This window comes from Anomalospiza imberbis, chromosome 5, assembly GCF_031753505.1.
Source record: "Anomalospiza imberbis isolate Cuckoo-Finch-1a 21T00152 chromosome 5, ASM3175350v1, whole genome shotgun sequence".
NCBI lineage: Eukaryota > Metazoa > Chordata > Aves > Passeriformes > Viduidae > Anomalospiza > Anomalospiza imberbis.
Window position 1 is genome coordinate 52,487,867 of NC_089685.1, and position 143,154 is coordinate 52,631,020.

The 143,154-nt window shown below is 42.2% G+C and overlaps 4 protein-coding genes and 2 long non-coding RNA genes across 12 annotated transcripts; 2 read left to right on the top strand and 4 right to left on the bottom strand.

The window, feature by feature from the left end:
- Positions 1-248: 248 nt before the first annotated feature.
- On the bottom strand, positions 249-62,063 carry KDM7A (lysine demethylase 7A). 2 transcript variants are annotated; one of them, XM_068190788.1, is made up of 20 exons: positions 61,892-62,063; positions 36,266-36,351; positions 30,177-30,294; positions 29,197-29,357; positions 27,418-27,559; positions 26,972-27,158; positions 25,946-26,108; positions 23,175-23,262; positions 22,329-22,435; positions 19,639-19,730; positions 16,431-16,520; positions 15,349-15,558; positions 14,629-14,753; positions 13,958-14,115; positions 10,686-10,783; positions 8,020-8,165; positions 7,669-7,881; positions 7,251-7,332; positions 5,871-6,147; positions 249-5,262 (listed from the first exon to the last, which is right to left on the bottom strand). In XM_068190788.1, exons 1-20 carry the CDS (start codon positions 62,005-62,007, stop codon positions 5,168-5,170), a joined length of 2,754 nt encoding a protein of 917 aa, XP_068046889.1. In that variant the 5' UTR covers positions 62,008-62,063; the 3' UTR covers positions 249-5,167. The 2 variants fall into 2 exon arrangements, with proteins under 2 accessions (XP_068046889.1, XP_068046888.1); XM_068190787.1 differs by having other exon boundaries at positions 8,020-8,168.
- Positions 62,064-88,782: 26,719 nt separating this feature from the next.
- SLC37A3 (solute carrier family 37 member 3) lies at positions 88,783-110,567 on the bottom strand. Of its 2 annotated transcripts, none has more exons than XM_068190800.1 (15): positions 110,442-110,567; positions 107,408-107,582; positions 107,199-107,313; positions 105,076-105,168; positions 104,553-104,636; positions 103,246-103,391; positions 102,526-102,622; positions 101,397-101,481; positions 100,155-100,339; positions 97,592-97,733; positions 96,289-96,390; positions 94,768-94,815; positions 93,790-93,941; positions 92,067-92,132; positions 88,783-91,250 (listed from the first exon to the last, which is right to left on the bottom strand). In XM_068190800.1, exons 2-15 carry the CDS (start codon positions 107,506-107,508, stop codon positions 91,158-91,160), a joined length of 1,509 nt encoding a protein of 502 aa, XP_068046901.1. In that variant the 5' UTR covers positions 107,509-107,582; positions 110,442-110,567; the 3' UTR covers positions 88,783-91,157. The 2 variants fall into 2 exon arrangements, with proteins under 2 accessions (XP_068046901.1, XP_068046900.1); XM_068190799.1 differs by having other exon boundaries at positions 107,408-107,575; positions 110,438-110,558.
- A 375-nt stretch (positions 110,568-110,942) lies between these two features.
- Positions 110,943-116,235, top strand: RAB19 (RAB19, member RAS oncogene family). Its single transcript, XM_068190808.1, has 3 exons — positions 110,943-111,342; positions 112,206-112,389; positions 114,462-116,235. Exons 1-3 carry the CDS (start codon positions 111,148-111,150, stop codon positions 114,725-114,727), a joined length of 645 nt encoding a protein of 214 aa, XP_068046909.1. The 5' UTR covers positions 110,943-111,147; the 3' UTR covers positions 114,728-116,235.
- Positions 115,933-119,515, bottom strand: LOC137474338 (uncharacterized). The gene is made up of 2 exons (XR_010999309.1): positions 116,816-119,515; positions 115,933-116,777 (listed from the first exon to the last, which is right to left on the bottom strand). It is a non-coding gene; the product is annotated as an uncharacterized lncRNA (long non-coding RNA).
- Positions 119,516-120,563: 1,048 nt separating this feature from the next.
- On the bottom strand, positions 120,564-142,782 carry MKRN1 (makorin ring finger protein 1). 5 transcript variants are annotated; one of them, XR_010999305.1, is made up of 10 exons: positions 142,578-142,778; positions 135,446-135,574; positions 130,795-131,021; positions 126,659-126,799; positions 124,694-124,920; positions 123,999-124,213; positions 123,179-123,289; positions 122,594-122,732; positions 122,309-122,470; positions 121,953-122,175 (listed from the first exon to the last, which is right to left on the bottom strand). XR_010999305.1 is itself a non-coding variant. In XM_068190796.1 (9 exons), the coding sequence occupies exons 1-9, from the start codon at positions 142,745-142,747 to the stop codon at positions 121,963-121,965; spliced, it is 1,548 nt and encodes a 515-aa protein (XP_068046897.1). In that variant the 5' UTR covers positions 142,748-142,778; the 3' UTR covers positions 120,564-121,962. The 5 variants fall into 5 exon arrangements, 4 of the variants coding, with proteins under 4 accessions (XP_068046897.1, XP_068046896.1, XP_068046899.1 ...); XM_068190796.1 differs by lacking the exon at positions 122,309-122,470 and having other exon boundaries at positions 120,564-122,175; positions 122,618-122,732; XM_068190795.1 differs by lacking the exon at positions 122,309-122,470 and having other exon boundaries at positions 120,564-122,175; positions 142,578-142,777.
- Positions 127,345-130,414, top strand: LOC137474340 (uncharacterized). Its single transcript, XR_010999310.1, has 2 exons — positions 127,345-127,964; positions 129,349-130,414. It is a non-coding gene; the product is annotated as an uncharacterized lncRNA (long non-coding RNA).
- Positions 142,783-143,154: the final 372 nt, after the last annotated feature.

Sequence of the window (143,154 nt, forward strand, 5' to 3'; positions counted from 1 at the left end):
TTTAGTTGCCATATAATATACTTGGATTGAAATGAAATTTGCACTTTGAAAAAAAAAAAAAAAAAAAAAGAAGAAGAAAATATTCCCTCACATTTCTCTACAAAATTCCTTCTTTAAAATGTAACAAGCAAAGGGCACAGAGATTGGACCTAGAAAAGCATTTTTTCTCCTGATGATACTCTGTACATTTTACTGTATTTACAATGAAGAAAATGAGAAGTCTGAAGAAATTAAACGCTTTCCAGTGCTAAAATCAAAACATAAGCATACATTTTTTTAATTTCAGTATTTTAAAGTACAGAAAGTGGAAACTATGAATATCAAATACAAATTTAAACAAAGCCACTTGTCCTCCCCTAGAATAATCAATGTGAACTACTTATAGAAACTTACAAATTTAAAGTAAAATCAAAACAAAATAAATACTGTACATACACTTTCCCTGCCTGCAGGCAAAAGAGGATGGGAAATACTGTTATGAATTGAAAAAAAAGCTCTTAAAGCTGCAGCATCCCATTTCCCAGCCAAATACTTAACACAGTAGTGCGTTTCTGTAAAAAGGAAGACACACATACACCGACCCCTACTGAGCAGACAAGCTAACATTTTCAGAAATATTAAGAAGGAAAGATAGAAATTAGACTATGAGAGTAGAAAAAGGAGGAAAAGACAAATGGGCCAGCAAAACATTACTACAAAACTAGTAAATATAGCCAAGAACTAGCCCCATTTTTGTTGTTTTTTTTTTTTTTTCAAATTCCATGTTTGTTTTTTTTTTTTTTTTTTAAAAAAAGATTCACCAAAGCATTGGCAGCAATAGACATTTCCCAGCAGAAGTGACAATACATATCAATATAATCTCTTAAAGTGATCCCTTTCATTCCCTTCCCACAGCATGAAACTCTTATGGCTTAATTTATATTAAAAGTAGAAAAAGTCCTTTTTTTTTCCCAACAGAAATGCAGCCGATGAAGAACATGCATCTCTTTATCAGTGCTACTTTCAGTTCCCATCCACTGCATGACTTATCATTCATACTCTCCCACAAAGAGGGTTACCAGCGTGGTTTTTTGTTGGGTTTATTTTTTGGAAAAATGGATGTTGCAGCTTTTCATCTTGTTTAACGATAAACAGTAAGGCCCTTGGTTCCATTTATATTTCTTCTGCCAAAGAGTAGTGCTGGGCTCACTCAGCCCCAGGACTACAAACAGCTTTTAATGGTCTGGAAGTATTATGTGAATGACACTCTGGAAAGACAGAAGGCTTGGGGGTTGTGGTGGGAGTGTGAAGGGACAGGTGGGCACGTGGAGCCTAAAGAGGGCACTAGTCACTGGGTCATCCTAGTTCTGCTTAGTCTCCACAGCTACCAAAAACGGGGTAGGCAAGATTCCCACCAGCTCTGGCTTCGAAATCCTGCAAAAGTTTTCAACGCTTGCAACTTTATGGTCTTGTGAATGAAGGTAGCTTATGCCTCAGAGCAAAATCAAAGTATCTAAAATGTGGTCGTGACACTGTGCTCTCTTACATCTCTACCAAAGGTAACACAAGCACTTCAACCACCAAAAATAAAAAAATTAAAACCCCAAACCCCCCATGTGATCAGAAAACAACAATTTTAACTCTCAACATCCAACCCTTCCTAAATTCTCTTTAAGAATGAATTCATGTAGAGTATTATAGGTTGCATAGGTAATCTACCTCAGAGGTCAAAGGCTACCCTGTAGCCAGGGTTTATTAGCAAGTATAATAGGAGAAGAAAAGGTAAAGTTGCTGGAAGAATCTTTGATATAGTTTCTAGGTGGTCTTTCCATTTTCATATTTGTTTCTTGTTTTGCAATTGTAGGAACATGAGAGCTTAAGAGAATGGGAAAACCCCTACAATATTTAATTTCCTATTGTTCTGCCTACAAAAAAAAATTTAAAAAATGAAATTGAGTTTTATGCCAAATGCAAGTTCTCTGACTTTTCAAAAAAGATTATCCTTGAAAACAAGTTACCATAGCAGGCGTCATTTGCTGTTGTCCAGCCAGTGTTCCCTACTCCCTCCCTCTTCCACCCCAAGTGAGACAGCAAGGAAAAAAATTGGGCTTTTTCTCTCCACTACAACAACACAAGGTTCAGTCCACCTACAGAAAGACTGGTGCAGAAGTGATTTCAGCTAGAATACAATAAATATATCTCTACATACAAGTACACAAAAAAAGTGAGGTCACCACATCCTCTTCATGAGCTACCAGATTTCTTTTTCTCCTTTGTTGTTTTGCTTTTTTTTTTTTTTTTTAATACTGCTCAACATGGCAATTTCTTTTGAATTACTTGATCTGAGTTGGAACATTAGATTTAACTTCTGCTGGAAGCATGGATATTTGAAGAAACTGGGAATGAACCTCTGCCTGTTGACAGCCTGTGAAGAGACTATTATATAAACTCATGACAGTGGAGAGCCACTCAGGAAAAAAAAAGTTAGAAAATTAGAGCAATACAAAGGATAAAACCAAGAAGAAATAATATATATGGGTCCAGCCATATCTATATTTCAACTGTAAGATACAGATAAATAGCATGGATGGCCAGAAAAGAGACTTTGTATAAACCAATCACATGTACAAGAAAGTATACTCTGTATTTTAAAATTCCTTACTCCAGATTCTATTCTGGCATATTTTTACTTCAGACAAAAATCTGTCTTTAAGGGGAGAGAACTCTTTATTCTGCTCTGAATCTGATTGCTGCCCTAAACTGGAATTTTCTACCATTAGAAATTGCACAGCCAGCAGGAAGGAAACAGTTTGGTTCAATATGCTAAAGCTACAACAGTTTCCAAAGCCTGGCAGGCATTAAACCATTTGCTCAAGTTTAAACAAAGAGAAAATTTATATGGGTATATAATTTTAACTAATATTGACAACATAGTTTATTTCTTTGACTTACTTTGGTGAGAACATATTAGAAGATAGTTAAAATATTCTCTTTTAACTATTTCCATGTAGAAAACATAGCACCTGAGAACAGCAAGTCCTTATAGTCATTTTCAGCACCTGTAGAATACTTAGCTTATCTTCTGCTTTTTAGAAACCCTTGACTACCTCCATTCCCAATATTCTAAAGGTTGATAACTTGTGCTAATTTAAAAAAAAAATTAAAATACAAAAACCTAGGTTTTGTGAAACATTAATTAGCAAACAAAACAAAAAAAAGCTTAAAACCTCACCCATACAAGTCACAGAAGAAGTTAAGTCATCATAATGTAAAAGTAGGGCTGCAAAAAACACTCCTAAACTATAATTTTCAAGCTCCAGACAAAGTAAAGCTATGAAAGCTACCTGACTTTTTTTGCAGTGGCACTATATTTTGATGTTTCTCTATTTAGAAACAGGACAACATAGTGCTAACTGGTTCTGACCCTGCAGCAACAAAGAACACCTGACATCAGAACTATTTCCACAAATTTCTAAAGGCATTTAGAATCTAGCCTAAATAAAAAGAACTCTGCACGAATATTCTGGAAAATAAAACTGACTTTGTTTTTAAACACAAGAGGAAATTATTCCAGTATAGGATATGGAGGAAGGAAAAACTGGTGTGGAAAATTAAAATCAATTTGAGGACTTGGAGAGCTATGCAGGAGTATTTTTACTCTTACCAATCAAAAAAAGAAAAAAAAAACCCAACCAACAATATTCTTGTCATTAGCATACTGACATTTACATTTTGGCTGGACCCTGCAAAATGCCCCTTTTCCAGAATCAAGTAAAAGAATTCCCCTTTCTGCCTTCATCCCCATCCCTCAAAAGTTAAATATTTAATTTTATATTACAGAAAAATACAAATTTTAAATCAAAATTATTTACAATAATTCAGAATTGGCATTTGCTATCAGCTCTGTTTGAAGCCTGACACAAATGGTCATTCTGATACCAGTAAGCTACTTGAATGCTTATATATATGGACCAGTTAAGACTTTTAATTTGCTGTCTCACCCAGCTTTGAAAGCAACACACGTTCTCCTGCTTTCATGACTCCTCAGTAAAACATGTTTAACGTACAGTAACAACACTTTAATGCTTCTTCCATGCTACATTAAGTAAAATGCCAAATCTTTTAACTGCCATGTGTATCTTGCTAGTTATTTGAGAGCAACTGTTCTGAAGAAACGTTTATCTTAACTGATGTCCCCGTTCCTCCAAAAGATCTATTGGGTCTTCCTCCTTTGTACCAACTCTTAAATAACTAGTACAAACACCATTTCAGGGAGGTTTTTTTACAGAAGAAAATAATCACACACAGATCATCAGGAGGAAAATATGTACTCAGATTTGGAGGAAAGAGGTGCAGTTTTAAAACAAGTTAGCTACTGGACCAACATAAGAAAATTCTTCTGTCTTTAGGAGTCTCTTCTAGTCCATTAAATAAATAAATCTGATATTAAAAAGGACAGGTCAAAAAATAATCAAGCTGGCAGAAAATATGCAACTTGCAAGTCAACAGAAGCCCAGCCAATAGCTTACAAAAAGCAGGAAAAAATAATAAGATTCCTTATGCCTTAATTTAAAAAATAATTAATAATGCATCTCACCCCTATTTAAGACTATAACCTGAATATCAAATTTAGGAGTCCAGACTAATCACAATTAATGTGGCTCTCCACTGCACCAAACACACGTTATCAAAACAATTTAAAACTTTCACATTATTAAATCTAACTTATTAACCCCCCACAGAAAAAGTCTTCCAAATAAATAGTTTCTTAAATGAATTTTAAAGTTGTGAAAAATCTATCAGAAATAAATTATTGATAAACCACCTTCATCATCTTCCCCTCATTAATTTAGGTCAGAAACTACCAGCAACAAATGATATTCAAGCCCTGATGAGAGACTATTTCTCACAGTCCGCGTCTCTCTGAAGATTTCCCCGTTCCCGTATGGTTATTGCTGAGCAGGTGTGGCACAGTGAAAATGCAGCATTGGGTTGGGTTTTTTTGTGTGGTGTTTTTTTTTTCCTTTTTTTTTTTTTCTTTTTCTTTCTTTCTTTTGTTCATCAGGCAGTGTTTTCTATGGTACATGCAAGTCTGCTTCAAGCAGAGGAATAACAGCAGCTCCAGGCTCTGTTGCCCTCAATACTGGTCTGTGTAGGAAAGACAGCAGTAGTAGAAGTAGCAGCTACATTAAACAAAGAAGCGTGCATGGCCATTCCGGTTCAGCTTCAGGATCTTCCCAAGGCGCTGTTTAGCAGTTGCCATTCCTTTCTTTGGACGTTTGCCTAAAAAACCCAAGCGGGGACTTGAGTCAGAAATTTCAGGATGAATTTTAATCATTGTAGAACACAATGGTGAAACCCAGCTTTCAAGCTGAAGCAAGCAAAATTTTCACCGGAATCAGTTTAAAAAATAAACAGGGAACCAGAATAGTTAAAAAGAACACCCCCAGGAACTGTTTTCCCTAAATTCTGGCTAAAATTATCATAAATGAAATGAGTGTATTATTTACAAATATTTCCAGTCTATGAAGCACAGTGGGTGTAGTAAGGGAGAACTTAAACTGAGCTTCCTGAATTTTACTCAAGTTATTCCCTTGAATTAATTACAGAACATAAACCAGAAACTAAACCTACATAGTATGCTCATCAGACTATTTCTGAAGTGTTAAGGGTTTCTAAACCTTCATTTCAATAAGCAAATCTGACTCAAGTCAGTTCGATCTCTCTTAATTCCACCTCCCCATATTCTGTGCCAAAACTTGAGTGTCCACAGCATGCTCACTTTGTATTTTTCCTCAAAGTTTAATCCTGTCCTTTCCTCAGTTTCTGCATTTAGTCTTCTGTTTCCCTCCCCCAGCCCGCTCTGGCAAGGGGACGGAGAGCAGCATTACCTTTTGTTGCCTGGTTGCTGATAGGGGGTGGATTTGATGCTGGCCTCTTCGTTGGGTGCAGTGGCACAGACAAGGACGTTTCACCATAGGGCCTCTCAGGGCTAAGGCTGCCATCACTCAGCTGACATTCTGCCTCCATCACACTGGCGTCTCGTGTGTACTTGCCATGCTGAAAACTCAAGCTGTTGCTGTGGACTATGCTTCTATTTTCCTGAACCTTAAGACTGCCTTCTGATGCACCCTCCTTCTTGATATATTTTTGAGTTTTATTTGCATCCTAGTACGGAAATGAGAAGAAAAGATGTACAAGTTAGTAGCTGCTGGCTACAGGTTCACCCAGTTTTCCTGATAATACTACTGTGTCTTTGAAACATGTATTTCAGTTCCACCAGTATCTGGCCATTTTATTAAGTCCATCGTTTTTTTTAGAATCGATACCTCTTAAAGATAACATAGTTTTTGTACAAGCTTTTCCATATGCTCCTAAGGGCAATGCTACAGTTTAAGTACACATACTAATGTACTCAATTCCTCTTCTTTTTGCTTTCAGTTTGCAGTGACCAAAACAAATGCAATTGTTCTTGATTAAACCAGCCCCTATAACAAGCCATACCATAATCACTGACTACTTTAATAGGTAATTTGTTTTCAATATTCAGCTGATGAAAGAATAAATGCTAAATTGGGAATTACAAACTGTAAAGGAGCATCACTTAGTCAAATATTCTTAAAAAGCAAACATCACAAAGCATGCAGTTAAAAACAGTGCTATTTAATGACTGTAATTTTGCAATTTTAGTTGTTCTAGTTAATTAATTATTCTAATACTTCTAATACAGACAAGTTCAGAAATACTAAAAAAGTTCACAGTGTAGAAAAGCTCAGAGTGTAAGGCACACAACCTTTCATTCTTTGCTGGATTCCATTTGGAAATCAGAAAACAAAAATATTCCTACCTGCTAGCTGTTGAAAGCTATCAGTTTAGCAGTACCAACTTGCTAAGCAAGTATCTTTACTATACATACTATCAACATGTTCCACTTGTTCTGGTGTTCTGGCTGGGAACAACAATGAATAAACAACAAAGTGCTTCCCCAGTTAGAATGAATATAAATTCACACATTTTCAATGCAGTATTTTTCATTTTTCAAGATATTGCTCTGAGCACCTTAATATTGGGCACTATGACAGAAAAGAATTTGCAAGGAAAAAAACCCAAAACAACAACAGTGCATGACAAAATAACCCAGTTACCAGAATTAGAAGTATCTGTCAGATACACAGTGTTTAAAGACCAGTCCACCATGCCTTCTGTACTTAAAATTTCATGATCTCTTCTCCTATAAAAATGTGTTGAATCAGTTCTAAGTATTGCTTTACCTGAGGGGTAATCCTCGAAGCTTCATTCAGGTGTCTAGTCCATGCCGAAGTTCCCAAGTCTCCTTCCTCCTCCTTCACAGACCTACCTAAAGTTCAACAAGATTAAATTTTAATGCTTTCAATCTAGCCACAACTTTCCCATTCTTGTAAGGTTGCCACACAACTTTTAGATGGAAATATTTAGAAGGGGTATTCTGATGACAAGCTAAGTTTGCTCCAGTTTTCAGAAGTAATATTTACTTTTTATAGAAAAAAAAAAAACAAGAAAGCAAAACCACAGAATACACCTTTTTAAATGCCAGTCTGATTTATTTAAAAGCTACTGATCTAATAACTACAAGTCTAAAAATGTAACTTTAAGTGACTATTCTGAGCACTGTGCCAAAAGCAGGGAGCAGCAGTTCCTTAGTTCAGATACCTACCACATTCTATGGTTTTGTGGCTCTGAGATGGCTGTCTGTCTTTATGTCGACTCCTGGGGTAGCTTCTGTGTTCCTGAAGAGAGGTTCTTTTATTTGTGCAGTCTGTGCTTTGAGTATGACCTGGTAAACATGTAGTATAGTGCAATCCTGCCATAGAAAGCATGCCCTGAATAGCTTCTTCTTCCGTACTTGTCGAGGTAGGACATTCCCTAGGAAAATCAAGGGAGTAGCAAGCAGTTCAAAACAGGACCCTTCAAAGGACTGATTTTTACATTGCTATAAAGTAGAACCATAAATACATGCCAAAAGATCTAACAGTCCATAAAAAATGCTCACAATGTGCTTACTTTTTACTGGGAGTTTCATTTCTGGATGGCTTCTGGGTATTTTGACAAAGGTCTCTTGTGACCTTAGAGTCCTCTTTGAAATTTGATGTTACTTCCTGCTTCTCTTCATCACCTGAGCTTTCTGACTCCTCTGTGGAGGAATCCTTCTGCTGAAACAAGAGGAAACAGTATGCAGAATGGTCACCAGACATCCTAACTGGAGACTCTACTGATGCCTTAGGTTTTAGCTTCTATATTTTTCAGATTCTGTGCTGCTTTAGTGTGCAGTTCCGAGCTTCGTATTAAGGGATGGTAAGCTTTCTTCAGAGAATAAATAGACAAAACAATTCCTTTCCTAGCGGGGGACCAAGGACAAATGATCCAAATCTTGGGTCCAAGAGCATAAACAACATGGACTGAAGAGAGAAAAACAAGGAGGATGGGACTTCATAACCTAAAGCTGTAATTGGACAACTAACTCCAATATGCTAATGGACCAGGACTTATAAAAGTGTAAGACCTTGTGACCATTAACCATTTTTTGTGATCATTTTTGGGTTCATCTTGGGTGTAGAGCCCTGGCTGGGCTCTTGTACTGCCCAAGGTGTATCCATTGAGGCTTTTAATAAATACCTACTTTATTCCTTTATGTCTGTCTAGCCTCTGTTCTAGGTCAGCCTTCACAGGCATCACTACCTTAACTTATGCTAAGTGAAGAATTCAAAAGCTTATTTCATACTTATAGTATCCAGAATGCAGTTAATCTGAATATAGCAGCTGAGATGCTATACATTCAAATTTTGTAATACTGGTAAGTACACATTCCACAATAGAGAAAGCATCTCCAAAATCCATTTTTTTTACAAAGCACCACACATATTACACACTGCATTCTCTTTAATAAGAGCATTAATTATTCTTATCTTCAATATTCAAAGTACAGGGAAAAAATACAGAAGTATGGTTCCAAGCAGCAGACAGAATTGATGCCTATTATATATGGCAGGACACATTCAGCCCCAAAAAACTGCTTCTGGTTCCTGCTCTCACAAAATACAACTTTCAACAGCACCATCTCTGATGAATGACAGATGCTCTCAGGTAAATCCAGAAGACAGCAGGAAGAGAGACAGAACAGCTGTTGCCTCTCTTACAGAGGCACAGCCTCATTTCATGAGTGAAAGAGCTTTTCAGCTCCTGCTGAGATTACAGCTTGTATGGGCAGGAGCTTCTCAAAGGTGGAGCGACCATATGTGACTCAATATGCCTTTACAGGAAGCAAGGGCTACAGTACATATGTTCCATCTTGGTAATTCAGACTAATCTATTTTCAACAAGTACAGAGAACACCACAGTTTTGGTTTTTTTTTTCAAGACAAGGAATATATGTGACACTCAACAGAGGTTTTGAAAACAGAAGATCAGAACATGGAGGAGTCATAATCCTTAAAGACTGACATCATTATCCCCATCATCAAAAACAGAACTGGAATGAATGAAGTGCATTTTATCACCAAGAGGTATTTTTATACAACAGTTTCATTCACATGAGCAGCTTCCTAAAATTAAAAAGCCAGAGAATATGGAAAACAACTAAGAGAGTAAGTACAGCATAAATATAAAACATTCACTCATTTACAAAGTCATAAAAAACTGGCTATATTCTCCTGTGAAGATGAAATATATCACTTCTGAGTAACCTGAGACTGATTCTGTGTCTTAGAAAAGGAAATCTGAGCCGAAGTTGCTGGCAATGCAGTTTAGGAAACCAGAAGAAACCACACCATGAAGGTTCCTATCACTTACTCCAACATTTAGATTAGGAAATGATGAAAGACAGCAAGTATAAAAAAAAAAATCTTGACCACCATGGAAAAAGTAGGAATTTAAAGACTTCTTGTAAAGTCATATAATAGGTTGACAACTGAAAGAAAGACCAAGGCATTAGCTTTCCAGAAGCATGAAACAAAAATGTCAGGTAATAACTTCACCTTACTGCTAACCAATAAAAATTTAAATTACTAAGTACGAGCCCAATTTGCAAATGAAAAAATAATTAAAGTATTTTTAGACATACATACAAACACATCTCTAAATTCTAGAAGTTGTAGTAAAAAATATGTTTGTAAATATCTACACATATGTGTGCATTCATATTTCATTTAACTCTGAAGAAATTACCACAATCTAGACCCTCAAATGCAGGATTCCCATCTATTTCCAATGGTCTAAAATCCATGAATAAGATTTAGCCACTCAGGTTGTTTATAAAGCTGAATACCTGTAAGATTGTTTCCTATTAAGCATGCTCTAAAAGGAAACTGTGTGGTAGCTACTCATAATTCGAATTATGAAATTTAGACTTGGTTATGAAAGAAATAAATAAAGCAACTAGGATCTGACTTGGCTTGATACATAGCAGGGCTCATCCTCTGCCAGCCCCACCTCAATGACAAAGAAGATAAAATTTTGCAAGATAGCATATCTTATCTTTTTTCCCAGAATAGATTTGTTTCTAGAATAAATGAAGAATGAAGCAGCACATGGTTTGAGATATTAATCTGAACAAGAATTATATACTTTGTTATTGCTGCTTTAACACAGACCTTGACCAGATAAATCTCAAGTACGTAAGCAAAATTATATTTAATTGCTTCAATAATTTCTGAGACTTTTTTAATATGTACCTGTGTAGTGCAATCAGGCTCAGATTCTTCTGAATCAGAAATATCAGAGTACTCTGAGGATCCATTCCTGAGTTCTGATTTCACACTTTCAAAGAACACTGCAGAGAGAAGAATTAAAATATAAGACACAACATTAACTATGTTAATATTTAACAATTATTTTTGAAGCAAAACCCAAGAAACACATATTTTGTTTTTAACACTCTGTAAACAAAGGCAAATGCACACACTGATCTGGTTCACAAGTTTGCTTAGGACAACAATGAGTTTTCTACTGTTGACCAATAGACCTCTCAAGCAATTGGGCAGATGAAGAAAGGAGGAGAAATCAGGGGCAGCAGGAGTTTATATTTTTTCCTTCCCAAAGGGCACCCACTTCAGAGATGGCATTTGGGCAGCTTCTGATTTTTGTACAGGCTGGAGTCAGAGCAGCTCTCACCAGCATGTACCCTTAAAAGACTGCCTTTGTCCCGAAGAACCACAAGCAGGAAACACATTGCTAAGTGTTTGGATTCCAAGGCTCAAGGCCAGTGAGCTGTATGTATACCTGTGTCAAGGCTGCTGGCAAAAATTTTGATTAAGTACAAATTCATTAAAGATGACAATGTGCAGTTCAGGTAGCATAAGTTTTTTGGAGAAAAGCAAATTAGGGTGAAAAAATTATGACTGTGAATCAAGAAAATGGGGTCTAAAGAAAGAAACATCACTTTAAAAGTATTTATAGTTTCATACAAAACAATGCTGAAAGCTAAGCGGCACAAATCAGAAATTAACTCTAGAATGAAGACAAGTAAAATTGAAATGTCGGTTTGTTTTCAGCATAGTTTTACATGAAACCACATAAAAGAACACAATTCTTCCTAACTATAATTATGCAAGAATAAAGGATGTACCTTTAACTATGTATACACTGCAATTCTAGTTGAAGTTTACTCCTACTGAAGACTCTGGCAAAGATCACAATTAGGCATCAAATATATTTGAAGGGATATGACTGATTGCTAAACACTGCACAGTGATAATTACTTTCAGAGTCAGAAGAAAGCTAACATGAGACTTGTCATCAGAAAGTAGTAAATTGAACTGCAGGGACCAAAAGCTAGAGAAGACTAACTAAACTTAAGATAGTATTAGAAAGAACCATGAGGAATATCCAAGCACATTAAATGAGCAACACTGCTGTACAGGAAATTAATCTATATAAAGTAATGCTCAACATATAATGATAAATTACAACACAAGGCATTTCTGATGATAACTCATGCTTTTGGCTCATTTCAAAAATGCACATAAGATTCTAAGATAAGCAACAGTATGAACAATACTGAAAACATAATTTTAGAGGTCAAAAGAACTTTCCTTTACACTGTCTTTTCCAAGAAAATATATCTGCCTGCCTATATATCTGCCAATATATCTGTATGCCTCCAGAGACAAGGAGGAATATTCCCAAAATTGGGTGAATGAGAGTAGTCATTATCTAAGACTCTGTGAATCAAGAAAAATCTAACCACCTTCCCTTCATGCACACAAAGTATCTTGCTCAATTAAGGGCAGCACTTGATCTTTGTCCCTCTGCTAACACTGGATCACCATTTAAAACCAGGATCTTGGCATGACACCACAATGCTAGAAGAGCCTGATCTGTTTAAAGGCATCTGTCTGTGGACATTCCTCTTGGCCTCAATCCCAGTAGGAGCAACCAAAGTTGGCAGCTGTTCTAGGATCAGGCAGTTCCTCTTCTGGAATTCTCTGCAGACAATGCCTTTCCCCTCTCTCTCTCCAGAGTCTCAGTGTAGGTAAAATAATCACACATAACACACACTCAGGGAAGTCTGAAGATGCTCAATATTCTATTAAAAATATCAGGATTAGAACTGAGCACTCCATTTTTTGGAAGAACAATCTCAACATTCACTTCTAGTTTTATGTACATTTAATACATTTGGATACTCACTGCCATATTCATTCTGTATCAAGTAAGAACAATGATTTTGAAGAAAAGTTACCATTTTCCAGTATGATTTAATCTTTGATTCAAGTGCAAAATTTAGTTTGATTTACTTAGTTTAATTTTGAAAGTGGAAAACCACTACAGTAAGCCTTCACTCAACAAGCTGTTTGCCCTGTTTCAAAAATACCCAAGAGAGACTTCTCTCATGTGCAGGTTTTTTAATACTGTCCTCTGTGACATATAGAAGCAGAGTCCACAGGGATTATAGTTTGCCTTGTTAATGAAAATAATTAAATATTTTATTCAGGCTGACAGCAGAGTCAAATATTATGGTCTGTTGTGCAGGAAACTCAGGGACCTGGAAGTCTCCAGAGAAGCCTTGTCATCTTTTAAGCATTGACTTTCGTTTCGTAATAGACACTTTCTGAGCCCTTTTAAGCTCTACTGTGACTGAATGTGACTTATAATTAAGCAGGAAGCTGAACAGCTATGTCAAGAACTAATTCTATCTGCACACAGGTAAAGAGCTATTAAAAATAGGCATTGGCAACAGGCATTCAATATTGATACTTTACTAATACACTGTGTGATCATCACTGCTGAACACTTGGCAGGAAGGCTTGAGGCTACCAAAAGACCACTAAAGATTAGTTCCCAGTGAAGGGTGGTTTAAAGCACTGGAAAGTAGAGGTAAAGTGTTTTACAGATAACCTAAGTTCTTTCCTAACTTTGCAGATTACAAAGGTTGAATGTATAAGATTTTACTAATGTTAAATTATGTCTTTTCACTGGTATGGAATAAAGCAATTCATTAGTAAAACAGACAAAATTGTATAATCAATTATGAAACTGCAAAATTGAGCAGGAAAAGTAAAATGTAAGGTAGGTTTAAAATTAGCTACATATTATGATCTTTCATTCTCTACAGCGAAATGATGTGATGAGCTTTTCACAATGAGGTATAGTTTGGTTTTAAAACCAAAATCCAATCAGCATTCTTACATTACAAAGCAGACCTAGAGTAACAAATACTCATCCAGAAGAGCAATTAAATCTCCACTGTGAAAAATGCTCTCCATAGCATTCAAGACAGCTCTAATATAAAAAGGTGGGTTTTACTTTTCATCTCTGTCCTGTTAGCTTCTTCAGTGGACAGATAATATTTACGAAATGTTTTGTGTAACTCCTAACACTACTGCTCTGATTTATTTCTTTATGCTCTTTATACTTAGTTAGACTGAAATATTACTAACGGTAAGTTAGACCCTCACTGAGACCATCAAAATGTTCAACTGATAGGACTTGGAGACAATCTTACTGTTCAGTGGTTTCTGGGCATCTGCATTCCCTTCTCCTTCAAATCCTGAGGGCTGGTCTTCTACCTTCACAGCTGTCTTTTTTGACCTTGTCCTGTCATCTTCATCTTCACTGTCTGCTGTGTAAAGACTTCGATCTGTAAATGGACGTCTCTCATCTCTTCTCACAAGAAAAAAAAAAAAGTCAGTTTTTACTCTTAAAAACCTGAAGCAACTGTTTTCCTTTCATTATTTACAACACATTCTCAAGGTATAACAGTAATATTCTCTTATGCTCATCTCTTCATTCTGAATTGCAGGTATTTCCATTTACTTCCTATACAACTGTCATTTCCATAAGGATACGAAGTTTAACACCAGAGTAACTTTTAATGAGTAGCACTTATAGATAGATACAAAACAACTTTTTCTACTTTGAAGCATTCCCTTCAGTGCAGACCCCACAGAGCAAGTGAATGAAATGCTGTAACAAAGGACAATGCAAAGAATCCCTTCCTCTTCACTCCCTAACTATGGCTCCACTAGGGGACAGCAGACACAGACACTCCTTCTGTATTCCTAACCAGACTCTTACTGGTAAGAACTTAAGAGCTCTACAAATAGAAATATTAACAATTAGCATACTCCAGACCATAATGACCAGGAAAAAGTATCCACAAGCAATCCTTTATACCTAATTATTCTTCCATTTGACAGCAGAAGGCGAAGATCATTGTCTTTTGTTCTCCATTCAGGTACTGTAGAAGAGGGCTGAAAGGGCTTGTTAAACCTCCCGTTCAGTTTTGAGCTTGTGATATCCTAAAGAAGTAAAAGCAATATTGCTTATTTTTTCCTCCTATGAACTCAATTGTTTTTTTCTGCACTCCATAGAAGATTAAATTCACTACTAGGATGGTTACCACCTGGATAACCAACTGAAAAAAGCTCAGACAAAACATGTTTGGATGCAAAGAACTTCAGGAGACAACTGCATCTTCTCATTTCTTGAATCATCTATACTCTCCTGAAGCACTTGAAACAAATACAATTTTCCTTTAACACTCCTTTTATGTTTCCTTTGGAGAAAAAACAAATGGACTTAGGCAAGCCAGAAGCTGGGCTTGGAACTACTACAGCAACTCCTGGATTGGGTATCTGCTCCCTGATAGTAATATCTCAGAACTGATTTAAAGGACAGCAAAATATCAATAACAGAAAGTAACTTGCCTTAAGCAGAACTTTCTTAGTTCAAAGCAATTTACATTTGACATATACTCTGAACCAATCTATCCATATCTCATATGACAAAGAGCTCTAGTCTGTATTCTTACACATCTCAAAACCATTTTCTTTTCAACAAAGATTAGAAAACTACTCTGGTTTTGTTTTTCCTTGCACATAACTCGATACTTGCCTCTTCCCACGGTGACATCTCCAGCCTTTTCAGTACCTCCCTAGTGTGGAGTTCCAGGATGTCCAGATTAGAAGGAGTTTTGGTAGCATGGTCTCGCAGCTTCCTCACCCTTCTTCTGGAGTGGTGAGGGGAAGCTGTTTCATGTGAAGATCGTGAAGTTGGAGACACACCAAGAATTCCCTGAGTTTTAACTAATTTGCTGTTTTCCTCCTGTAATTAAAAGCACTTTTCAGAATAGTCTCAGAGGAATAAATCCACATATTTAAGTACTGCTTCTTATTCATCTAATTAAATGTAAATTAGGTAAGGAAAATTGCCAGACCTTTTGGAGAAATAACTACACGTTTCATTTGGATGTGATGTACAAAGTTTAGTTCTACTGCACCTCTTTCTCATTTAAGGCTTTTATGCTATTCCACAAGAGTAGTGCCATCAGAACATATGGTTTTATTCAGGAAGGGTAGACATGTATTGTACACAACAGATCACATCCCCTCAGATCCATCCATCTCTTCACATAGAAATGTGAGAATTTTTCAAGAATCAATAACCACTGAAGAATAAAGGAGCAGAACACTGGTATGGGAAAGCAACAACCAACAACAAAAAAAAAAAAAGAAAAAAAAAAGGGGGGGAAACCCTCTCCACTGACTATGTAACACACAGCCACAAAACAGAAGAGTGAGCAACAGATGACAACTGGACCAGAACTAACTAACAAGTAGACAGGAGAATGGAATATGCACAGAATATCAAATTAAAGTCTTTAACAACACATTAATAATAATTATTTTAAGTAGATATAAGTAACTACAATTTAGAAATACTAAACTACAAATAATTTCACCATTCAAATATAAAAATCCACAAAAAAATACATAAAGCACCCACTATCCATTTTCTTTATCTGAAATACCCATAGTTAGTATTCCAAACAGTTCTCCTTCTGATGTTCTATTATTAAATGAATGGTAAATAAATTAAAAGGCAACTATGGTCAATTAGAAGCATAACTATGATGGAGTTTCCTGATTCAAAGATTTATTTTCTGAAGACCTACATAGGGTTGCCTCTGTTCTTACCTCTACAGAACGAATCACTTTAGAGAGCTCTTTGATGAGATGCCCAGGCCTAATGTTGTCTGGAATTTCAAAGGCATGCTCTGTTACAAGCTATATGCAAAGAAGGAAGAAAAGATACTTAGGTTTTGGAGTTTTTTTCCAGATAAAAGCAGAAATAATATGAAATAAACAAAACTACAACGGAAAAAATAAAAGAAAAACCAGATTCATTTCTGTAATAATGACCACAAACTGACAGGACTGATATACACAGGCAGTAGCTTCCAGTCCAAGCTTTAGTAGTCAGCAGATGTCCCTCAGTGTCTCCAAGATTCCAAAGAAGAGGTAACACAAAGCCATACTGACAACCACTTAATTTTTTTTTTACCCTCAGTACAGTAATCACATTTTTCCCTTTACCATGGTCAGTACAGAGCAATACATCTGACATTCATTAGTCATTAGAATCACCTTAAGACTAAGGGAATTTCACCCTGACAAAAAATTTAATCTCAAGAATAATCATGAGTAACCAAGATTCAAATTTTTAGACATATTCCTGACATCCAATTCTTAAAAATTACGTTCTTAGCTTATTTAAAATCTAGCAGGTTGGAAAACGCAACTCAGAAAAAAACCCCAATTCCTTATAAAAAAATGTAGCAAGTCATAAGAGTTTATGTTCCCTTTAATCCTCTGAAACCATATCAGAGACAGATTTCATATATATATACAAACAACAAAAGTCCAAACACTCTATAGTTAGATCCAGCAAAAAATATTTTGTATGTAGTTTAAATGCCCATTTAGAACACTTTTAGTTAAAATTAAACAGATAAAACATCACTTAACACACAGGCTAGAATGACAGACATGAATTCCTGTAATCAACTACGTAAATGCAAAAACATCCCAAACACTTTCAGCTACCCACATTTCAAAAATGAGATTCAGCAGCAAAATGATTGCTAGAAGCGATTCAATACTCTATGTGCATTTCACTGAACCTGGCTTCCTCTCAATCATTAAAACAAATGCTTTCTCCCCTTCCCAAAAGAACCCAACACCAACATATAATCATATGATTATTCATTTCAGTGCCCTTAATTCTACAGGGAAGATTAAACCAGCTGTTATTATTTGCCATCGTTTGTTCTTTGACTGTATCACACCTCTACATATTCACCCTGGAGAAAACAGCAGCTCTGTCACTAAACTGTACAATTTTTTCATCAAGTTATTGGTCATTTTAGGACCATTCAATCCTTCCTACTTTGCCATCTCAAAAGAAGATGAGTTTGAAATTCTCTAGAAAATGGCACAAAGAATCCCCTAAGATAATTCACCTATTAATTATGAATTCATCTCTGTTGAAAAGACATACTCCATGACACAAATACGAAAGCTCATGAGAGGGGTTCTCATTTGAGAAGCTTGTATTTACCAGTTTTCAGGAACTGTCTGGAATCCTCAGCATGAGCAGCTCAAACTGCAATGCACAAAGCTCCTCCTGTCCTCACCTGCCTTCAACTCCAAACCTATCGCACATGTGGCCTGTTGCACAGCAGAACTGGCTCAAGGATGAGGCAGTAGCCAGAAAAGATGGATGCAAGGTATGAAACATGACAGCTGGTGGACAGCAGACAACACTGGCTAAATCTCAGATGCTCTGCACTTCCCTCACAATGGGTGTGTCTGCTCATCCAGTGGTTTAGGAATACTCAAAGGTCTCATTAATAAGCATTCAGAATGCAGCAAGTGCAATTGATTTTTCTTCCACAGAGAAGTAGAGAATGTATCACATTCCACATGAATCAAAATACTTAATGACCTACTAGACAGCACATAAATGCTACAATACTACACTACAGTAATCTACAAAAAAGGAATGCTAATCTAATTTTAAATCAAAACAAGGATTTATATAGGCTATGTTTGATCTCAGTTCCATAGCCTGATTACTTGGCTTGCTTATTATCCATGCCACAGATGCAGAGATGGCTTGGATTCACATGTGGTTCAACAGTTTAAGCCCAACATCCTGTAAACACTGCGACACTGCTTGCTAACAAGCCTTCATCCAGAACAGCAGAGACCAAGAGACACTGGAGAACCAACTCAGAGGGCCAGCAGCGTTTCATCTGGGATCAGTAATGTTACACAGGCTGAACCCCAGCACATTCCACACATAAACACTTGCACCTCATGTTCACTTCCATGTTGCTCATACTGTTGGACACAGCATTGTGCAATTATCATACATACATGTTGCATAGTAAGTTCTCCTACAAGCAGAATTTGTGGGCAGAAAGAGCAGAGAGATCTCAAAGAGCCAGCTCAAGTCTGGCTTGCAACAAGGTAATATCACAGGCAGCAACAAACTAGAATTAATACCCTCAATCAGAACCAAACTGGCTGTCAGTGAACAGCACTTCCCAGGAACACTGGCTCCAAGAGGGCTTATTAGCACAGGCACATGAAAAAACACACTGAGTCAGACCAGACCCAGCTCTGTGCCAAAACAAACAAGCTTTCCTGGAGAAAAGAGCACCAGCAAAGCCAGCATTGATAGCATACTTATGATTTTACAAGGGTCAATCAGTGTTGAGAAAGGAGAGTATTCAACTGAAGTTAATATTCCTCAATCTGAATCTAAAGCGACTCTTCAGCCGGTGTAGCTGAAATGTGCTTTCCACACCACTGACATAAAGGAAAAATTAAATATACCATGGCATTCCATCCCTCCACTGCCTCAGACTAGGATTAATTGACTGTATAAACACATTTCTTAGAAAATGCCCCCACCTTATCACCTTATCCTCTGGCATTCTTATCGCATCCTGAGGTAAAGCAAGATTCTACTTCAATCAGCTGTAATACTTGAGCTTATTAAATGGCCTAATAGACTTGGAATAATCATGGAATCATGATTATTGGAATGTAAGTCTTGATGCCAAAATCCTATATAAACTTCACCCTAGCCATTGAAACATCAGTTTTTATTTTTTATGAAGTTTATAGGTCATAGCATTGTTCGGTGACTAATCATGGAGTATAAAATTGTCATTATGATTCTTCCCCAAATCAGCAGTACATACTTTCAATAGACTTTTTCAGTACTCATTAACAGATAAAAACAATCTTAAACTTTTAAAGGGCATAGACCTTCACTTAGCTCTAAATCAAAACAGAGCTCACCAAAATAGCAAACAAAATCACTTATACGTACTTCTTTTTTCATCCATAATTTTAAAGCAGTAAGTAAAGCCTTCACTCCTTGCACTAAATAGCTTGGAGGCTGGAAACCATCTTCCCTCAGTTCTAAAAAGGATACAGAAACCAGTTTAGAAACACATCAAGAGAGAAAATAAAATGATACCTACTCTTCAGCCAATAAAGTTGCCATTGTACAACAGCACAGTAAAGCAAAAATTGTGCAAGCAAATGCAACATGGCATCCTGCATTTATGTGCGTACTGTAACAAGAATGACCACAAAAAAAACAAATCCAACCCTAGAGTGATTCTACATAAAACCTTCTTTTTTAACTTATTCTTGTATGAATTAGGGTTCGTTTACAACATACTAAAGGTCATTTAGGGAAAAAGAACCCAGATCTAAAATACAGAAAAATAAAATATTTGAAGAAAGGAATCACTTTTATTTCATTGAGAAATGTTTCAGTCAAAGGGGACCAGCAGGATGTGGGATGTATCTCTAAATTAGAATTTGCATTGCTTATACCATACATATGCAAATGGATCACACTAGCATACTTCCACTTCCCAAACATTTTTTGTCACCCTTCCAATTATCACAGTTCTCCCTCACATGGTTTACATCATTTTTACTCCCAAAATCAAAAGGACAGGGGGTGGAAACCACTCTGCTTCAGAATCTTCTCTTCTTAGGGAAGTTGGTGTTCCCAACTGATTGCAATTCTTTTTCATTCTCTCTTTTGCTTCATAGGGGTAAAAAAAAAGAAGGGAAAAGATAAATCCTCCATAAACAGACAAAAGTAGATTAAAACCTCTCCTCATATTCTTGTCAAATATTTCCACTTGTCAATAGTAAATGGATCAACACTAGAACCATTTGGCTCATTTTATTCCCTTAAAGAATATACTAATAAAACACCATTCTTATGACTATGTATTAGGAAGCTGGCAGAAAAAGGAAGGTTCTGTGAGTAAACAGCTGCTCTTCTCTCAAAGGCCTCCTACTTGTTAAGGGTATGAGACGTACTGGCAGCAGAAATCTTCCTGCCCATTAGCTGACTCAGTTGATAAAATTTTAAGAATACAATGGAGTACCACAGGCTGAATTTTCTAGATACAATAGAAACAACTGCATGAACCAAAAGTAATTCAAATTAATGAGTACAGCATACATGAAAAGCAGCATACATATTTTGGAACCCCAAGAATTAAGAAAAATATTTAGGTGAATGCAATAATACTTATCATGAAACATTTTCTGACAATGAAAAGTCAAACTGAAAATGTTTGTGACCCTGTTACCATTTTATAAAATGAAGCAGAAAGACATGCTGTGTTGGTTTTGCTTACTGACCTGAATTTCATAAAAAGTACTGCTAAGAGCTGGACATCATCATTACCCCACAAAACTGAACTGGCATCATCCTTTATTCATAAAACAATAGATACTGACTAGCAAACACCTAATTCATGAGGCTTGATGCCAAAATCCAATATAAACTTCACCCTAGCCATGGAAACATCAGTTTTTATTTTTTATGATGTTTATAGGCCATAGTGTTGGTCAGTGACAAAACATTTGCTAAACCAAAGATTAAACAAAACATAAGAATAAGCTCCAAAGGCCTTCCCTAAGACACAAGCCACAAGAGGCTCCTAGCCTCTGCATTCAAGCAGTCATGGGACAAAAAGGGGCGAGGGAAGAGTGGAGGGAACAGACACAGCTAATAGTTAGCTAGATCTTACAGAAACATACGTGTGCTTTTCCAGCAGGAACACAGTTCCTATGGCTTCTGATGAATTTGTAAACATTAAATATACATGAATGAGACAAAACAAAGCAAGCTTTCAAGATAAATATATTCCTTTTGGAAGGAAAAGTTTTCTGCAAGTTTGTTCTGTTTGGTAAAATTTCTGAGTTGCTCTGGGGTCACCGTGAGACTTTAAATGCTCATTTAGGAATCAAGGGCTGTTCAATGCTTTAATTTGCTGAAAGGAGAAGAGAGAATCTTCAATAACTTGCACTGTTTCCACATTAGAAAAAGTTACATGGGATTCTGATCTATTCCAAAACAGAAATTGAATTTAGTAACCTCTTCTGAGGGTTGGCTTCTGTCCTTTGAAATGCATTGCACTATTAAGATTAAACAGAGCAGGCAGAGGGCAAGATACTTGAGGAAAAAAGGTGAAGTCAGATAGGCACTCTCTCAAACACAAAATATACATGGGTATGGTTATAGCAATTAAGGAATGGGTGAGGAATCTTAACAGCAGCTGTTAAGAACTGGAGGCTGTTGAGACACTTCTTGGATAAACACTGATATAAAAGTTATTTATTACAGCTCATAGGAACTGATGCATCTTTCCTTCAAAAGCCCTCACAGACATCTTTCCTTCCACAACCAGGAGCAGAGGGCAGCAGGCACTGCAACTGGAAAGGTCAAAGAAAATTGTAGAAGTTCAAAAAAACTTATATGTTTGGCTGTGAAGCCACCAAGAAGAAACCCACAGATACAAGTCAGTGGGATAATTTCATAGAACTATTTGCCTAAAGTAAAGGCTATCAAACGATATTCAGAGATCTTAAATGATATGAAAGAAGCCTGGGAGAAAAAACTGATGCCATGGTCCATTATCACTTAAGAGACAAAGATTATAAAAGCAGATACATCTGCATCTCTTAAAATAAAACAGGCATTACCTTTCAATGTTTCCAGTAAGTTTTTGGCCACAAACCAACAGATGGCTTCAAAGAAAGGAAATTTGAAGAGATCTGGGGTTTTTAGCCTCTTCTCCATTTCATAACACCTGAACGAATGCAAATATTACAAAACATTAATGTTTTAATTATGAAATTCATTATTCAACGATGTAATCATTCAAATTGACACAATGTCCAAAATAAAATGAAATAAAATAACCATGGCCATGATAAATAAAAGAAGTCAAGTACCACATAGTTAAACCCCAACAAGACCACAGACAAGATTGAACTCTGGTCTCATTCAGGCTCTGACCTTATCAAGTTTGACTGCGGCACTTCTAAGAATAAAGTTGGACTTCATAAAACTAGGATACAAACCCAATGTGTGATCTTTTAACAGATGGAATTTTATCAGGATTCCACTGTAATAAATAAAAACAATATGTTTAGAAGACAGCTCTACATCTTGGACAAAAACTAAATACAGCTGCCCTTAGAGCAATGCTGACTTGAGGATGCTCATTTCAACTCAGTGTTGCACACCTGGGATTGCTTAGTTTTGTTTTACTCACTCATACTAATCTCCAAAGTAGAAATTTTTCTTTTATTTTTTTTCCTCCTTTTAGTCACTTAAATTCTTGCACAGCCTTCATTTTGCTTTTGAAACAAACTTTGCAGAAGTAAAACAAGAGAACGTGCTTGATACATTCTAACTGAAAATGCCACTATTGTCTGTTAGAGAGCCTGTACCAATTTGATCCTGGTTAAGCGCATGAAGAAAAATCTCCATGAAAAGAATATCCTACTTACTGGGGAACAAGTACAAGAAGAGCTGAGACTAACCTGAGCTGCATGCCAATGTTGAGGTTGTGCAAAAAGTTTCCTCCAAAAGCCATACAATCCTGAGATGTGAGCACAGCATGAATCCAGCCTGAAATGACAGATTGTGAAACTTAATACATACATATGAATTATTCTAAGACTGTTCTTAAATATGCATATAAGTAAAAATGCTGCTCCTGAAAGAAAAAAGGCAAACAGATTTGTATTCTTTGCCAGAAACAAGTAATCTAAATTTTACCAACATGTAAACTACAGTTTTTCAGAAATTTAATGGAATTGTAGTTTTCCAAAATAATTCCGTTTAAAACATTTATCACTGGGAGGGGGTGGTAAGGATGCAAAGCCAACTTGTCAAGTAAAAATTTCAAAAGTTTTCACTCCAATCCACAAATACAAACAACTCAGGAATGGAAAAATATACTGAACAAAAGATCAAGTCATAAACATAAAACAAAATTATATGTCTTTCAATATTTACATGTTGCTTACAGTAACTGGGTTGTTTGCACAACATAAAATCATTTAGGAATACTGAAGTTTCTCAAACAGGAATTCAGAAGTCGTCCCATAAATTAATCTAAATACAGTCATTCTAAGTCAAGTGAAAATATGATCAGTTTAAAACCCAGTCTAGACATGCTATAAAGTTTGTCACATAATTGAAATATTGTCCTTATGAAATCCACTATTCAACATGTTAAAGCATGGCCAACGTTATGTTACCGATCTAGCTAATTACTACAGGATAATTTCAACTAAGCACACAAAAGAACACATTACACAAGCTGCCTGATTAAAAACAGTTATCTGTGAAATTTATACTGTGGAGCTTTAGTGTAAGTAAACTACAAGGAGACTTTCTCTGTTCAGATTTTCTTCTGATTTTGCATGCCTACAGATACTCTTTGACACAAGATGAGTTGGCCAGACATTTGCAGACTACTTCATGGTTTCACTGAGTGTAGACAAGATGGACAAACACAGGAAGCTTCCCAATTTGAGGAAAGATCAGACCAAATCACAAACAACTACATATTACAAACTAGCATTAAACCTATCCTCTAATTCAGCTAATAATGAGTACTTTTATGGCATACCTGCATCAACTTAAGATTTTATTTTTTTTACATTTCTTCTTGCTATTTTTATGCTGCACTTTTGATCCAAATCTACATAACAAGGAATGAAAACTTTGTGTAGACCACACAGAATATCCTGAATAACATTTAAGTAACTCTAAAGAGCCTCCCAGTAGATGTTACTCACCTACATGCAAGATTAATTTTAGATCAGAAAACTACTCTGAACATATTTCCAAGATTATAAAATAATTATGACATTCACTAGCATCAGTGCAAGCAGAAACAGCAAGTGATGTTCACCAGAGATCAGGGGATTATTTTTCAAAGTCTTTACTCAGTCTTACAGAATTTCCCACTTTTTCAAACACCTGTCTTGAAACCTAGTTTAATTTACAGGTTCTTCTGCTGCACTCCATCATATTTATATGAATAAGTATGTGTGTAATCCACATGTGTATTTGAAAGTACCTTTTTATGTGTACACACATTGAAATACATGTACACATGAGAAATTATCATCTGATGATACTTTTCCTCATGGCCCTATTACAGTGACAGCTCAGATTCAGCTGATTACTTAGAAAGCAGTAACTATTTTCTGTGAGTCACAATAGAGTTCTTCACTCTGTAATTCTGCTTTCTCTGTTCACAGATGTATGAACTTATACCCATGGACAATTAATGCTATTTCTTGCTGGAAATACACGGTTTTAAAAGCTTTGGCTATTCAGGAATGTCAAGAGCACACAGAGGGCCTCATCAGGTAGTAGTTATTCTGCACAATCTGTGAACTACAACAGTGAACACTGAACCTCACAGGTACAGAGCTGAGCTATGAGAAAAATGAAGTAGTCTAGAAAGTGCAGGATAGAATAATGAATTGATCATAATCGTCAAGGCTTCTTCCAGAACTAGAATTGTACACCATTTTCCTGCTCCATGTATTTAAAGCTTTCTTTTCACCCAAAAGAAGAGAAGACAGCACCCAGTACAAATTTTAAATAATAAAATACTAAAAAGCATTTATAGGGATAGGTTGGATAAGCAAAAATACCAAAACCTGGCAGTCACTTTCTTGGCAAAATATTGTTTGATTTATTAAAGACTTGTAAGCTTTTGGTATTTGGGAGTTTGTGTAGGGTGAGGTGTTTTCTTTGAAGCATTTTTCTGTTTTTTATTCTTTTATTAAAGAAGTTGAATTTTTTGGCATTTCTCACAACAAAAGCAAACCAAAAAACCCACCCAACCTGTATTCTTAATACTCTAGCATACCGCATAAGAAGTTTGTGACATTTTTGTCACAAATAATTAGGCTTAGTAGGCCTCGCAATACTGAAATCTGTAAAAATAAAACTGTATTATAAAATTAGGGTAAGAATTCACTCTGAATACTTAACAAATAGTGAACTATCTGTCCTTTATTAATTGGAACTACTTCCCTGATAATCAAAATCAACTTTCATTTGTTGCCTTCTAATTGGGTAACAAATACCCTTTCATTCCCTGATAATTGTTATGACTATCAGACAATCTTAAAAGCTTGTTTTGAAAATCCAAATTTCTAATTTTTTTATTTTTCTCTCTTATCCATAATTTTAGAGGATACCAAATGTTGATAATGCAATTATTTTAAGATAAATGCCTGGTGATTAAATTTGCTAAGTCCTAATACCAAGAGTAAAATCTTACCTGTTGGAACAAATAAGGTGTGTCCTTGCTTCACAACACACTTGTAGCACTTATCAACCTTGTCCCCAAAATATACTTCACTCTGGGTGACAGATGAACTCCAGGACTCGTAGAGAGCCAAATTTTCATCAGTGGGCTTGATCAAATAGAATATCTTCTCACCCTATTGAACAAATATACCAAACAAATAAATTGATGTTTTCCTAGAGGTACACTACAACCTCTGAGCCACTCCTAATGAAGTAACATATTGACCTAAATGTTAAGTATTCCATCTTCCCACTATAGCATGTTCAGGCAGTGTCTCACAAATGCAATCCACCAAGAGATTATATATAGCACATTAAACAGGTGGTGTCTTGTGATTTAAAGGAAGCAAACAAACCAACCAGAACTTTTCACTGGAATACAAAAAAATCCAGTTTTTATAAACAATTCATGGATATGCACACACCTACCAAAGGAGAAAACGAATGGATGAAACAACTTTGCCTCTTCTATGACATACACATGGTCAAATTTGTGACAACAAAAATCTGAGTATGCCAGTGTTTTTCATTCAATTATTTTTTTCCTGCTAAAACCTCACTATATCACCCACAAGTCTACTGAAGTGATCAGTCAACCAATTACAGTCTACAAGTCACCAAGAGCACGCTAAAATAAAAGCATAAAAAGGCAACACCAGAAATCAGTGATTCACTTTCAAGCTTCTCCCTTAGCATTGCAAGCACAAGATGTCATGCAGGTGGCAATATCACAACAGAAGGCTGCACACTGAATAACTTTTGTTTCACATAGCCATTGACATCCAAGGGGTGGCTGGGCATTGCAACAGATTCCTCAGCAAAGTGGACAGAGCATCAAGCCAGACAGAGCTCAAGTAGTGTTTGGACAATGCTCTCAGGCACATGGGGTGACTCTTGGGATGTCCTGAGCAGGGCCAGGAGTTGGACTTGATGATCCTTATAGGTTCCTTCCAACAGAGCATATTATGTGATTCTGTAAATCAAGGAGCATTCATACCCAAAGAACGTGGTACCAAACTGATGTTCCTCCAAAATCAATATGAAAATCTGTATAGCTGTCCTGGACACCCATTAAGCAATACTTCTGAACAAAAGGCTTAGGGAAGACAGAATCATCTGGCCAATAATTTTCCACCCACGAAAGCTTTCTGGCAATGTCTGGTACTTCCACTAATTCAGACATCCTTTTAAAAAACAAACAAACAAAAAAGAACTGTTAATATAAGCAGGAGTAAGCACACCTCTTTTTAAATGACAGCTTCCTACAAAGACATTACTTATGAACTAATAAATAAGTTTTATACCCACATTACATGACAGTGGCTGTCTACATAAAATACACCTCCTCCTGTCTTTCCCACTACAGGCATTATATTCCTACACATACTGTTCAGCTTAGTGAAAACCACTTCCTACATTCAAGGAATAGAAGTCAATACTCACTTTGTGTCCGAGAATTCCAGGCTGATCACATTCAATACTTTGGGTCGGTCAGGATTGGTGAAGTATTTAATGTAATTATGGAGCTTCATTTTACTGTCTGCTTGTCTTGCTACATCTATGACATCTATCACTTTGTCACCACCTGTGAAAAACAGGATGACTTTCTTAAAGCTATCACAGATTAGCTTTTTTCCAGTCTTTATCAAAGCATTTCTGCAGAAAAACTCTACTACTATCATTATTCTCTTGGAAGAGAGACAGATCAGTATAAACCAACTTTTTATTAGGTTTAACTTTAATTACTATAATCAGCTAAGGACAGAACTGAAAACACTCTAAAAATAAATCCTCTTTCCTGTGGTTAACCAAAAAAAAAAAAAAAAAAAAAGACCAGTATAGAATGGCTGCATCTGTTTAAAAAAAAATGGGTGTACGGCTGCAATTGCAAAGAGCAGCATGGAGAAAGTTATCAAGGCAGATCTCTTCCTCACTTTTCCTATCAAGAATCACCAAACCCCCCCCTTTCTTACATACATGCTCACCTTGCAAGCATGCAGTAATTTCACTGAATAATTATCATGGGTGTGTTTCATTTCTGATGACATTAAAGGGGGTTACACACCATGTGTTCTGAAGTGATACATTTAGAGAAGCAGACAAGCCAAGAGAAAGGACTAACACCACCACTATAACAGCAATTGGCTTATACCCTTTTAGTTACACAATGGCCAAATTTGACACTTAATTTTGGAATGCTGGAAACATGCCTAGATGTACATTATAAACATATTCACTTTAAAACTGTAGGTTTGTATCATCTTGACAAATTCCAGCCGAAACAGTACTTATGCAGTTTTCTTATTTTTACTTTCAATAATAGGAAGGTAAATCTGTGGCATTCCAATTTTTTCCCTGGACTGGAAATCTTGGCAGGTCAGGATGAGACAGTTAAGTTTCTATCTGATTCCAAAGAGGCAGTAATCCAGAAAAAAAGATTCAGAAATATCACCATGATAAATAATCTTTAAGGCAGAACACACATACTATACTATGATACTATTTATCATCACAATGGTGACAACACTGCATATTCTGGTGCCTCTGTAAAATATTGATGGACAGAAAACCTACTTTCAGCACACATCATTACATCAGGTGATCATGAGAACACACTCAGAGTCTCAGCTGTACCATGTGTTTCAGGAAATGTCCCGCTGCACTTGGCTCAGCCTCTGTCTGTACTGCACACTCACATGAGGCTGGCACAATTACAGACTGCTAAGAGATCTGATAAGAAAGAAGTGGTTCTTGGGAAGCCTCTCCTGGCAAAGCTCGTGCAGGTAGGAAATTTTTCACGAAGATTTAATTCAGAAAGTCCAATTTACTGAGTCCAAAACATCATGTTTTGCTATAGCCTAACCAATGATTAAACTTATTATTCCTAAGAGTGATTAATTCAATTCCCATTATCCTTTGTTTAATGTAGCAGAAAAAAACTTCAGCATTCCACATGTAACTTGCACTGAAATTAACAGGTTTGAAAGTTGAGACATAAGGCTGTAGTCCTATCACACATCTACCAAACAGACACACAAATAATAAAAAAAAAAAAAAAAGAGGAAGAAAAAACCACTCCAAATCATAGCATTGATTTTACTCTCTCCTAGTCTTGAATTAAGAATAACTATTTAGTATTCTGGAAGCTCTTATAATCATGCAAATATTTATTTTAATTTATAGAAAGGATCATTTTAATAAGTACTCCAGAGTGACTCTTACCCACATAGCGTTCCACATCTAAAACAGAGAAAGTTGGTGGGGGAAGTCTGAGTCCCAGACCATCTAATTTAGGAACCATAATGGGAACATCAAACCCATGTTTCTCCAGATATCTTTGTGTTAACTGGCTCCCATGCATTTTCAAAATTACTTCATCAGCACTGGTGGAAAGAAAGGATGGAGTGTTAGCAGAAAAGCATCCTCCAAGCACTGCTGAAATAAAGTCTCAGTTTGGGGGAGGACAGATGCAACGGCTACATGTGAATCAAAAAGAAACACACAGTATTGTTTTATTAAGCATTTACCTAAAAGACCAAGAAAACCTCAACAAGCAAAGAAACTTTTACTGGAATGCATTATCTAAAACTCAGTCCTTCTGTATGACTGAAGAGAGTAACTTTAAAGGATGGGGAAAAGGAATTCTCAGAGACAGCATTAAAGTACATTTTGCTAACAACCACTACCAGCTGCTCTAAAGAATTTTAAGTCATTATGCTTCAGTCAGATAGCCAACCAAGCTCAGGATCAAAGTATAATCATGTTTCTCCGCTTTCTTCTAAAGCATGCAAGAATAGGTAGACTACCAGTTCATGTGAATGTTCTATGTTACTTGGAATGAAACTGAGAACTAGTCCTGAACTAAAGGAATAGACAGACAATATTCTGACAGTGAGAGCATGAACACCAAACAAACAAAAGCAAAACCAAATAAAACCACCCACCCCAAAACTCAAAACCTCTCAGAGCACCCTGCAGCAGTCCCAACAGACAACCCATCGCCGTGCAAAACTGAACAGGGGATGAAAAGGCAAATGTATCCGTCTGAAACAGGGATGCATGGGAAGAATTCTGAAGAGGGAGGAAGCCATCCCCAGCCTTCACAATGTGAAGCTGACAAATGTTAGCCACTTCCTCTAAGACATACTCAGATGACATTTCACTGTGTTTTCCCAGCAGAATATGTAAGGAAGGTTCTGTACCTTGGGAAAGAGCGAGCCCGCAGCTGTTTAACAAAGGTCCGTGTTCCAGCCTGCACTGGTTTGGAGCCATCATCTGGCTCTGTGTAGTCATGTCTGTGCCAGTTTCTCCTCTTCTTCACTACAAGTTTCAGAAGGATTAAACATGGAATTAGTTAAATCAGATGGCTCAGATTAGCAGTCATCCCATCAGTGAGACAGACATGCCTCAATCACATTACTGTGATAAACAAACCTTATTTTTTTAATCTGGTGGCACTCTACCTATTTCCAACAAATGAAATCTGCAAGACACAGTTACTCTCTGTACTTTTATAGCTCCTTCTATGTGAGAATATCAGTGCACACTATACACAAGCTAAGACTCCATATCCAGTCCAACACAAGTAAATAGGTGCAGCCTGAAAGCTGTACAAACCCAAAAAGTCAGCTACAAAACTAACAATCGAATTTCTTAAAATTCAGACTTTTTTTTTTTAAATAAACAAAAGAATGACACCTCTTGAATAGCCAGAGACATCATTTTACATATTCACACAAGGTTACAAGACTTAATCTGACTGTGCTATTACACTCCATAAGCATGCCCATACTCAGTCTAATAATTTTACTGCTATTCACTACCATTTCTACTGCTTATGTTATAATTACAGTTTTGTGTGCAAACTGTTTTGGGCAGGTGTGACCTTTACCATACAGGTAACAAAAGCACTGTAATCCAAAACATACAACTTCTTAACAGTTTGAAGCTTTGATGCATTGCTACAGCATATTAATAAAAAACAAAGGATAAATTAAAGTTCTATTACAATTTTGCAAATCTGAAACTGATAGCTCAACAGTAGCAAAATTACATTTCTAACTGGTGATTATACTTAAAGGGCCAAGGAAAATGAAACACTAGACATTTTCATAAAACTTCTTGTGATGATCTCCCTATGACAAATGACAGCCAAATGAAAAAAAAAAAGTATGTGTAAAAAAAGTGTTTGTACTTTCACAGAACCACAGAATAGTTTGGGGTGGAAGGGACATTAAAGAACATCTAGTTGCAACATTCTGGCATGAACAGGGACACCTTCCACTATCCCAGATTGCTCAAGGCTCCATCCAACCTGGCCTTGAACACTTCCAAGATGCAATATCCGCCACTTCTCCGGGCAACCTGTGCCAGTGTTGCACCAATCTCACAGTAAAGAGTGTCTCCTTTAATCTAAATCTACTCTCTTTCAGCTTAAAGCTATCACCCACTGTTCTATCACTAAAGACCTCAGTAAAAAGTCATCTTATTTCTCACAAGCCCCCTTTACATATTGGGAAGTTGTTCTATAAAACATAGTAAGCTGTATGTAGTCTCCCCATTTGAATTTTTTGACCTTGAGTGAAGGAGAAGACAAAGTGACTTATGATATTGTGGTTAACTTAACTGCCTGTCTTCAAATTTTCATAATTTCACAACAAATCTTTTCATAATGGATATTTCATTGATTTGGCTTCCTCAACCACTCATTTTTCATCTCCATTTATAAAGAACACAGGCTTACAGCCTTGAATGGAAGCCCTTGGTTGTATCATCTGTTTGTTAGTAAACTGCTCTTTGGAGCACTTCTTCCCTATACAAATAAACCTCTATTTCTCATCCTCAAACTCTCAACAGGCTGAGAAGCCCTATTTAATCATCAAGAGGTGCCTCTGCAAAAGAGACCACCATCTCACCATTTGGGAAATAAACTCCAAGAGTGCTGAAGATCCTACCTTTACCACTTACTGTACTAAGAAACACACAAAGGGTCCTGTAATTTTAAGGCTGCATTTCAGTTTTTCCTCAAAAAAGCTGAACTCTGCTCCACAGCTAGACAGCTGCTACTGGAAAACTGCCCCAAGAAGATTTACTGACACCAGATCTATAATTGAACCACTAATATTAAACACAAATTTAGTTACATATGCTAAGGAAACTCAGAAGAGGAAAAAGCTAATGTTATCTGTCAACATAAATAGTGTTTTACAGTTGTCTGCCAAACGGCCTGAAATACAACATCCAGCAAAAACACTGCATTAATACAAATTTTAACTTCATGGAAGAGCTCATTCTTAAATTCACCTAAGTCGTGATGCACCCAAAATGTAAAAAAGCACTAGCAATACTGAAAACACAGTGCACTATAATAGGAAGCTGAGGATGGATGAGGAAGGGGAAAATAGTTTCTAAAAAAGAAAAAAAATTGCTGCTTCTCTGGATAAAACAGTTGGTTATACAGGAAAAATGGACATTTACAGTCATCACACATAAGAGGGAATAATTCCTATTGGTGTGCTGTTTCTCACAGACATGACAACATGGACCCTTTAGAAGATTTTAAGACAATAAACTGACATTTATAGATCTTTGCTAACCTGAAAACCAGTGCTGCTTAATGAGCCAACTATCCAAATACTGTAAAACTTCATAAATAATGAAGACAGGTTTATTAAGTTTTCAAAGCTATTTTCTCAGCCATAAATAATAATGCAAGAAATTAGTGGCTAATACTAATTTTCAACAGAGTAGTTTCCCATAAATTCACTGCTGTTACAACAGCTCATTAAAATTGTAAGACAATACAGCTGCTTAAGAGATTTTATAGCACAGACACACCTTTTAAAGTCTGTCTTTCCAACACTTACAAATTAGAAAATAAAATCATTCTTTTGCTTGTCCTTGGCAAATGTACATCATCCTTTCATAAGAGAACACTGAAGAAGAGGAAACAGTAATTAAAAGTTTCTCAGCTTACATATCCCTTCATTTTAGAGTTTTTTAACCACTTAAGACATACAGAAACAATTGTAAAATACCTAATTTTAATGGAATGGATCCTAATGCTTAAATTAAGGAAGATGCCAGTGTTCCCCCTTGGTGCTTATAAAACATGAGGTAAAACCTGCTGTGACAACACTAAGAATTACACAAGATAGTTGCAGGGAGGGTGAGAAAAAGAAGAGTGTGCTGGAAGTTTTCATGAAAATTAAGTGGAAAGATTACTTTTCCTTTTTTAAATAACATCCCTCCTACACTCAAAACAACGGGCCAATAACTCTACCTAGGCAAACATCTTCCTTGCCTTCTCCCACCACTGGACTGCTTCCCACAGAGATCACCATCTGCTAGACTTCAAATGGAGACCATCAAGAGGTGTACACGTGTACAATGAGGCCCCAGGCCCTGGAAGAGCTACTGGAGATTCCCAGTGGACAAAAAGGCAAGAGAAATGTTGGCACAGGAAGACTGCAAGATTTTAAGGAGCAGACAGTAAATCACAGAATACCCTGCCAAGGCCTGGTCCAACATCTCATTCTCAGCTCTGACTCAGCGTGGGCATTAAAACTACAAACAAAAAGATACTGGTTGGATGGTAATGACAGGATTGAGAAGGCAAAACCAGATGCAGAAAGTGATGTCCTGACAACTACCGTCTTATTAGCATTTACTGAACGTTGTGCTTTCTCAAAGCTCTGGACACCACAAGCTGGTGACACATCTGACTCACAGCATGCATGCAAATAGAGCATTTTTAGACTTAAGGATCACTGAGAAAACTTTGAAACTAACAAAATGAATATGGATACTCTAAAATCAAATAATCTAAAAAAAACCACCCTCCACTGTATATTACTATTTTTAAAAAAATTCTCTTTTTAAGTTATTTATGATATTAGGATTCACTATTTAGCATTTTATACACACGGCTGCTGGCTAAAGGTCTTGTAAAATTGTTCTTTCATATCATAAAGAGGATTTTTTTTTCTTAAATACATGGAGAAATTGATTTGTTAATTTCATCTTTCCATCTAACTATGCAGCAGCTTGCTTTTCATTACTGGAACTTTTACACAAATAATTTTGTAGGATACTGAAAGCAACCACCTATTTGTCCTGTAAAGTATGTGTTTCTTGTATATTTTAAGTAAATTTTTTGCACTACCTCATTTGATTACATATTCTGTTGAAACCACAGAACAGCTGAATTTTTGTCTCTTAAAACTCTTTGGCAAAGTGATTTTAGAACATGAAGCTGTAAATTAAAATGCTTTTTTTTACTTACATACATAATTTCATATGACTGAAGTACTCCGGAACATTTCTGCATGACCTGAAGTCATGAGACATTATCAGTCTCTTTATAAACTGAAGGAAGTAGGGCCCAAACCACAAACTACCATAGATTTGATACTGACAGCTGAGAACAATTAATGAAATTCAATGTGAAGACATATTTAATTATATCACCTCTGTCTGGGTTGGTAACTGACATGTCTGAAGCTTCTACTAAATCTAGATGATCTACACACTTGAGGCAGTATGAAATAACAAGGATAATTTTTACCACAGATTCTTGTCTTTTTGAAAAGACTTCCAAAACAAAAATCCCTCTTATCTCACTGTCTAATTGCTGCAGGTGAGACAGCACTTATATTACAGGAAAGGTAATTTACAGGCATCAGGGTGAAGCAGACTAGTTCTCACTACTAAAGAAAAGAAAAGAAGTTTCAAATTTACTAGTTTATTATTTTGAAAAGTCTCACATGATCTCTTGTCTACTCCTCTTCCTAGTGCCTCTATTCCACAGGAAAAAAAAAAAAGAGACAGAAGTTAAGGAAAAAAATGGCTGCTGTTTGTATTCTGATTTATAAGACAAACATGCAGATTTTGAATCGAAAATGATCACTGGAGTACTAAAAACTACAAGCACATAAACCAGCATTTATCTTACCTTTTAGCTGACAGACCATGAACTCATATATTACAGAAGCTACATATCATGCAACAGGTATCAATTAAATCAGCAATTGATGCTTAATCACTTTGTTTATACTCTACAAGACCATCACTGAGGGTGGTTTTAAACTTATTCCTAAATGTAAAGGAAATTCAGATTTGAAAATATTATTTATAAAACTATATAGCTATATATACTATAAAACATTATGTGGTGTCTTCAAGGGGAAAAAAACAAAACCAAAAAAAAAAACCAAAAAAAAATCCCCAAAGAAGCAAAAAACACATGAACAAAAAAAAAAAAACCACCAAAACAAAACCACAACAAAACCCACAAACAAACCTGCATCAGAAAACACAAATGACCATGGCTCAGTGCTTGGACGGTGAAGACACATTGCTTAGAAATACTTTTCAGGTCTGAATGTAGAAACTTAATTCACGGTTGGAAATGTGAAATTTATTCTTACGTTTTTTACAACCCTGTTTCCATTTGAGAAGGGCATGGAGGAAAATCTAGGGAGACATGGAGGAAAATCTAGGGAGACATGGAGGAAAATCTAGGGAGTTGGATCAAGCAGTATCCTTTCAGTGGTTACCAAAAGAAAATCTGTTCCATTTTTCCACTGCAGATCTCTACAGAAAATTTATCTACTGAAAATAGAACCCAAGAGATGTCTCTTGTTGCTCTGGTCCAAACTCTTCTGGAAATTCATTTTGACCCTGGTGGAACCTTGTTAATCAATTAGAAACCTGAGATTTGTAACTGTGTAACTTTCCAGGACATAAATGGGGGGAAACAACAAAATCAAAAACAAACAAACACCACTCACAGGATGTTCGTATTCTGCTGTCACTGTTGAAAGTTGTGTTTGACTATTGCGGCATATAACCTACAACCACCAAGAAAGGAAAGACCTAACTTGTACATTTTTTCCTAGGTATTTATCAGAACTTTGATAATTAAAATACAGGAACCTTGAAACCATCTTTTATTTTCCTTTTTTTTAAATTATGATTCCCTGATTTTCATTCTCTCACTTTCTGCCAAGTCCAGATTGTTTTCTACTAACTCTGTGCGATTTAATTTCTCCAATCTATAGCTGTGCCTTATATATTAGTCTATCTGCATCTCCACATCAGGGAACGTTTCAAGATGGTTTGTTTGTTTGTTTTGCAGGTTTTTAATCAGCTCAGAGTTAGTCATGTAGAACCAGTATCTTCTAAATAATCAAACTCATCTTGAATATTCTTCTGAACAGTCCTTTGCAGTTGTACATGAGGGGAAAACAGTCTGAACGTGTAAGATGAAATTTGAATAACCCATACTTACTTAGAGAAGGTCCATGGAGAATTGCACAGTTGGGACAATGGTATAGATCAATGTCAACAGCATGGTGCTCCTCTACCCCAACGCAGCTGGAATAATATTTTTTACATGTTAACGAGAATGCACACAGGGTTTACGTTTCAAGCTAAAAAATAATTAAATCCTAGGTTTTTATTAAAACGTGCTTACTCTACAAAATTATAATGAGATAGCAGATTATCTCCACTACAGGGCTGCCACATAAATTTGGAGTAATCATTTATCACTGAACACAGAATACCATTAAAAAAATCATAAACAGGAAACAAGAATCCAATTCCTTTAAAAATGAGCAAATCCACAATATATACACCATTACCCCCCAAAATCTTGATCCTAATTACAGGAAACAGTTTATACAAAATCATTCAAGCAATTTTCCTCACAGAAGCTATGAGTTAAAAAAAAAATCTGAGGTTTATGTGCTGTAATTTATAGAAGATATATTGGATATTCTCCTTGTCTTTCTTTTTCTTTCTGCAAAAAGCACATAACTGACCTCTATCCCCCAAGAAAAATTAATTAGGAATACTTTCATGTTATTCTTGAAATCTTTACAATAGAACTGGCATTGTAAATGACACAAGTGACCACACAAATAACTTAGTAGAACTTGTTTTGGTTTAAAATAGCAGCAAGTATTTTAAAGAGTGCTTGAGAGATGTAGTGTTTTCTTAGTGCATATTTTTTTCCAGATAAAACAGTCAAAATGTGATTAAAAGCTACATCTTTACAACAGTCATACAATGCATCTACTCTGCTGACACCTAAACAACAAAATTTTTATGTCAATTGAGTACATTTTCTTAGAAGCTGAAACACTAGGGGTTAATTGGAGAACATGTGCTTTTGCAGGAAGTTCTTAAGGGAAAAAAAAACAAGTAATCCCTGCTTGCTGGTCTGAATCCTGGCAGAGTTCTTCATTCTCTGAAAAGTTCACTGACACAAAACTGCTGACTTTACAGTTAATACAGAAAAACAGAGTACAACCCTGAACATTTACACCAAAATTAGGTATGTACACGCAATGCACTCCAGTAACACAAGAACTGGAACAGTACCCCAGACACGTAACCCATTTCATATCAAGTGTAATGAGTGCTTATACACTGAAGCTTTGAAATGATCCAGCTACACAAAGTCTTTTCCTCAGCAACCTTGTGCCAAGACTGCTGACACGCTCCAGCAAGTGTCAGTACATGCTGCCAAAACAATACAAGAAACAGTCTAGCACTGAAAGCACAATGAGCAAATCCTATCTGAAACTGAAGAGCATCTCCCATGTAACTATCAATGGGAAGTGCATGCCGAGTTCCCTCTAAATATTCAGCTAGTTCTACTTCCCCATTCCCTACATACCACAGGAAATCCAGAAATTATTTAGCTTTTTTTATATGCATACTATTTTAAAATCTAAATACAAAATTCAGCTGCCATAGTTCATCGCAATTCTTGCAATATTTAGCATCTGCTTTAAGACCACAGCTATAAGAATCATTATTACATGAAAATCCAGCTGACATATAAACAAAAAGGAAGGCAGAAGCAGTCTTTAAAAATGCATGTCCCATTTCCTTCTGCTTGTGTTCTCTCTCTTTTTATAGAATAGATGAATGACTCATAACCCTATGCATTATAAGAAAATTGTTTTAAAATGTACATTCTAAAAGCCCCAAATCAGAAGGCTGGTTTTATACATCTTTAGGAATCTCATTATTTTAGCTAAATTTCTAATTTCTGAACAGCTAAATATATTTATGTTGAACTGTATCTTGATCAAGTTTGCACTTCAATTATTCCTTTCCCTTTTTCTTGGTGTTTATCTGATACATTCATCACCATTCCAATCAGATTATCTTGCTAACAGTAAGAAATTTGCATAAAAATATAGTAAAAATAGCTTTGACAACTATTTGTCCTATTCTGTTTAAGAATCTTAATTCTATTGTCTCTTATCGAATGTTACAGATAACAGAATTTCTGCTTTATTCTAAGGCTTAGTACTAACAATTAACTCCATAACCTTTCATGAAGGCACATGGGATTTTGTGTACAGAGACTGGAATGGTATTATAATGGCTGGAATAGCCATTCAATAAGGGAAGCAAACATTTTCAGTCTACTATTTATCCTGTAAACTCAGCACTGGAAACACAAAACACTAACTGGAGATCATGGAAGCGAATCCAGCAGCAGATGCCTAACTGAAGCAAAGGGCAAACGAGGTGCCAGCACCTGCAAGAACAAGCATTGCCAAGGATGCCACAGAGCACATCAATCACACACAGCACCATTACAAGTCACTTCCCTGCATCCCTTTCTCCAACATACACAGATGAATCTGACATTAATCACTCTGGCTACTAGCAAGCAATCAATTACTGTGGTAAATGCAACTTCAGAGCTCACGCATCAAAACAAGGTCACCAAGAGGTAGCAGAGAGCCTGGAAAACATTAACATACTCAAACACTGCAACACTCCCAATCTACTGATGTTTTCCTGTATGAAATATTATTACCCTTCACCTTGCAATCAACACAATCCATTTGGGTTGAAATGTCTTGAGTATATATTACCTAATTTCTGAATTGCTCATCTCCGACAGGGAGGTCACAGACTAATCCTCAGGAACAGCAGAAAGCTTATAGTATTAAACAATAAAACACAATAATAGCAATTTTTTTTAAAAAGCAACAAAAAAGACTATGCAAAAATACACCTTTAATTCTGTTCATGAAGGTGAAAAGGCTAACCAGGCCCAATTTCACTTGCAATGCTCCAGAATGAGTAGCAATGTAGAAAAAAGTTAGCTAAAAATAGATTCCATTACATCAGTCTTGGAGTGGTCAGACACTCCAAACTTCCCATGGTATCTAGCATCAAGGGAAGGTCAACAAGAGGTAGCAGAAGATTTGGGAAGTGGAAAGTTTTTTCACACACAAGAACATGCCCATCCCTGGCATCTGAAGAAACCCTCTGCTACTCTAAGTCTGAGGAACCCATTCTCCCAACTCTCACCAGAAGGTGCATGTGCATGCTTTTGATTTAGTCTCAGCTTTCCATTTGATCATTACATTTGCAGCTATGTAATAGTAAATCAAAAACAATCAGAAAGAGGACTCCAACATCTGACAAGTACCAGTAGACCCCTGCTTTTCAGTAAAGGGCAAATAAGGCTTCTTTCACAGTGCAGGGCGAAGCCCAGCAGAGACTGTTCTCTTCTTCAATATTGTCATTAATTTAAGTGTTAAGAGATGGGTACGGATAATTCAGAATGACAGATAAAACAACTATTTCACAATTACACTGGGATGTCTGGTATAAGGAGTTTGCAGAAGCCCATGACAGTTACAGGAAGTTTTACCCCTGGAGACTGCACGGCTGTACATTGTAAACCACCCAAGGCACCTGGCACATCTCTCCTACAGCAGCACAGTGTGAATAAATATTGGATCCGTGTCAGTCACCACACAGGCTGCTGCACCTTCTTCCCTGCTTGCTCTCAACCCAGCCTGGCTTTTCTCTTCCCTGCTTCCGATATCAAACACAACCAAAATATTTTTAGAGATTGCTTAACTGCCTTCGCTGGTATGACTGAAAGAATCCTGATTTAAGAAAAAAATCCAAAGCACTCTTGATAAAAAGCCTTATTTTCAGTGTTCTTAAGGGTATATGACTACTTTAAAAACTAATTTATTAAAACAAGTAGTATATGTACCCTACCATTATACAAAATTCCCAATGTTAAAGGGAATGCTTACATAAAAAAGCACTACAAAAGTCAAGAAATGAGCAAAGTGTGGATGCCCATTTTCTTAGTTTAATTCCTAGACTAATCCAGGAAGATATTCCTACTAGGAACATTCGAAGATTTCCTGTATATGAGGCATACTGAGAATAAAATCTTGAAAATTAAGAGACGTAGGCAATTCTCAATTATCTAATAAAAGGACAGCAGAAAACAGATTAATCACCTTCATCAGAAAAAGAGCTAATTTGTCAAGAAGCTGGGCTGTACATGAGATATAATCCTCTTGGATTCCCTCTTCTTCTCCTTCCCCCTACTGCTTCATTTCCATAAGGTCCTTTTCCACCTCTTTCAGCAGCATGTGCAAAACAATCAAACAGGCTCATCCTTCTAGATGCACTTGGGACTTTTTAGGAAGTCTCCCACAACAGCTTCCACTCCTCTCCACACCAGCACCATACTTGGCACCTATTAAGCTTGACCTAGCAGATGAAGAAACAGGGCAGGCCATCACAGGCATGTCTACTATTTCTTCAATAGATATGGTTGGATAGATATTATTTTACAATTAGATGTTGATTTACAGCTCAAAACTAAGCTAGTTTTTTAAAGTTTCTTATTTATTATTGGAACACATGAAGATCAGGCCCCAAGATCTCTTAGTTTTCAGTGTCTTACCTGAACAATCTGACTTTTTTTGTGGTCACTGTGCAGGTATGGGGCTCTTGCTAGTATCATTAGTTAAGCATAAACCCTTGCATCTTTTCCAAGCTATAAAATTACTAAAGATTACATTTTGCAAGATCCCCTTATATTCTCCCTGAATAAACACTGTGGACAACATTCTTCTTTCTGTACCATCTTTTTTCATTCTGAGCAAGAACTCAGCACGTCCTCTTATCCACCCTTACATCATCACCTACAACCTTTCCTTGATGTGCCTCAGTGGGCACTCCAGGCTTTATTCATAAAAGGAGGGGAAAATCACAGGTCTTAACATCCAGTAGGAAAAAAAAGAAATTAACAAAAAAGAGGAGTGGAAAAATACTAGGGATATTAAAGCATGCTCCCTGTTACCAAGAACACAGGGCTATAGACAATTACTAGAGGTATAGGCACGTTTCCTATTATCTGACAGAGCAGATCACCAAAATCCTTTTTCAATTTCCAGTCATCCACAGAGCAGCCAAAATACATAGAAGGGAGTCTCTGCTGGGTCTTAACAGTGATGAGGACAGCAACAAGGCAATGCTGGAGGTAGCAAAGATTCACTAGTAACAGGACAGCCTTAATTGTCCCCAAACTGAAGTCACTACTGCAGGGTACAGTTTCTCATAGCATTGAACTGAACATAGCTACTGCTGCTGAAAAAGAGATCCCAACCCTCCTCCCTCCAAACTGCCTGACTATGGGCTTCCATTGTTCCTCTCACCAGACCTAAACCATCAGGCAGCCACATGACAAGTCAGATCAATAAGCTGATCCAAAAGAAAAAAACTGCCACTCAACTCACTTTTTCAGATAGGTTATAGAAACCTTGACTGTAAGATTCCATAAATAAAAAATATAATTATACACATTTCACTTATATGCAGTTACTTAACAAATCTATAACAATGTTATTTTCAAGAAGACGCATGAAAGAAAATATTCTGTTACTTCATCTTTGTCTTTCTAAAAATGATTGCTAAACAATATGGAGATGACTGTTCAGCAGTCTTATGCTGATAATATACGTTTTACTATCAAGCCTTAATATTGAATTTCAAATCACCAAGACGAGAGCTATTTCTATTAATATACCACACAAAGCATTTAGCAAACTTCTCATTCTACCTGTAACAAGGTCTGCAGTTGCTACTTTCAGTCCTAATCTGTTTGAGCATAACAAACCAAAAAATCCTATTGTAATTATTGCCAAAATTAATTAGTGAGCTTGCAAGTTATGCAAACATTAGCTTCTCCTACTCCATTCCAAGAATGCAAATAAAAGTATAGGGTAGGAAGTCTGCCTGGCAGATTTTAAGGAATTCTGGTTAGTCATTTAATTTAAACCCATGCTTTCCAAGCAGGAAAAGGATGCCAAGGCAATATTTGCAGGTTAAAACAATGGAAGTACTAAAGATGTCACTGCCACAACCAGGCACATCTGCCACTTGTTATGGGACAGTATTAAAATGCTTAATTAGGAATAGAAAGACAAAGTCAGTGTGAAAATACTGTGGACAGACTCCATACCATCCCATAGCACAAGAACAGATGAAAAAATGAAGTTTATTTGAAGAAGAGTTTAAAACTTAAATGTTGTGAGCTCTTAAAACCTGGACTTTAAGCTAGACAGATTTCCCCTTCAGCCCCACTCTTCAAAATGCATGCAGTTACACCAAAGAAAACAAAAGAGACCAAAAGAAACTACAAAGAACCATGAGAAATGTGGTGTTTCCTTCCACTACCTCTATCTCACCGTGATAAGCATGATTACAGTTTTGGAATCACAATAAACTTACAAGGATTTACTTCAGAAACGAAATAATTTTTGAAAAGTGACCAACTTCTTTACACTAGATACTGAATTACTGTCTTAAATTTAAAAAAAAAATACTGAGCATAAAAATATTTCAAGTTTTGCTTTTGCCATATTCACTTTGCAAAACAAAGTACCTTTTAAAAGGGAGCAACTGATATAAACACAACCCAAAGAACATGCATAATTGCACTTTAAAATTATTTTAAAATAGCAATTATTCTGGTTTTCTATCTGTAGAAAACTTTCCCCTCTCTCAGTTACCAATATTCTCAAAAAAAAACCAAAACAACAAAAAAACAAAAACCAAACAAAAGAAAATAAAAACCCCAACCAAGCAACCAAAAAAACCACAATGTTTTTTAAGATATGTATAGAATATATGCATGTTGGCCCAACAGCTTACCTAGTTTTATTCACTCACACACATTCCACCAAGTTCTGAAGGATAGAACAATGACACATAAGGCAAACTCTCAAAATACCTAAAAATACACCAACTTATTAAATATTGCATCATCCTTCAACACAGATAAGAATCCCAAGAACAATAATGCTGCATGCCATAATATACAAAAAACTCTCACCTTTGATTGCTCAGACACATCTGTTCTGATACTTCCAAAGTCCTAAGAGGCCTTGGTCTACTTATGATTAACCATCAAATTGCACATTAAAAATGTTAATGTTCATTACATAGGTTTAGACTTCCATAATGTAATTCAACCCCACTGCTTTTAAATTATGTCATATTTCTCTGAAATGAGGTATTGCAGTAACACAAACATGCAGACAAGTACATGATCTATTTTGAATTTCAAAGGACCTTCCAAAGGTTCAGACTTCCTGTACCTTCTGAAATAAAACTTAAAGTTTGATAGTGATGCTAGTGTTGTCCTTTCAGAAAACACTTTTAATGGCAATACTCTTGCACTTTTTTCCATTGAGAAAGAAAAGCAGTGTACATAATTTCTCTCTCAAGTAATAGTGCTTTTCACTCCCTCAAAGCACAGAGGTTAAAATAAATAAAATCAGCATATGTCATCTTGTCAACAAAGGCTTAATTCTAAAGAATAGATACTGAAAGGTGGAAACCTAATAGGAAAATTATGGTCAATGGAACAAAGCTTTCAAGTTACATAATGAAATAGATTCAGTTACAAATACAACAAACCTTCTACCTGCATTGAGAAAGTAGCCACAGAGTCTATGTAATCATCATGTTACCTCAAATCTCAGGGAAAAAACAGTGACATACATTATTTGTAAACTGACTCTTCCATTCCACAATTCCAGTCCAGTCTGAAAACAAACTGGTATGGTTTTGAAACTCAAGATATTTTTTTTTCCAAGATCTGTTATTTAAGTGCAGTAAGTTCAATTTATTGAAATTGCTGGAATGAAGATAAGAGAGAGTCACTACTTTTAGAAAATACTTTGACAACTGAATATTTGGCATAATCAACATGTTCTCGTTTCACATCATAGGTGAAAAGATTGTGTGGAAAGCTGATTTTCCACACAAGCATTTAATGTAACGATTAGGAATTTCAGCAAAATGAAGTCAAATGACTGTTCAAACTGAAGTCAAATAATTACATGCTCAGAAAATCCAAACAGTTTTATGTGCAAAAATATACACTGAGGTCAAACAACTTTTCACTACAATGTAGAACCCCTAGGAAGAGACACAGAGTCCAGGTTAGTCCATAATGGCAGTCACCATCATGTATTAAGTGTAGCAGCTTTATGAGAAGTTACTTTTCCTAATGACAATTTCCTGATTGAGCCAAGTTAACATTGCTGAAGTACTTTTGATTCAGCCTCCTGTTTAGTATCGTCTATTAAGCATATAGCAAATTCTTCATCCTTCCTATGCCAAATGAGATTTCTACTTACTCTTCCCAATCAGACTGATTGCATCAAGCTCCTTTGAAACAGTATTTACAATTAATTCGGTTCAGGTCCTTTTAAAAACATTGTTTTACACAAATTAAGGTCTGAAGCAACCTGAACCTTCTAGTGTAGATTTTGGCAAAATAAGCTGCCTCAAGACAATCAAAAGAAATAACATTTAAGAAAACTACAGCAGACCTCAAAACTAAACAACTTGTCAGAGAGCAGAGGAAAAAAAGAGACATTTTAAAAACAGCTGTGATAGCTGAAGGCCTTATTTCAGTGTAAGACTCAAACAAAGATGATACCAGCAAGTGAATGATGACACAAGATTCGTCTGAAAGTAAGAAAAAATATACATTGATCTGACATGAAGAAATTCTTTTTAGCACTTTAAAACCAGTAATCTGTGTAACCCTACACATATGAAGCAAAGCACACTGCTCAGGAATTCAGAAAGATTCTCTACAGCAGCTCAGACTCTTCTTCCTCCATTCATGTTCCCAGCATGGCCAGACTGACACACCAAAGAGAAGAAGGAACAATAGTCCAATCTGACTTCAGGCACTATGTTTTCGTGAAGTTGCAGCTGCTTGAAGCCTGTTGAAATAAATGAGAACTATCCTGTCCTTCCCACAACTGATGCAGGAAAAAGGATTAACATTGGATTTTAATTAATTCTAGGAACACTGGAGTCCAAATTTATCTGAACACAGCCAGCATGAATTTCAGTTCTGGTTATAATGCACAGTCTGTAACAGCAGTATTAGATACTATGGGCCCTAAACACACAGAAGAAAACACATATTAGTTATTTGGGTTAGAGAGAGAGAGCATTGACAGGGAGAAACAAAAAGAGAGAGTAACTGCTTCTGTATACACTAATGGAAGGTTTTCTAGGTGATTAAGGAAGTTCTTCAATGATGTATTTTTATCTCCTCCTCAAGACTCCAAGTCAACAGTTAACCTCCTCCCCCCTAAGATATAACAGAACCTAGTAAACCACCTTGACACATAACTACATCGTATTTAGGTTATTTGCCTTATTTCAATTCCCAGACAGGGTTATTCTAACTGTACTTATATTAAAAAACATCCTGAACTTGCAATAAGCAAAAATTAGGTACTTTAAAATAATACCCTCAAATCAGAGGGTTTAAAGGCAGAACTAACACTCTTGTCTGAAATCAAAAAAACAAAAAACCAACCACAGTACAAATCTTCAACCACTTAAAGCAGCCTCCATATGCATCTTGAAAGAGACATCTTAACTGAACGCCTCTGTGTGGTTGTATTCTACCAAAGAACAAACTGCTACCGTTATTTCCCCAGTAAAAACAAAGAAGAAATATCCTAAGCTCTACAGAGATAACAAAAGGGTGGAAAAGGGAAATCAGTATACAAGTTAATTAAATGTTCACTTATTTAGAAACTCAGCAACTACGGCAACTTTTAACACAGCAAATTAAAGGTGGTTATTACATGTCCCTAATGATATATCTGTGTGTATATGTGTGTGTATATATATATGTATATATTACAGAATCACCGTCTCTTACAATCCACATCAAAAAACATGTGGATGTGGCACTTGGGGACATGGATTAGTGGGGAACATAACAGTGGGAGTTTAACGGTTAGACTAAAATGATCTTACAAGGTCTTTTCTGACCTTAACAATTCCATGATACACAGTCTACACTCATTTGCCTGCCTCAACTTTTAGATTCTTAGTTTTTATCCTCATCTTCCTCAGCTCCAACTTGTGTGCATACTCCTGTCAATTCTCTCTAGCCATCTCAATTAAATACTGCATACTATAAGGTTTTAACATCTACTAGCAGCCCAACCAAGTCTTTTGACTTAATAAACAGGAATTTCAGTTCCACTTCCAGTGCAGTTTCCTATCAGGTAGAGCGAGGGCCTTTTATACACAAAAGAGACATATTAGTTACTTGTCTCAAAGAGAGAGTGCATTGGAAGGGAAAGAAAGTAGGCAGAAATTAACAGAATTATAAAAACACACCCTATGAAGAGAAACTGAGGTTCAATCCAAAATGGCAAACAAATCTTTGGAAGCAATTACATGACATAGCTTGCACTGATTCAATGGCTTGCAGCTGCTGGAACAGGCAGGTTACCCACTCCCTTCCAAGCAAGCTCTCCCACTCCCCCTTCCCTGCAATGGCCCTGACACTTGCCTGGTTACAAGGCAACCTGGTTTTATTCACTAATCTGACAGAACCCAACCTAGCCAGTCTTTTGCCTGTTTATCAAGTCACAGTTGGGTAGGTGTCAGAGGCAATCCATGAGAGAGGGAAGAGGACTATATAACCCAGAGAGAAGGATATGGGAAGTAAGACTGCTCCACCCAGCAGTGGAAGGCTCCAGACCTGGCCAGGCCTACTGTTGGGACTTCATTATTCACTAAGACTCAGAACTACTGTAGCCCAACAGAGACATTGCCAATAGCTTACCAATAAGCTTGCAGGGAACATCCCTGCCTACACCTGAAAAACCTCCTCAACTTTAACCATACACCCTGCACAACATCAAGAGGCTTTATCGAGTCCAAGAGACACATGCACTGGCAGTAGATGTCATATGTGAACAAAGGTTTACTTAGCACAGCATTAAGATGGTCTTAGTTTGGCTTCTTTCAGGCATCCCAGTCCTCTGATGAAGTGTCTGATCTGTTCCTTGAGACCAGTTATCTGTAGCTCCAGCTACAGGAGTAGCTAAGGCAAGTACCCAGGAGGTGTATGATATTATACCACTACCAATAAGTTATTTGCCTACAAAACACTCTTTCCAGCAATGCACCGAAGTGTAACAGGAACTATAGAACAAGTAATCCAAACAGTTTGGAAGCTACATTTCTAAACCACATCAAACACTGTTTTCTGTAAAGTAGCAGAGGATCAAAAGCACAAACCTTCAGCTAAATTCCCACCTTCTAGTTTGAGAGACATGAGGACCACTCTGAAGTGGGAAGATACCTGTGTCTTTTAGAGACTGATCAAAACAACATCTCACTAATGGTTCTTGCATACTCACTGACTTGCATACTCTCAGCAGTTTCTAAATTCCATAATTACCTACATCAAAGTCTCGCAAAAAACCCCATTTATTATATAATTTTTATGTAACCAGTGTCTCTAATATTAGTTCAACCACCTCTTTCAGGCAATCTGCACTCTAAGCATTTTTTAATCCATTTGGGAATTTTTTGGTATGTCTTGAGCAGCTCCATCTCCTTCTCAACAGCTAGAAGTGTTGACTGTTCCTCATCCACAAAGTGCACGGACTGCAGACTCCTACAGAAAGTACAAGCTGGTTATTCCGGTTGTCTAATAAAGATGAGTTGTTTAGAAAGATCATGTTTCCTAATAAAGATGAGCTGTTTAAAAAGATTGTGAAGCCTGACAAGTCCTATCAGCACTGTTATTTTATGCAATACACAGTCTGCAAAGCTTACGACATCCTGAATAACACTGGCAGTAGACACCATCAGATCTGTCTTGTTCTCAAGTATCTCAAGTGATAAAAAAAGATTTGGAGGTGAATAACAAACCCACAATGACTTCCTGGCCTGAGGGGATTGATTAGGACACTAATGGTTGTGTTTAAATTGTGCCACTTCAATTGAAAAATGATGTCAGGAATGATTTGAAAATAGGACTTTTTGCTAACAACATTAGGAGGTACATACTTCTGTCTCCCACTTTCTAGCACCAGTAACCAGTATTAGCACAACCTTAAAACTCTATTGCTGCAAATCCCTTATTCTTGTGTTACTTTGTGTTTGTTGGCTTCCTTTACAGACTGCAGCAACAGCAAACTTGGCTTCAGCCTGCTTTACACACCTTTAAATTGGCTCCTTACACCAAAAACTCTTTACCACCTAAATGGGTTAAAAAATTTCTTACCCAGACTGTTTTAAAGACCTCCTAGAGCCCTCTATTAAGTAACTTAACATTCACAGCAGCATTGAGAGACTCTACAGCTGTACCTGAAATAAAGTTTCTTATGCCTTCAAAATTCAACTCCTTAAATACTTCTCCTGTAAGAAAAATAAAAATGAAAAATAAAAATCAAGGACATTTTTCAACTCATCTTCTCAACTGTGCAATTCTTCCTCCAGTCTGCAATATGTTTTCAGACATTGCTAGAAACTTTTTAACAAGCTTTTTATTAAGCTGAATAACTTCTGCATCTTCTAATCACAACACAAAAAATTGCAGGATGGCTCCTATGGCTTTGAAATCCCTTACTTGTATAAGGCAAATAGATTTGCAGTCAATAGCAAGTAGAGACAGATGCTTAATTTCTGAAGAAATCTGAGAGCAAACTGGCTCATCTCTAGCTCACCACGCTCGTTTCAAAAGCAGATGGAGTATCTGATTACATTAACTTCTATTTAAGCTATGATACAAGCAAACTGTTTCAGATACACAGATAATGAGTCTAAATATCAGATGTTACATTGGCTGGCTGGCAGAGCAGTAAGCAGAAAAAGCTCCTTCTATCAACTAGATAATGCCTATAATTTAGAGATCTTTACTGGATTCTCAGATGCTTACAGAGGTCCAGAGGGGCATGCTGGTCAAAACTGCACCCATGCAGTCCATAACATATCAAGAAGTTACTTTTACACATTATTCTAGCTACAGAAATATAACTGTTCAATCCTCTTCAGATGGAATTAATGAAGCACAGTAATTTCCAGACCATGTGGAAACTTCAAATAGTGAAGAACAAAGCTAAAAAGAGTTTGGGGGTTGAGTTACATCAGCACTGAATTTTATCTGCATCCATTATTTTTATTCTGGATATAATTGGACATAGTGATTTTAATCTAAAATTCTCATGAGTTCAGATCCAGGTTACCAAAACCATTTTTGCTCTATCATATGCTATTCAGAGTAATGTGAAGTAGTCGCAAAAGCACAAATCCACATGTTTTAATCTAAATTTGACACACACACTTTTGGAGGTAACCTTGACTTCACAGTCTGCTACTCAGCTTCAGTGCTTTTATATGGGAAAAAATAAGATGATTTTATCCATATATCAGTGTATGTGTAGTGTGCATATATGTATCTCTTAAAATACCTTTTCTTCATAGTGGGCAAAATTCCCATGACTCCAACAAGAATGTTCAAAGAAATGCACAGGAAAAATATGAAGCATGAAGCAGAGGGCCTATTGCAAAAGGCTCCCTGGAGATGAATACTGATTTACCATTCCTGTAAAAATTACAGGAGACATTATGGTTCACTTATTGTGAAAAACACCAAATTAATTCTTTGGGAGAAAATTTCTGACCTTACCAATATGTGTAAATATCAATGTGTGGAAATTGCCCTGATGGAAGTGGAAAGGTAGCAGCCAGGACAAATGCCAATGGCCACAGATGAAAGCATATGAAATCCACCTAAACAGCAGGGAAAAAAAAAAGAAATTGCAAGAACACGGAAGAAATCATTCATCTTTATATGGCCATTAGGGCAATATCCAGTCAAAGATGCTGGTCCCTAAAGCCTACTTAAATTCAGAAGAAAGCTAACCTCAGAAGTACCTACACTCAGCTAGCACCTCACCACTTCACCCAAAAATTCCAGAAGCTGCCCCTGTTGTGCTCACCCTGTGCTCCCACCCAGAATGTGCCACGCTCCCTGCTGTCCAAGCCAAACTGCCAAAGTGCTGGGCACTAAAAAGTTGTTATGAAGGGAGAAGTTACTTTGGTTTTCCAAGCAAGATGTTTATTCGGGTTATTAGAGTTCAAGGCCACACCTCTCAGGGGAATGTTCTTCTCCAGCTCACTTTTTATGTCAAGATACTCTTTATCTCCCCCACTTAGGACCTCTTACTCTACAGAAAAGTATCCAAGAATTATGGGCTCTGAACAGAATGTAACATGACCCAAGCACAAGGGTCTGGTTAAAACCCTCAGACACTGACAAGAGTATCTTAAGTTCTGGTCCCTGCTCCTGACATTGGTGAATACATAGATAAAGTGAGCATGAATTGCAGCACAACCTTTTCCAAGTCTTAAGACATACTAATACTTTCTTTTAGTCTTCAGATTTAATAGTGCTTCCTACAGAAATATAGTAGTCTATCCCTTGGACTACAAATGCACCTGTTTTCCTTTAATAAAGGCAGAACTGTCAATTTCTCAAAATATTTCAGAAACTGGCAAGGACTTTAAATTTGCCAAAGACATGCTGCATACCTGCCAGGCTTTTTGGAGTATAAGTAACACTTAACAGGTGTTGCTTTTCTGGCTTCAAAGTGATAATGATGTTTTGCTTTTCTTTACAACCTCCACTAACATTATCTGAAAGTGCCAAAGACATTCTTCTTTGATAATTAGCAAAAAGTAGTAAATACTTGACAGAAGAATAATCTTTTACCAGAAGTGTTTCCTAGATAAAGATTTAGAGGTCAATGATCTCTAAAGAGCCTTTAATGAGTTTGACATATCGCTGAATGTGAACTATTATGCTATTTTCTTACAATTCAATTACAGAAGAGAAGTCTATCAGTTTGTTTATATCACATAGCACTGGCTATGAAACTAACTGAAACTAAAAATACTAAAAAAAAAAAAAATTCCCCAACCTCACAACGTAATTTGTAGTACATTAATTTAAATACACCCAGAGTCAGCTTTCTTTCAAAAGACATATTTTCTCCTTTAGCAATTGAAGACATACAGTTACAAAAGACAACCTCAAACTATGTATTTATCTTCAGAAACTGCAGTAATTAAAATTGGACTTGGTGCAGCCAATTCAGGCTAGATTCCATTGAGAGAAAGATACTGAAAGTTACATTTTAAATTTGAATTAATGTTGATCATCACTCCTTATGTTTTGCACACCATAAAGTGGTTTCCATCCAATCAAAAACTCAACCATGCATTTGTATCAGCATGTTTCACCAAACCCACTGGCTGCTTTAGAACTTGGATCTTCCTCACATTACTTCAGAGTGACTGGTCACTGCAGTAGACATTTTAGCACAGAGGCTTTTTTTAAAGTCACAAATTAATGTTCAAATTTAAAACTTCACACTCTTGCAGTACAAGTCAATATTCTCCACGTATTCTTTGTTTTGAAAGGTTTCCTTCACGTTGTCTTTACTCTCCTGATCTCTCTCCATCCAGCTTTTCACCTACAAGATACCTCTATACAAGGCTGCTTACTCCCTTTGTAGATACCCCATGAAAACCGAAAAATCTTCTGATCTGAGTTCCAGTTTTTCAGACACCTGAAAACCATAAGTTCCATTCCATTATTTTGTGTCTGGTACAGTTTTGAAACGGAAGTATCTACTTTACTCCCATCCTCTTGGCACACAGTATGTTTCTAACAATGATAATTCAGAGATTTGCAGTTTTTCTTCTAAACACATGGCAAGCATATTAAGGGATAGAACACATTTCCTAACAAAAACTTGTTCCAAAATATTGTGGTGCACAAGCTTCATAGAAAGCTGATGCATTTCTCATGGGCTCAGAACAATGCATATGTTCACACTAGAAAGATGCTTGTCCAGCTTCCTCAGGTTGGCATAAGAAACAGAATTTTATTTTACTAGGTTAAGCAACACATTTATATAAAACATTTATCTACTACTTCTATCTCCAAATTCCCTATTAGAGGTACAAGAAAAAAAAAAGAAAAAGGAAAAAAAACCATCACCCCCCCAAAAAATAGAATAATCCAAGTATTTAATAATGCATCATGAAAATCATATCAGAGTTTACTATTGTTGCCCTGGAATGGACTGGAAAACTGCAAATAGAGGCTTTACTGCTCTATGGTCCACTAGCAATACCCTGGGAATTTTCCATGTAGCTTGCATTGAGAAGTGCCATCGCACACTGCAGGGATGCATTCACTCACCTTCTCAGCACAGGTGTATCAAAAGCAGCAAGGAACACACTGCAGCTCACTCTTAATCACACTGTGTAAATGTACCCCTGCCTGTTTCATGTGAGTTTAGTCCAGACAAACAAGATGTCTGTTCAACATCATTTCACTGATCATAATGAAAAGCTAAAGCTTTTTTTAATGTTTTACCACTTGTTCATGATACTGGCTCTTTTCCTTGTCCCAGTCCCCACATAGCATCACTGTTCCAGACATCAAAGAAAAAAGGAGAATTGGACACAGAGCAACCTTATGAAAAACTAAGACCCGGCCAACTAGACAGAAGCACTGACATTCATATGCTGGGGGGACGAAAAAAGGCACAACAACACCGATGTGCAATAAGCAAACAGGGTTGGTTGTAGAGAAATGTCAGGTCTTTTCCCTAATGTAAGGAACTACCTGCAGGAAAAGACCACTTGTATCCAAGGCATCTTCATAGGAAGCAAGTAACAGCACCGGACATTGACAGGCTGAACACTGGTACCAGTGATAGTTTCCTTTCACTAATATACAAGATTTTGTTTCCTCTTACAGTGATAGATCTATTTGGTATCAGAACCAACCAGGAGTAAAAAGGTTTATTCTTCTCTAAAGTGAGGATTTGTGTTTTTTTCATTAGACAATAACTTTATTTCCACAGTCAAATAAAGACCAGGAAATAGAATGCTCAGTATATTCTCAGTGGCGATTCTAGTTGAGCCATCAATTCCAAAAACTGAAGAGAAATTAGAATCTGCCCTTCCTGGTAAAATATAAAAGTCAGAAGGCAACATTTGCAGAAGGTCTTCAGAGCTGCACCTTTGCTTCATCAATTTCTGATCTACTCAATCTACTCATAACCCTAGTTCATACCTAAATCCTTCAGTTTCATGATGCTTCAAGCACAAGACAGCTGACCATGCTGGAAGCATAAGGTACAGCCAAGGCATCCACTTTCACTCAGTTCTAAAGTGCTAAAGAAGCACTTCTCAGCAAGGACACCAGGCCAGTCACTCAATACAGCTGTCCCACTCGTTCTCAGCGAGAATAAGAAGAGCATTCTGAACTACTTCTGTGATACTCATTCCATCAGGGAGGCACATCTTACTGCAGTGTTAGGAGAAGCAAAGGGATGCCCCGAGATGTTCCAGCTGTTCACACAGGAGAGCACAGCATCAGAGGCAGCAAGTTGCTGCTCACCTTTGCCTCACACTGATGTGTCCTCTGGGCAAATACTGTAGCCAGAACGTAGCTTGAGATTTAAGAGACTACATGTGCACACCAGTTTTCTCGACATGATTTTGGTCCGCTGTTAGGTAAGCAACAGAAGCACAGAGCAATACCTAGAACAGAGCAGGCTTGAGGCTGCGATATGCCAACACAGCACACTTGCATGAAATAAGGGATAACCCTACACTGAGGGGGCAGACTGTTAATACTTTCCTGAGCACAGTGCCCCATTAGCACAGCTACCTTGCTTTTGGTACTGTTCCTAGGCTGCTCCGTGCAGCACTCTGCACCTCAGAGATGTGCCCAGCAGTACTCCAAAAGCCCTGCCTTGACTTGCTACACCTCATTTCTCTTGTTCTGCTTGTTCTTAATACCAAGTTTTGCAAGTCAACAGCATGATGTAATCCTTTAGTGAAAAGATCCAAATATTCCTGTTATTGAAACAAAAATAAAAATCTGTATGTTGAGCAAAACAACCAGAGGTTTTACAAGTACTGCTGGGTAATAAGACACAGCAATTCCTTTGGCTGCTCTTCATTTATCTGATCTGGACTTCGTTTACTGGCAAACATCAATATTTCAAAAGAAAAATGTCACTCTCTTTAGAAAATACTGCCTGATAAGTGGCAAGAATGACACAACAGAGCAATCACGTATCTTCAATATCAAAGATTGCATTTCTCAGAGAGTCACCTTTCTTTGCACTCATTTTTGTGAAGAGTGCTTCAAGAGCCTTTAAATGAATAAAGTATTCATGTAAATGGAACAAACACAATTAAATTTATGAAATTAATTTCCCAGACTAGCTACAATGTCAACTGACAGTTTCAGATGCAAATAAATAGACTGCAGACCACAATATATTAAAAATCTAGAACAATCACACTTACTCCAATTGGCTTTTAAAACAGAATCATGTGGGAGGACTTAAAAAAAAAAATCTTTCTTGCTTTTGTGGCGAACATCAGCATTTATGCCTGCCTGCAACAATGAACTCAGTATTTTCAAAAAGAAACACCAGTTCTGAAGTCTACTTTAGTTAATGCTGAAGTAATAGAGAAAACAGTATTAAATATTAATTCCATTCAAAAGCAGAATTGACCTGAGGAGGGTTACCAGCCACATAAATCCATATTACCACCACACAGCAGACATCTCAAGACAATTCATACTCCACAGATTGTTAGTTCTCTGTATTCATGAGCTAATGTTGTAATACATTAGAAAGGACTGCCAAAATGAAAAATAGCTTAGCTTTTTAAAAGCTATATATTTCACTAAAATACCTCTCATATGTTGATAATAAAGCAATAGCAATGCTGTTAATTGAATTTTCATACTTGAGCAATGAGACAATGGTAAAATTTGAGCATGTTTATGGTTGTAAGTATGTGCATTGCACCTTTGGAAATCTTTCCTGATTACTCAGAGTTGTTTTGAGACAATGGTGTTTTATTTTACAGTGATGTAGGGAAAGTACAAATAGATACATGAAGAGTAGTAGTTCATCTTCAACTTGTGCAAGCTGTCACGTGAATGGAATGGAGACACTATTATTGCATGATCTTTCACAAGATGCAGAAAGTGCACAGAAACTGCACTGATCATTAAAAAAATCTGATAATGAATATGAAAACTATCCACAAAAAAAAAAAAGCTAGAAACCACAAATGAAGAATGAAAACAAAATTAATGTGATTTCGCCCACTGGCAGTTAACAGAGTGATACCCCACTGTAAGGCTTAAGCCATTTTACTGCAAATATGCTGCTCTAAGAGAACTCATCATTATCAACTGATCAAGGTAAGTTTAAAATAAAAAGAACATATTTCACGTTCTGCACTGTAGCACCTAGTAGGTATATAGAGAAATTAGGTGTACCAAGCAGCAGTTCGCCAAACAGACTCCTCTCACCTCTCTAGTTTTTAGATACGCAAGTCACAGAAATGAGCCTTCTGAAAACATCTGAATTCCTCAAATCATTTATGTATTAAACATAAAGGGAAAGGAAGATACTGAAGTGCTTCATGAGCATCAACAAATAACATTTCGGAATATAAAATCATCATAAATTAACTAGCTAATAAAAAAATCACTGTTAAATTACACATATACTTACAGTGCCTTCATTTGCACAGTCAAGACCAAAACAAAACAATTATGCCAAAAATATAGATGAACCATAATATTACAGAAAACTAGAGGTAGTGTTTAAATAACTAAATCTAAACCTCTATCTTTTAACTAACACTGAAAAGGTAATAATTAATTTGTGCTTTAGAAGTTAGAACTATTACCATTAAATAACTGTTTAGAAACTCACTAGAATCTTGTTGGACTCTAGTTTAAAAAGCTGAATTGTGTACCATTCAGTTCTCTTACAGATTTTTATTGGACAGTGTATTTTGTTCTTATCCTAGTTTACTTTATCAGAAGGTATAAGCTAAACCATCTACTATGTTTTATTCCAGAACAAATGAAAAAAAATGACAAAATTACAGATCTCAAGGAAAGATAACTTTCAAAGTACGCCTACTTTCAATAAAGCCAGTTCTTCAAGAAGACCATAAAGAGAAACACTTGAACACAGTTCTACATGTTATTACACAGTTTCAAAAATTGAAGCAATTTGAATACTTGCAACTCTTCAGTGCTTATTATGGTAGAACACATCTAACTTTAATATGTATTAATAAGTCTTCCCACTTCACAGATGGGAACCAAGAGGAAAAGAAATGGTTTGTCCAAACGAAGAATATAAATTATTGGAAACAGACATCCAGTTACACAAGTGCTTGTCTAGCATCCTCATTATAACAAGTTTCTTTGCAGTTTAACCAAAACTGTTTCAGCTTTTGTATTGTTAGAAGAGTTTGAAGTCACTTCAAGTTACTTAATTCTTTGGCAGAGGGTACATAGCTCATTGGATTGAAGTTGAGACTTCCATCTTAGTTCTGAGGAAATATGGCTATGCCAAGAAAAAGTAAGATTAAACACATTAGCTTTCCCTTCTGGTCTAAAACACTTCCCTAAGATCCACCAAATTGCCACATGAGAGATTTAAGGCTTATATATACATCACAAGAGCTAGAAAGTCAGCTTGAAAGTTCTCTGGTGCCTGACCAAAGCTCTGTTGACTGGACAAGGATTTGTTGATTCAGTTCAGGTCCCTGAATGTTTCTAACTACAAGGCCTTAATTTTCTGTAGAGAGGAGGTCTGCACCAGAAAACCTGTGAGCGGGTGCTCAGGCACCCACGTTATGCTCTTTTGTTCACAAGGGGTAATTACACCAGACCGTGGCTGGAGGTAAGCAGTCTCTTTTCAACCTCCACATTCCCTGACATGCACATCTCCATGTTTTGTCCTCCAAATCCACGACAGACACAAGAGCTTTGCCTAGCCCTGCAAACAGATGATGTTCTGGGGTTGCACTCCTGCAGCTCCACTGGAAATGTCTTGATTCCCTTGGACCACACTGGATGAGCAACTGGGCCCAGGAAGAATCACACATGGTGACTGAGACACAAAAACAAGGCTCTACAAAACTGGGTGAGCTATCAATCCCAAAGTGGGCAGTGAGGTAAAAAAATTAGCAACTCTTCTGTCTTTTCCCACCTGTATCATCTCCAATAACAGATTCCTTCAAGTGTTTTGCAATACTGTGGGACTCATCCTAGCCTTTGACAAGCCCACTCAACTCAGTAACCCAACAAAAGCTAACCCAGCAAGAGAATGGGTTCTGTCAGTTTTCTGAGCAGAGTTGATTTACCAATCAGGCAAGCACTGAAGCAGCAAAAGAGGAATTATAGTAGCACGCAGCCAGCAGCGGGACAGCCTCTTTCAGCAGCAAGAGCTGGCAAAGCCCATCGTGCAGAACCTCATGTATAAAGCTCCAAAACAAAGATCCAATTCAGGAAAAGTAGTCACTATAGCACATGCATTTCCTTCTTTTCTTAAGGAGAAAGCCTGCCTTCAGAGTATAAATCAGTGCATTCAGACAGACCTGTACCATGGAACTTAACAGCTATAAGAGGAAAACCTAGATTTTACATCAAGATCATATTAAGCTGGGGATGAGAAGTTTTGTGTTTCTTCAGAGACCAAACAAAGACACGTTCAAATCCATACGGTATCAGAAAAAATATGTTCTACATGAACTTCACTCAGATGTGACTTTAGCACCAAATTTTTCTTCCATGTGAGGAAAAAAAGGCCTCAAGGCATCTGCAGTTTAAATGATAATCTTCAAACGGTAGATGAATCACATTTCTTATCAAATTATGTTATTAAATGTTTTCTAATAATGACAAAGCTGTAAAAAACATCAAATACTTAATGGCAAAATACCACCAATGAACTGCTGTAGGAACTGGCAAAGTTAATTCTTTCAAGACTATAAAAAATTAATTCCGAGAGCAAGAGCTATCAATTTAAAAACAATTCCATATAAATTTAATCAATTTGATTAGTTTTGCAATAGAAGCATGTACATATGTACACTACATACAGATTAGTGCTGTACTTCCCTGATTGCACTCTAAACTGCTCAAATTAAATATGTATTTCTGTAAACATAAAAAATTTTCTCCTTGAGGGGAAGACACCAAAGTTGACACCATTATGAAATTTTCAGGTAAACTGCTAATTTTGAACAACAAAAAAGAATGCTTTCCCTTTCTTATACCCCACTGCTTTAACTCTGAAGAGTAAAACATTTCCTTTGTTTAAGTAAAAAAAAACCACCTTTTTGTAATTTAAAAATACATTAGAAAGGTCACAGGCATTTCAAAAGGCAGATATCTGTAAATGACATGCACACATTTGATAATTTCTTAACCCATTCATCATTGAGACATGTTAGAAGTTCACTGTATATTTGTTGAGAAACAAAACATCTCCAGAAAAGTGCAACACACATGACTTCATAGGGGCACCTGCATTTTTATTTCTCAGTTTACCTGACTTACTTCTCCACACTCCTTCAAACTAGTACAGTACCAGTGCAGCTTTACAAAGCCAACCTCCTCAAAAGGCCAATTCTACAGTACTTTACTTCTGAAATATCACAGACAACATTACACTGTGCAGTCAAAAACTGAATTATATGCTTAAACTTCAGTTTGTTCTGACCTGAGGTCTAGTCTACAGGAATAAGTCACATCTATGCAACACATATAAATCTAGTTGAGAACATGTATCATGGACAGAAAAAAGGACAAAAAGTTCAATAGTATTTCTGCAAACTTCACAAACATATTTCAAGAACAGAGCTGACTGCAAGATCAGTTTAAAAAAAGATATCTAACTCAGGCACACATATCACAGCAAAAAAACACAAACAAGATGACAGCATGTCATTAACCTAGTAACTGAGGCAAAGCATCAAAAAACGAAGGAAGGCAGAGACAGCACAAGAAGTATCATAGAATGATACATATAAATTGAAGATAAAACCAAGAAATTAAAGAGGTTTCTAGAGCTACGGAACAGATCCAAGAGAAAGCTGAACACACAGAGCAGCATAAAGGACTTCATATGCTTCATTCTAGCTGGAGTATATTCTAGACAAGTTAGGAATCAGCTTAATGTGACATTTTCATTTAAAGCAGATAAAATGATGGGGAAAACACAAAAATTGTCTAAAATATAAATGGATTTGCCCATCTGAAAGCTTTGACAGTCTGTCACATCTGAAGCTCTGTAGTCTCTGCACACTTGCAAGCCATTCAGGAAGGTGACGAATCCTCAAACAGCGCTCAGGCACAGCGCTCAGGCACCCGCGATGCGCTCTTTTGTTCACAAGGGTAATTACTCCAGACTGTGGCTCGATGTTAGGCCCACTCAGAGAGTAACTGAAACCCACAAAGCAGGTTCACAGCCTTGCCAGGCATAACAAAACATTTGCTTTAACACAAATATTTGCCAAAAGCAATAAAACGAGTATTTCATAACAGTAATACATTGATAACAGCAAACCAAAGTACAAATCATTCGAAGACAGAGTGCAAGAAGAACACAGAAAAAAAAAAATCACATAAAATTTTAAATGGACTAAGTAATAATATGCCAGAGCAGACTTTGTACAGCCTCCACTGTACTGTTCAGGCACTCTCTTGACTATACGCAGGAAGGCAGCAAAGAGTCCCTAGTCCAATAATATGCGCTAGGTATCATGCTAGCACACCACAGCCTGGGTTTGTATGTTTCTTAAGACAGAACACACATCAGTCTCACTCCACAGGCCAGGGGAAAAAAAAGAAAAAAAAATGAAGAAAACATGAAACTAAGAAATTCACCAGAAACTTAAAGATTTGAGAGTGTGTGTTTTCTTTTACAAGCTATGTAACAGTTTTCAGACACTCTTAAAGCAAGGGGAAAGGCACTCCTAGAGCAGACCACAGCTGGCAGGGGGCAACACATCTCCCAAAAACCTGCCCCTTAGTCATGAGACCGGGTGAGCATGCAACTAAACCCCAAAGCAGCATGGCTGCTGCCAGCTCTTGCTGGCCTGCCTGCTTATTTTCCACTCTTAGGGTTTCAGACTATCAAGGCAGTTCAGGGCTAGCAGGCTTTTTCTGCCCATTACACGACAGAGCTCAATCACAGGAACCTGTGTGGAGCTTTTTGCACCTCAAGATCCAAGAAAGCTACCAAGTGGTCTGTCCCACCTCTGGATCAGGCAATGCTTTCCTCGTCATAACAATTTCAGAAACTTAGTTCACCCATACCCCAGCAATACTGACGCACAGGGATGGCATTTAAGTTAAGCCTGCATGGAACCTGAGCAATTGCCAGGACATTCTGAAAGAGCAATTAGACAAATGCAGAAGAAGACTTGGAAGAGAAAGAACCTGTAACCACACAAACACTTCAGGCAATGCCTGCACCTTTATTGCAGGCAGCAACCGAGTTGTGACAAACTTCCATTAAGCTGCTGTAACCCCGAAGAGCTGTTGTGCGTCTCACTCTAAACAACAGTACTGGCAAGAGTAGTAGCAGTCTAGTTAAAAATATTAATGAGAGGTTATTTTTAAGGTACAACAAGCCTGCTTTGCCAGGTTTTATGCCCCTTTCACACTTTCTATCACACTGCAGTTGGAGCCGGGAGAAGCCCATGTACAAAGACCAAATCAAACAAGTAAACATCTGAAATGCTGCGAGCCTTCCTTTCGCCCTAAAACGCGGCAACAAAACACCCGTGTGTAACAGTCACTGTTAAGTAACACCTTAACACGCAACCTACTTTTGGTCGGCGTTTGTCTTTCGCCGTTTGAGGGGAAGAAACGGGAAAACAAATAAAGGCAAAACAAACCCAAACAGCTCCGACCCCGCACACGGCCCCGCTGCTGCGCTGCGAGCGGCGGGCCCGGCGGGCAGGGTCGGGGGGCGGCGGTGCGGGCCCTGGCCGGCAGGGGGCGCGGCGCGGGCGGCCGGCGCTGTTGTTGTTGCCGCTCGGGGTATTTAAACGCCGGGCTGTCAATCACGGGCGCCGCGCGCTCCCCGGCGCTCCCCGCACGGCGGGGGCGGCACCGAGCGGCCCCGCAGCCCCGGCCCGGCCGAGCCGCCGCCGCCACCGCCGCGGGCCCCCAACTTGCTCCTTTGTTTAACTGCCCGTGAATCCCCTCCGCCGCCGCCGCTTCCTCCCGCTCGCAGCGGCTGCCGACGGGCCTTTTATTATTCACACGCTCGGCTCGCAAAACACACGCGCGGCGGCGGCGGCCGCTCGGGACCGGGCAGGAAACGTCAAAGCGGCTAAAGGCGCGGGGTAACCCTCTTTCTCCTCCTCGGCCGCCCCCCTAACAAAACGCACGGGCAGCCCGGAGCTCGCACCCGGCCGGGGACAGCCCCGGTGTCCGCACTTCTCCGCCGGGAGACAGCCCTGTCCCGGGAGAGACCCCCCGGGGGCGCGGGGGGACACGCGACGCCTCCGCAGAGTCGGCACAACTTCGGGGTGGCCCCGGCCCCGCCAGCCCCGCATCTGTTGCTCTTTCGTAACCGGCCCCCCCCGCCCGGCCCGGCCCGGCCCGTCCGCCCCCTCACAGCCGCGGACCCATGTGCCCGGGGACGGCCGCCGGCGCCGGCACTGTCCCCGCCGCGGTGGGAGTGGGGGGGAGCCGGACCGGGCGAGCGCCCGCCGCTCCCCCCGTGCCGCCGCCGCGCAGCCATTGTCCCCCCCGGCGGGAGGGGGGAAGGCGACTGCCACCGCCTGTGCCCGGTGCCGCCCGGCGGCTGCCCCGCCGCGCCGCCCGGCCCCGGCGCCTTACCTGCCGTGGAACCAGTCCTTGCAGATGTCGCACTCGATCATGAAGCGGCTCACGTCGTAGGGTTCGCGGCACACGCAGTACACGGGGGTCGCGGCGGCGGCCGTCGCTCCGGCCATCTTTAAAGAACTCCCTGACTGAGCCGCCCGCCCCGCTCCGCTCCTCCCCGTCCCGTCCCGTTCCCCCCCCCGCCCCGCTCCCTCCGCCGCGGCCGCGGCGGCGCCGCCAATAACAACAGCGCGCGTGCCGGCCCCGCACGCCGCGCGCGCCCCCCGCCGCCGGCTGGCACGCGCACGGGGCGGGCGGCACGGGAGCGAGCGGACAACAGCGCGCGGGGGCGCGCGCACGTGCGTCACCCGGCCCCCGTGGAGGCGGGAGGAGGAGGAGGATGGGGATGGCGATGGGAGGGGGGTGGGGGGAAGCACCGCCCGCCCGCCCCGCCCGGCGACCGTCCCCGCCGCGCCTGCGCCCCGCGGAACGGTCCGAAGCGGCGGGGACTGAGCGTGCGCGGGCGGGCCGCGAGGGGAGAAGGGCGATTCTCCCCGCTGAGCGCGCGGCGCGGGGCGGGGCGCGGCGCGCACGTGCCGCCCCTCGCGGGAGGCGGGCCGCGGGGAGGCACGCGCTGGGGCCCGCCCCCGCGGCGTCACGCGGGGGGGGCGGGGCGGGGCGGGGGTGCCGCGAGGACACGGGAGGAGGCGGGCGCGGGGGGCGGCGCGCGCCGGCCCCTCGCGCCCCCGTTATGTAACGAGCGCGGCGGCGGCGCCCGGAGCGGCCCGGGCTGCCCTGCCCTGCCCTGCCACCCCTCTGAGCAGCCAGTGCCTCCATGCTGCCCAGCTGCGGCTTGCGATGCTTTATTTCTCGCCAGGCGCTCTGCCTACGTGTGCATCATGTTCCGTTCCATGCCGTCACCCTTTCTTTCAGGACACAAAAGTAACACTGATGCTTTCATTATGTGTCATCGAGAACAAAAAAGTAGATCTTAAAACAGAGTTGGTTTTTTCCCTGCAGCCTTTCAAGGACCTACGGCGATTATATTGTATGAGGGAACGGGGAGCCATGTCCTCCACACTGAACGCACCAATTTAAAAGCAAAACAATAAATATGTCAAAGTGCATGTTACAGTGATCATAACTGTAATAGACACTGCCTACAGCATTATAATTTTACAACCCATGCCCTTAACCACTATTAGCCACAAAAAAGCAAACGCTGTAGGTTTGTTTGGCAGAGGGAAGCTCAGAAGTAAATGCTTCCTTTCCAGGCTGTTACTGTGAAGCTTGCTAATGTTAACATTTATATAAGACAAGCAACACGAGATGATGATTTGGCAGCAAAATGGACAGCAAAGAAATGTAAAACAAATAAATCCAGCACACAGGCTCTGTGACTGAATGGAGAATGAGAAGAAATAAAGGGATATCTTCAAGAAATACCAGCTTCTCGAACCAAGCCCGACCTATTTAGAAAGTGCACAAGGTTCTGACCTGCAGGACGTTGTTTGTGGAAGTTTCAATACTCTTTAGTTTGCCAACACACCTCGGTATTTCAGCAACTCAAAATGGGGCCGTAGACACTCTGTCTTCTAAAAAGCTGATGTAAAATTTATTAGGAGCATGAAACATCAGTAAGGCAACAAATGACAATTTCAGAGTTTCAGGAAATAATACAAACCAAGAGGCTCTGTCATTAAAAATATTGTTTCCCTTTATTAATCTGATTTGAAGACACAACTCAGGAAGTTGCTTTCTAATGGCAGGGCCTGCAAACTCTTGCAGAATCAATTACAGAAAACGTAATGACTACCAAGAGAACTGTTCTAGTTGGAGTTGTTATTCTGTGTTTGTGCAACAAAGTGTTGGCGTATATAGCCACTGAGCCTGAAAATGGACAATTCCTTGCTCCTTAGCTGGGTGTTTCTTACACTGTCACGGGGTCAGTCTTATCTGGAAGCCGCAGTGATGTCTTTATCCAAATCATCCATAAAAACGCAGACATGCTGTGTATCGGGAAGTGTCTGCAAAGCACAAACCCGCTGAACCCCGCCATGGTAAGGCACACGGGAATAGGGTGGGTATTCCCGGGAGCCATGGGCTGAGGCTGCCGGACGTGGGGAGGAGACCTGGCTATGCTCAGGGAGAGTCCAGCGCCGCTGGGTCGGGCAAGGAAGTTTTCACTGAAAAAGGCAATCCATCAGTGAGAGTGCAAAGAATGAGGAAGCGGGCTGGACTCAGCGCCCTGTGGGGACCTGCCCTTCACTGGCCTTGATTATGGAAAAAAAAGTTAGTTTGTTTGTTTGTTTGTTTAAAGAGGGTAGTTGTGATCTTAAGCTTGCAAAGTAACGCTTGCTGTTTAATAAGCACTTTGCCTACTGCCACAAGCAATGTCGTTTCGCCACTGATTTATTTCAGAACAAGGTGTGTTAGTATTTCAGTCTGCTGCACCTTAATCAGGTGGGGAATACCAGCTTCATCTGTTGCAAAAAAAGTGGCATAAACCAGCTCCACCTCCCTCAGTCTGACCTGCTGTCAGCTTTTCTCTTTCCAAGCTTTCTTTCAAACAACATTAGGCTATACTTGAATGTAACATGCAAAAGTTCAGGAAAGCTGAGGACCACACAGCATAACAATTACAAAACCCTTTTTAGTAAGTATTCTTTCCAGAAATTTGGAGAGCTTTTCCATGACAATCTTACTAAACACAGTTCAGATACCAAAAAATGCAATACCTACCTTCAATGTAAATAATTAAATGAAGCAAGTTTAAAGGCCAATCCCAAAGAAACTTCAGAAGCAAGCTCAATATTCACAGCTACATGACGATATCTGAAGACACCTGAGGCCGTAGCACTCTCCATTCTTGTCTCCCAACCAGCAAGCTACACCAATGTGAAATATACTGTACAGATCACTTTCTAGTAGGCAACGTAGAGTTCATATGCTTGGCCTCTGGCTGAGCTCTGACTGGCAAAAACAGGCAAGGCAGCAATGACAGAAAGCTGGGGAGGGCTGAAGAACCAGCTCTAGAGCTGCTGGTAGCTCTGGAAATCCAAAGGCTGGAGGAAAAAGGCTGGAGATAGTGATGAAGAACCAGTGGAAAGGCAATGAGAATTAAGAAGATGGGAACAATGAAGCTTGTTTTAGGAAAGGAGAGTGATCGGTGCCACAGACCACAACTGCCTGCTCGCTCACTGATGTACAGATACTGTCACACTGCCCCATCTTGTACCCAGCCTACCATCCCCTCAGCAGCTGAGCAAGCCAGTTAGTCCTTCAAGCCATGCCCAAACGTCATCTTTCCACCCTAAAATCCATTAAAACATGCTCTGCCCCATCAAGCCCCAGCTCTGAAAAACACAATTTACAGCTCATACACCAAGGAAGTCCCAGCGACTGCCTCCATCTTCGTGCCTGGATTCCAGCAAAAATGTTAGAAACACAGTCATGTGGGCTGGGACTGGCAGGGGTGAGTGGCTCTGGCACTCAAGGTACAGGACTGTATGTAACAAGCTTTGGATCTTCAGACACTAAAGTCAGGGTTAGAGACTGGGGCACCAAGGACTGAAGAGCACCACCTCTGCCTGCTCTTCAAGGCAAGCCTGAGTGCTGCTGCTCAGTAAGGCACAATGCTTCTGCTTGTGATTCAAGGAATGCTGGCTGATAGTTTATCCTTAAGGCTGGAATCAGGCTGTGGGGTAAAAAGGGCTTTAAGTGTAGGATTCTTCCTGAATAATGTGAGGATTGTGCAGAAATCATAAGGCCTGCTACCTGTTTCTTATCATTATAAAATAAACCTGCAAAGGCACTTGAGTCAACCATGTCAAGTGGCTTCCAGTGAGGTCTGTAGGGATGATGGATGTGCTCAGGCTTAAGTTTGGGGAGAAATATTGCCATGTGTGGACAGTGGAAGGTAAAGAAAATGCCAGGACTAGGAGGAAAATCTTAGGACTGAGGAACTAGAATGATAGGAAGATGATACAGTTGCCTAGTACTGTAATGCATGCCTGTGAATAAATGGGTCAGGTACAGCTCACTGTTGTGCGGAGTCAGGATCGTAGTGGGGTTTGGGTCATGGTGCTAAGTACCATGGTGCTAGGGACTGAGTGTGGGAATTCTTCTGTGGTTGAAACTAGCAATCAAATAAGCAGAGTGTATGGAATTCATTCACTCTGCACACTCTACAGAATGAGTCTACAGGCACATCATCTTCACAGAGAATCTTTGCTGTGCAACATCCTTCATCCACTAGTGTGTTATTCTCTAGCCATTCACAGACCTTCAGCAAGGTCCACAGGGCTGAGGGCTGCTATCAGCAGGGAAAAGTGGTTTATTGGTAGTTCTAAAATGCTGACTTATGACTACAGGTGAGGGTCTTAGCGAGAAACCTGTTCTTATCAAAGACATAACCCCCAGCACACCAGTAGAGAAGAAGGTATGGGAGAAGAGGGCACTGACTGTTGCACAATAAAAGCATCCAAAGCCCTTTGTGTATCTCCCAGAGCACATGCCATACACTGTACATGGCATAAAGGGAGGATAAAGTAGGAGAGTAGGGCAGGGAGGTTGCCAGAAGGGAGAAAGGGGAGTTTTCTGGTACTTCTGGCTGAACCACATACAGATACCCACAAACATGCCTACTTGTCTCTTGGCAGGAGGGGAGAACTCACAACCATCAGTCACATGATGGTGGCTGTCACCCAGCAGGACATGGACGGCCAAATAAACACCAGAGATGATATCCAGCAGACAACGAGATGGCCCAGCAGCAACTCAGGCTAGGGAGAATCAGAAAGAAAAATCAGACATTGATAGCCATGAAAAAAATCAGATAAACTGTTGGAAAAACATGGGGGTAGAGGGACTTTCCCCATGTTTGGTCATTTCTTCAGTGTATTTATGTACATTTTGGCAAAACACTCATTTTTAAAATCACTTATTTTCACATCAATAGGCTTAAGGCTGATGAAAAACAAAGCTCTGGACTGAAAAACTGTTCCAGTTCTCCATAGGAAACTGTCTAAAATATACCCAGAATTGGCAGTATGATCTTTGCATCGGCAGAGAAAATACTGAGTCATGTTGTCAGCCCACACACATTTAACAAAAATAAAAGCAGACCAACGATTCAAAATTCTCCCACTCATCATTTAAAGAAAACAGAAGTCATTCAGTCATGCCTCATGCTTCAGAGACCTTTAGAAAACACCCAGTGCAGGGAACATTCGCCTACGTCTTGCCCACGCACCGTTTCAAACCAACTCACAGGTCTGGGCACTGTTTGCTTCAGCATCCTCAGAGGAAGTCGCCGAGACTTAAAAGGTTTCTGCTGAAAATGTGACACGACAGCTGGAGCCTCAGCCCTCCTGTGAGCAATGCTGAAATGATGTAACACAGCATGCCTGGCTTGAATCCCTGGAGGAGGCAGGAAAGTGCCGTGCACTTCACGGCAACACAAACTTAAGCTGTAGTTTGAATGAATAAGAGGCTACTGTGCTCTTCCTTCAGGGGTTAATCTTGTACTGAAGCACTGGCTCTCCTGTGTTGAGCTCCCCAGTCAGTCATTCAAAAGGGAGGTATTTACCTAGGAAGTCCTCCTCCCTTTAACCCTTCCCACAGAGTCCTCTGGCAAGGAAAAGCTGGTTTCTGCATTTCGCCCAGCTGCTGGCAACATCTCTTCTTCCTTCAGTTCCAAAAGCTGCTTCAAGTATTAGCAGCTGAACCTGGATGAGTGGCAGCCAGCCCAGCTCATGACGGAGGGGGAGACGTCACCACACAGAGCACACACAGATGGAGTTACACAATCTCTGTGGTGTTGAAAGCCGTGCTGGAAACTTGTCAGGAGCCCAAAGGCCAGAGCTAATTTGTATTTCCTATTGCACAGCATGATTTTAATCAGAGCGAAAAGCGCCCAGTTGTGTTTTATGTACCAAGTGTTATAAGCAGAGACAAGTTAACAGAGCAACTAGGGGCAGGACAGCATAGAGGAACATTAGATGGGGAATATACCCAGTTTATCAGTATTTCCTTCATTCTTCAGGATGGCCATGGGCTATGAAGCAAGAGAATAAGAGGCAATTTTCATCAAAATTCTCTTTACAAGAAAAAAAAAAAAAAATAAAAAGTAAAAAAGGCACCTGCAAAAACCTTAAAGACAAGCTTAGTTTAAAAACCTCTTTCCAAAAGTTCTAGATGTGTCACCAAGTAAAATATGGCATTCAGGAAACACATCTTACTTGCAACCAATATTTGACAGCAGTCAAATCTAGGTGATCTCTAACAGAAGCTGCTTTGGCTTCAGCTGCATATAAGTGTGTGTCAGTTCCTTGTTACAATTAAATTTCTGCCTCGTTGACAGCAGACAGCACAAAGACTGGCTCAGCCCCCAAGCACCACTGTTCCCAGAACAGGCTCACCTTCAGCACCCCTTTTCCATGCTGTGATGGCTGGAGAGCAGGAGTTGGGAGCCATTTGGTCACCTTGCCCCAGCTGGGCTCACAGCCATGCTCCCTCCCCAGCACGCAGCACTGGGACGCACCTTTGTGTGCAGCCAGCGTGTGTGCCAGCGAGGGAATGGGGCAGCAGGTTAATAGGACAGTAAACACGCCTTGACGTTTCTGGATTGGTTTGCTTTGTACTCCCAATAGATTTACTGGAAACTCAGAGGTGGGGTTTGCTGCTCAGGGAGTGCTATCATTGGAGAAAATCCTTCATTTCAGCCGTTCTCCCTTTGCCCACTGGGAATAAATGCTCCTTTCCCCCTCAGTTCAGCTTTATTCCTTGACAGCTGAGAAGAAAAAAAAAAAAAAAAAAAAAAAAAAAAAAAAAAAAAAAAAAAGAAAGGGGGAAAAAAAGAAATCAGACCTTGGACCTTTATTTTGCTCTGGAGAGGCAATGCCTAGTTCAGAGTGGGACAAACTGCATGTCAGGGATATAAAAGGAAGCCTGTCAGACAAGCATAACTGTAGCTTGCTATATTCAGTCTGATAAACCCTATCCCCCGAGCATTTTCCCCACCAGCTAGGCCCTTTCTATTGCAGCCCCTGAAATCAGCATCCTCTCATTCTTCCTCCACATGCTCCTTTACCCCCCTCCCCCATACCCATTTGTCCCCCCAACTCAAACAGCTCCCCGAGGAGGTCAGGCACCACCTATGTTCAGGGATGGCAAAAAGAGAAGAGCGAGTCAGCTGAATATGCAAACAATCCTATTTGCACCCCAGCATGTACAATTCAGGTCTTTGTCAGCATGATGGAGTGCACTCTGTCCAGCTTGTTTTCCTCTCTGGGATTATCATCCACACCCTTCCCACATGAGCATTATCAAATGCTGTACCTGAATCAGCCTTTTCAAGACAGCCTGACTGCTGCCTGGTTAATACCTGTCCACCAGCCGCCTATTTGCTTTGTTTAAAAATTATAGCCAGTCATGAAATGCAATGTGACCTCTACAGCAGCCATTAAAAAAAAAAAAAAAAAAAAAAAGCCTCCAAAAGCATTTTCCCGGTGTCACTAAGGCACTGGTTGGAAGTGGTTTTAGTTGCACAAGCCCTCCTTGGACGCAGCCCTGCCTGGACACAGCCCACCTTGCACCCGAGGTGTTTGGGGAGCTGCCTACTGCCCACCTGCCTTCTCCCCAGCTCAGCTCCACGCCGCAGGGACACGCGTGGGGGTAGCGGACAGTCCCGCCGCGCACCGGCCTGGACAGACGGACACGCCGGGCGGGCAGGACGGCGGGGCGAAGGTGCGAGGTGCTTCTGGGGCCGTGGCAGCGCCGGAGCAGCACTGCAGGGCCGCGGGCCCGGCAGACAATAGCCGTCTCCCTGCTCGCTGTCCCTGCCGGCCGCATCCGACGGCGGAGCCTCATGAATCAAGCCGAACATCCAGCGACAGGCTGGAGAAATCCATTAATATGCGGCCGCCGCCGCACGCCGCCAGCCCCCTGCCTGGCGCGGCGCTCACCTGCCTGTCTCACCCCTGGCAGGCAGCGAGGGAACAAAGGAGCGGCGCAGGGCGGACGGCAGCGCCTGCCCCCGCCACGGAGGGAGGCAGCGGCTGCACACAAAGCCCGTTTGCCTGCCGCCATGGGTGTGAGGAATGCTCCCGCTCGCCCTATTGTCTGGGCTCCTTTGTGCTCCCCCGGCCCCCGGTCCCCAACCGCACAGGCAGGAGTAGTGGGAGCAGGACAGACACGGCTTTGTTGCAGGGAGCCCTCGAATGAGGAAAGCTCCCTGGGCTCCCTGGGCTGGCCCTGCCGTACGTGCCCGTCTGGCACACGGGCCCACGCTGCTCCTGCCCCACCGGGCGGGTAGGGAGCAGTGCAGATGGACGGGGCACGGGTGTTTCTCCACGCACACGGGGCACTTCTTGAGCACCTTTTTCTCCCTCCAGAGAGTGACCCTGTGATGCCTTTGGGAGGTGGGGAATGGTCACCAGGCCCTGCCCTGCAGAAGTGACGGTGAGGGCTGTCCTAACCCTCCATCACTGCAAGGGCTGGTGCTGCTGGCTAGAGGGGGCAGTGAGGGAGCAGACCTGGGAGCACGGACCACCCATCACGCCACCTGTATCCCTCCCAGCCTTAGGAGCATCACAGACTCCTCTGCCAAACCTCCACTGCTTTGTCAAGCAGCAGCTGTGGCACCCCCTGTGCGAGCCACGTCTGTGGCTGCAGCATTGCAACCCCCCAAGTCCTGCAGGGCTGGTGGCAGGATCCAGACTGCCTTGTCTCAGGGCAGAGCTGGAATTGCCAAGCGCTCCCGAGGGGTCAGTCCCCAGCTGCAGCACACTGTTAGCTCTCCTCCCACTGCCACTGCACACTGGCATTGGAATGGCCAGGACAGAGAGAAGGGAAAAGCCAGGGATGCTCTCCAGCACAGGGAGCAGTGTCCCCATGGTGCCCATGCCACTGCCCAAAGGACAAAGCGCTCCCAGGTCCCACGGCATCTGTAGCAGGTGGATCAGCTCCAACGAGAGAACCCAAAGAGGTATGGCTCACCTGGACTCAGCACTCTGCCTTGTGCAGTCCCTGCCCAGGCCACCCTCAGCTGTCTTGCTCCTCTCCACTGGCACTGCTCACACAACCAATTTTAGCCACGCGCAGAAATACCTGCAGTGATCTGGGTGTCACTAGAACAATATGGCCAATGGAGTATAAGGAAAGAAAGAGAGGAAAGGTCCAAACCTGAGGGATGGTGCCTAGGACCACAAAGGAGCCCCAGCACACTCCTGCTCCACTGCTGGGACAGCAGTGCTGAGAGCTCTGGCACATAGGACAACAGGGTCCAGGAGCAAGAACCAAGACATTTACTGCAGGGGTGCTGCTAGTGGAGCCTGAGGGTGTCCACAAGCAACAGGGATGCTGAGGAGGCAACATAAAATTAAAAAGCCCATTTCCCAGTCTTGTTCTGGGGAGAGTTTCTTTCATTTTCTGGTTCTAAGGAGTGCCATTAAAGAGGAAGGCTCTACCCAAAGTGCAGTTTCTCTTCCTATTTTTTCATTATATTTGGTATATTTTAAATAAATTCTTCCAAAAAGCTTCTATGGCCACCAACAAGGAGGTCTCCAGACAAGCTTTGTTCAGGAATACATTTTTCCTAAAGAGAACTCAAAAATTCCTACTTCAAAATAGAGGTAGAAACCTTGAATCTAAACAGCATCACTTCCTTGAGTTTTCCTGCTTCACAGTGAAGCCTCAGCAGATCTTGTAAAGTATATTTGTGCTTTATAAGCAAGAATCGTCTTGGGTTTGATGGACAAGAGATTCTCAGCAACATCTAAGTTGCAGAAGCAAGACAATTGTTCCTAAAGCCATCAAATAAGAGAAGACTGTGAGAGCAGATAAAGCATCTTCATCTTCAAAAAGTCAGCAAAAGGGGAAAGACTGGGAAAGACCTGGGAAAGAAAGGGGAAAGACCTGCTGGGCAGCAGGTTGATGGCAGAGGTCCCGGCCTCTCTCCATGACCCTTCCCTGTCTCCCCAGGCAAAAAGGGACACAGCAGCTCTCTTCCTCCAATCCAGCACCAAGCTGCAGAGTGGCATTTCAGCAGCTGGAGAATTGGCTGCACCAGCCCAGAGCTGAACTAATACAAGAGCCATTTTGAAATCCAAGCTTGGAGGGGCTGCCTGAGTTAAAGAAGCTGATCGGGACTGGGATGAGGTGTAACAAGGTGCCTCTTACTGAAAAGCAGAGAACTTCCCCCAGGCTACCTTTGGCTCCTGCAAAGCATTCAGGCCAGTTCGTAACTTATTAACACCAACACTCGCAGGATCAAAGTTCAGCACTTGTTTAGTTGCTGTTCTGGAACAGCAGTCTTGAAAAACATATTGCACAGGTTTCCTAGGAATAAAAGAGACGCAGAGAAAGCATCCACTGCCCATCTGCTCAGAGACAGCCACTGCACTTGGGGTCATGAGACAGGCTTCCTTCACCACCTCATGCCTGAGGAGCTAGCTCTGCTCAACTACTGCACCCCTCTCCATCAAGGTCCTTCCTCCTCTTGTGACAGAACAGTTTTGCAGCCAAGTGACACCCAAAAGGGTCCCCAGGTTTAGGAGGAAATTCTCTGTCAAGGAGACAGATTATACTGCACGTTTTAAGTGTCTCCCCTGCAGGTGGAATTGTACCTTAATCTAATTACACCTCCAACGCTCCAGCTTAAAGTGTTCAATATATGATGTCACTTGAAAAATTAATCATTTGCCAGTGGACAAGCAGAGATGGGTAGTGGAGTCAGCATGGCAGTGCAGAGTCAGATGAGAGCCACAGGGCTGTATCTCCCAGCACTGGGAATTGTGTGCAGGGGGACTGCTGTGGTTCCCACAACCAGCCTCTTGTCAGGCCATTAAGCCCACACAAGCCAGCTCACCTCCAAAAAAATGCAGAGTTCCCAGGGTTGGTTTTCTATCTGCTGCTCCTGAGAGGCCTTTCCTTTGGAGGGAGAAGTGACCCTGGCAGACATGGAGGATGGTCACCCCACTGGATGCAGTGAGGGTACACACAGAGGACCTGCAAGAAGGACACAATGGAAAGGAAGGTGAGAGTTCATTGCTGATCAAACCTGGGAGAGAAGCGCTGATGGATGGAGCTGAGTGCAGTCGTTCAAAGGTGTCACTGGGCAGGATGGCACCAAAACCAAAATCAAATCAAGAGTTTCTGAGCAGATGGCATGCTTTGAACCCTGCCTGGCCTGGGATCACCACTACTACTTACCCTGGCATACGTCTGTTGCAGTGATCAAGTTATCCAGCGAGAAGAGGTTACTCAGCAATTACAAGTCCCTCCCCACCAGCAGAGCAAGCAAAGATCCTCTGCTACCCTCAGCTTCCCTGCAGGCTTACAAGAGAGCCAGACAGGTTTCATTTGCTGTGCAGCTGCTGCCCAAACCAGTGTGGGTAACAGCATGGGGCCTGATTGCCAACAGACAAGGCTACATGGAATTGCAGGATGATGCACAGGTGTGCTTGCTTGCTCATCCAAACCTGCAGATGTCCAGAGAGCATATAGTTCTGTTGTTTAAAGGGGGTTTATGTCCATACTTTATAATGAACAGTACCCTTGTATTGTATTATATTATATTATATTATATTATATTACCCTGTGAAGGTCAGAGTTAAAAACATTCAAATAAATTTCCTGGACGTATTCTTCATTTTTAAGCATTTTGTCAGCGCAATCAGTGATTTATCAACCACCTCTGGCACCAGTTGAGAACACTCTGCTACTGTTTGCTGTGACCCATGAGGGGCCACTATTCCAGCCCTATTAGAAGCGAGATGTTCATTGCTGTTTGCATGGTACCAGTGTCTAGTGCCAAACCTGCACAGACACATCACCTGTCATCTCTAATCAAAGGCAGGGTCTGGGGGGAAGGAAGTTCAAGGTGATTCCTTTCTGTGTGCTATTACAAGGCATCGCTAAACACTCCCCACACTTACAAATGGAGTTTTTGTCTGGTGGGAGAAATCATCCCTTCTCCCTCATGTTTGCAGAAGCAAATACAATTGGAGAAAGGAACGAAGTTCCACTTCTGCAGCCACTTACCAGAAGAAATTATGCATTTTGACCATCAGGATCATCTGTTTTCCCCGCAAAGACGTATTAACAAGGTCCTTGCTTCTCACTGACTAAGGAGGAGGGAAGAGGAACCTTGACCACAAAGAGGAACTCAGTCTCTGGGAAACAGGCAAAGAGGATGCTGTTAAACATTTCAGGAAACACTAGGGAAAAGATGGGGGCAGCCAGAAGTTTTGATTTCCTCAAGAAAATAAACTGCCTGTTCTAACTAGAGGAGAAATTATTTGTGAGCCCTCTCTCCTGGAGAAGTTTCTCCTATCGTACTCAATACTGTAAAGGGCTGCAGAGGAGGGAACACTCTTGACAGGATTCATTTACAAGGTAAAAGTGACTCTTTTTTCCCCAAGGAGAGTTAAACTAGACTCATGCCCTTGATGAAGAGTGTTTGAAACCCTCCTGCTTGCACGAGGAGCACAGGAGCTCCTGCCACTGGAGCACAGGCATTGCTTAGCACAGGACCACCCCAGAACTGCCTGAGTGGCATCTTTGTGGGGGAAGTTGAATACTTCAGATTCCCTTTTCAACCAGGCTACTTATGCTTTGGATCTGTTTTTGTTAAAGCCTTCTTATTTTAATTAAGAAAGTACTTGTTGAAAAGGGGTACCCTGCCCCTTTGGTTACCATTAACATGTGTCTGCTGAGACCGCCAGCAAGCCTTTGAGATGCAGCAAGGCTGAACTCAGTAGTTCTCAAGGAGTTATAAAAACCTTTTAAATGTAGCCTGGGACAATGATCATACTCTCAGCAAACTGAGGATACAAAACCACCCTGAAAAATTCAGCTTTTGGGTCAACAGCAGCCTCATGATGCACAGGAACAGGATTGCAAAGCTCTGCCCTGGGGAGGAGTAACAACAGGCATCCACAGGGGCTGGGAACAGACTGGCCAAGTAATTGCCCAGTGAAAAAGGAGCTTGCCAAGCAGTGTATGAGAGAACAGTGTGCTCTCACTGCAAACCCAAACTGCACAGCAGGCAGTGTCAGGGGCAGCGTGGCCAGCAGGCCTTGGGGAGAGCATAATTCAGCACTGCTAAGGCTGTATCTGGAACAGAGCTGGAATAGCAGGCTTCATGAATGTTATGAATCCCAGAAAAGAATTCATAGAACTCCTAGAACAGATGATAAGTTTTATTATTAGAGAAAAAAAAAAAAACCCAAGGAAAAATCCCTAAGTTACTATTTCCTCCCGGTTCCCATGTCTTTATAAGTGGCCCTACATCACCAAGTTTAGGATGCGTGTCTGAGAAAGAAAGGTTTCCTTTCAAAGGAGAGTTTCTTGTAGGAAGAAGAGTTGAGAAAGGCTACTAAGCTCTGTGTTGTCCAGGACACAAGACAGTGCTGCCAGCAGCCTTCCTGCCAGCAGAACAAAAGGCAAGGACAGAAGGAAAAAAACAAAAACCATAGCTGACAACCTCCCTGCCCTCCTGCAACCCTGCCAGCATCATAGCAAGATTCTTTTGAGATAGCAGTGTACTAATAGGTGGTTTTGACAGGGTAAGGTGGAGAAGATCAGATAGGAGAAGACAGTCTGCACGGAAATGGCCGTGCTCTCCTTGATCTCCTTTGAAGACACGCATTGCTTTTAACCACCGGGTGCCTGTCCCCGGCGCAAGCCCAGTAGGTAAACAGATACAGACAGTGTTTGTAGCCAGAAGCCAAACCAGAAAGGAATTTTATCCACCCAGAACAGGCCCCTGCCTGGGGCAGCTGGGAGACCTCTCTAGCAGTCAAACACTGACACCAGTGAAGGTCTCACCTGCTCTCATACCTACAGCTTCTCTGCTCTTATTGGCAGAGGGCTGGTTTTCACCTCTGGAAACCAAGGCACCCATCTGCATTGACCAAAAATCAGTGTTTAACAACAATTATTAAAGGCAACTGCTGCCCAAGCAGCACCAACAAGCATTTGGCTGGCCCTGCTGACAATACTACAGATAATACAGATGAGCCACCCTGCTCAGTCCAAGGGGAACAGGCCTCAACTCACCACTTGGGCACTTGCACACAGCCTATAAATCTCAGCTGTTGGACTGCTGCTCATGGATTGTTATTCTCCCTTCCCTTCTTGCCTCTCATCCCTCCATGAGCCCACTGTCCTTCCAACACAGGACATATTTTTTTTCTGGAGAACATCAGCACTTCTCCACAAGACCTCCCAGGCACCAGAGGTGATGGACAGCAAGACAGCAGAGCCTAATCCCCATATGTTATGTGGTTTTTTTCATCCCATTGCCTTCCTTTTACAGCCTAAGTGTGAGAGACTCAGGCCAGACCTCAACCTCCATCTGCAGCCTGGGATTATGATCTGAAGCATAATTTTTCTTTATGAGCAAATTATCACCAAGACTTCAATGCGCTGTTGGCCTCTTAAAAAACTAAGTGTTTAGTATTTTTATTTCTTTCTGCTCTGCAGTTTATGGCTCCCATAAATCAGATGGCAGGCTATGGCACAGAGGGCTGATCTGATCTGTGGGAACAGGGAAGAAGGCAGGGAAAGGGAGCACTGACAGAGCTATTAACCAGGGGGGACCTCTGCACCCTGCTGTAAGCATCCCCACGGGGAAGGCAGGATGCTGCCCACCTGGGGCAATGCTCACAACCATGCCAACTCCTTCTTCTCTGACACCGAGTTTAAAATCCTCCTTTCTTCTGTGCCACACCACCTCCTTGTAAAAATTGAAAACCCAGTTCTCTCTCACACAGGAGCAGTGATAGATCCACTAGGATTCACAAACTGTTCCATCACTACAGACATTAGAGCTACAGGGTGTTGGGACACACACAAGCACAATGCTGACCCACTACACTGGTACATCAACCCACACATCTGAAACAAACAAAACTGAGCCAGTGTATTGCTGATTTAGAAGCCTTACCTTGTAGCAAATTAAGGATGTTGCTATGGTTAAAAGTCCGTTTCAGAGTTGGAATGTTGGTGCTGAAGTCCCAGGTCTCACAAGGAAAAGACCAAATCCCTAAGCACATTTATTCACTCAGAGATGCACCAAAGGTCATGCTATGAAGCATTCCAGCAAGCAGCATTCAGGGAATCCTCCTCCCCACATATCCATGCTTCCAAATACTGTTAAAATCTGAACTATAATCAGCCTATGCCCTCTCAGGGAAATGACACACATTCCCACAGCCCTTCCCTTTTCCTGCCTCAATGACTGGGACTCTTCTTCAGGACTGACACTTTCCTACATGCACATACATGCATGCCTAACACTGCTCAGCAGCCCATCATCTTCACAAAGACCTCAAAAGACAAATAATATATAATATTGCAAGGACTTTGTTGGATTGGGACTTGCAGGGATCCTCAGTGAGCCTGGGTTTATTGCTTGCTGCACTGCTTTGCTCACTGATAAGAACTGGTCTATCTTCCTCCGTGCTCAATGCTGCTTTGCTAGCACAGATTTTGGTACAGGTACTTTATCCTCTTGGCATGCTAGGTTTATGGTTGCACTTGATGATCTTAAAGGTCTTTTCCAACCCAAACAATTCTGTGATACTAGAGAAAGGGAGCACAGGCTGCTTAATGCTCTTTCAAGTGAAGGTCTGTGGCAGGCAAGAGGACTTCTGCAAGGACAAGCCCTTCCACTGGCTCACGTAAGATGTGATGTAACTTCATGTGGCAATACTCCCTTGAACACTCCCAAAATGCCAATCCTTACTTGGGTATTTCCAAAGCAGTATAAACCTTCACCAGGAATTTGAAGTCCCAAGGATGTTTTGCCTACTGAGGCAAAAAATGGTGCTCATCATTGCCCTGCCTGCAATCCAGTCTCTACCACCATTGTGCCCTTGACCAGTAAGATTTTACCTGCTATAAATGGCTGGATAAGAGGCAGGTATTTCTGCCATCCTCAGCAGGGAGCCACCCTCTCAATGAGTGCTGGCAGCTCTGGGCTGTGCATCCATCCATCCATCCATCCGTCCGTCCGTCCATCCCACTGTCTGGATGCCCTCAGTCATCCATACAGCACTCAGTGTGACAACTGGAGCCAGGCTGTGACAATAAGAACTCCCAGTCAGAGGGCACATGTGAGTCAGGGCCCTGCCAGTGGCTCACCCCCATGGCTGGGGCTGTCACTGGAAGTAACAGGATTACCAGAGAGAAGAGAAGGCTTCCAGGCTAGGAAGAAATAGACAAAGTGAATAAGGAGTTCAGGCCATGCTTTTAAGCAAGTTTTGAGCATTAGAGAATCTTTTCAATAATAATGAGACTCAACTATTTTTTAAAAAGGGGCAAAAAGAGTAGCAAGAACCTGATCTCTCCCAGAAAACCATATTGCTGCACAGAGCAATTCCCAAACACAGACACCAGTCTGGTCCTCCCAAAACCTGGTTGTAAAGCTAGCAGCTGCTGTGCTATTAAAGTGCCAGATAAGCCAGGCGACAGCACCAGCCAGACTCCTGGAGCTTCAGTACATTCTGGGATCACTCGGATACATCAGCTTTTATCCTGAAAGTATCGGAATCTGGGAGTGTTAAAACCAGGGTAAACATTATCAGTTGTTCTGCCCTCCCACAGTGACTACAGCTGATCTGTTTGGACAGAAGGGCTGGCAGGAATAAAAACAGCACCAATTTCAGAAAGCTACCTATTCTGTCCCTGAAAGAACTTTGGGGAAATGTAGAATTCACTGTGTGCCTCTGAAAGTCAAGCAAATGCTTTCAGTGCATCTTGTTTCCAATGCAATGCTTTCTCCATTTCACTCTCCAGTCGTCATGTTGTGTCATGGCTGCTCCTCCATGGTGTTGGACATCTTGGCTCCAGGTGGGTGCTGGCAGCCTGGAGCCCCTCACCACCCCAAACCACCTCCCCTTACCACGGAGTGGAGAGGCACATTAGGACAGGGGGAAAAATAAACAAAGAAGAAGTGAACTAAAGCTAATTAAAAGCACAGGAAAAATGCAGGGAGGCAGGTTGTCATTACCAGAGCTGGAATTTGGCCTGGGTGCCATGGAGATGAAACCTGGCAGATGGCAAAGGTGTACACGGGAAGCACACGTACAGCACCTGACTATAGATTTATGACCAATTAATACAACAAAAGAGAAATCTTGACAAGGAAGCCAGAGACCTACAAAATGAGTAAGTGAACCATGAAAAGGCGAGGCTATCCCATCAAATAAAAAAAAAAAAAAAAAAAGAAAAAAAGCAGCTGAGTGTACAATACCTACAGAGCCGTGAATAAACTGAAGTTGGAACAGATGGAGAGAGAAACAAACCGCCGTGTGTATTAGTTGGCTCCCAAGTAAAAGAGCCAGCATGGGGAAAGAGCTTCCCCACAATTCAAGGAGAGAACAATAGGCTCTGGTTCTGCAGCAGCCCCTTCCCCAGGTGCTCAGTGTCCTTCCTACAGCTTAATTTAAGGCTGACAAGCTGCAGCACTCTCAGATACAAGATCCTAACAAACAACTAGCAAAGAATATTCTTTTAAATAATGAACCATGTGTCTCTAATTAAAAGAGCCCAGGCAAAAGGCAGCAGAGACAGGAGCCTTCTCTGGCAACCCATCACACAGAGACAGACCCCCAACTACATGGCTTTACCTCAGATTGCATCTGAAGCGGGATCAGGGATAACAAATAAGGGCTTTCCCATGTATGGTGACTGCCCTGAAGTGGCTGTGGTTGCAGTCTGATGGGCAAACACTTGGTAAAACCCAGCACTGTTTGGAGGCACAGAAGTGACCTTTGTCTTTGCAGAAGAGAGCGGCTTTGCACTCCAACATTTCCATTGAATTTTGTCTGTCACCTGTAAACTAAAGCCCTGGCTAGGTCAGAGATGAGAAAACAAGCAAGGAGGAGATGAGCCAACCCAGTCTGGGAAGGGGAACAGGGAGAGGTTACTGTGGTGCAATTAAGCACAAGGAGAGCAGCCTCTTGCTACAAAGCTATTTAAAAATCCCAGCCATGAAGAAAAGGAGGGACGTGTTCTGTGGTTCTGTGGAGCACCAGGCACTGCTGCCCCACAGACACCCTCGCCCAGCCCAAGGGCAGCAGCAGGCACTGGGGGAAGGCTGAGCCCAGGCAGCAGCCCCCTACTCGGGATGAGCGCTCAGCTTTCCCTCCAGCTCTGCAAACACGGGGCTGTCCCGCCACCACCACCGTATCTGGGATGTAAATGCCAAAGATAACAAGGCAGCTCTCCAGACGACATTTATCACCCACTTTAAAGACAGGCGGCTTGGGACTAAGCCCTTGAGGGGCACTCTCCATCCACGGCAAACTCAGCCTGGAAGAAACAAGGTTCAAATCCTGCCTTGAAGGTGGTGGGCCGAAACTTAACCGACTTCACAGTGAGAGGGCTTTTGCAGAGCCATGTGCTCCCTAGAATCCCTGTCCCCAAAAGCCCCTCCTTTTGCCCATGCTGCTCACAGACCCTGGATGCTTGTGCATCAGCTGGTTCACTTCTTGTGGTGCTAAGGGGATACCAGCATATTTCCCCCCGACTACAGCTGAGCTTATACAAGAACACTGTCTGAGAGGTAGCACCTGTAATGAGCCCAAGCACAGGCACAAGCTATTAAAACCTCCCCCGATCTCTACCCCCACCTGATTCCCTCTGTGGCTTTAAGCAAATCGCATAACTTTTCCTCTTTAGTTTCTGCACCTGGGAGAGAGTAATATTTACCTATCCCAGAAGGGTGTTGAGTGGATTAGTTAATGTTTGCCCAGCATTTTAAAGGATAAAATATTCTGTATTAATTCCTGGCTGCTGAAAAGAACTGACATGTGTGACTCTCATTAGCGCCAATGGAAGATTTTTACTCGAGTTGTGCTTTACCATTTCAGAAAAGTAGAAGCAAGATGATGTGACATTAACATCTCAGAGAGCACCTGCAGCACAGGCTGTAAAACCCCCTTCTCTTTTGACTGCCACCAGCCTCCTGCTGCTCTGCCTGTTCTGCACAGGTGCACCTGTGCCTGTTAAACATTAAAGCACTCCCAACCCAACACAGGGCTCTGGGCTGTGCCAGCAGCACCGGATCCCCCCCAGGTGGGGATCCCTTTGCAGGCTCCCACAGCAGGGAGCTGCCCTCACCTGCGAGGTGGCCTCATGGATTACACACAGCCACTGCACCGGCACTGCCCTTCTGCTCAGATTTGTCAGCGTTGCTCAGCTCTTTCTTGGAAGCCAGGTTTGCTTGCCGTGACAGCTGCGAGCTGCAGGTGGGATCGTGCAGCAGCACCACACCTGTTGGTGGGTGTGCCAGAGAACACGCCAGGTGGGCGGGCATCCCCTCTGCTGCTGTGCCACCGCTCTGGTTGTGTCCCCTGCCACCTGGTACTGGGCAGAAAGAAAAAGCAGGAGATAAGAACTCCAACAGCACCCAGCTGTCTCAGCTGGCTTTACAACCCAGGACACTCATAGTGCATGGGAAAATACAGCACTGCACATCCCTCAAACCAGACCACCCACTGCTCAGGCCCTTTACATTCACCATGTGGCACCAGCAGTACCACAACATTGTTGTTCCCTCCCTGAGCACTGGACACCACATTTTTCAGGCTGAGGATAATGAGCTGCCACCCTGGGTTCATTTTCCTCATCTGTTTCTCAGTGCACTTCTCCTCAGTGCTGGTATCCCATATGTGATGGGTCCACATGGGGTCTCCACTCACGTGGACAGCAAGTGGAAATACCAGCAGCCTTCGCGTGCTCCTGGGACGGAGCAAGGGGAGGAAAGAGGCTGGCTTTGTCCCTTGGTGTCTGCAGTGCTCTGGGGTAAACAGGGCTCTGGGCACAGCAGCCAGCAAGAACCCACCTCCAGCAAGCCCTGAGGCTGTGGTGGATGCACCTCTGTAGGCCTGTCCTCAAAAGCAGCACAGCAGGGCTGAGCCCCAGGCACTGGGGAGGGGGGACAGGGGGCTCAGGGCGCCCTCCGGAAAGGGATTTGGGTTTAACTGCTGGTTTACTGCCTGCCAGCAGAAGTATATGGCTGTACAATAAGGAAAGGCTGGAGGAAGGTGTTTGAAAGCCAAGCTAACCCACTTCAGACTCATGAAAGAACAACACCACCAAAGCAGCCCCCCACTGGCTCCATAGTTTCAGAGAGGGAAAGCTGGTTTGAAACCTGAGAACAATGGAGCAACCTTCCCTTCCTTTCTTCTGGCAAAGGTAAAAGACCTTGTGGAGGTATCCACACTGGGGAAGGCACTGAACAGGAAGCCCCCGCCAATAAAGCATCCCCTTGTGCTTTCAAACACCACATTCATGTACTTCCCAACCTCCATCATTGCTGTCTGCTGGCAGCACCAGGAATTCTTACCCCTTGCTGTGCAAACCCCTGACCAGAGGCAATGGCATGGCCATGCTGGCATGGAGGGCCATTTGCCAGTGCTGGTCTGTGCACTCCCCACAAGTGGCGGGGCAGATCAGAGGGCTTAGTTTTCCTTTCCAGAGGCCTGCCTTTGTCCCCATCACTCCCTATCTCTCCTGTCTTGCCCAGTGTCGAGGACAGCAGGCAGAGACCAAGGCACTGCAGACAACTGCTGAGAAAAATCAAAAGCACAGACTGAAACATGACTAATTTCTAACACATCACAGCCTACGAGTCATTCTGTTTGTGAGCCTAAACTGCTCTCTGCTGCTTTCATACCAGCTCGTTTCAAGGGTGAGTAAGCAGACAGTGGCAGACATGACTTTTATTATTCCCAGAGCTTTGAAGCTGTACCATTTCCCTGTGGTTAGCTGGCTGCATCAGCTGTCTGTAGTGCCACATTTTGAAGAACTCAGAAATGAGACACAGGTAGTCAGACCAAGCCAAGCTGGAGCTCAGCAAGCTCGATTGGCAATATTTCATGGTGACTCAGTAGTTGCCCACCCTCTATTATGCATTGTTTTTATCCTGTCATTTTATTTCAATATTCTTGACTATTTCCAAGAAAGCCCTTTCACAAGCAGAGGTCAAAGGCAACAAAAACAGCTTCAAGTTGTAAGTGAAGCCCATTTCTGTTAAAGTGAATTTTGGGATGAATATCCTCAGAGAATAAGCAACACCATATGAAGAGAGAAAAATATAGAAGAACTGAGCTACAACAGTGTGAGCATTTCATGTATTTATACATGTGTATATACTCATACATATGCAAAAGAATAAATACAGAAACACAAATCTCTTAGACTAGAAAGTGAAACTTCCTGTATTTTTTAACTACCCGCTTAAGCCAGCTTATTACACGGATATTTATATATATATATATATTTAAAAATGTAGCACTTGCACACACTTTGGAGAAAATGGTAAGTTTCCTTTCCATCCCAGGTTAAACTCCTATGGTATTTTCCTGCTGCTCTAGTACTTCCACAGTTCTTATCTATATTTCTACATTTAGCCACTTCTAGTTTGAATGGCTGAACATTAAAAAGTATCTTTGCATAGCACGAAGCAGCACAAACATCAAAGTCCAAGCAAAAGCACGTGATTGTGGGTTTTTTTGCACAGGCTAGTTCAAATTCTACTTTTAATTCCACTGCCAAAAGTTTAGAGCTTGAGATAAATCACTCCTTCCCCTTGAAAGGGGCTGATTGTATTTATGGCTCATTTCAGAGTCCAAGGGCCCAGGCTGAGATGAAAGGCTGGGGGCAGAGCAGGGCGATGCCCCACATCCAGTGCCACATAAGAAGAGGGTGAGGACTCTGGCAACAGTGGGAGGAACTTCCAGATGTAGTTCCCAGCAGCGGTCAGCCCCTTTGGGTAACCTCAGATGTGTCATTTAGCCTTCCTCTGACTCAGTTCCTCAGTACTGGGGAAATAACACCACCACTGTATTACGTAGGAGTTTTGGGCAGATAGACACCTTTTGAATGAGCACTGGAATCCACACTAGAAGTGTAATTAAAATAGAGATCAGTTGCAATTCTAAAGAAACGACACAAGCGTGGGCTAGGAGGAAGGGATAAGATGTATGGTACAAACACAGGGAGCTCCCTAGCCCACTCAAAAGGGCTTGATCATGAACTGAAGCACAGAAGAGATGCAGATCCTGGGTTAGGAACCCAGCTGAGGTCCTGCTTTGTGGCACATCTTTGGGTCCCCTCAGTGGCTTAGCAGTGCCCTCACCTCCTGGTTGTGAAAGAAGCACCAGCTGCACAGCTCCCACGTCCCTGCTGGGGCTACTCCATCACCCAGGAAGGGAAACAAAACACAGCAGCTTTCCTACAAATCTGGTACACCTCTGGCCATGCCAGGCTTTTGAACCAAAGTCATGTTTTGGCACGTCAGACATGACCCAGATTCTCCTACCTAACCATGGAGGAGATGCAAGGGCAGGTCCCAACCCTGTTACTCTGGCAAGGTCTGATAGCATCTGACACCCAGGGCTGGTGGAGCAGGGCCGTGGGCCGGTGTGCCTCGCTCTGTGCTCTGCATCACCACCCCACAGCGCAGCTCGGCACCTGCCACAGAGGGAGGGACCTGCACGGCTGGGTGAGAGTTTAAACAAAGTGACCTCACAGCCTGTCCCCAGCACTGAGGTTTTCTCCTGGCACTCTGTGGCTGACCACAACCTCCCTCTCATTCTCAGCACATTTCCGTGGGCAAGCCAGCGGAGGTAACAATAATCCTCTTTTTTCACAGAAGACAAAGCTGCGGAAGACACCGATTCCCATGGCAACAAAGGCAAAGAAGTGTCCCAAGATGTGATTTGCTGTCACTATACCCACCTCGCGGCAGATAAGGACAAGTGATAGCTCTGAAAGGAACTGTTTCCATGGGACCCTTCCCAGCGAGCCCCCGCAATGACAACCAACCATCAGCCACAGCTTTGGGCATCAGACAGGTCTGACTGGAAGGGAGCAACGCTGCTTCCCGCAGCAAGCGCTGTCTGCATCTTGTCCTCTTGTGAGGGACAGGGCTCTGCTGGCTCCCCCAGAGCCTGTCTAACCCCCAGCAAGCCACACTGCTGCTCGCTAATCCACTTACCCAGGCAATTACACTGGGAGAGCAGCCTGCGGGGAGCCGTGCTCAACTTCTCAGCTAAACATCCTCCTGGGTTTTTTAACCCACCGAGTGGTATCTTAGGCAATGGCAAGAGCTCCTCACAGAGCACACGTTTGTTCTTAAGCAGCCTGTGTAAGTGCATTTCCTTCCCACACTTTCATTTATCATAGTTCTTCCCTCCCAGTCCTGCCCCTTCAGTTCCCTGGGGAAAGCCAGTGAATTTATGAAGGAACAAAGTCACCTTGAGCCTTAATCCACACCCTAGCAGAAGGAATACATCTGTCGGCAATCACATCCACCCACTCTGCAACAGCATTACAACAACGCTCACTTTGTTAGCACAGAAAATACTGTCTCCTCCTCTGGTCCTGGAGACAAGCTACCACAAAGGCTGGAGCAAAGAAAAGACTGGGGACAAAGAAAATGACCCTGTACATCTTAGGTCAAACAGGTAAACTGAGGTGGAACAGTGGAATTAGGAAGAAAAGAGCAAAGAAAAGACTCAACAAACCTGTGATAAACCCTCCAAAACAACTCCTGCTCCCTTTCTGCATAAGAAGTGAAGGCAGTTGAGAAAACTGTGCTCAATAAAGTTGGAGAAGACAGGCAGAGATCCTCATTCAGCTGAGAGTAAAGCAGCAACAAAGCTGAGAGTAAAGCAGCAACAAAGCAAGTGACAAAGTACTGTGGAACCAGGTGCAGAAGGCAGTTGGGAATTTACTGTCTGGGAGCAAAGGACAGATTCCCTCAGAACCAGGCTGGCACCCAGCTTCTGGACCCATGGCTCTGTGTTCCCCTTTCTCCTTCCCTCAGGGCCCTGATGCCACCTGAGCACATAGGACCAAAACAGGGCTCTAAAATGGGCCTAGGAGCTTAAGAGATACACAGAGACAAAGCTCTCTCTAGCAGAGGCTGTCCCAGCCCTGCACAGGCAGTGCCCGGATGTTTTGGGGGTGTGGGCTGATTCTCAAGTCCCTGATGCTGCCACAGGGCTGCTCTCCCAGGCAGGGCTCCCACCTTTGCTCCCATCCCCATGGAACAGCTCCTTTGCATTCAACAGGATCAAGCACAGATGCTTGTTGCCATCTGCCCCACTTGTTGCCATGACTTGATTATCAGTCCTGGGATGAACCTGCTACTGACTGGAAGAACTGAAACTTTACTATTCCCAGAAGGATGCAGGAGTTACAGCAGAGAGGCAAGGAGGCTGAAGAGGAGGTAAACGGGCAGTTGAGCCAGTCCCAATGAAACTGCTGTCTCCCCAACACTCCCATCCTGCTGGCTGGATGGTGCAGTGGGCTGAAACCCAATTGCTTTGTCATCTTTGGCACTTGCTGCAGGCAAGCACCAGCTTTTGTCAGCCCAACATCCTTTTCTCTGCCATGCACCCCAGAGCAGATGAGTGAGTTTCTAGAAACAGGTCCCACCTGACAATAAAAAAAAAAAAAAACCTGAAAAAGAGTGAGGACATAGGTGTCTTGGTGCAAGAGCCCAGAGAAATCAACCCATCCTAAATCCCCAATACTTTGCTAACTGCATTATAAAGATTTAATTAGCACATATAAGTAATCTCCTCCTTAGCAGTGTCATTCCACTGGTACACTCTGAATTCTATTGCTACTTATGTGGCCCTCAAGGACAAGAGGTGGTGTTGTATGGATTTCCTTTGCTTCACAACAGGGGAAGAAGACCAAAACTACAGAGACTTCACCAACTCATCTAGAAGTCCTCCAGCTGCCATCAGCCACTTCAAAAAGTATTCCCAAACAAAATAGATTGTCCCCAAATAGCTTACCTGTAATCCTCTATTCTCAGCAGCAGTCTTTCTTCTCCTGGCAGCACTCTTAAACTTTACAAGAGAGTAACAATGCTTGCCCTCTGCTCCAGGAGTAGATTTCAGCTTGCCTACTGCCCCTGCATGCTGTCACAGCCCTGGTCAAAGGAGAACTTCCAAGAAAACCTCCTGGGATCCAAATATAAGGAAATATCATCACCAGTGCAGGAGAACCGAAAGAAATGTTCCCAGTAATTGCCTAACTTCATCTTTGTACTAAATACTCTAAGCAACTCTCATTTAGAGAGACTTTAATAGAATCACAGAATGGTTTGAGTTAGAAAGGACCTTAATGCTCATTAGGTTTCAACTCCCCCTTCTGTAAGCAGGGACACTTTCCACTAGACCAGGTTGCTCAGAGCCCATCCAAGCTGGGATTTAACACTTCCAGGGATGGGGGATGCTTTCATGGGCGTGTGCATAGCACAGGGAGCCCCAATCCAGCCTCACACAGACTCCTAAGAGCTTGTATTTACAGGCTCCTGCGAGCGGGAGGCTGTTTACTAACAGCATTAGATAAGGCTTGACAAAGATGAAGGAAGGTAGGCATGCTGTGCCTTAGAAAACTTCTGCAATACAGAGCCCAAAACATTCCTGTAGGCAATTCCAGTTAGAAAAGAACCTAGTAAAGAAGAAGGGGGGAGAAATTTCAAACAGGTTTGGCAGAGCACTTTGGCCACAGCTGGATAGAGTTAAATGACAGGAGAGTAACCAAAGAGCAGTGTGTCCAAGCCATCCCCGAGCAGCCATTGCTTGTCCTGGAGAGGTCTGTGGGACTATCTCAAAATACTTACTCCTTCTATCTCTGAGAGAAAAGAACCCCTAAAGCATGCTGCTTCTCCTCCCACTCTCCTGCAGAAGGGAAAGCTGCTCTCCTGGGTTTGGTGAGGACAAGCTGCTCACATGCTCTGTAAGGCTGCCCAGCACTTGGAGCAGAAGCTCAATTCTGCCTGCTTCAGTGGTACCTACTAGGGAGACATCCATACCTTTTGGGTTCCAGACTTCCAAGGAAACCAGGACACAGCAGCATTGCTTGTAGGGCATCTATTGCAAGGCCCTTCCTTGACACAGACAAGTGCCATGGGGCTGAAGCACACCTTTTCTTTCAGCATCAGTTTGGTCAGTCTGCCACGTCCTGGCGTTCAGTCTGGAACAGAGATCAGTTCCTCATGCATTTCCTTTGCACTTCTGAAGTTAAGCAATTCCTACTCTTTTGCTTGCCCACACATTACACTCTGGAGATCACAGTCACGGTGGTGGTGATGGGGTTTGCTACTGTCAGCATTTTCAGATACTCAAGCAAAGCTCTACTCCTTCCTCAGAGTACTTCCAGAGTAGGCTGGGAAGTTCCTGATGAGTAGGTGGGGGAAAAAGTGACAGAAAAGGGGTAAAAACATGAACTATGAGTTTCCTTGAGGAATAGCATGATAGCACCACCAAACTACTTGGGATTGAGAGACCAGAACATGCAGGCACAGGAGTTTCTCCAGTGGTCTGGTATTGTGCTTGATTCGGAATTTATTATAAACTATAAAACACAAACACAATTACCAAGTTCCCCACTGTGTCCATTTAAACACAGCTAAGCAAAGACATGGATTCATGTTTTAATGGAATGAGCCACAGGAGAGAAGGCACAGCAGGGCCTGCAGCCACATGGCACATTTAATTCCAAGGGAAGAACACCTGACTTCTACATGCAGACAAAGAAATAAATTAATAAAACCAAGTATATGGTCTGGTACCTTTAGGACCATTAATTACACCATCTCTGTTAGGGGACTCTCACAAAACTTCCTGTGAGCCTGATCAGGAAGAGTGCCAAACTGCAGCCATGGGAACACTTTTAGGTCTCCTTTTAGGCTGGGATGAGGGTTTGGTTTCAGCAGTAGTCAAGGCTCAGGTCTTCACAGCAGCTGAGTGAAAAGCAGCTGCTAGAGCCAGACCTGTCAGGAGGAGGAAGGGAGGAAGAGGAGGATTCTCAGCAGAACCGCACCAGGGAGAGTGGAATAAAGCACACGGAAGAACAAGCCCAGATCAAGTCAAAGTATGTTTATTCACGTGAGGTCAGTTCAGACATGACCAGATTGAAAACCTTTCTCCCTCAGAGCACCCTGGAGAAATACACAGAACTGAAAACCCAGGACAACAAGGACGGCAGCAATCCCAGGGCCTTAGGCACGCCTCACTAATTGGGGGTGGCCCCAAAGCGCCGCGCGCTCGGATGCAGCGGCTGGGCGGCCTGGGCTTGGCGCTCCATCACTTCTGACACTTCTCAAGAGGGGACAGAACTGTTTACAGGAAGCCATTTGTTACAGGGGCCGGCCTCTCCTCCCCCCCGCCCCACGACCCCAGCAACATCCCTTCCCTACCCCACCTTTCATCAAAAGCTTATCTGCTGCCCAGAGAGGCAGCCAAAAAGTTCATCCAGGTTGGAATTTGAAACCAGAGATTTTCAGGCGCTGTGGCTGGGGCAAACGGTGCCACCATCCATTTCAGAACTAAATTTCAGGGAGTTTTCATTCTGTTTGTACAGGGGCTAATGAGTAGCTTGGGATGTGAACACTAACCCCAGGGCATAATTCTGAGAACAGGATGATAGATTCTCAGTCTCCTGCTCTAATTATACAGGCAAGAATTGGAATGGGAATGAGAAGAGTCAAGAACAGGACTCAGGCCCCATATCAGCTTAATGGGGCATCATTTTCCCAAGCACTGAAATACTTTGAGGGTTAACAAAAAGATGCAACAATCACCTCCACCCAGAGAAAAAGACTCAAAAAAAGTATAAAATGGGGCAACTGAGTTCCACATTAAGCAAAGCTGTGCTTGGAGACATAACTACAGAAGCAGCGATCACCAAGCAACCGTTCAAAACCGTAAGGCACTAATGATGTTCCACTCATTACAATCAACACATGACTAAAAACTGACAATCATCAATTAAAAAATAAAATCAAATCAATGTACATTTTGAAAAGGCAACTGTTCCCATTTAAAAAGTTTCAAATTCTCAGCTGCAACTTTTGCTGCTCCCCACCTCCATCCAGGCACTGACTAGTTAGACAGAGTGTTTGCTCACAAGTTCTGCAGGTTAACACAGACCTATTACAATGAAACATCTCAAGGCATAAACACAAAACTTTTTTTTGAGAAGTTACTCAGTGATCCCATTAAGATCACCAACAAATGTTACAAGTGTCAGTCGGTCACCCCACTTACTGCAGTACTGCAAAGCACTCAAACACCACCACACCAAGCACAGCCACTTGTGTTTTTAGTGCTTGCAGGCAGACTTGCATCTACCTTTCCCTTCAAGGTTCAACTCAAGCTTCCAAACCCTGGAGCCTGAGGTCCCCTATGCAGCCATAGCCACAGGAGCATGAGGGGGAAAGCAGCAGCTGCTCATTAATGCTACTCCATGAGTACACTTCAGCCCGTGTCTGAGAGCAGCCAGGTCCCTTAAATTCCTTTAATTCCATTCTGATCCTGCTTTGCGAGAGATGAGCAATTGCCCAAGGAGTATGAAGTCAGTGACACCAGTTTCCTACAGAAGGTCACCTCACCCATTTCGGTCAGTATTGGTCAGGTTCAATAAACAAAGTAGTCAAAGTATTTGTGTCCCATTACTGATCCCTGAAGCCATTCAAGGATCCTTTAGACACAAAGGACCTATTAAGGCTTATTTCAGAGATTACATAAAGTATTGCACGCTATTTGTCTGTTTCAATAGTTAAAAAAAATGAAATCTCATTTCTCAGAGATTAGTAACATTATTAAAAATGTTAAAAACAAATACAGAGGTAACTTCTTCATGTGACTCTACTGGAATATGTAACAGTTAATAGATAGGGGATAGCAGAGGTCCATCTGTGCAGAGATTTAGCAACAGCAGTTTTTAAACAACTGGACAGCGTAAATCCCAAATAATTATTATTGCCCTTACTAAAAGCTAAGGTGATCTGAAATTTAGGACTATCCATGAACTGCACTGTATGATTTCACCAGCACAAAAGAGCATCAAGATTCATTGCAAGACAGCCTCCCAAAAACCGTCAGTTTCAAAGAGCTGACTTTGGTCAGCACATCCAGAAATAAATAAGAAAAGGTATAGGAATGACACACCCAACAGAAGACCCTGGTGTGACTGCTGGAAGGGTCTGGGAGGCTGGGGCAATCCATCAGTCCCATGGATTGTCTGGCTTAGGTCAGCAGCTCCGTGACACAGGTGGTCTAAGGACAGGTATTTGGTGCTTCATGACCGAGCTCACCAAAGGCGAGTCAATCAAGTCTTGTGGAGTCGTTTTGAATCAGTCCAAACACGGAGGATGTAAGAAACAAGTCTCCCAGAGTTTCGATGCGTGTCCCAGCTGTCAGTTCCATACAGCAGTCCTGGCAGAGGGGAGCAGAAGTCACTCTGCCAGCATTCGCAGGCGCCGCTCATGCAGCAGCAACCTGATCTCCCTCACTATCAACGGTGAAATGAACAGGATTGTTGAACTCGTCTGTGGAAAGAAGCAAATCCAGGACAATGAGCACAGAGCAACCAGAGCTGCAGCCAGCCCTGCTCCAATGTGCATCCAAGGCCATCCCAGGAAGACACGGGCTTAGAGAAGCAGTGACAGAGTGGCACAACAGAGGAAGGGCTGAGCTTGCAGGAAAGCTCATACAATTTCAGCTGTCATGATCACCTTTTCATAAAGATGAGCTCTCCAGCTCCTCAGTGACCTTCCTCCTCGCCACCTCTGCTGGTTACCAAAGTGGCCTTCTCCCTTGTCAGCACAGATGCAAAGACATCTCCTGGCACTTCCAGCAGGGAAGACCAAGTAAATTGTGCAGCGTTCACCACTGTGGTGATGCTGAGGACATCAGGGCTTCAACAGCTCTCTGCCCCAGCAGCAAAACAGGGCCAAGGCGTTTTCGGTTTAGTTTCAATACCCTCACCACTCTTTCCACTAATCTTCAAGGTCTAACAAACAAGCAGCTTAACTTCAGCTCTCTGAAAATATTAGAAACTACATATCACAGAGATGAAGAAGGAAGAAGCCCTGCCTTGGAAGTCAGGTGCTATGAGCTTTAGGAAATGCATACAGGTATTTTTGGGCAAGTACGTTTGTGTCTCTGCTACAATCTCAGTTCCTGTTGGGCAACATGACTTTAAAGGATCCAAAGTGAACCCATTTGACTTAGACAACCTGAGGCAAAGCCACACCACAGGCCACTCTGAGAATGGTATCAGAAGTCACAGTTCTCAGGTTCCCACAAAAACATCCTATGGCAAATTAAGCTTTGACAGAATTTTTTAAAAATTGATTTCTTACCATTAGAATGAAGAAATAGAAAACCCACATCCATCCCAGGTTCTCCTGGATCAAAGACACTAGATACTAAACAGAAAGGAAAAAAATATTGTTCAAACTGGGAAGATAAGCATAACTTTCAGGCATGACACTTTCATTTACTAGACTTTGTGGGCTGTTAGCATTCCCCACAGAGCTGATCACAAAATCCTCCAACTGATCTTTTCCTGTCAGAAGGGATGACTCAGGACAGCAGCCTTTTTCTGTACAAAACCCACAGTTTCAGCAAAGCAGAGACACCACCCTGAAGCTTTACAGTAACTCAGAACAGCACAAAGAACTGAACTAGACTTTCAAAGGGTGACAAATTGACTCTGCTGAATACGAGTTTTTTGCACGGAACACTGGGACATTAAGTGGATGTAAGTACTCTCAGAAGAACTAAAAGCTCTAGAATGGCTTATAAATTACACGGGACACATTTTCAAGAGCTGTGCTACCAGTAACTACTTAACCCTTCAGCTAGGAAAGACACTTGAGACTACACTTTGCTCTGAGCTGCACCCTGGCTCAATTGGGCAGCCCAGGCCACACAAGAAAATGTATCTCTTATTAGCAGATTTATACTCAGATGCTGCAAAAGGGCCTCCCTTCTTCACTGCTGGATATATCAGAACAGGATCTGAATTTCCAACATGCTCATTGTGCGTTTGCTGTCATTCACACACCCCCAGAATGACGTCGTGGTTGCCTCTGCTGGAATAAATGCAGTGTTGGAAGGGGAGGCAGGTGGAATCTCTCAGAACCAAAGACCCACTTTTTATGATGATGTGAGTTTGGATGGTATGTGTGTGGGAAGACAAAAACACTGAGACCATGCCAGAAGAACACTGAGTGTAACAGTGCACTGGTATTCGTCCTCAAAGCACTTGTAACTTTCCACGTTCAGAGGAGATAAGCAGCATATATCCTACAAAACAGTGACTGAATGATTGCATTTATCAGGCAATCAATGGCAAGCACAAACCCAAAGCTCTTTCTAGAAAAGAAACTCACACACCTCTCCTGGCTCCAGTCTCTCTACTAAATCCTCCCCAAAGCACCACTGTGTTCTTTCACATAGCTAACACTTTATTTGAGAAGGAAACATCCCCAGTGGGCACACTGTCAGCTTCCTCCTCTGCAACACTCTACTCCTCAGACCTCTGGCAGCATACAGTAAGGACTACTGAAGCAAGTGGGGCTGGATTTACAAAGACATGCACAGATAAAAAGAGAAAGCACAAATAAGAGCAAATATTGAATCACTTCATAAACACTGTAACATTCATAATAGGTATTCCAATTTTACTCAGTTACAGAGATACACTTTTCTGTAAGAGAAGGCTTGCCTATCACCTCAAAACAAAAAAAGTCTCAAACGTCAAATATTTTTTTTCACTCTTTGCAAATCTTTTTGAAGTTCAGGATATGAAAGTCTGGAAAATTCACTTGAATTACCAAAGTGCCTTAACATTAGCACTGTGAATTCTTAGTTTAGTTCTTAATTGCATTGTTTCCACTGGAAACTTTGTTAAAACAGACAGGTTTCTTGGGTTGATTCTTAAGTAATTATTTTTAAAAAAACCCAACCCTCTCTTTCTTCCCCCACACAACTTTGGATTGAGGAATGAACTAACATCTGTAACCACAAGAGACACTTTTCCTCCTTCCCCAGACCTCTCTTTCCCTCTGGCAGCCTCACCTGGCCCACGGCAGCACCAATACTGCCTGTTCCATCCACAATTCCTGTGACTGTCGCCAGAGCCTCGCTGCTGCCTTTCACCAGATCCTGACGGCCCAGGTCAGCAGAAATTGCAGAACTGATCATGTTAGAAGGGCCTCCGATGAAAAAGCCTGAAAGTGACAAGAAAACAGCCTTGGTGCAAAACAAATACTCAGATTCTCAACAAAACATCTTCAAAACACCGATTTTTCTACCATGAAAGCTCAGGACAAGAATTAAGTCTAGGGACAGTGCTCAGAGACTAACTGCAGGTAGAGGGGTACCTGAAACACACAGTCATGAAACACCCTGAATATCTGTAGCAGAAACAGCTAACAAGAACATTTTAATTAGCATGGACACTCATGCTACAGCCTCAGTCTCCAGGGGTTCATGGAAGAGATGGAAGGCAAAAAAAAAAAAAAAAAGGAACAAAAAAAAGACCCACAACAACAGGACAGAGCTCTGAAATAAGAGTGTTTGGAAAGAAAAGCTCTATTCATGCAGGCCTAATTCCATAACACAGCACAGTATGTGTGGTAGCACAAAAAAGCTTGTGACTTCTCACAGCACACAGGGTATTTTGGATTCTGACAAACACCCTCAAGTTTGAGCTGCAGCTTATGACTCTGCCATATACCCACTTCCTGAGATACCTGATCACTGCTAGGTATTTTGGCATAAATCCACCTCCACCATACTGAGCCAAGGCAGATCCCCTCAGCTCCAGGCCATTATTCTATACAGACTGTATTCTATACCTCCATCTGTAAGGCAGTTTTCCTACAGCTGTCTTCCAAAGGTAACAGAAACTGAGGCCCAGTTTTCACTCTTTCTGCAGAACCAGCAGAGATGGCAGCACACACAAACACCTTACCACCACCTGGCTGGTGTTAATGATTGTTCTGCAAGGAATTTAGATGTCTATCAGTATAACAGTGGATTTTGAGAAGTTACCTGTAATTGCCATGATCACAGCATTGATAGGTTTGCTGTTTGGGGAACCTGCAAGAGAAAGACCAGGTGAATGTAAATAAAACTTGAATAGTAAGAGAATCCTTCATCTATCTCTCTGGGGAAGTCAGATCAAACTCTCTCATCACAAAGTATTCAGCACTTGAATCAGCCCTTACACTCTTTCTACATTTTCCAAAACACTAATTCCTCCTTACAAAGCCATGTTTGAACATCTACAGGTTCCCCTTGCCTTTCCAGCAGCATGTGTACATGCAGCTAGTTTTCCATTACAGCCCCTCAGTGTCTTTCAGACAGTTTTCCCTGGTATCTCACTTCCAGGCGTCACCCTGAATTCCTCACTCACTTCCACTCAGGGCCCACACACTGCGAGTTACTGCACAAGGCAAGGTGCGCTCTCTTCACATATTCTCAGGCCGTTATCATTCTGATGTGCAACACACTATGGGCACAATAAGGTTTCCTGTTTTGGCTGATAGAAGCTGAATTATCACACTGCAGGAACTCTGGATCACCGGAGCCTTCTGTATCTGCCTGGACAATAGCACATTTTGAGCTAAGCACAAAGCACCTGGGGCTCTGGCTGTTACCGAGTCACAGACTTCAAACCTCACCAGTAATAATTTAATGCTTACTTCCAATTCACTTTTTAAAGCAATGAGTTAGCACAAGAGCCTACAAAAACTCCACTAAACCCAATCCTTGCTATTCAGTAACTTATTGACCTTACTTCAAGACCACCTGAGTAAGCCTGCATGCTTCCAAAAGCCACACTGTTCATTTCCAGATTCAGCAGAAATTTCTGCCCACAGATCTCAAAGTGTTCTATAAAAGTCTGCCTGGACCACCATCCCCTTTTGGAGGAACACGCAGAGAAGTGAAATGGCATCCCAGTGAGTTAAATCACTCTGCAGCACAGGACATTGTCTGAAAACACAAACCTGTCACCCCTAGAAGTGCTTCATAGATGTTTCACAGAAATTACATCTTCCCATCTCCTTACACTGTGTTTTCCTGAGACTCCTTTCAAAAGCTGGACACCAAGAACTATAGCTATCATAGAAGAGGCAGAAACTCTCCAATTTCACCATTTTCAGAAGTCTAAGAGCTTCTCCTGCCCCTGAATAGTGTATATATACTCCAGCACAGATCAGTCCACAGATTCTCTTTCCTCATAGTATAGGGACACACCCGAGATTTCTTGCTCTGCCAGTTATGGTGTTGACACGATGACAGTGCCAAAAATCTCACTGACACTGGAGAAGGATCAGTACCATAACTCACCACTACAGGGAAATCAGAAAATTCATTTCCACCCAATTAATCAGAGAACAGATTTCTTTCTGTGAAGTGCCACACTTGAGCAAAATAGACCAAAAGGCACCATTCTGATCCAGAAGCAGTTTGAAGACCAGAAAACATAATGAGGACAGGCTGTGCTCTGGTTCTCTCTAGGAGGTACTGAATGAGCCTCTTATCCCTGCAGAGCATAACAGTACTCACGGCTGTATCCAAAGAGAGAGCCCACAGCAAAGAGCAGGCTCACTGCTAGCACGGGGGCTCTCTTCTGCAGCACATCAGAAATCAAGCCCTGGATAGTCCCACCTGTTAAAAAAGAAGTCTCACTGTCAGGCTCAGGATGCTGATACCTTGAACAAAGCTCGTTTCCCTCAGTGTAGTGGCCTCCTCATCAATACACATTCCCTCTAAAATCCAGAGAGCAAAGCCTCCTGCCCTTACTGCCCCAGGCACAGAGACAACAGTAAATTTAAGTCTCAGATAAAGCAGAGAAAACTACTCATACTGCTTTACTGGGAATTTAATGCTTCTTTTTTTTCTGGTATGCCACTAGCCAATGCTCCTACTTTCCTTTCTCTTCCCCTACAGGACCACCACAGCTCTATGACCACCACAACCCTGGATTATGCAAGCTGAACGTTGTGGCTGGCTCCTTTAACTGAAAGTGCAAGAAAAGGCAGCTCTTTGTCACAGGGCAAACATTAATACACAGGGGCCTCACATTCCCTGCTGTCTCACCTACTTAGGGCAGGTGAAACTGAATGGAACAAATGCCAAAGGCCAAAAAAAAATCACCTTATGTACTATTGGTACCTCTGCAGGAACTGCTCTGCTGGTAAATGCCAGAATGCTGAGAAAGCCTAGTGCAGACCCTGAATGGTCCCAAACAAGAATGTCTACTATAGGAAAGCTAACTAGACAAGGGAATAAAGCTAGAACCTGAGCACAGGAGAGTGGAAGTCTAAACACATATACAGAATATACTCTTGATTCTGAAAGAACTGGGTCAGGTTTTGCAGCCAGCGGAAATAAAAGCAATTATGTTTAATTTCTGAATATAACACAGTTGGTGCCTGCTCTCCTGAGATCTGCAATGAGTTTGTCCTTAGAAACACAGGACAGACAGGACAGTACAGAATACACCAAGTCCAGATCTAAATCTTCCCCAAGGGTACCTGTCAGAAAGGAAGTAGCAAGCAGGGGCCCCATTTTGTACACAGAACTTATCAACAAGTCCTAGTCAGTGAATAAAAATGCCAGCTGGGGGTAATTTCCAAGAGTAGGACAGTGCTCTCCAGTTATATGTTAACTCCTTAGGGGGTCATATACTTTGTGTTTAAGGAAAAAAAGATAAGCCAAAGCAGCCACATACAAAGCTAGACTTTTCCCACGTTAGGGGAACAGCTAGATCCCACTGAACACAACTGCTCTGGCTGCATTCACTGTCTTTCATTCTCAAACACTAGGGAGGCAGCTGCAAGGAGGTGTCTTTCCCCTGCTCACTCACCTATGATTCCTCCCACATCATACCAGATTGAGAGCTGGTCAGCTTCTGCTTCTTTCCATCCAAAGTTGCTGCTGAGGTAGAAAGGCAGCCAGAAGAAGAATGAGTAATTCACCAGCTTCAAGCAGGCATAGGCCAAGGAGTACTGGAACAAAGAGAGGACCAGCAAGCAGTTAGCACTTGGGAAATGCAAACAGCATTTCTGCTTATTTCCATAAAGCTCTGGATCCAGCTAAAGCTTTCAGGGGAAAGCACTTCCGAATTTCATGTAAGAAGGGAGCATCATGAAAGTTTAATGCTGAACATCAAAGGGAACCCAGGAATACAAAAATCACTGTCTAGGTTATTTTTTTATCACTGAATGCAACAGGTTAAAACACTTTCAGTGTAATTTTGAGAGGAAATGACACCAGGCTTCAAAAAATGAAGAAAATTTAAATTCCTCTTCTGAAGAGAAGGGAGCCAGCCAAGTGACACAAAAAAAGCTTGCGATTTAGTCATCTGTGCATCATGCTGAGAAAAGTTATGTGAAGTGGTTCCTCTGTGCTGTCTTGTGCTGCTCAGAAGGTTCATCTGCTTACAGCACCAAAAGAGAAAGCTTCACTCCTAATCCCCAGGCAGGTATTCCAGGACATGGGATGAAAGGTTGGCCAAAGCTGAGCACAGGCTTTCAAACCCAACAGCTGAGACAACCTTCTTTTGGCTGCTGGGCTCAATTTGTCCTTAGCTGGCAGATCTCCTCCTTCAGAGCTTTCATGTGTGTGGCAAAGATTAGTTCTCAGGGACTGCTGGCCCAGCATGCAGAGGGACAGATCACCCTAATTCAGTAAAGACAGCAGTTCAAGGAACCCACTGAAAAGGCAAACAAGAATGAAGACATTAAAGCACAGCCTTTGAGGCTCTGTGCATACAGACACTTGACTTTGAATTTCAGAAAGCAGATCTTTTTATATATTAAGTACCACAAAATCATCTCTTCTGAATTTATATTATTTTAATAGATACAGACTTTTTAGCTCTATTATTAATGCTTTTTCACTCTTACAGGACACAAACTAATTTCCACCATACATGGAAGACATGGGGATGTTTGGTAGGGTTCTCCTGCCTCTGGGTGTGAAAAGTGCACTGTACAAAGTGATATTTATTACAACAGACTAAGAAACTGTCTACCAGATTGTCTGAGTGATTAAGCATTGAATTCCTAGAGGCTCAGGGGAAAGCTGTCTGTACTAAAACTCTTCCACTGTATCACTCAGCAGGAGATGAGAGGAGCTACAGAAAAAATATGTCAAATAAATTCTTTGTAGAATCTTGACAAGGCTTTGGAGATTCTCTCAGTATTTGGTCTCTCACCAATCTGACATGGTACCCCTGTTTGGCTGGGCACTAAGCTGACATCAGATAAAACTCCGACTCGGAGTGCTCAGGTTGCTGGATTAGGGCGTGGAATCTGTACCCAAAACCCAAAGTTCAAAGCAAGCAACCTCAAGTTGCTGCCATCTCCTTTTGCTCAGGCCAGTGAAAAAAGTCACACATCAGCTGAGGCAGACACCATCACTAACATTTTGTGTGAGGCATTTAGCCAGAGTAGGAAAGAATTCAAGATGGGTTTGCTTTCTTTTGCCGTCCCTCAACTATGGCCTTAACAACAGGACTGTGGTTGTCCTGCACTTGACACACTGACAATGCACCCACCCCTCCTAGATTTTCTGTTGCCTCAATCACAACAGCCAACTGCTTTGCTCATTAAGGGTACCTGAACACTGCCCATTCAGTAGTTCTGCTCCATGGCAAATCCAGGCAGTTCCCACTGCTCTGCTGAGCAGCCACTCTGCCCCTTTCTTGCACTGGTTCTTGTATTCAGGGGGCACACAGAATGTGTGTCCTGATGCAGAAGGTTAACATTGTTTTTTAATGACAGGTTAACTTTTCAGCTGAACATGAATTAGGCAATACTGCTGATACAGAAGCACAAGTTTTCAAGGGGCAGGACAAGGATATGTGGAAACTGCATCACCAGACCTTGTTTCCTGTTGCTCATAAAAAACCCTGCACACTTTGCCAGATGTTACATCATGCTGATTCAGGCTTTTCAGGCCAGCTTTCTGCTTTAAGATAACTAAAAATCTCCAAATCTCAGTATCAGTAACATAGAGCTCCGTATGATGCTCAGTTGGGACTGAGAACCCCACTCCTCAGGGCAGGCATCTACCTTACCAAGGAAGCATCCTACAGGCACCTTTGGCCATGGTCTCCCTTGCAAATTCACAGCAGGAAGGGCAGGATCTCTGCTGCACTTCATCGGCTCACTACAAGCACTCCCTGCATGTAATCTTCCCAGGAGGGAAGAGCAACACACACCAGCCACCCAGACAGCATCATCCATGCACACAAGGATAGCAGGCCCAACCCCAACATTTTCACAGCATGAGATGTCAGATGCCAACCACTACAACATATGGTCAACATATTAACAATGATGTGTACAAATCCTGACAACACAAAAAGCCAGCTTTATGTTCAACAGATAAGTCAGCTCTTATTTAAGAATCTGTGTCCTCACCAGTACTACACCAGGAAGGCAACAAGCCTGGAAAAAGCCAATGGCCCTGGGCTGGTTGTCATTGTCAGTTGCTTGAATGGAGTAATTCTGGTCATCATCATCTACATCATCATTGCCCATTAGAGGTCTGTTGGCATCTTCTTCCACACTGGCTTCATCTTCATCTGCTCCAAGCTCAGGGAGGCCTAAGTTTTACAAGGAATAAGCAACAGGAAAAACAGACCACAGCCTGTTCACCCTTTCCCCACACTAAAGCTATGCTCGCTTCTTTTAAGCAATTCTACCTTCTAGCAGTTCCCTTGCTCTCCCATACCTCCATCCTCCTTTGGCTTAGAAACTCTTCTAGATGGTGTTCTGCAGTGCCGCCACTTTCTACCCTTTGTCTTCTAGGGCTCTTGAAAGTATTGTGTGATCCTGGCGTCGGCTTTGTCTGTTCTGAGTGTCTGGCCATTAGTTGGAAGACACAACAAATTAGTGCATTTCCCCCCTTATTGAGGGGCTGGGATCCTCAGCCCTGGCCCTGGGTGCCACCTCCCTTGAGCCTGGAGGCTGAGAGCAGCAGCAGGGACTCAGACACCCGCTGTCCGTTAACGCCTCTGCTGGAATGGAAGGCCTGGGAACTGCATTGTGCTTCCTGGGATGCAGAGCACTCTTATGAGCACACTTTATGGCAGCTTCAGAGCTCCCAACTTTACAGACTTTGCAGGCACCTGGGAAACCTCCTCCACGGCCCTGTCAAAGCCACAAAGTTCTTTTGTTCCCCTGTTGCACTCTGACTTGCCTACCACCTTCTCAGAGAAGAAATGTGTCCAACCCAAGAGTTATTTATCTGGCTGTGAGAGACCTGCAGACCAAAACTACCTTCCCTTCCCATTGCACACTTAAGGCTTGCCATAGTTTTCTCCTACAATAGCCAGTTATCAGTTTGCCTGCTGTTTCTTTAACAAATACTGGTGTTTCAGGTGAAGAAAAACTGATAATTAGGCATATCCTAGTGGAGATGTTAGAGCCATGCTGTTTTATTTGGCTTTAAAAAAACATCCAGACCCTATTCACACGACACATGGTAGCATTTAGTGTGATCTTGGCAAGCAAAGCATTTGCTCCATTAAATGCACTAAGGTGCAGCACCATTTGATAAGAGCCCTGAGGATAAATGCTGTCAGAATGAGTAGTACTACATGGAAAGCTGCAGATCTGCTCTCCATGAAGGGACTGAAATAGCACAGCTCTTCCACTCACCCACTTCCTTCGGCGATGTCAGGAGCCCAAAGAACACAATAACTCCTCCAGCAAACTGTACTGAGGCCGTCACCAAGAAAGCATACTGAGGAGAAATAAAGAAAACATTCTTTTTTAAAGCACCTTCAGTCACATACACCTCCCTCTCTAATGAGGGTTTCTTTACACTCCAACCTCATGAGAGAGCAAACACTGCTACAACAACCCAGACTGCATCCACGACACCTGGAAACAAGTGATCTCTGCATCTCCTGAACGGACTTGGTCCTATCTAGGCTTATCTGTGCTGAGGTGACAGCAGTGGGGAAGGAGCTGAGCCAACACAACCAGAGATCCAGCTCTATTGGAAGGGACTGCTCACAGAAGAGTCAAGCACCAAATTTAGACAAGGTTTCTCAGAGCTTTGGTCAATCAGATTCTTGAAATCCTTCAAAGACAGATCCTCCAGGTTCTGTCCCCTTGTTCCACTGCTTAACATACATCATAGGAAAATGGTTTTCCAAACATCCAAATGGAACCATCCCTGCTTCACTTTACACCCACTGCTTTTTTGCTCTCTCAAAGTGCAGTCCTGGAAAGAGTCTGGCTCTGATTTCTCAACAATCTTCTCCCAAGCTTTGGAAGGCTGCTCTTGGTGCTGTAAGCCCTCTCATGTCCAGAGTGACCAGCTCAGCTCTGCCAGCCTGTTCTCAGAGGTCCTGTGCTATGGATGTGCTGGGTCACTCCCATTCCCTGTGCTCAGTTGTCCACCATCACACAACAGCCTGGCCTCTTCCCAGTCACAGCAGCTATGCCTCTGTGCCCTTCCAGCTCCAGGGACTCCAGTCAACTCAGAAACTGTGATGGATGACCCTGAAGAGCACTTGAAGCCACCCAAATAAGAAGAAGGTATAATGTGACACTAGAGCTCCTTAATATCATCAGTCTCATTTACAGAGGAGTCTCAGGCTCATTTCTCCCAGCTTAAGAGGCAGGAAAGGAACAGCCTTTCTATTCTGCCTCCACAGAATTCGGGAAGATGAAATTGGACATATGAGGCTGTTATCTCTCAAAGAAAGGATAAAAAACCAGTGTCTCATAACCTATTCAGACATGCAGGTGTAGCTAGAAGCCAGGCAGCAATACTGACCTCATAGCCATACTTGAGAACACAGGAGGCAAGGAATGCCCCAAGGATATTTCCCACAGATGCACAGGCACTCCAGAGTCCAAACACAAAACCTCTCCTGCAGAAGGGGAAAAAGATTTGAAGCAGACAATGTGAGGACAGATGACATTAAGAACAAGACAAGAACAAAACATTCAAGTGAACTTTAACTGATGAATTTAGTTACACCATTTTCCCTGACCACTTCAAAGAGGCTTAAAGTTCATTTAAAACAAAACACATAATAACTTGGAGGTGACAAATAGATAAGGCAGGAACCCTGAAACATCTGTGTTAAAGGAGAGTGAGCTGGCAACAAGGTTACAAACTATGACTGGAGCTCATCTGCAATATCCCGAAGTGAGAGCAGAGCCTAGGATGACTCAGTTATCATTAGCTCTCTTTATTGCTAAGTAGACAGAAACAGGTTTTTCAGTGATATGAAAATTAAAATTCAGTCACTCTACACTATGGGATTTTTGAAGTTTGAACCTATGCTTTTAAAACACACAGTTGTGTTCACACCAGGCTGTTCTGTGGCTCCAGAAAAAGGTGAAAGAGAGAATGTAATAAGTAAGGCATATTTCATCCTACCTAATTAAAATGATGATCTAACCGTTGGCCTTTCTGGTTTGAAAATTTCAGCTCAATCTGTTACTCAGCACTTCAGATAAGTGAGTCACTGACGGAAACTCAACTTACCCAGCTTTTCCAAACCAATTTCCCATGACAGCAACCACACAGGGCCAGCCAGTGGACTGCAGCAAGCCATTCACAACCCAGAGACAGCAGTAGAACCACTTGTTGTAGAAATGCAACCATTCTGTGAGTGTGCCAAAGGAGAACACCTGGAGGAGAGCAGGAGGAAAACAGAGAAGGCTACTTCTGAAAGACAGGCAGGAGTGAGGTCCCAAAAAAAGGAACAAGCTTTCAGGGAGCTGTGCAGGGGCCAAGGCAGAGGCCAGGCTGGCGTTGTTTGAGACACAGCACAGGGCTCACAGCACCATCTGCTGAGCCAGCACTGCTCTGACTCCAGAGACAAACGTGCTGCCATGGCACTTCCTCTCCAAGACTTCTGTCTCCCCAAACAACACAGTTATAACAGGAGAAGAGAAGGAAGACACAAATAGTTTCAATGAGAACACTAAAAATACAGTAGCCTCTTGATCTGCTGCTGTACTGACACGCTAATCTGTGAGGCTCTCTGCAGACACAGAACCCTCACAGGTCATGTATCTTCACCAAATTTAACACAAATACTACAGCCAGGTCTCAAATTACCAAGTGCTCTAACCCAAAATAAACACACACTGTGGCACAGCGTGCTTGATGCATACTTGTAGTCATGTGTCTGCAGAGCCCAACAGGCCACAGTGGGGTTTGTAGCCACCAGCAAAATAAACACACTCCACAGATTTTACCACTACTTTAATAACCAGAAAACCACAAGATAAAACTGATTTACACTTATCTGAAGTGGCTCGAACTTGAACACAAAACACCTTTTGTTTTAAGCAGACATTCTTTTTTGACACATACCCTCTTGGCAGTTATATAAAACAAGTAAATGAGTGCCTGGTATTATTAGAATGCCCTTTAAAGAACAGAACAAAGATTGTGTTTGGAAGCAAAAGCCTCAATAACAACAAGCATGGTCTAAGAGATTAAGTTATACTACAAAACAGTCCCCAAAAGCCCAAATACACTAATCTGGAACAAAAGCTCTTCATCAGGTCTCTAGACAGTGTCTCAAACTTAGGAATTTCCTTCTGACAGTGTCCAGAGCTGGACATTTCAGTAAGGAAAGAGTTCTCTATGCTCCATGCTTTAGACAGTGCAGTACATGCATCCAGAATCAAGTTAGACCCACAGGCTTTGAGACCACTGAGGTACAGCTACAGCTCATGAGCAGATTCACACAGAAGCAGAGCCTCTTCTCCCCTACAGCAAAACCCTACCCAGAATCCCTAAGGCAAATTTTTAAATCCCACTACTATGTTCCAACTTACCACCAGAGCAGAGGAACACATGCCAAAAGACAAAACCCAGCGTAAATTCAGGCGGTCCCCAACTATGCCGCTGACAAAGAGACCCTAAGAACAAAACACAGCATTAAATCAAGCCAGAGGATTCTCACCTTACAACTGTAGGAATTAAAGCTACATAGAAAGGCCATACTAATCCAAACACTTCTGTTACACCAACTTACAGTTTGATTCTAACCACTTCTCCTGCCACTAAAGAAACCTTGCTTGTGGCTGCTCATTACATTTTTTGTTTCAAAGAATTCAGCTGAGAACTCTTGAAGAGACAGAACTAGTCCTCTCCGGTGACAGGGGTGTAAGAAATTCTGAAGTGATAGTATTTCCCTTGTGTTTGTTAAAAAACATCTTCACATGGGTGACAGGCATGGGCAGAACTAACAGAAACTGGAAGAGAAGGTTTGCCTCTAAACTAAGCTTTTTATTGTGGGTGTGATCTTCCCAGTAAGAGTCAACCAAAGCTGAGCAGCTTGGGGTTAGTTTTACTCACCACAGCATAGGAAAACAAAAAGATGGTGTCCAAAGTCCCCAGGAAGAGAGTTGCTTCTTCTGCATTTGCAAATAAATGGCTGCTGTTCCAGAGCTACAGAGGCAAATTTTTGACAGGTAAACAAGGAGAGGCATAGCTCATTCTACTCTTTTTCAATGAAAACCCCAGCTCCAAAGCAGAACAGCACCCGGCCCAAGCAAGCTCCCATTTCTCCAACACCTTAGGTATCAAATCAAGAACAATTCTGGCATAATCTTCTGGCAGAAAATGTGCACTGACACTTTGCTTCCCTTCTAAAATGCAAGCTAGCAAGCCAGAAGTGAGAAATGCACCTGGATCAAGACAAATGAGTGGCAAAACAAACCCTACTTCTAACAAGCATGTAACAGACAGCTTCTTACTCTGAAACACTGATGAGCATTTTAATGAATAATACAATAAAGGCATATTCTGTTTTATGTGCAGCATCTCTTCTGTATTTCTCTTGCTGTCTTCACTAAATGAATAATTCCCTTAAAGTATTTGTGGCAGCAGCCAAAATAAGAAATGACAGAAAACAAACAGAAAAGAAAGAGCACAAAAGGAATAAGGAGAAGAAGTACACTGGTTGGAAACTATTTACAACAAACTCCAGTCATCACTAATGTTGTTGGGTTTTGTGCTTACCCTGAGTTTCACTTTAGCTTCAATATGATCAAAAAAAGGGAAAAAGTCTCACTTGTCCCCAAAGATTAGTGACATTAGGTCAAAAAAAAAAAAAAATAGCTAGCTTTGAGGATAATTTGAAGAATTAATGAAGTTAATCAGAACAAAATTTTCTTCCCTTCCCACCATGTCTCCATTAGAAAACAAACAAACCCAACCCAAGCCTGACCTGCAGATGTGCCTAACTCAAATATCATCAGTTTCAGCTTGATTCTACCTCTCCAGGAGAACATCCTATACAGACAACACTTATCATACATCCACTTAGTTTAACAGATGTAACCTGAATTGATACCTAAAGGACCAGTTTGACCATTTTTCTTGATCAGACACATGCATCTCAACATCCAGAAAATCCCAAATCATCTATATATTAAAAAAATCAAAACAGCTTCCAGAATGTACTAGTTTGAATGTTAGTTAAAGAACTAAATATAAACACCTTGCATTTCATTTTAGCATCCCTGAGATGCACACTCCTTTCGGCCATACTATAAAATCCTGAACACATTACAAGCCAAATTTACTGTTTTCACTTATCACAAGAAGTCAGCATTTATCATCCTTCTATTCCTTCTGTCAAACACTCAAAAAACCAATGATTTCTAATGTAGGCAGTGCTTCAGCAGCTGACTTGGAACTCCCAGCCCCAATAGATCTCATGGCCTGTGACCAAGCTTTTGATGTAAGATTTCTTCCACTTCTCAAAAGCATCAGGACAAAGCATTACAAAAAACAAGCCCTAAAACCCCCATGGTGGGAGCCACGAGATAGTTCTTGCCTTCCCATTTGTGAGAACCAAGCAGTTTAAAACTTCCTTTCCTGCCAGCAAGCACTGCCAAAACTCCCACTGCTTTAACTGAAACCAGGATTTTTACAGAGAAGGGGTACTGGATGTTCAGCATGGAAATCAGGCCTTTCAGATGCAAGATAAAATGTCATTCTTCACCATCAATTTAGGATAAACAGCTAGCACAGTCAGACAGCTGTTTACTCTCCTAATTTGGATATGCTTTTGAGAGGGTGGCAGCAGCAGCACTGCCACAGAGAAAGCACAGCCAGGATTTTCACAGAACCCTCTGTAAGCCCATTAACTGCTTTGGTTTATTGCCTCCAACACTTCAGAGGAAGAGTCCCTCTTCCCCCTCCTCCATGCTATTGCCTATTGCAGACTCTTCTGGGTCCCCCCCCTTTCCACTGGAACACTGTAGCTTCTTGAGAAGTTTATTTTCTGGGCACCACTAGGAAAGTTTCAGCATCGCCTGGTGATCCATGAAACTGCAATGCCAACACCTGAAGTTTCCACTCACATTCTGAGAAGTGAGGAAACACCTAAAGGGGCCTCTTCAGCCCCACAAGTTCAGTCCACTGGCAGCTGCCCACCTTTCCTATCATCTCCTTCTCCCTTGTGTCCTTACCTCATATGGCTGGAGCTTGGGGGCCGTGCTGTTTCGGCAGGAGGGAGTCCATTGGCTGGAAATGCTGACTTTGACATTACTGAATGTCTTTCTGGAGGCATGGAGCAGGGAATAACTGCCAGGAAACACACAGACACAGGTTGGCCCAATCTCCTCTGGAGGTCAAGGGTGGAAATACAAATCTCTGAGCAGAGGTACGCTCAACCTACCTGAAGAAGGTCAGCAGGAACACAACAATATGATGGTGGGTGCAGTGGGACACAAGGCCTCTGTTGGCAGGCTGCCTCCGTAAGCTTCCAGGCACAGCCATGTTCCTGGCAACCCTACCCCTGCTCCTGCCTTGGCCACGAGGGCTGGATGGTGACTAAGTCATTCTTCTGCTCCCTTAAAGAGAAGAAGATGGGAAGGGAGGAGAAGAGAAAACCATTTTGAATTAAAACACGTGTACGAAGTACAGCTCTGTTACCCAAACAGCTCGAATCCAGATGGAACAACTCCATGCCATGCCTTCCCAACTTGTTTCACACCACCACCCATTCATCACTTGTACATTCCTCAGTAAGTTCTATGGCTTAAGGTGTCTTGTTATTCCCATTCTCCCAGTACCCTCATGGCACTTCTTTTTTGGTTCTCTCCTAGCAGATGCCTCTTCAGTGCCCAGGACCAAAGGAGTACCCCCTGGATCTACCAATTTCCAGCAATCTCCCGTTAAAGACCACTGTACACCATTTACACACATGGTGCACTAGAGAGTGACCACAAATAAGAGCTTTCTGCTGCTACCTGGCTGGACACAGACAGGTGATGAAGCCACAAGAGCAGAATTTGGCTATGGCTGGAGAAGGGTTTGGGATCCGACTGCCTCATTAAGATGTTGTTGAAGGAATACACCCAAGAGTGGACTTGCTTAGATGGAAAAAGGGATGTAGCTGTGAGGACAGTGCTGAAATCCAACAGCTGGAATCCTTTCCTGTTTATTCTCAAGCCTGACATTACAGCTCCATCAATCCCCAACTCATTAGTACAGCACACAACAAGTCATACCTTCCTGTCCCTACCTGAAGGGCATGGGTGACACCTGCCTCAACCTCGAGACAACCAGAAACTATCAGTACTGAGGGAAGGCCATCACAGACACAGAGCTTCCTCATGCTGCTCCGTGCCACACCATTCCAATGCCCCAGCTGAGCTAGCATGGCTGAGGGACGATGTTTGCTAACAGATTTTGGGAAACAGCCCCACTGGGCAGCGAGGGGATTAATGTCTCTCCACACATTTCAGATGACATGCCAACATCGCAAACTTTCTGAGTGCTGAGCAGAGGTAAAATAGAGCACCACCTCTGTTCCCCCAAAGGATCAGCACTGAAATAAAACAGAATATAATGCCTTTGTGTCCGTTTCCACAGGTGCTGTTCGTAATTATTTGCACATCTGACAGAAGTCTTTTCAAGTTCAGCTTCATAACCTCACCCGAAGTAAGTAAAAGTCATTGGCCAGACAGTCTCTCACCTAAATTTCTGCTGCTGAAAACTCTTTATTTCACACAGACTTTCTACTCCTCCTTTTAAAGCTTTAATCAGGACACCTTTCACTGCAGGCAGTCTCCCTTCCCTGTTCTCTCAGTGATGACACATGCTTGACCAACAGCAATATCCAGCTCCTGCTGGATACGCGAACCATTGTGGAAACTGACATCACATCTGACCTCCAAAACCAGAGTGTGGCACGGAGATCCTCTGAGTAACACGGACCCAGCTATGACAGCTTTGAGACACTGGAGTCACATTTATGCTACACCACGCCTGAACACCTCCATTCTCATCCAGGGCAAATGCAGTGAGGCTGTACAAGACCTGACACCATCTGTCTCTACACAGCCCAGGAGCTCTTGAGCCACACTGCCACTGCTCCAGCTGGCACACAGCACCTCCTTGTAGGGACATGTGTCTAGACTGCTTGGGTTCAAGAGGAAAAAAAAGTGCCTACAACTGGAGCTGTGAGAAGGCAAGACTAGCCCCGAAGAGGCAACTTTGCAAGCAGTCTTGATCCTACCTTCACCTGAGGCCCCAGACCACTTCTCAGCACCAGTGAATGAAGACTCAGCACCCACCCAAGTAGCACGCAGTGCAGCAGTAACCCTACAGCTCAGGGCTGTCCCCCACGCCAGCTGCACTGAGAAGGGAAAGCCAAGGCACTCCAGTTTCCCAGCTCCACGGTCCTTACAGGCCTGTGAGCCACACGGTCTGCTGGTCAAACACAAGAGATTCCTTGGTTCTCCCTCCCCTCCCACCAGGCAGATAACAGAGCTGTCTCAAGGAAAGCAAAACACTGCCAGTTGTGCAACGCTGTGGGGAAAAGTTCCTTCCTTGGGTAATCAGTCTGCAGCCCAAAGCACAAGATTTACTACTTGCTTCGTGTCAACATACGCAAATACAGATCTTATTTGTCCAAGATACTGAGTCCTTTTAAAGCTAAGACCTAGTTTGACCTTAAAGTCACCTGTTTTGGTTTTTTTTAACAGCATTTACTATTGAAATAGTCCGTTCCCCAGAGCTTCCCAGTCTCAGGTCTTCTTTCTAGAATACTTTCTGATACAGGACACTTTCACAGTGTAGAGATAATCACAAAAGATTTTGTTTCCCCTCTATCTTCATCCTGCCCTTTCTGTATTCAAAACTGGCATTCTTCATAGGCTAGAAAAGTCTGCAACTAGTTTCTTCTCTAAAGTAAGTCTTCTAATTATTGTGAGAACACCACAGTAACTTTATGGTGGAGGAAGAGCAAAAGCTCGGCAGCAGGATGACCCACAGAACTCAAGACAGCGAAGCACGTGCCTTTACGAAAGGAAGAGGCGTACTTTTATAGTGTTAGACTGCCTCATCTAACTATTTAGCACTATTTACCTACAGCCAGCCGGTATTCTGAGTAAGCTTTTGATAGGCTTTCATCCTTATCTGTTAAGCTCTCCTCGGTGTTCTACCTTATCCTTTCACTTAAAGGCAAAATAAGACACCTTAAGTTCAAAATAAACACCCTTAATGCTATACCACTGCCCTCCAAAGCCGGCAGGAAAGCGCAGCCTTAACATTCCAAAGTGCAAAACAAACGAAAGGATTATTTCTTCAAAATAATAATAATTTTAAAAACCCAAAGAAAACCCCATCAAACCCCAACAATCCCCCAGACTCCTATGCCATTTTTCCAAACTGACGGAAGAACAGCGACACAACCGCAAACCCACCCAGGGCCCTCGGCCGCCAGCACAAGCACACCGTCTGTCACCGCGGATGCCCCGCCGGATGCTGTCCGGGAAGAAGGACAAGGGGCTGCCCCGAGCACCCGAATGCTCCGGGAACGATCCGGGCTGCCGGGGAGGCCCCGGTCCCGGCCCAGCCCAGCGCAGCCCAGCCCGAGGCAGGGGCGAGGAGGAGGACGCGGCTCCCTCCGGGCGCTGGGGCCACGTCCCCGGCGGGGCGGGGCGGGGAGCGGAGCCGAGCGGGCAGCGCAGGGCAGGGCAGGGCACGGCCCGGCTCCGCCGCCGTCACTGCCGCTCCACGCCCCGGGGAGCCGCCCGGCGCCGCGCACCGCGCCCGGCGCCCAGCGCGGCCGGAGGAAGTCGGCGGCGGGAGGCGGCTCTTCCGGGCGGTCCCGCGGAGCGGCGGGAGCTGTAGTCCGGCCGCGGCCGCCGCCGGGGCCCTGCCCGCCCCCTGCGCGGGGCGGGAGCGAGCGGCCCGGCCCCTGTGCGGCCCGGCCGAGCCCGGGGCGGGGCGGGGGGAAGGGACGGGAGAGGGCGGACTACAGCTCCCGCCGGCCCCGCGGCACAGAGCGGCGCTACCTGTCCCGGCAGGGCAGCGCCGGCAGGTGAGCGCCTGGGACGGGGCTCCTTCCTGGGGCCTGCGGCTCTTCCTCCTCCTCCCCCCCGGCCGCAGGCCCGCCCGGCAGCCGCGATGCCGTTCCCCGGCAGCGGCGCGGACGATGCCTTCGACTACCTCTTCAAGATCATCCTGATCGGCGACTCCAACGTGGGGAAGACGTGCGTGGTGCACCGCTTCAAGACAGGGCAGTACAACGAGAAGCAGCAGAACACCATCGGCGTCGACTTCACCGTGCGCTCCATGGACATCGACGGCAAGAAAGTAAAGGTCGGTGGCGGGAGCGAGCCCGAGCCTCCAGGCGAGCAGCACCTTGGCCGTGCCATCGTTCCCGTGCAGGTGCCAGGAAGCGGCGGGACGCGCAGCACCTCCTGCTCGGCCCAGCCGAAGGCAGCTGGCAAAAGCCGGCTGCCTTTCTAACCAGGGGTGCTTCCCAGCGGAGCTTTCTCTCAGGAAGATATCCTGGGGGAAGCAGTCACCCTAATTTGGATACATACTTGCTCCCGTGACTTCTTTGCATCTACCTGAGGAGAGGGCTTGTGCTTTGCCTGCAGGGAGTTCTTTGGAAACCGGCTATAGTTTGGAGGGGATGTCTCTTCCCTCCAGAGATGTGGGGGCTTGAGCTGGGACACCAAGAAGGGAAAACCCCCAAAGTTTGCAAAGGCTCCACTTTGATGTGTGCTTAATTGGAGGGAAGAAGACTTCCAAGACAAACACCAGAAGAAGTTGTCAGCTAGAACTTCCCTCTGTGTGCAGATGAAAGTTAGGATGCCTGGCTTTTATATATAGATTTGCTCTGCCCAGACCTGTATTAGGGCTCTTTACTCTTCTTCTTTTGCTATTAAAAGACTGTAATGTTCTGAATCTTTTACTACAGTTGTTGAAAACGGGTTTCTTGGCCTCTCTGCAAAGCTGGGTTCACTCTTGGAGCTTTCTCTTTGGTCTGTGTAGATTGACTCTTCAGGCTTGTAAATGGCTTTTCGGATCTAGGGAGCGCAAAGCCACACTGGTCTGGTAGAGTGAGCTGGGACAGGTCTGGCTGCCTTCTGGACATGGGGCTTCAAATGCTGAGGGCAAGCACCTAGGAAAGTGGTGTTCACTGGTCTTTACAACTTCTCTCCTTTCTCTTACAGATCCAAGTGTGGGACACAGCTGGTCAAGAGCGCTTCCGGACAATAACCCAGTCTTATTACAGGAGTGCCCATGGGGCCATCCTTGCCTATGACCTTACTAGGAGGTCCACATTTGAATCCATTCCTCACTGGATTCATGAAATTGAAAAGTATGGTGCTGCAAACTTGGTCATGATGTTAATTGGTAGGATTTTAGTTTTAAATATTGTGTTATGTAGATTTTTAATATGGACATAAAGTCTCCCTCGTTTCCTACCACTACTTGAAGCATCTATACACTATGCATTAAGGAAGAATTTAGTTCTAATTAAAATAGATCACCAAGTGTGTCAATTCAACCCAGGCTTAAAAAAATGAGGAAAGTCATGAGGAAAGCCTGGTCCTGACAGGACCGAACCCATTGCAGAGAGCAAAACCCTTTTTCAGTTGTTCCTTTCCTGTTGGAATAACACAACAAGCTTTGCTGCCAGGCTGGAGGCAGGGACCACCTTGTTGAGTTAGACCTGCAGTAGGCCTGACCCTGTAAGCTGCTGCACAGGAATGTAGCAGCTCAATAATTCAAGGTGGAGGGGGATGCACAGACTCCTGTGGTTCTCATCTTTCCTCTTTGCTCTCTCGGTATGCATGCGCATTGCTCTGTAATGGGATTCCGAGCAGGTAAGACAGTAGATGGGGAGATGGCTTTCGCAGAGCCTGGAGTAGCCTGCTTACATTCCACTAGCACTCAGGAAACTGCCTCTTTGAGGAAAGCAGTGGCTGGGAATTGCCGGGAATGGAGCTGGTAGGAAGCCACGGTTCCTTTCCCTTGGGTTTCATGGTTATTATTGCTCTTCCTTCCCCCAAGGAAGAAGCTGCAAACGAGAGCACTGGTGTGGTGAAACACGCCAGTGTTTTTCTTTCTTGCCTTTATTTCCATTGGCGTGGCTAAGCCTGTTGCAGTGTGCTGAGAGCAGCCCAGCAGCCAGGGCTGGGGCAGCGCTGAGCCCCAGGCAGGGCCCCTGAGCTGCTGCCTCTGCTCCCAGCACCCTCCGTGCTTGTGCTGTGGAGATTTCTCCTGTCCTTCCTCTGGAAGAAGCAAACGATAAATTCTGACCTGCTTCTAATGCAGTGCTTGGAACACTGGAGGCAGGGGAGGTGTAAATCACTGCACTTTGGCTGGTTTTTTCTAATTTCTGTCATGAATCTAAAGAAAGAGACTTACCTGTGTGTGGTGGGGGATGGTGGTGGTTGTTGGGTTTTTTTTAGAGAGAGAAGTTCTGAAATCAGTAAAAAGTGAAGCTTTTGTTAAAGATCCAGCTAGGTGCTTTCGTCCGAAGCTGGTGCTGTTTGCTTTACCTACACTGGCAGAAGCCATTGTACATTTAATTACGCTTAGTCATGTTATACACCTTTCTAGCAGGAGGTTAAGGCTAGGAAACCTAACTTTCCTATCTGGAACTGAAGGAGGAAAAGGTGGGTGGGTTCCTTTTAAGAAGGCAAATAACCCTCAAGCTGTTTTTTTTTTTTTTTGGCTGTTTTGTTTTTTTTGTGGTTTGTTTAGTTTTTTGGGTTTTTTTTCTTTTGTGAAGTAGGTTGGTTTTGTTTGGTTTTGGTTTTTTTTTCTTTTAGAAATACTAAAAGGGACTTTTTGGGAGGGTAGTTAGTTTATATATATTCAGGATATGAATTTGATGAAGGGTTGTCTTGAAACTACAAATGTAGACTTCAGCCAGCTACTGGAACTGATAAATCCACATGTGCTGCAAAACTGCCTAAATATACAAAGGTATTTTATCTGAGGTGTTTCGTGATAGATTTTGACTAAAGTGCTGCAAGTAAAAGTTTAATCTATCCATGCAGAAACAAGTATATATTTTAGGCATTAAGGTAGCTCATCTGAATTCTTGTCTTTCTTTTCACATCACCCTAAAAGATTGTCTTTAAAAAAATATTCCACTTAAAGGCTACTTAACATTTAAAACCACTAGGGAACAGGACCAACAGTTGCTTCCAAATAATCTTTCACCTACACTAAGTAATTAGATGAACATGAGTTTTTAGTTTTTACTTGGACTTAATCTCTTTTGCTATCATGATTTGCTGCACTTTTAAGCCAGTCTATATTTGTGGCTCTGATGTACTCACATCTTGTTCTATCCAGTAACTCTTACTGCTAACAGAAATCTATTGTTCAACAAAATTGAATTCCTGCATCGCATTTAAAAATAAATTTTTGAAAGACTAAGTGGTTGAAGTATCTCTTTGCCTTCTTTTAAGGGAACAAATCGGATTCGCTGGACAAGCGCCAAGTGCTGTTTGAAGATGCCTGCACCCTGGCAGAGAAGCACGGGCTCTTAGCTGTGCTGGAAACATCAGCAAAAGAAGCTCAAAACATAGAAGAGGTGTTCACATTAATGGCTAAGGAGCTGATAGCCCGAAATACCTTACAGCTTCATGGGGAGAACCCTCCAAACAGCTTCAGTCTTGACTCCAGGCCAGTGATTGCCAGTCCAAGTGTGGAGAAGACCCAGTGTTCCTGTTGAAGAGAGACTTCAGGGAGAACTTGGAAACTGCTGTTCTTCTGAGGCTGTTTGATTCAATTTTGTTCAGTTGATGAAAGTGTTTTATGTGGCCTCAAGCCATCTCTCTTGATATTTCTACCGTGCAGTTTGGCTTGTGAGTATTTTCAGAGACCATTGTTGCTGTTGGTAGCACAGGTTGCTTTGAACATAGCAATGTGAACTTCTGACATGAGAGGACTCAGGAAGCTGCCAGCCCTTGCCCTAACCAAAGATAACTATAAAAATTGCCTTTAATTATTTCCTTATATGTCTTTCTGGCTGTGTCAGAAGATAAATTTGCACCAGAGTTCTGCACTGACCCTTCTAAGCTGTGTTGCTGGTTTTAAGCACTTTCCTCTCTGCCAGTAGCTGTAAAAAGTCTGATGTATGCTTGAACAGCACTAACCCACTCCTGCCTAAACTTTCATTTAGGAGCTCTCCTGAGGTCAGGCAGGTAGCCGCCCATCCCAAGGAGCTTAATAACATTTGTGAAAGAGTAGAGGATTTCACATCTGCCCTGAGTTCCTCACCAGACAAACCTGGAGACATCTTTGGGGTGGCGGAGCAGGCAGAATATGATACACTTCTGCCTGGGGTGAGAAAAGTTGCCTTTCACTTTGCTTTGTAATAGTCAGGATTGTTTCCAGTACTGATCTCCATCCTGCTACATGGACTTGCTGGGAGGAGAAAAGCTTCCAAGTGAAAGAACCTTTTTTTCATTCCTCCCTGCTAACCTCATCTTGCTTTTGATGTGCTGATTTTAACCAAAAGCCTTCTGTAGCTTGTGTGATGGGCCAATGGCAATTTGAGAGTATCCCTGTAGATTTTCAAGGGAGCGTTAAGGATGGATGCAAGCTCCTGTAAAACTCAGCAAGGGGTGAGATGGTTTAAATTAGGTAAAAAATAAAAAACTTAAATTGTGTTAGAGTGGTGAGGCAATGGTATGGGGTGCACCAGAGAGCTGCCCTAGGTGAGTATATATGCTACTGCTGTGGAGACTGAACATGGTGGTAGCAATGGGAGGTTTTAGATTGCTCCTCCCAAATGCAAGCTCTGCTACTTGGGGCTCACTTTTCTGTATATCTGAACTGAATGAAGGGTTTGGGCTGGGTTTTTTTTTGGTGAGGGTTTTGAGTTTTTTGGTTTTTTTCCTGTTGTTTGCAAGTTTTTTTTTTTCCCAGTAGATGGAAACAGGGAAAGAGGAGGAGGAAAGAAATATCAGAAGTTTTTTTGACTGCAGTCCACATATACCAAAGTGTATCACTTAGTTACTGTTAAGCTATGAACTGCAACTCCATCTCTGTAATGATAAAACACGGTTTGTGTTACATGCAAAGCAGCCTTGGGAAGGCTAGGGTGTTGCCACCTTACCCAATGGCTGGCTGCCCCTGTTTTCCAAGTCCTTGAAAAATAGGGAAAAACATGTAGCAAGTATGGCTGGAAAATCTTGTCTTAGAAGCACAAAAAAATAAAGGAGAATGAATCATTAAGTAATAGTCTTGGAAATACTTCTAATATTCTTAATGCTTCCTCTGGCCAGGTTCTTTGCTATTACATGCAAAGAGCAGGGGTTAATTCAGCTCTGTGTAAGCTGAGGGAGGAATCTTCCATGCTACCCTCTTGCTATAGCCTGCTGTGGAGAAAGCTTCATCTTCAGGCATCTTCCCTCTCATGTTTACTTTTAAAATCTTTACTCCTTCTTCGTTTTTACTAGCCTAGTAGTTGCATTTTGGTTTGCACATTTAAGCAACATTAAATACCATAGCCTTTCAAAGTGGCAAGCCAGCTTCCAAACAACAAGTTTCTACAGAGCAGTCAAATGTAAGCTTAATATTTCTATTCCTGGTAGTAGTTTGTAATCCATCATTTTTACTTTTTTTTTTTGGTAGTTCCAGAAGACTGCAATAGAAAAAAAGTCTTCCTTTCAGCTCCAGTTACAATCTTTTATTGGTCAAGAATTAGAGGAAGGATGGTACCAGGGGAGTGTTAACTTTGCATGGTTCATTGGGTTTGCCATCTTAATTAGCCACTACTGTATGAAGTTATTTTGCTTACCCTCAGTATGGAGACTTCTGCAGGCTGCTGTGATCCTGAGTGCCCAGCACTGCCAGGTTTCAGGGCTCTTGCTGTTCTCTTCCTGCACACATGGAGCTACTGGCAAAGCAAGACCTTGGCAGAAAGCTGTGCAACACAGGATCAGGAAGAAGAGGCTTGTGACTGTTGCCTTTCCTTTAACAGGTCTAACAGGCTTCCTACTCCTCCAAGAAACCTAGTCTTAGACACCTACCCATTGTGCAGCTAAACCAGGAGCGTGACCTCTTTTGGTTGGTTCTGTTTGGCATTTTCCACGAGGCCTTTGGCCAGTTACACTGAATGGTTTCCACAGAGTTGCTTTTCCAGCTGTCCTCGCTGCAGTGAAGAGCAGCACTTGCTAACAAGGTTCTTGGAGTACATTGGTAACTCTGTTACTCGTGAGGTAATACAGGAAGCTATGAACTTTTAAAAAATCCCCATTATTCTAGACTGTGAGAACCACTAGATTAAAATACAAGCTCAGCATAATCTCTGTGGTTCTGCCTTTCCCCATCAGAGAGCAGATGGAAACACCCAGCTGTGACAAGGCAAAGTAGCACTAACTCCTATGGAGCCTTCTGTTAATGGTTTGTTCCCCAGCACCATATGCAAATTCCAAGTGCTTCTTGACAACATCATTAATGCATTAATACAAAGGGTTATAAGGTTGTTTACAACACTATTTCAAAAACTACTGCTGCCCCCAGGTTTCAGTTTCAAGAGCTGCTTGAAGATGCATTGAACATTCAGCTTGAAGATGAGCTCATTTGTTATGTTGTTATCTACTGGGAAGAAGTATTTGAATCTTTGCTGTGGCACATTACTTGCCCTGGTGTCACAGCCAGGCCAGATGAGAAGCATTACCTATTGGTGGAACAGGGTAATACAAATAATTACAAATATTTTAGAACGTACCAAACTGACACCTCCCAGAAACTGACTAGTTAAAAGCCAACACAGCCCAGCAGCCTAGTGATGTGGAAGGCACACAGCACTGCGTATGTGGTCCAGCTTTGCTTTATATGCAGGAGACAGGCTCTCAGTTACAAAAGCTGAGGTTCTTATCTAATCATTCCAGTTAATGTTTAAATATAGTTGGAAGGGAGACAATTTTCAGATGCTGAACAGAGGTGGAGCACTCTATCCTGGAGCCTTCTTTCAGGAAGAAGATGCATGCTGTGGTTTTGAACACAGGAACTGAAGTGAAGCTTCCCCCAGCCAGGTGAGTGCTCCAATGGCAGCGCTGTTATGGGTGTCCCTTCCCCAACAGGCATTTGTGTGTGAGGGCCCAAACAGTCATTGCTCAGCAAACTGGCTCCTGAAATAATTTTCAAGCACCACTCTTAAGCAACTGTGTTAAGAACTGGAACTACACCAACAGGCAATGCTGGGATATCACATTATTTTGAGAATAGTTCTAGACAGGCCAAGAACCCCTTTGTCCTAAGAGTACTGCACTTGGAAATAGGAATTCTGTTTCAGATGGGCAGGGCTTTCAAAAATCTTTTAAAGCACTTTTTCTAATGCTGCTGTTGTAAATCAACCTTTACACAGCTGCCTACACAGCTTTGTCAATGCAGTCACATCAAGCTGTTGTCAAGCAGGGGCTGACTGGCTTGACAGCGTGTGACAAACAGCACACCCATGGATAACCAGAGTCCAGCATATTTGCAATTCTGCATTTCCTTGCTACTGCTGTGTCCAGGAACATTACTGCTTATACAGTTTTCACTCCCAAATCTAGTTTTGCTAACCTGAAATGAAATTCACCACAACTACAGTTTAATGCCTTTCTAATGCTAGCAATTAAATTGATTTTGTAGCTACTTGATCCCTGCAGCCCAGTCCTGTATTGTAGCTCAGTCCTAAAGGATTACATGTGGATTCCCTCACTTTAAATTGCTGCAGCATTAATAATTTCATCTACACAAGTTTTGTTCCAAACATGAGACACCCATAGCTCATGGTACCCTCCAAATAAAAATCTCTGCACCTGCAGTAGCAGGAGTTACTTTGTATTTCATTAAATGAACCAGGTATTTCCTCAAAGATTACAATCCACCTTGGGCCACAAAGGCTGGCTGTGCTACCATTTGAACTAAAGCAGCAGAAGTTGTAACAAGTGTTCTTACCTTGTATGATCACGTTCAGCGCAGGGAGAACAGGTAGCACACTTACTCTGCACTTTCCACAAGAGGCAAAGGTCTGTATCAAACAAAATGTGTATATTCTGGCCTAGGGAGTAAAGTCAAGGCACCTCAAGGGACAGCATCCATCTTTTTCTAAAGATTTTTGATTTGAAATTAAGATTCTGCTGGTGGAAGTTTATGGAGACTTCATACCCTTTCCACTTTGACACTACTCTCATTGGCCTCTTCTGTTTCTGTACCTTAAGCATATCCTTGAAGAGAATGTAGCACAGCTAAAGTTGACACCCTCCATCTCCTTACATTATAAGCTTAATTCTACTGAATTTATTCCTGTTCTCACAGAGGAAGAACATAGCAGCCTACTAACATACTTATTTCAGAGACCCTACTGTTTTCAGCTGTCCCAGTCTGGGGTTGGTGGAGGTGGGAATCACGATGCTCCAGCCAGCTTAGAAACAAGGCTCACACAGCACAGTTCGGACGGGAAGTGGCACCCAGCAGTGCTGGCTTGGGGACAAATACAGGCAGCTCCTGAACCTGCACAACAGGAACCACAGCACAGCTCAAAGAACAGGAGCTATTTGTCATGCTGCCTGTGAACACATCAGTGGCCATGCAGCTCCACCCACCAGCCTCCACCAAAGCACATCACTCATCTGGCTATTCTCAGCCTCCTCGGTAATGTGTACAGGAGGAAGCTTCAGAAGCACCAGCAGCCACCGCGGTGCCACACCTACACCCAGGCAGGGAGTAAAGCACACCACTCCTGACCCCTTTTGAAAGCAAGCTCACCCATGTGCTCTGGCTGCTAAGTTCGTTGCCTTTTTCCATCTTATCAGAAAACAGCTTTGTTACAAACTCACATTTGAATGAAGCTTTCCAATAGGATGTAACAACTTATGTTCACCATGTAGGGCAGGGAGGCTTTAACTTTTTTCTCCCTTTTATCAGTTTAAAGTGTCATTTGCTCAAATTACATTGCTTTCCTCCCTCTGTTACTTGATTCTTGGGGAAAAAAAAAACAAAAACAAACTGAACAAACCAAAAATGGCTTTACTCTGTTCACTTAAACTTTTTTAAAATCATGTCCCCAGCATCCCAATATGCTTCTAGCAGTTTACTTCCAACTTTGTGTATTTCTGCACAAAAATGTTTCTATCTGAACCCACACAGGCTGCAAGGATGTGGAGCCTCAGGAAGAGGCCTGTAGCAGTGCTTGGACTTGCTGCCCAAACAGCATTATGATAGGAAACTACAGATAAGAGTATGTCCTGCAGTTGGCTTTGTCCAGTGCAAATAAAATTAACACAACAGTGGAGGACTGACTTCTGAGAAAGCAAGTCACATCAGTTCTTACTAACGACCCCAGATATTCCTTCAATGCATCGGATGTCTCAGTTGTCTGTTTGGAATGTATCTCTTGCATTACAGGCTCTTTGCTGAAAGACTTTAACAGTGCTGGAATTCTGTAGTAAGCATAACAGTTCTGCAGGAGTTAAGATTAAGTGACATAAATGCCTTTGTATCTACAGAAACACACAGGAAAACAAACAAGTCAAAAATCAGAACCTTCGAACTTAAAAGAACAGACTGACTTCTTGTTTAATTTTTTTTTTACTTTTTTTATTTGGGAAAAGTGCTTCTTACAAAAGGCAGCTGCAAAACAATACGTTATAGACCTCAGAACAATTTCTCATTCCATTTAAAAGTGAAAGGAGAGGCAGTCTAGGGGACAAGAGCAGCAGGAGAACAGATCACGGGGCATCCACAAGTCAATAAAAAACAGCAATAATGTAATGCAAGGTTAAAATTCCTGTGCTGGGGCTTTGGTGGCAAAGTAATTTCTCAATGCAAATTACAGCCAGAAACTGCATGACTGCCTTTGTAAGCAGTAACTCACATAAACTGAACAGCTTTACCAGGCAACCTGCCCAACTCAGCTGCAGAGAGGCACAAGTACCTCAAAGCAGCTGGGAGGCACAGCGAGTTTCTAGCAAAGCTCACTGCTTAAGTGTTTACATGAAGTTCTAAAACTTACAGAGCGATAAAGCTAAGGGTCCTCTCTGGTGTTCCTCTGACCCCACCTCGGCTAACCGGATTTCTGCTCCTGGACAACCCTAATGATACACATGAAAGAGAGCTGGTGTATTAGGGAGTGCCATCTATCAAGTTAAGCGATAGTCAGGATCCTTTCCCAGTCTGGGCTGAGACCACTAGACCAGATTCATGTCCAATTGGAGACAAGTCTTCATGCACCAAGAGGGGGTGAAAGATGGTTTTGTTATTTTTAACTTACACAGAGTCTCCCCATCCTTGAGGTCCAACTCTACATTTATCTGTATATACACATAGAGAGTTCTCCTTTCACAAAGACATTTTCCTTTCATGCTAAACACAGTAAAAATCCAGAACGTTCACACCTGGTTCTGGTTACACAGTAGTAATAGTAATGTGCAAGTAAACAGAGACCAAAAGTCACAAATGAAGACGTGTACATGAGGGGGCCGGAACGGAGCTGATTCCAGAAAGAGTATTTGTATCTGGCCTGAAATCAGAAATATTGGTACAAAGACAGAATAAAGGCCATCAGCCAATTTACATCCCCACTGCATGGCCACTGCTCATTTTTGTATCTGGGCTCTTCAAAATGAGTGTGGAAGTCCTGTAAACACTTTAACCCTGGAACTGGGTGAACTCTGTTGGGTACACAGATGAAGCAACAAACCTAAGCTAACTGTTTGACAGTTAAATTTATTTTTACAAAAACTAACATTTTAAAGATTTATTTATTGTTATTTGTTGAAACAGAGGAAAAACAACACTCCTGGGGTGGGAAAGGAGGGGAAGGGAAGAGACAGACCCTGGGTAAAAGTTATTACAACAGCACCTGGAATTGATCGGCCTGCCTAGGAGAAACACAGGCACTGCCACAACACCACAGGTAATAGCTACTGCCTGAAGCCAAGACAACAGTCCACACTCCACTGACAGGTGCTATAGATCCAAATCATAATAATCTTCCAGCTCATCATGAAATAAGTCCCACTCATCCTCGGAATCCGTTAGCTCATCATCACCACCGGCTGCCAACAGCATAAGCAACATCTCACCAAGCTCAAAGGTCACCACCTCATCCTCGTCGGTTTCAAAGGGATCACCATTCTCTCGCTCCTCGATGAAATCCCAGAACCGATTCCTCCGCTGGGCCTGCAAATGGAACACAAGGATTTCCCCAGGTAACCCACTGGTACAAAGCAGGAGCCTTACCAGAGGCTGACATGCCCCTGGTGTACTTTCTGACATGCAAGAAATCACATTTCTCTTTCAGAGCGATACTGACCTCCAGCAGAACTAACCCTTACACACACCCCTATTACTGCTACCCAACATTTTTACTTCAGTATGTTGTAAGAAAGTTTTTTAAATTTAGTCTTTCCATCTTGGCCTCCAGCATTCACAAACTTTAGAGCACTGCTTCCTTCAAATTCACCATTACAGAGGTCTATCAGAAGTGGAAAAAAGAAAAGTCAGTATTTCCCTATCCTCTTTCCAAGGCAGGAGACATAATGCACACCCCTCTTCTGCTCTCTGTCTATTGAATGGACAATTAATCACCAGCACTAACCCGGTATCTACTTGAGGTTCCTACTTTGGGTCTTTGTGGCTCCTCTTGGCGGCCATCAGGATATTCATGCTTGTAAAAACAGTTCCCTCCAAATGGACAGCTCCCACGGCCTTCATCAAAATACCTGCATGGCTTGTTGCTGGAAAGGAAAATATCGCAACCCTTACTGACAGCACACCCCAATCGGACTTCAGAACTGCATTTACCTGCAGTCCACAGGGATCTCAGGTACCAGGAGCAGAAGGCATTTTGTGAGTAAAAGACCTACATGTAGAAATGATTTATTACACTATGTGTGGACTGATGCATGCAGAGGGACACCAATGGTGTGCCGTGCACAAGCTTGGACTGCCTTACGACTACACCACCAGTGTTTTGTGTAGAGAAGGGAAAGACTGGGGTGAGAGAACACAGGAGGAGCTTTGGGACTGTGTGCATGCATCTGTGGGCAGATAGGCAGAGATGTGCTTCACACATGATGGTGGAAAGGAGGTGTGAAAAGGGGCTTTACATTAACACCCTTCTTCTCCATGTGTGCCTTTATCTCTGCAGTCTCAATTTGATAAAAGGCTGCATTGCTCATACCTCATTGCCTCCTTGTATTTCTGAATGAGTTTCTGCTTCTCTTCCTTCTCCTCCACCCAGTACTCACTTGGAATGACAAAGTTAGACGTGATCCGGCATTCTGGGCAGGACCTGGGAAATGAACAGACCGTGCTGCAAAATTCCACATTACAGGGCGCTCTCTCTCCTAAATAACAAGGCATGGCATATATCCATCTTTAAAGAGGTACTGTACTCATATACCTGCTGTACAACCTTTTCAATCTAGACTCTCTTATAAGTGAAGATAACCTAAACTCTCTTCTTCAAGAACTCAATGGCAATGGCAGCTGGTCAGCTTGTCTCAGAAAAGCTTGAAAAAACACTTCACACAGACTCCTTTTTCTTTAGAATTAAATAAATTTATTTTGGTATTTTTCCTATATTTATTTGATTGGAACTTTGTATTTTCTAGAACAGCCTTAAATGAAGAAATGTTTTGCCAACTGAGTAATGCTCTAAGGCAGTAATGAATTAAGCAGCATACATTCTGAACTGGTTAATCTGTTTAACCCAGATTCCTGCCTGGGTGTCCAAGACATAAACAGTAACCACTGGACAACACGATACTAAATAAACAACAGTTATTTACTATCACTGAGTTTTGCAAACTTAACCTGGTATTAACCAAATCAGAGTGTAAGTGTTATGCCTAACAATCATTTCACTCCTAAACTAAAAGTTAGTATGCATTAAATGCAGTCTCTGTGCAGTCTGCATCTGGAAGTCTGTTGCAAGTTGTCACAAGTTACTAAGTTCTTCCACAGTAACAAAGCACAATCAAAACGGGAAAGTGCCTCACTTTATAATCTTGCTCTCAAATTGTTTAGCACTCCTCCACTTGCGGATGCACTTGAGACAGTAAGTGTGGCTGCAGTTGGAGAGGATCCCAAAGCGGCGCTCGCTAGGATTAGCTTTCTCATACACCACCTCCATGCAGATCCCGCACACCATGTCTTTACTACGCTGGACGGCAAAGGAAAGCTCCATGTCCTTCTCATGAGCTTCAATGCAAGACTGAAAAGGACACAAAGAAAACAACTACAGAGATGACTGGTCACCTGGTGAGGTCTAAGCAGGTTTTTAAACATGGTTTGCTGTTTTGCATAATGCCTGAATTGTGATTAAACTGAAAAAATCTTCATCCTCAAAAAAAAATTGTTCAAGTACTGGGAAACAATCAATTCAGAGTTCAAATTCCTTCCTTCAGACACTGCTTTTAAACATGAAAAGGCAATCTAAAAGACCATCCACTTTGACTAGGCAAAGAACAAAGCTCCGGTATCTTTAAGCAGACTGCTCTCCCAACACAGATAAGGAAATCCAGCTGCTTTTGAGTATGGCCCTGGCAGGAAACAGTCTAGTTTACAACCGGAATTTCATTCACTGCCTGACCTGCACACACCTTCAAACAAAAGCGAATTAGTAACAAGTGATTGAGGGGAGCTAGGAAGCAATAACTCACAGCTGTTAAACAGCAGACAGTTGTTTGCTTACCTTTATGTGCTGAGATCTCTGTGCAGCATCAATGGGATGCAAGACCTGCAGGCCACACATATCACACACATCCCCATGGATATACACGCAGTTTTCTCCATAACGACATTCTCCTAATGCAGCATAGGGGCACAGCTCCTTCTTCATCTCCACATCTGCCTGCTGCTTCTCGTATTCTTCTTCAATCACCATTTCCTGCAAGGGTGCTTCAGCACAGAAAGGAGCAGCTGAGAACAGAATTAACAACAGTAAGCGGCACATTCCGCTTTTGAGCACCAGGAGTAAGAACACTCAGGGTTACCCAAACAGAGTAATAGAAACAACCTAGGTTCATTTCAGTCCAAGTTCACACACCCTCAATCTGAATAAAATTATTTTCCCCACTCAATTAATTTCAAGACCAATTTTTTCATCCTTCAACCCACACAAGATTAAAGCTATCAAAATTTCAGTGGTCAGGGAAGATCCATTTACAGGCTAAGTCCACCTATAAAAATTGCACTAGTCATCAGCAGCTTAATACAGACTCTGGTTCAGCAACCATTAAATAAGGCTACAAATCTCTCACTGCTTTTAGAATCAATTTCACTTTACCTGAAATTTTCACATCAGCTGAAGTTAACAGGTGTTTTCCCACAAATTACACAGCTGAAATAATAAAAGTGCATCCAGCATAACAAAATGCTAGTATGTCAATACCACATCAGCAATTCCTTATGTGCAGGCTAATTAGCACACTGTTCTTTAGCCTGAACAAACTTTCATTTCTGGACTCCTATGCATCTCTAGGATTGATAGAAAAGTGGTGTCCATGTCTCTCATACTAACTCCATTCTACATATTTGCCAAAAAACCTGTCCTAAACAGATATCTGGTCAATTAGCCAGACACATGAAACTGATATCCAGGCTTTTATCACTGCATTCTAAGCAGGCTATCAGTTTTGCAAAATCCTAAGTGAATTCCCTCCCTAAACTTAAACTGAACTGAAATCTGTATGTTTTCTCTTCCCCCTTCAGACAGTTACTGCTGAATCCTCCTCCCTGTACCTCAAACACATGCTTACCTGCCTCACCATAAGTCAGCATACTGAGATTGTTACATAAGTAGGATCATGACAAAAGCAGTCAGTGAGAAACTGAAGGTGTAATAAACATAAAGCATTGCTATATTCAGAATAAAGACCAGGAAGAACAGCAGCTGGAGTTCATTTGCATAACCATAAGCTGTTACAATTATGGTTGTCATTGATGCTGTAAGAAAGTGGAACTTTTAGAAGTTGTTCAAGCACTAGATTTGGAGAAGCAAGCAAAAACTACCAAAGGCATACTTGGATCAGTTAGAGTGAAGGACAGACTCCTCAAAATTAATCAGAGGCTGCACACTCACACAATTTTCATCCCCATGGAACAAAGACATAACAACAGGCATGTATCAGTCTGTTAGTTTTAGGACAAATAAAAATAAAATGCAGGTCCCTGTGACTTAAGTTTTGAGAAATAAGCAAATATTGAAGATTAGTGTAGAAAAATATTAGCTCTCAAGATAAGATCAAGTCTGCTTTTTGAACCATCTCAGACTGTAGTGGTCATTCAGTGATCCTGGAGAAGTCTGTTTGTTAGAAACATACTTTTCAAAGCAAGTAAGTAACTGAGTAACAAGTCACCTGGCAACCTGTTTATTTTCAGTCTGAGATTCCCAAACAAATGTTCATTAGCTCTTCTTCCCCATGAGTTTTGGTGAACCAGCACCAAGAAAAGTGAAAAGAAACCATGTACTAGGCTCTACATTCTCTCCTGAGTAGCTCAGCAGAACATGAAAATATGTACTTACTTATTGAAATCCCACTTGCCCTCCCATTTGAAATCCATGGTCTCCACTTCCATAAGAAATAAGTTTTTAGTCCCTCAACTGTTGCATTTGCCAGTGTTTGCTCAAGTTAATGCTGTCACAGATTTTTTTTACCTAGTTGAGGGCCATGAAGATGGTTAGAGGGATGGAACACCTCCCCTATGAGGAAAGGCTCAGAGAGCTGGGGTTGTTCGGCCTGGAGAAGAGAAGGCTCCGGGGCGACCTTACTGCAACCTTCCAGGACCTGAAGGGGGCCTACAAGAAAGATGAAGAGGGACTTTTTACAAAGGCATGTAGTAATAAGACAAGGGGTAACCATTTCAAACTGAAATTCAACCTGAAAAAGGGTGGGTTTAAGACTAGATATTAAGAAGAAACTCTTTACTGTTGAGGCTGGAACAGCTTGTATATTTTCTCTATCTACTGCACTGTAGCAGCTACAGTTTTACTTCATCTTTGAAACCAGAATTAGAAAACTTCATAACACTTCACTGCCTCAGCAGTTACAAATCCAACATCCCTCAGAGTAACATTTGTTCACTATGATTGTTTTCTGTGTTCCAAATCTCTGCTCACCAGTAGGTGGACTCAATCCCCACCTTCTCATTTCCCATTAAACAGGGTTAAATTCACACCAGTGGAAAAACCGGTTGGTTAACTGTGATCCACACAACACCTGCTTGCACTTTAGGACACACTTCCTAGCATTAAACACATTAATCTTTCAGTAACAGGAAACAGACACCCAATTTATTATTTCTTGTATTTCTGCCTTTCTACTCTTCCTCAACTGCAGAACAAGTACGGAAATGTGGCACATCTGTACAACTAAGAAGTGAATACCTGAAGAATCACCACTATTTTCTATGCTAGGTCCTGAAGTCATCTTCAAGATACCAGGTTTAGTCTCAAATCAGAGAGTTGTGGTAAAAGGAGAGCATTATAGTCCCAGCTATGCATGGTTAAACTGCCAGCCCTGAATCTTTATCATTTTCAAGAAAATTTTAAACACATAGGCTTCTAGGGAACCTTGAGAAATAGGTTTAATTTTGAAGTTTCCAAGTATCTGTACATTTCTCCAACAATTTGAGAAGAATAACCTGCTTTAAGGCATACACTACAGAATATACTGCACTCATTTTTATTTCTGTAGCTTAATAAAGACAGTTGCTTCAGAAAAGTGAAGTTTTTTTAAAATCACCATGGGAATTAGCATCATGTAGCACTGTTCAGGACAGAAACAGATGAGTATGTTTACATCAAGTTTCAAAAGCTATGAAACAGACATGCAACAAGATTCACAGAAGAGAATGCTATTTAACTTAATCTCACACGAGTTTGCATGAAAAGTACGCCTAACCCCTAGAAAAAAAATTGCTTTAGTAAAACTAAGTTAACAGTGTAGTAACTTAGTGTCATGGTTTGACACTGGCACGATGCCAGCACGCCCATGAAAATGTACTTTTCTAAATAATTGCTGTGAGATGTGATCAGGAACAGAGCAGAGCAGGCCCAAGCTTAGTAACAAAGAAAAGAACTTTATTAAACTACTACTACTATAAAAACTACAAACACTAAATCCTGGATGAAGACTTTCCAAAACACCCCTCCTCCTCCCACCTAATTTCCAAACAAACTCAACAGTGAGACACCACCCAGGATCCTGATCAAGTTGCTACCCTTCAGATATTCAAATACTCAATCTTTCAAGGGAGACAGGAGTCTCTCCTGTGCCACAGACCTCCCAGGAAACACAATTGCCACCCTTGTGTTTCCATGTCACACATGGCAACCGCCCGGAGAAAATCTGCCATGGTGACACTCTCCTTTCCATGTCACAGTGCTCTCACCACCGTGCGTGGACAGACTGCTCATAGGGCTCCTTTAAGGATGCTTTGCCATGGACCAAAAGAGACAACAGTTCAGTTTCTCATTTTGGGACTACAGTCCCCCCCATTTTCCCCTGGGGCTGAGGGTCCAAGAACAGAGGTCCTCTTCTCCTCTTCTTCTTCCTTGAAGATAGAGGGCTTCTCCACACCTTCTCCAACTCTCCTCTGTTCTCTCTACTCCTCTGCTGGTAATCACTGAAACAGGTCTCTTGGCACACCAACGCACCCCCCTAAGTGCAGCTTCTGTTCGGAGAATTTGGTTCAGTCTATGGCTAACAAGAAAAGTCCAGCCACAAGCCACTCCATCATCTCCTTCCAACTCAAGAATTTCTTCTTCCATCATTTCGGATCCCAGACTGTCTCTCTTCTACTTCAAATCAAGGAGGAGTAATATTTTACAAAGCCTTCATTTTTCAGGAAAGGGTTAAAAGCTCAGACTCCCTGGACAGCTGATATCTCTGCCCAGCAGCTGATTCCCAAGGCCAAGGCTGGGCGCCTTCCCCCCAACTCCTTCTCCCCCGCGCCGGCAAAGTTACAGGTGCCGCCCGGACTCTCTGTCTCTTCCCTCTTGGGGGGATGACAAAGGCATCTCCGCTTCTCTCCACCCTTCTGTCCACAGGAGCTGGCTCGGTTCCAGTCCTTCAGCCCCCTCAGCTCACCTCGACCAGGCCGCATGGCTTCCCCTCCCCCACCCAGCCCGTGGCTGGGCAGGGGAGGTCTGCACAGCACCCTGACCGGAACCAAAGAGAGCGAGCTATTGGGAGTTCCTGCTTTTAACCCCCTGTGTTCTCAGAGGCGTATCCATACCTTCAGTGGTCACTCCAGGTGCCAATATCCAAACTTGACCACTCATTGGTTTGACCCAACTTCCTGAAAAAATCACTTCCATGTCAAACCACGACACTTAGACTTCAGGAGGAAGTACCAGCTCTTCTATAAGGACTGTGTGTATTAAAAAGATCTCTAGCTGTTCAAACTAGCAATTAATTGATTCCAGTGAAGGGCCAGTCAGTCATAAATAGGGCTGATTCTCAAGAAAAGAGACTGACTCCTCTCAGATGTGCAAATGACAAGAGATAGAAGGCAAGCTGAGGCAGGGAAAAATCCAATTACATACTAGGAAAGAGGCTTTCTTTGTGAAAGAAGTCAAACACCACAAAGGATACCCAGAGGTTATGGCCCTTTGAACATCTCTGAGGATAGAGATTCAACTAAACAAAGCCCCTGGCAACCTTTAAGCAGGAAATGAACTAGATGAAATCCAAAGGTTCCTTCCAATCTAAATATTATATTCTGATTAAAATATTTTTAAAAATCATTTGTCTCAACAAGCATAGAAGCTCTATCTTTCATGACAGTAAGGTGGCACATTCACAAGTAGAGGTCAAGTTTTCACTCCTTTGGGATATACTCCAGTTCACAGATTATGCAATTCCATAACCAAACTTCTCAACATTAGTAAACTGTTTGTGTCACTTGACCATTCCTCTTCATCCTCCTCAAATTGTATGGGAGGAGGCTCCAACCAGCACCCTGTAACACTGAGAAGGTCATTCTCTTTCCAAATCTGAGCAGCGCAGTGGAGACAAAGCAGTATAATCTGAGCACTCTACAAGATCTTCAAATTCTCATGGATGCGAGGCGTCCATTTTGAATTCAAACATTTATTTAAGTAATCCTCCTCATGCTTTAGAGAGACAAATATTAGAAATTATGTTAAAGTGAACACCTTCAGCCTACTTTTCACTGTAATTTGAAGACTTATATTTTGTCAGGAAAAACAGATGAGGAGTATGCTACTCAAAAAGTGTGGCCCTATTTGATGAGCTTCTTCAGTCTCATTCTCATTGTGAGCTGTCACAGTGTTAGAAAGTTGAGTTCCAGAAAGCTAACTAGAATAAATCATTTTCAGCCTCTGGCCAATGGATTCACTAAAGTAAGCATTAAGCTTCAATTCCTTCTACAGGAATCCGCATGTCCACTGGAAAACCTTTCAAAGACTGCAAAACCACCCCAAACCAAATCAACCAACCCAAAACACAAATGCAGCAGATTCTCTCTCCAGAGCAGCAATATTATCACCAGTAATTTCCTCTCCCATCCCATATGCAAACTAAACTTCAAAGGAGATTCTCAAGTAATTCAGGAACATAGCAAGAGAAAGCCAGTCATGCAGAGACTGACCTGAAATATACATGGTTTCTGAATGAAACAGTCTGTCTACTCATGTTGGAAAACCCAAGCTCACTTGAACTGATCAATAAATATGAATAGCTGTACTCAAATGCATTAAAATAAATGCACTACATAGCAACTGTTGAGCCATGATGGAAATTCACTGTTATCCTAGGATGAGCTTACCACGTCCACAGTATGGCTGCCCAGGGACAAACTCCACTGCATTCACCCAGTCTTCAGCCCCTACTCCTGTCGCTGCCAGATCTGTATTTTCATCTTCTATCTCAGCAATAAATTCTTCAACTGTTTCAGGGAGCGATGCGAACTCTGAGGACACTGATGGATAGATTTCTGCCTCTGGGTTAACATCAGTCACTTCCTCCTGTATTAGTGGCTTGGTATGTTCGTATCTAAAAAGTTAAAACACATCATGTCAACTTTCCATAAAAAATACCTCCAGACAGCAGCCCCATGTACAGAAAACAAACTAATGAAGATGTGAACGTGCTGTTTGGAATGAGGACCCAGAAATTGCTAGGATGAGAAAGTCACTGATGACCCTTTATTGAGAAATGCTTCCACTTGTGCAGTCTGTCAGCACTGTTAAAGAAACACAAGGTACCCCGAGATTTTGGAGAAAAAAGAGCACAATTCTTACACACAGAACAATCTCCAAATATGTCCCAAACCAGTCAGTTATCTATTACACATGTGCAGTACTGCTGAATGAGAAAAATGAATTTACCCAGCTTTATAAAGAGAAGACTCAGGACAGACACTGCTGTCTCCAACTACCCCACGGGAAGCCACAGGAAAGATCAGCCAGAGTCTTCTAAGAGGTGCAGTGATGACAGTCAGTAGACACCAGTCCAAAATGGGAAATTAGTTATGAATATTATGAAAAAAATTTGCTCTAAGAGTAGTTAAACACTATAATGGGTGCACAATCTTCATGCTTGTAGATATTCAAAGCTGCACAATGCCTTGGGCAACCTGGCCTCAGCTGGCACAGATTCAGAGATCCCCACCAATATAAATAATTATTTTCCTGTGTCCCCGCATCTTGCCTCATGCAGATTTTACACTGAATTCGAGTACTTATTCCTAATGCCCCTTTCAGCTTATTGTGGAAAATGAGAATCACAACACTTTTAGCCCTACCATCCACAATAAACAGGAAGGCACCATTTCCCTCAAAAATCTGTCTTCCAGCAACTAGGAGACTACATGAGGAAAACAAGTGACAAATACACTATTGTAGTCTTAGATATTTGCTGACTAATTTCAAGGACAACAGGAGGGAATTTTTTGAGAACATACCAAAGTTTGAAGTGACTCTGATTTACTTAGCTTGTGTCAGATTAAAAACAAAGAAGTGGCACAATTCTTGCATATTAAAGAGGTGCTCCTAACCAAATGTCAGCTTGGAAATCCTACTCCCACAAAGCACAAATTAAAAATTCTAGCCTTCAGATCTCTACATCTGTGGCCTCCACAGCATGTGCACCATACGAGGTGCCCAAGGCAACCCAATGGGGTGCAGGAAGAAAATACTAGAACTTAGTGGTTTTTTCCCCTTAAAAATACAATAAACTACAATTATTACTATTAAGATACATGTCGATGCAGTGCTCTCACAGTCCATACGTCAGAGAGCCCACATGTGGTATGTGTGAGGTACCCTGAAGGAGGAGGTGTTCCACCACCCAGTGGGTTGACAGTGGCATCCCCCTGTCTGCTCACTTTCAGCACATTGTGACACATTGCACTTTGCTAGTGCCCGCTTAATGGATCAACAGGTTATCAGATCTTGTTTTACCTAAACTAGCCCTGATAAAGTGAACAAGTGGCTTGAAAAGATGCCTGCAACTGTGGGCTGAGGACAGCACTGATAATGCGAGCAAAAGCCAACAAGAAAATGTCAGAGCTAACAGTTCTGCTCCTACTATGAGCTCCTCATCAGCCAAACTAAGAAGCAAAACAATGCCAACCTAATCAGCTCTTGAACTCAGGGGGAAAGGAACCACAGAAGAGATCAAGATTACCAAGAAGGCAATCTGAAATACGGATTTACATTCACTATTATTAATTAAGCCCTCGGTGAATGCTGTACCTTGAGATATTAGCTACTGAAGGGATGAAGCCATCTCAATTGGCAAGGCATTGAAAATCAAAACATCCCGGACACAAAGACAAACCTCCACATATTTTTCCAAGATGTTTCAAGCCATGTGCTACTCAATCCAGTACTTTGCAGAACTTCACAGTAAGGGTTTAGAAACCTCTTTTGAGGCTTGTTACACAACAATGAAAGACAAAAAGCCATATGCCACTGGACCACTTTTTCTTCCTGCTGTGGTAAAAATGACTGAAATAACTCATGGAAAATAATATGGTGACAAAGTAAAATGCATTCCTTTGAGATCAGATACTGTTAGGAAACACATAGAAAACACTGCTAGAGTCTGAAGAAACAAGCAGTAGAATAAATTGTGCAGAGTGGGAAGTTTGCTGTATGGCAGAAGGAAAAGTACAGATGTTTTTCAGATCTCAGCTTATGATACTTGTTAGATTCTGTTTCAATATGAACTACTTTTTGTGAGACACCAAAGAAAAGATGTACCAGTAGAGAAACCTTCTCAACAAGTTACTTCTTTAACAAAGACAAAAAGATTCAGTGGAGGAGATATCTTCTCAATAGTATACAATTACTTTAATAAAAATAATGCTTTATGGAAAAACTGTGCAAGTAAAACCACTGAAGCAGCAGCTGCTCTGACCACAGTAGGAGACTGAAGGTTAAGGGTACAGGGATAGCACCCCACCAGAAATTCATCACTGCATCATTCACAGGCAAGATATTGTAGCAAAGATGGATCCAGAAGCAGCCAAGTGACACTAGAAAATGTCATCAACATAAACCTTTAAACAGTCAAATGCTCACTGCAATTATGAGGTGGAGAGCTACCGTGAAAATCTTCTGTACCACACAGATGTTTGCTGATTATCAAATGGCAAAGCACTTAAAAACTGTCACGGATGAGTTATGCATGTTTATTTCACAAAGACAAGTGCTGCAAATTTGCTGCCCTTTTCTGTGATGACAAATCAGTGCCAGCAGTATGCTGCTGAGCAGATATTAAAAAAAAACAAAAAAACAATCAACAAACCCAAACCAACCAAACCCAACCACATTCAAACTGCCCCTCCAAGATAAAGTCATTCTATGAACAGATAACTACTTTTTGAAGGAAATTTGTGATATGGAGACAACACTTTCAAAATTAAGTATTTCCACCATTATGTGATTTTATAGCTAAAACCTAACCAAGTTTGCCAACTACAAAAAACCTTTCATTATCTTGCACACTTAAAAAACTTGGAAAGTGATTTCTCTAACATGTTTAAAAATCTTTCAAAATCAGAATTCCAATGTATATTGGACCCATTTGCTAAAAATATAAAAATGCAACACCTACCAGTTAATCTGTGCTAACAGCTGATTGACATCAGGAAAGGTGGAAACTTACCAGCTAAATTTATCACACATTAGTGCATGCAGCCAACAATACACTTCCTTTTGAATCTGCATATCTTTGTGAAAGATCTTTTTCAGCTACTACCACCGTTAAAGCCAAGGACTGAAATAAACTAAACTTCAAATGAGACCTCCAAATAACTGTATCAAAAAATGTTACACTGAGATTTTAAATAATAAAAAAGCCCATTGAATCAACATTACTGTCAGTAAAAAAAAATATTATTACTAATAAAGGCTTTTAGTGACAGTAAAAATTGCTGTGGACTGTTTATAAAATATTTATTAAATATTTTTCGTTTCACCTTTAATACACCCTTTTTAAAATTCTGGTTTTGTTTTAACTTTTATAGTGTACATAACATTAGTAGAGCAGTAGATGTAGATATACACATATAAACTATAAATAGATGTGTATGTTGCTGGGAGTTCAAAAATACTGAACTGATGGGTGCATGATCCAAAGTTGGAAAACCACTAATCTACATGATCAAAAAACAACACTGGCAGATAGAAGACTACAGAGAGGTTTTGTTTCTTATATATTTTAACCCTTCATGAAACACGAAAGCAAAGCTAACTATGATCTACCATATAAAATAATGATGCAAATGTTTAATTGCTAATTACAGCTGCAATAAAACAGAATGTTAAAATTTCCAGTAAGTTTTAATAAAATTAATGATGAAACATCCCTAAGCCCTTGTAAAGCTTTGCTCCACTAGGAAAGTATCTGTTTTTCTTCTTCACAATTTCTTTTTATTGTAATTTCAGCAGTATAGATCAATTCATAGTGTTTTCATAAAGCAAAGCTATTTTGTACAGGCAACATCTTAGAACTTATATGACAAAATGCAGTTATTTCCTCAAAATGGTAGTTCCAGTGTCAGAGTACCAATTCCTCAAGAAACAACACAAAGAAAATAAATTCTTACCTGTTCAGGCTTTTATGATCACTTAAATAGTGTAACTCAGTTTCATCCATTCAGCTAGTCTAAATGTAATCTCAGATTTCAATTAATCTACTCATGTTATTAATAAAAAATAAGAAAACTCCCATGCTGACAACTATCACTTTTATGAAAACCAGTTATCATCTCGCCTTTGCTCATTTTTTTGCATAGCAAACACTGGTATTTAGCAAGACATGAGAGTCGGTGAAGAGCTATTTTTATAAATATCTGAAGTTACAGTGGAAAAGGAAAGCACTATAGATTTACTGTCTTTCCCTGAGCTCTCTACTCAGGGAATCAGAGTGCCATGCTTCTTGCAGGATGTCCAGGGGCACTTCTTTACCTGCAATGATCTCCATAAGCACAGCATCCTCGCTGGTAATACCTGCACACCATGGCAGACTGACTGGTGGAGAGGTCATGGGAGTAGCGGCAGTTGTCTCCTTCCTTGCAGACTCCATGCATGAAGTATCTATAAGAGAAGACAATGGTGAGTTAAGAAGCACTGAAGCTGCAAAAGTATTTGGATGATCTTGTTATTCCATAAATCAAGGTATGCTACATTAACAACAGCACTAAAGACTCATGGGGCCCTGTCCCAGTATAACCATAAAAATAAGAACATTTGAGGAAAGATGAAGCTTCAGCTACTGCAATGAACTGTGCTGCACATTTAGGGACTTGCTCACACAAACCTGTAAAAGCAAAGTTATCCTGGGCTGTGACACTAAGAGGAAAGAGTCTTGGATCAAGCAGATTGGCACTAAGTTTTACTTGTAGCCCCTGTGTCTTGACACAAGCAAAAACCTTACAAAAACCCGACAATGGATACAAGAATCAAATCCAGACACACACCCTAAATCACCCAAGGTTTTAAATCTATTCTGGATTAATAAATAAGTCAAATGTGATTTCCTTCCCAAGAATGAAAAACACGTTTGTGATGGATAATTACATCTGACAAAACACACACATTAGTTCCTGTGATAGGAGCCAAATAAATCAAAGCACCCTGCTTCAATACTGTGCTGCTTGTCTTGAAAAACCTGGACAGTTTCAAAGCTTTTGAGGACAGTTTGATCAATTTTAGCATATTAAGTAGCACAAGTTTAATTTAGCATCTTCAATTCAGTTATTCAAGAGAACTGAAGAGTGGTTTTCAAGAATTTTTCAATTTTAACCTAGAAGAACAAATTTCAAGAAATTCAATACACTGTAACTGTTCAGATTCAGCATGTTCAAAGCTACACCTGAAAAGTTCAAGTACACCTTTCCCAATCCACACAAAAGTATTATCCAAGAAAAACAAGGAAAAAATGAAAAAAAATCCTGTGTAAAAACTGAATCCATAAATGTTTACCAACACTTCAGTTTAGAAAGAAGCTGCACTGCACCCAGATAACAAGCTGCAAACTCTGAACTCACTGGGAATAGGAAGAGCTAGTAAACAAGAAAATTTGTGAGGATTTAGGTCACATACAAAACACTACTGGAGGGAAGGCTGAGAAGCAGATTATAGCCATCCAAGCCCACATTGCTGCTGAATGGGGCAGTCCTGCCCTCCTCCGGGTTCCAAGCTTCCAGCACTTTGCAGAGGCAGCAGAACCAGGCCCTCCAAGCATCTGAGTGCAGCCTCACAGCCAGCACAGAGACAGGGATCATCTTTCAGCAGCCACAACTAAGATCAGGACAGCTCTTCACAACACAGTACATTCAAGTTGATATTCCTGGCCAGGAAATGTGATAAGATGTTGAACTGCATGCACTTCTACACAGCTATTTAGTCTACCGTATTTTTAAGAGATCAGATAAAGCCAGTGAACAGTGCACTAAATGACATACGTAGAGCTACATCTGCAATCCAGTTTCAGGGAAATATTAAAACCTGAGGTTCAGTGTTTAGAGAGCTGATAACACACCATGTGCAATACCATTGGTGTATTCAACATAACAAGAATAAAAAAATCTCAACTAGCCTTACTGAACACAAGCTGACATTTGCCATCAGACTGCAATTCACACTCCAAATCTCCTATCTGTACCCTGTAGACACATTAACCAGGTAAGAAATGTGATCCTACATAAAAAACAAGCAGTAGAAGACCCAGATGAGGCTCTGCAGGGTCAGGTGGAGGCACAAACAGCTACGCCAGCAGGAACAGCATGTTGCAAAAACAGAACAAGACTCGTCCCTGATATACAACCAACACTCTCCACCATTAAGAAAAAACACACAAAACCCCCTAGAAGTCACACCCACCCACCTACCAGCATAAACCACCTACGATGACCCATGTCAAAAGGAAAAAAACCCAAACCAACACCCAAGCAAAAAAAAAAAAACCAAACAAAACCACCCATACTTAACCTCCTTCTTCCCCAAACAAACCAAAAAAGCCCCCCAAACAAAATCAAAACCAAATCTAACCACCCATGAAGTCATGGAACTAGAATGTAACTGGCATTTCTGGCTTGATTGCTCTTAAGAAATGGGAGTCACACCGATAGGGTAAAAAAAGATTTCAGATTGCTTAACGTTTGTTCTTTAACCAGTGTTATCTCCACCCTTTGCTTATTTCCACACAGCATCGCTTCCTTCAAGTGCTGGGGCAGCAACTTCACAGCCACCGGCTGGCACAGACCAGGAAATGGCTGCAACGGAACCTGACATTCCTTCTGCTGTCCCCAAGGTTATTTTTAATCTGGATTATATCACTGCCCAACCACTCTGCACAGCCACACCACTACAGCTGAAATAACTGACTGGCAGAAAGGCTCCTGCCTGAAGTGAGGACATCTGATAGAAACTATTCGGCCAACATGATTTATGATAAGTACCTAAGCCCCAAAATTAGATTGTCCCACTCTGTGATAGGGCAAATGAAGCTCCAAACACCTTGCCTTCCTTCCCAGTTTACATCAGAAAATCCTCTGCAAATGCAGATTCTGTGTAATTGTGAAAGTTGTCACAATTTATTATATTGAAATGGTAGGCTATAAAGGGCAAAAAATAAACATAAAAACACTCCAGGCTCTAATTCACACATCACTCTTTAAGGCCTTCAATCCTATGACGCAAACTTGGCATTATTTGAACAAGAAGGCTGGAGTGGGAGGGGAACAAATGTATTTCTCTTAGGATTACACCCCAACTTCTTCCACAACCCTCCCCCTCACCAAGAGGTAAGATTTTTACTTTAAGGTCACAAAGAATGCAACACTTTACATATCAAATTACAGTGTTTGGCTAAAACACTTTGGCCAAGTAAAAAAAAAAATAAACAGAGTGCATTATTTTTGCATACGATAATGAAATTTATTTTGGAGAGAGCATCTTTACTCACAGAGAGTATTCAATTTAACCCTACTCAACAGTGATACCAGCCTCTTCATTCTAGTTATAGGAAAAAAGCATCCTTAAAACTGAGAAATATATGAGTTATCTGCCTTACACACTGACATGTAGAAGGGTATCTGAAATTTGCATTTGGTCAAGTAGTCAGAGAAGACATGTAATTTAATCTGAAAAGATAAAACTAGATCAAGACAAGCACATAACTGGATTTTCTCTCAGCCTCTGTGATGCTGTCATCCAAAAAAGCACTTATTGGGGCAGTGCTCTCTGTCCTTCCAATTATAATATACAAGTGTAATTTGGTTAAGCTGCTTGGGGAGCCAGACTAGAGAAGTCATCAGGGTCCAAGTCCAGATAATTTCCCCAGTTCAGTTCACTACAGGATTGTAAAAAACATGAGTGACACCAACACACGGAACAACCAGACAAAATTAATAATTGCCTGCACTGGCATTTTATCACTGAAAAAGGTTCAACACATGTCTAGTTATGAATGCCTTGATCAAAAGAGCATATCCTGATTTTCATGGGTATTTCTCAATAGGCAAAGCTTCCTTCTATAGTTTTGGAACCTTGCAATGTATTTCCTTATTCAGATGTATTCTGTTCTTTACTTCAGGTTATGTTAATTTGTTTCATCAAACTACTGGTTCAGCTAAATTAGAATGTTACTGCCAACAGCAAACCTCCTTCAAAACCCAAGACATTGCCATGACTGACAGATGGGGAAGCTCAGGATAACATCCACCTGCAGCCATTATCTTCTTCAGGTGCATACAGAGACTGAGAATTCCCGGGAAGAAGGCAGCAGGGAAGAGGCTAAGCACACTGCTCTAGCACAGCTCCTGGGTGTTCAGCCACATTACTTGCAAATGAAATTCTGATGGAATTAGTAAAAGGGGGGAAAAAGAGTTAACCTTTACAGCATTTAGCTCATTATCCCTTCTCCATAAGCTTCTTCGGAAGTTACCGGGGGATGCAGACCAGAGCAGCCATGAAAGGGGAATTCAGGCAGGCTGTCAATAGGTTTGTGCCCTGCACTTCATCCCTGGTGCTGCACAGAATTAAAGAGGCCTGACTTTACATCACAGATGCACACTCTTCACATGAAAAGAAAAAAATACATGACCCAGGTTTTCAGGAAGTACAGCTAGGGTACAAACACGTACACAGCTCTCAATATACACCACTTAGTTGCTATGGGTTTTATTTACATTCAGTTCTAAAACAAACAAGTGAAATGCAATTTGTTTACATCAACTTGATGACTTTTAATATCACATGACATCTGGAAAACACAAGCACGGAACAAACAGTGTCAAGCCTTTGGAAAAAAAAGATTGGCTATAGCACTGCTCAATAAAACGATGTAGCCATCTGAATTGGAAGGACTGAGGAAACTGGTAAGGACAACCATTCTTTTTCTAAATTCAAACATATCAATAAGAAGAAGATCATAATAATAAACTGGTTCTGAATTAGCTTTGTTTCCCTGCTACTTATTAGAGATTAAAACACTAACTTTTTACAAAAGACAAGCCTTGAAAACTGCTAAACCACAGAAGTAAAAAAAAAACCAAAAAAAAAAAACCTTTTTCATCTTCTCTTAGGGAACATAATTTCCCATATTTCACCCTGAGACTTCTAAACTTTAGCTGCAAGAAAAACAGAAGGGTAACATCAGCAAAACTGTATGTGTAGGAGAAACCAAAGTCCTTCTTCTTAGTCATTGTGTCTCTCACTCTGAGATATTAATCATCCATCCCAAGGATATCACACTGGTACATCAAAACTCATTAACCAACCTATTTATCATATCAGATATTCATAGGAGCAGCAAGAACTTATGGTACCAATTTTAAGCCTTCCTGTTTCCATAAACCAGCAGTACTTCTGCACCAGCCATCACATGCTAACTCCCTATACCGAAGGGACTGTCTCCCAGAAGTTTTTCAGACAGCATTTACTGTCACCCCTATGATGATTCAACTAAAAAAGCCTGTGAACAAAAAAAAAATTGTGCAGTGTTACTCAAACAGAAACTGCTCTATCTCCTACACTAAAAACATGCATTTTGAAATTTAACTTCTTCATCTCACTGTTAAATCCTCCAGTTCATTTATAAAGGTAAACCAAAATTTAATAGTAATAAACATATCTACCTAAATATGAATATATCCTATCGAAACCAAACATAGAAATCCAAATTTTTTATCACAGATTCTTAGAAAGGCAAGTCAAAATTGCTAATTTCACTTTAAAGCCTGAGTAAAGCTATTCTCCCTCCAACTTGACTGGTCCCATAAAAATTAATAAAGCAAGCAATGGGATAACTAGCAGGATTAGGCAAAGAGAACAAAGAATGGAGATGTTCATTAGATCCAAGGCCAAGATCCCATTGTTTAATCTCAAATTAAAGCACATTAACCACTACAAAAGAGTAGCTTTAGCTTCTCACTCGGCCTGAGCGTTTGCAAATAAATATATTCCCTCAACACTCTGCACTGCAGGACACTGATGAACTTGACTGCTTCTGTACTATGGCAGTCGTTGTCTTCAATAAATCGATCCTGCATCTATACCTATTCCATTGCTGTCTCACAAATCCAATTTGCCTAATTGAGCCTTTCGATCTTCAGAAATTAGGAGGCAAACTTAAATAGAGGGAGCACTGACCTTGCGTCTCACTTAAAGCTGAGCTAAGCACGGTTCCCGGTCACCAGCATCAAACATTAACCCGGGGATTCGCAGGCAAAACGCTCTGCCCGCAGCAGCACCCCGAGAGCGCTGCTGAACGCAGCTGCCCGAAGGGAAGCACCCAGCTGGGCATTAGCCAGAATTGATGTGGAGCAACAGCGAGCAGGGACACTTTAAACACCGCGGGGCACGCGGAACAGACACAGCCAGCGAGCTCCCTGCGACAGCCGAGCAGCGGCTCCTCATGCTGCTGCAATCTGCCGGTGAAACAAACGGGAAAAAAGCAAGCAGAGGAGATATAAAAAAAACTCTATCAAGATCTAGAGCCTCTTCCGTCCTAACCAAGGGATGTTCCTTTTTGCTTCCCAGTGACTTGGAATGTATTTGCCCACAAACACGTTAAATGTAATTTAATTTATTAAATAAATAAATCTAAAAAAATCAGGAAATGCTCATCGATGGTAATCTTGGATTATCGCTTGCTTTTATATTAACTAATATATGTCTACATTCACAAAACTGTTTTAAATTCCTTTCTGCCTGCCGACCGACCAGCACTATAGGTTTAAAAATAGTCCGCCTGGCAAGCTTTAAAACGCGCAGTACGGCTTGCATAACCCCAGAAAGATTTATCAGAAATATAGTTTAAAGGAAAACACGGATAGGAAATGACGCAGCACACAGAAACTCTATGTGACACAGGGAGGGCCACTTCGCACATTCTGCAACATGTCACGACCGATTCCTGTTCTCCGGTTTAATAAATCGTTTTCGCTGTATCAATTATAAGTTAATTCCCAATTTTAAATTTCGATTGAAACGCACAATTTAAATTACGTCGCGTTTCCTGCTTTATCGCGCTTTGCGGAACGCGGCTGCAGGACTTCCTTTCACACGGCGTCCTCCGCGCCGAGCACTGCGGGCCTGTTCCCGCACAACACCGAGCGGCCCACGGCTCCCGGTGAGGCGGCGGGAACGCTCCCGGCGCCGCGGCCCGGCAGCCACTAGGCCGCAAGGAACACCCTCTCACGAGGCCGCGGCTGGAGAAAGGCCGCGGGCCGCACCGCCCCCACCGGCGGGCCTGGCTGGCGGCGCCGCGGCCGCGCCACCTCCGCCGGTAGCCCCGCCCGGGGCCGGTCCCGCCCGGGGCCGGGGCCGGGGCCGTTCGCCGCCCCCGGGAACGCGCGCGGGGCGGGGCCGGCGCGCGCCGCGGGCGGGCGGGCGCGCGCGGCGCGTACGTGACCGTTGGGGGAGGGGCGGGGGGGGCGGCGGTGGGGGGGCGGCGGCGGTGGTGGTGAGGGAAAAGGCCCCGGGGCGGGGGGGGCGGCAGTGCGGGAAGAAGGGACGGGAAAGGAAAAGAAGGACAGGGAAGGGCGCCCGCCCGCTTCCCTCCCCCTCCCCACCCGCCGCGGACGGCGCGTACCTGCAGGTGACCTGCTTGGTCCAACCGCCTCCCCCAGGCCCCGCGGATGGCGGCGGCACGGCCGCGAAGTCGAAGGCGACGGCCGCCGCTCCCGCGGCCGCCGCGGGTGACCCCAGGGCCGCGGCCGCCGCGCCCGCCGTTGTCTCCAGCGCCGCCACCGCCTCCGCCATTACTGTTTATCCCGCACAGCGGCGGCAGCGCCGGAACTTCCGGGAGCGGATCCTTCCGGCCGCGAGGGGCGGGGCGCGGCCGCGGCGCCGCCCCCCCGGCCGAGCGGCGGCTCCCGTTGGCCGAGCGGGACGGGCGCGCGCGAACGCGCCGGGGGCGGGGCCGCGCCGGTGCCGCCCTCGCGCGGCCGCGGGCACCGCGTGGCCCGTGAGCGCCCCCGTGGCGCCGCCGGGAGCGCGCCCGAGCGCGGGGCTCGGCTCGGCTCGCCCCGCCGGGATCAGCCGGCGGCGGGAAAGGGCCTTTGCCGGGGGGAACGACACGGAACGGCGACGTGGCGCCGGCGGGGGGCGGAGGGCAGAACGGGACAGTGGCGCTGCAAAGGCCCAGCCCGAAAGTTGGCGCTGAGCCA

Coding starts and splice junctions, on each gene's coding strand:
- SLC37A3 (XM_068190800.1), bottom strand. CDS start 107,508: ATGGCTGTGCCTGGAAGCTTACGGAGGCAGCCTGCCAACAGAGGCCTT. Junction 107,314..107,407: donor TTCCTGCTGACCTTCTTCAG/GTAGGTTGAGCG, acceptor GTTTCCTGGCAG/TTATTCCCTGCTCCATGCCT. Junction 97,734..100,154: donor GCCTTCCTGGTGTAGTACTG/GTGAGGACACAG, acceptor TCTTTGTTCCAG/TACTCCTTGGCCTATGCCTG.
- RAB19 (XM_068190808.1), top strand. CDS start 111,148: ATGCCGTTCCCCGGCAGCGGCGCGGACGATGCCTTCGACTACCTCTTC. Junction 111,343..112,205: donor TCGACGGCAAGAAAGTAAAG/GTCGGTGGCGGG, acceptor TTTCTCTTACAG/ATCCAAGTGTGGGACACAGC. Junction 112,390..114,461: donor CTTGGTCATGATGTTAATTG/GTAGGATTTTAG, acceptor CCTTCTTTTAAG/GGAACAAATCGGATTCGCTG.
- KDM7A (XM_068190787.1), bottom strand. CDS start 62,007: ATGGCCGGAGCGACGGCCGCCGCCGCGACCCCCGTGTACTGCGTGTGC. Junction 23,263..25,945: donor CACCTTATTTGTTCCAACAG/GTAAGATTTTAC, acceptor CTGTCATTTCAG/GCTGGATTCATGCTGTGCTC. Junction 6,148..7,250: donor CTTCGAGGATTACCCCTCAG/GTAAAGCAATAC, acceptor TTTCCGTACTAG/GATGCAAATAAAACTCAAAA.
- MKRN1 (XM_068190795.1), bottom strand. CDS start 142,747: ATGGCGGAGGCGGTGGCGGCGCTGGAGACAACGGCGGGCGCGGCGGCC. Junction 131,022..135,445: donor GCTTATGGAGATCATTGCAG/GTAAAGAAGTGC, acceptor TTAACTTTTTAG/ATACGAACATACCAAGCCAC. Junction 122,176..122,593: donor GAACCTCAAGTAGATACCGG/GTTAGTGCTGGT, acceptor TTCCATTTGCAG/GCCCAGCGGAGGAATCGGTT.